At 38.4% G+C, this 116,038-nt stretch overlaps 5 protein-coding genes and 1 non-coding gene across 7 annotated transcripts; all 6 read right to left on the reverse strand.

Annotated features, from left to right (window-relative positions):
* Positions 1 to 36,746: 36,746 nt before the first annotated feature.
* Positions 36,747 to 42,591, reverse strand: asb13a.2 (ankyrin repeat and SOCS box containing 13a, tandem duplicate 2). The gene is made up of 6 exons (XM_077234653.1): positions 42,341 to 42,591; positions 41,757 to 41,944; positions 41,479 to 41,635; positions 40,797 to 40,931; positions 40,420 to 40,611; positions 36,747 to 38,872 (listed from the first exon to the last, which is right to left on the reverse strand). The coding sequence occupies exons 1-6, from the start codon at positions 42,480 to 42,482 to the stop codon at positions 38,745 to 38,747; spliced, it is 942 nt and encodes a 313-aa protein (XP_077090768.1). The 5' UTR covers positions 42,483 to 42,591; the 3' UTR covers positions 36,747 to 38,744.
* asb13a.1 (ankyrin repeat and SOCS box containing 13a, tandem duplicate 1) lies at positions 42,580 to 44,904 on the reverse strand. Its single transcript, XM_077234652.1, has 6 exons — positions 44,719 to 44,904; positions 44,368 to 44,555; positions 43,734 to 43,890; positions 43,515 to 43,649; positions 43,242 to 43,433; positions 42,580 to 43,166 (listed from the first exon to the last, which is right to left on the reverse strand). The coding sequence occupies exons 1-6, from the start codon at positions 44,759 to 44,761 to the stop codon at positions 43,036 to 43,038; spliced, it is 846 nt and encodes a 281-aa protein (XP_077090767.1). The 5' UTR covers positions 44,762 to 44,904; the 3' UTR covers positions 42,580 to 43,035.
* A 416-nt stretch (positions 44,905 to 45,320) lies between these two features.
* Positions 45,321 to 56,411, reverse strand: gdi2 (GDP dissociation inhibitor 2). The gene is made up of 11 exons (XM_077234688.1): positions 56,258 to 56,411; positions 49,805 to 49,912; positions 49,622 to 49,721; positions 49,224 to 49,358; positions 48,458 to 48,656; positions 48,205 to 48,336; positions 47,966 to 48,065; positions 47,717 to 47,888; positions 46,862 to 47,006; positions 46,702 to 46,756; positions 45,321 to 46,618 (listed from the first exon to the last, which is right to left on the reverse strand). The coding sequence occupies exons 1-11, from the start codon at positions 56,300 to 56,302 to the stop codon at positions 46,463 to 46,465; spliced, it is 1,347 nt and encodes a 448-aa protein (XP_077090803.1). The 5' UTR covers positions 56,303 to 56,411; the 3' UTR covers positions 45,321 to 46,462.
* Positions 56,412 to 56,944: 533 nt separating this feature from the next.
* Positions 56,945 to 60,187, reverse strand: ankrd16 (ankyrin repeat domain 16). Its single transcript, XM_077234655.1, has 7 exons — positions 59,417 to 60,187; positions 58,662 to 58,882; positions 58,535 to 58,577; positions 58,337 to 58,445; positions 58,086 to 58,247; positions 57,913 to 57,991; positions 56,945 to 57,801 (listed from the first exon to the last, which is right to left on the reverse strand). The coding sequence occupies exons 1-7, from the start codon at positions 59,749 to 59,751 to the stop codon at positions 57,647 to 57,649; spliced, it is 1,104 nt and encodes a 367-aa protein (XP_077090770.1). The 5' UTR covers positions 59,752 to 60,187; the 3' UTR covers positions 56,945 to 57,646.
* Positions 59,251 to 59,338, reverse strand: trnay-gua (transfer RNA tyrosine (anticodon GUA)). The gene is given in 2 exon segments: positions 59,251 to 59,286; positions 59,302 to 59,338. It is a non-coding gene; the product is annotated as a tRNA-Tyr (tRNA).
* Positions 60,188 to 60,350: 163 nt separating the features above from the next.
* pcloa (piccolo presynaptic cytomatrix protein a) lies at positions 60,351 to 109,010 on the reverse strand. Of its 2 annotated transcripts, none has more exons than XM_077234654.1 (26): positions 108,610 to 109,010; positions 105,532 to 106,621; positions 103,623 to 104,699; positions 89,974 to 92,568; positions 85,572 to 89,814; positions 83,724 to 85,276; positions 81,109 to 83,161; positions 79,660 to 79,728; positions 78,583 to 78,671; positions 78,414 to 78,489; positions 76,822 to 76,947; positions 74,557 to 74,665; positions 73,952 to 74,013; positions 73,661 to 73,854; positions 73,382 to 73,432; positions 72,911 to 73,041; positions 71,317 to 71,343; positions 70,921 to 71,014; positions 70,147 to 70,218; positions 69,672 to 69,921; positions 67,700 to 67,861; positions 65,447 to 65,588; positions 65,211 to 65,266; positions 64,283 to 64,417; positions 63,456 to 63,601; positions 60,351 to 63,371 (listed from the first exon to the last, which is right to left on the reverse strand). In XM_077234654.1, exons 1-26 carry the CDS (start codon positions 108,789 to 108,791, stop codon positions 63,228 to 63,230), a joined length of 14,928 nt encoding a protein of 4,975 aa, XP_077090769.1. In that variant the 5' UTR covers positions 108,792 to 109,010; the 3' UTR covers positions 60,351 to 63,227. The 2 variants fall into 2 exon arrangements, 1 of the variants encoding a protein (XP_077090769.1); XR_013205324.1 differs by having other exon boundaries at positions 62,007 to 63,371; positions 67,700 to 69,172.
* Positions 109,011 to 116,038: the final 7,028 nt, after the last annotated feature.

Genomic DNA, 116,038 nt, shown 5'->3' on the forward strand with positions numbered 1-116,038 from the left:
GGGTGGAGTCGGACAGTGAGATGTCTGTTGACTGAACCAGGTCCAAATCAAACACACAGCACTGGGGGGTCTGTTTTCCCAGTAAGAGAATCATTCTCTCTTCCTGTTGAAATAGATTTAGAGCTTTATACAGCGATGAAGACCTTGCACTATTGTTCTCCTGTGACCTCAACATCTATGACTCCAATCTGTCTGTTCTGAGGGCCCCGAGGGCCTTCAAAATACAGGAAAATATTTTTTACAACATAGACCGACAGCAACCTCAAAAGGAATCTCTCTGTCTCTCTTTCCCTCTCATGGTTCTCAAGGATCTGAAGGTGTGTTACACAAGTGGTCCTAAACTTCTTCCAGGCCAACACACTCAATCTTTCTAATGGAAAACATCAAAGGAGAAAGAAGCAGTCCAGAAGCTCAAATGATGCGTTCCTGACGTGACTGTAATACAAACACAGACAAGACTGAACAGATCTCAGCCATGTCAGCAGGTGCTCATCTCTCTCTGAATAGGTTTGGCTTTAGTGGCTGTATATTAGCATCTATACAGCATCTTTCCATTCAAAAACAATCTCTATAGTCTTTCACCTGATATTCTTTTTATTTAAATCCTAAACCAAACTCCCAACCAACTCAAGCGTGAGTTTAGGTTGGGACTATCTGTTCGTCTCACCAATGGGAGTGAAATCAGTTTCTTTTATTATACTTTAATATGTTCACTTTTATAAAATCTAAGAGAAAATCTCTTCTTGGAAAGTTTCTGGAAATATAAATCATATATATATATATATATATATATATATATATATATATATATATATATATATATATACACACACACACACACACACACACACACACACACACACACACGTGTACACATATACACATACATTCTAAAAATTAATCCAGGATGGTAATCTTGCGCCCTGTACCGACATTTTGACTAGAATGTCTTACATCATGACTTATCCTTCTCAGAATCCTTCACGTAAACCCAGAAGAGACCAAAACAGTCTGAAAGCTTTTTGGCCATTTGTACAGTGTTAATAGAGCAGGGATCTCAAACTCCTGGAGGCCACTAGCAACTAACCAGTCACAACAAACACAACTGTTTTAACAACCACATTTTTAACTTAGATTCACACAAGTTATATTTATTCACACAGGATCGGACCTTTTCCCAATTTTCCAACTCGTCTTTTCATTCCTCATTCCTTGCAAACTGCTCTGCATTAAGTGAATTAATGACACCTGAGATCGTGTTCCTTGAGAATGCTAATTTACTCCTTTGTTGAACAATAAACAGAAGCTGTTTCCAAAACCGGTCCTTGTTCCCTATATAATTAACTTTGTAGCATCCATTAACTAGACTAGGGAATAGTGAATGAGCAATCATTCGGTCATCTCATTTGCCTGCAGTTTTAATGCCAGTAATATTATTTCCAAGAATTAAAGGTCTAATGTGTGATAAGATTATGCCAACTGAATTATCAGGAATGGTCCAGAGTATTGTGAATCCTGTATACTTCCTTTGAGAGCCAGAAGTTACGCTGAGCTGTCATTGCGTTGTGAACTCATTCTCTGGTCGATGGTTGTGTTTGTGTGAAAGTGAGTTGTCTCTGTGAGTCTGCGGTCAGCTGAACTGCAGTCATCTGCTATGCTCTGAAATGTTGTTTCGGCCTACAGCAGTGATTCTCAGAAAACCTCCCATCATGCATTGCTGGGAAGGCAGATAAGACTCATAATTCTCCTGTCCATGAATTAGTGACATCAGCAGAACTGCAAGACCGATCAAAGAACAAAGGCTCTCAAAGCAAAGCAATACAGACAGAGTTATCAAGCAGGACAGACATTGGAGGTCTGAGAGGCAAAAAGAGGACAAATCATTCAATTAAACAGTCGATAAAAATAAATATAATTGATTAAGAAAGAGGTGAGCTAAAAAAAAACCCACCAAGAACAAGCCCAGGTCGTAATTCACAACAAAATAAAAAGATACATTTTGCATACCAATTAAATGCAATAATTTAAAAAATAATTTACACATATCAGTAGTAGCCTATTTCTACTTATTAAAAACCTTTCAGTGAAAAAAATAAATATTCCATTTAAATACTTTAATTTATGATTACATGTATTAAACACATAAGATTTTTTTGTTGTAAAAAATAGCATTACAAATTTTAGTTTTATTTTAAATACAATACCGTTTACAATAGAAAACAACCAAATGCAAAAATGGTTATAAGAATGGCTTTGACAATAGACCTATAATAATTTTGAGTGAAATGTGGGTGTTAAAAAGTAATTAAGTGTCATGAAAAAAATATCATAATAATATTAAAATGTATTCATTTATTACCAACAACCAACTACACTGATTGTCTGTCAGTCTAAATCTTTTTTTTTATTTTGGGATATAATGGGTGTGACAAGTTTTTGATATTCACCTTAATATTAAAAGATCATTAATGTACAGTATATGCATAAAGATGTTGACTTCCCATAACTGAATTGATGGTCTAAAATGAGCAGTATGAGGCATGCGATCAGTGAGTGTGGCGTGTATGACACCGTTTTGCACACTAGTGCTGAAATCCAGGGTTTGCGTGTGAAAGGTTCCCCTCACTGGAGCACTGCCATGGCTCGAAGCACAATTCAGCCTTACTCACCAGTTGAGTCAGCCAGTCACACACAATCTCCAATTTCACCTCACACAGACACCAGACAAAAAGACAAACAAAGAAAGTTAAAGAGAAAAAGACAAAGAGAGAGCGTGCAAATGACAGCTGAGCGCTCCGAGAAAGAGTGATGAGAACGAGAGGACCAAAATATGGATATATTTAGCAGATTAAAATCACAGCAGAACTCCTCAACATGGTTGTGTAACACCTTCAGCGGTTCTCCTGCACGTACATGTGCCCGGCGCACAAACAGTTTGCCTAAACACTTCTGCATCTGTCCGCACAGTAGCACATTGCAAAGCGTAAACTTCAACTGTTATCTAACTGCTCCTCAGAGCTCCTACAAAAACAATGTCCTCCCAGTTCTCCAGCTTTACAATAACACGACAGAGACCTTCACAACAGCCTTCAGATGTAAACGCAGCAGCCAAAACAGCCTGCCAGGCCACCATGTTCCATCTGTACCGTTCTGGAGGAAAAACATGTTTGTGAAGACCTTTGTGTCAGTGAGTTTCAGGTTTTAAAATGTCACCTGAAGATAATTTTATGTTAATGTTGAGCCACATTCTCACAGAATGACACCCACACTAATTTTTAAGGTGAACTGTCTCTTTAACTGAAAATGGAGTGCAAGTCCATATATAACAATGACTTAAGAGGAATTTCGGTTTCTATTTTTAATTTTTAGTTACACTGAAATTTAGCCATTACGTGATTGATTACACTATAAAATTATAACAGTCACATATTTGCTACTGGTTTCCCTCCAACAGGGTAAACACACACAGCTTTGACAACTTATACAAGTTTGAAATAGCTACTACCGGTTTAACTGCTTTTCTGTATCTAGTACACTGTAAAATGTGATCGGTTGACTTAACCTAAAAAAAAGTGAGGAAACTCGTTGCAATTTCACTGCGTAATTGAAAAAAATTTATTATGTGAACTTGACAATTCCACATAACTTTTTTTCAATTAAGCATCAAGTTTATTTACTTTATAAAAAGTGTTGACAATTCAGTTGACAATTTAAAGAAAAGTTAGGGAAACCCGTTGCTTTAAAATTATAGTGTATATAAATATTTATGTTGTGAAAAGCTGACAAAACTGAAGATTCTTTGTTTCAATTGAATAATTAAATCAAATTTTATATTCCATCATATGACTCCTCCAGGAAACGACATGCAGTCAAACTCTCAATACATCCTAAGAGAAATATTCCCACCTGTAAGGTTAGCCAGGTGTAATTTCATCCGAAGGGACTTTTGGCCTGCGTGCAAAGAGGGCTTTGCTCCCCATCGCAGAGAATAGACCCGGGATGCTGTGACCTCATTTCTCTGCTCTCAATTTCAAGTGTGATTGCTCAACTTCTGTTCTGTTTGTACACCAAAGTGACCTCGGTGTCTTCACAATGCAACATCTGCAAGATCTCACAAATACCTCGTAAACAACCTTATTCCGGCAACAAGCCTCCGTGGGGATCTGATAATTTCACTCAAGAAATCCAGATGAAAGAATCCCAACTCTGAAGTCAAAAGACGTTTTCTGAGAAATATACCATGAGACCATGAAGTCAAAATACACAGTAAAGCGTGAGCTAGTTACAAAGAAGTTGGGTTTAAAAAAAGATTATCTCCTCTTGTCGAAGGGAATGAAAACAAATATACAACTATAATAGACCCAACTAAATTAAACATTCCACTTGTAGTGCAAAACAAATCCAAAATAGAATTGTTGCCTTTACTGTACTGATTACATCTGAACAGATTTACTCTTTTCCTGCGTGTCCAAATCAATGTTTAGAATACACCAAAATGAGCTTCTGTACTTTACCCTCCTAAAATTCGACGATAACAGAAAATCGGCTGGAGGCAGGGGAGATAATTTAGTCTATGACAACAAAATTTGTTTATTAAAAGAAGTTAAGCAGTAAAGTTGGACAATGACCCAAAAGGGGACTCTTTGGTATGAAAGGTTGCAGGTTCAATCCTTATCCTTGATTTCTGTGGCTCAATGTGTTGTGTATAGCGCTAGCAATACCAAAGTCATGCGTAAATGCATGCATGTCTGCTAAAAGCATAAACGTAGGTGACCCAAAAACTGTAAAGTCGAACTGGAGCCTTGTGCAAGGCTCTTAACCCCATTTTGACTTGGAGAACTAGCTGTAAACAGCATATGAAAGATCACTTTTTGATGAAAAGGATCTGTTAAATTGCAAATAACTTGAGATAAACTAACAAGGTCCACTTCAGATAACACACTCTTTCGTTCTCTTGCAGTTGCTTTTCCTCTCACACAAGTAAACACAGAACAATGCATTAGTCTTTGTGCATTCTGACTTATCAGAGTTTCAGTATCTCAAGCTTAAACAGAGACACATACAATGAGCCTCCCACTATCCTTGATGGGTGCAACACTTTGCCCTGCACTGGTAAAACAATAACAGTGTTGCCATGGACACCAAACCAACAATACTGTCCTTCATGACTCATTCGAATTTTTCAAATGTCCCTACATTACCGATACATAACACTGATACATAAGCAAGACTTCACTGCAGGTGATAAGATGACTCATCCCTAGATAACAAAATTATGTTTTCTATTTCAACAGATTAAGTTTTAAGTATTAAGCCTATAAAACAATGATTTTTAATCCTGCTAATGATCCTCATATGCTCTGTGACACAATGTAGAGTCCTCTATCATTGGCTTTAATTTGATTCCAGTCTATGTTAGGTTACACTATTTTAAGGAATCCGTTTTACAGTGTAATTATACATTTCAGAATACCAAGTAATATTAACTAACTACATGAACTTATTATAGGGTTGTGGTTTAGTTTAGGGTTAGTTGTATGTAGTTATCCATCATTTATATATTTACTACAGTAACAAGGACAGTGTAAAATAAAGTGTTGCTCTATAAGATCATTTGTACGTAATATTAATTTACCTTCTTATTCATTATATTAAATATTGGTATCAGTGTTATTGTTAGCTAAAACAAACTATTAAGTTATAATCTAAAAAGCTGAAAGAAATATGTAAATTGCATGAGAAAAATTATTTCAGCATTTCTAATTTTGAAGGTGATGTTCTAAAATTACTAAAATTGAAAAAAAAGCTAAATAGAAGGGTACAAAATAAACTATGGTAACACTTTACAATAAGGTTTCATTTGTTAACATTAATGTATTAACATTAAACAACCATGAGCAATACATGTTACAGTATTAATCTTTGTTAATGTTTGTTAATAAAAATACAGCTGTTCATTGTTTGTTCATGTTAGTTCACAGTGCATTAATGTTCACAAATATATTTGATTTGAATAATGTTAGTAAATGTTGAACTTAACATTACCAAAAATAATGCTGTAGAAGTGCAGTAAATGATGTTTCATTAGTTAACATGTAACTAATAATTGTAATACCCAAACTATACGACAAACTAGTAAAAATGACAAAAGCAAAAAAAATGACAAACTTAAATTAAAATGGTAACTGAAAATATAAAAAAGCCAATTCAAAAAATAGTAAAAAAGTACTAATATACTGAAAGTAATCATGAAATAACCCTGACTGGTATATTATTATACCAAACTTCTTTAAAGGGATTTTCAGTATTTTTTAAATGTTCACAAATGAGTCATAATTCTTGAAGAAAGAGTAATCATCATTTTGCCAGTCAGCAACGCATTTAACCCCAAGATTGTTCCCTGTAAGAAATGCACTGGAGGATTTAAGTCATTTAACAGACACTTAACTTAATCCTGTGAACCTGATTTTAAAACTGCAGAATGTCTCATTCATTAGCATTTAAGTCACAGAATATGTAAAAGGAAACCTTGCCACTTTCTGTTTAACTTCATAAAAACTGGTTCAGCAAGATAACAGTTTCTCTGCAAGCATCCTGGGTGTGTAAGAACACAAAACCTTGACAAAACAAACCATTTTTCATCTTTTATCTTACAAGCATACAATCTACTCTATATCTTTAGCTAAAAACAACAAGACCGCAAGGCTTAACTAACGCAAACAATCAGGCAGTCAGCTTCAGATAATTATCATTATTACTACAGCAGAAGGCGGAATAAATGTAGATTTAAAGATCAGTCTCAACAAACAGACAGTCAGGTGCAGATCACTATCATCACGATTACAATGGAATGATGAGTAATCTAGTTTAAGACCGAGGTGATAGAGCACTGTATGCCCCCTCTAGCAGTGGAGTTTTAACAGCTCAAGTCATTCACACACACATGTCTGGTTCCAGCTGTTACAGTAACAGCCGGCGAGTGCATTAGCCTACTGCCGTCACTGACACAACAAGATCGAAGAGCAGCACAGGAAGCCCTCGATTAAAGCACTTCCTGTCTCGCTGCCCGGAGCATTGCGGCATTCGCCAGAGAGCATGTCGCCAGATTAACTTCCTGATGTAGTTTATTAGAGTAATGTGAAACCAGTCCTCCTTAGACCACGTAAGCAATGATGTAGAAACACTGCAAATATGAGCTCTTTAAGCCCAGCGCACAGACCAAGGGTTATTGCTGTATATGAAAACTGGGAGGAAAACTGTTGTTTAAAAGTGAGATGCTAGTAAGGTTATCATACTGATAACGGATGGAGATAATATATGAAAAGTCAGTGGGCATCACATTTGATTGTGTAGGCGTAACGACTCCATACATTTTCTGAAAATTAAACTGCTATTGTGTATTCAAAAGTTGAATGAATGTGATGCAGCTTTGGTTCTGCATGAATACATATATCATTTTAAGTCAGTTTATACTAGAAGAAGAAGAAAAAGATAAAGAGATAAACCGATAAACCAAGAAGATAAACCGACTTGATACGTTGTTTTCTGTGTATTTATCAAAATCAGTCATGGCTTCTTATTTTGGATTTATACTCTGGCCATGTTCTATTGGTTCCTAAAATTATATTATTACTACAAATAAAAACAGAATTTATGAGTTTTGGTCCTTCATGTACACGACAACAGTGTTTTGGTAGCATGAAAAGGCAAAATTTAATTTGTGAAAACTACAAAAACACAAATTTGTATAAAAGGTATCATCATGCGCATGCATATTACATGTTCAGTCTACAGGCTTGTAGTGTTTGTTTACAAAGTAACATCGCCAACTACTGGCCATGAATAATACAGTGTTTTTATTCGTTTTCGCAGATCCGTGAAAACAGGGACTGTTTTGTCAAATGCTGTTGTCTGTTCGTGAAACTTTTCAAAAAAGCAAAGGATTTTTTCACCCCGTTTTTAGTACATCATTGTAACACCCTAAAACTTAAACTAAAATGATAAAATTGTGAGAGATCATTCAATAAACCAATGCATCACAAAACCTACTGAACTAAAACATTTTGACAGCATTAAAATTAAAAGCAAATACAAAAATGCTAACCTTACTGCAAACTGGAAGTGTTTTACAGGTAAAGGACTGAATTTCAATTTCTGTGGAAAGAGCTGTGTCAGTTTAAAAAGGAGAAAACCGTAAATTGGATTCAATTGCAACCTAAAAGGCGCCTGAAACCATATAAATGTCACGTCATAATATGGTGTTCTAGGTGTTGAACTGCAGCCAAAATCGTCTTTGTCTTGACTGTACGAGGAACAGAACGTCTGGGGAGTCTCAGTCTACTTTATAGTGGTGTCTGTTTTACATTTTGAGTCATTGTCAGATGGGCAACAGATGTTATCGCAGCAGTGACTCAAAATCTATATCATAATGTTTGCCAGGCAGGAAACCTCTGTCTCTGTTTTTACACCGAGGAATTGCTGGTGTGATCAACTAAATGACTCTTCCTTGTCACTCTCTCTTTTCCCTTAACAGCCTCACAACATTGTCTTACTCAATCCATCTCTATAGATAACTTCATAATTAGTCGAGCTTCTTCAGTAAGATAAACATGATTACCATATCTGGGCTTTTCACACTTAGGATTAACAATCCTGAGTTATCTTGTCAGTGTTTTATATACTTCAACCCAGATTTGCAGTCTGACATCTTTGACCCCGACTACCTAGGTAATATTAGAGAAATATAGGTAACTTTATTTCGATAGTCCACTTTAGACATTCTACTAAATATAAGTAACTTTGCAAGTACATGTCATCAGCCATTAGAGTATTAGTCAGTAGAATGTCTGTTGGGAGCATCAAAATCAAGTGTTATTTCTAAGTAGATTTGCAATAGGCCTAAATTTCAGCTTATTCTACTAACCCAAACCTAACAGTCGATTGATACTCTAATGAGAGTTAGTCGACATGTAGTTGCAAAGTTAGTGAAATGTCTAAAGCGGACTCAATGTGCAACCCAAAAATATGCAACTGCTTGTTTATGTGAAAATGTCTCCACAAAAAGTTTACTCTGGTTGTATTAAGTCTACTGAAATGCGCAAAAACAAATAAGCCTGCCTTTGGATATTTTCACTCATCTCAGACACTGAAATCAAGTTGCATGTAGAAGTTTATGTGGCTGTACAAATCTCATGAATATTTAATGAGCAAAATTGCTGATGCAGTTTCTGATTGGTTGTCTAACCTCCTTTCAAAGTCTGCAGTTTTAAAAGACCCAAGGTTGAACGTAGTGAGAAAAACCTTGTAGGGACAAAGCCTGTTGATTCACTGCAAGGCTCAGTATTGACAATACTGGGTCATGTTTAATTTACTTGAGGGAAATCTGAAGCCTTGCATTTTGTAACCAGACTGCTCTGTCGTCGCGTGTTATTACTTACCAGAGCTCTCTAGGACCTAAACACGGTTAAAAAACAGATCTAACCCTGCCGGAAAAAAAAAAACACAGCATACACTACCCGCTGTCAATACATCACAGCGACAGAGAACAAGACAAAGATATTGATGTATTGAAATAGTCTCATTTTGGATATGAGGTCACATTGGTTTATTTAGACACGCATCGCATGATCATGTCTGGGTCTATGCTAGGTTGCAGCGCCATAGGACTAATTCTAGCCACCCACAGCTGTTCCAGTAAAGTCATCTTAGGTGAATCAGAAATATACTAGTCCATAACCAATTCCAACTCCCCATGAACCACCTTTGGCACATATATCTGAGCAGAAAGTCTACTAGAAAGCAAATGGATCTTTGTTTAGATTAATTCTCTCCATAACAAGCAGGCGACAGAGATGTGCGCTTTATCTGTTTTGACAGTTTCCCCGTCATGACATCATACTTTGTTCTCGGCCGGTTTGGTCACCCGACAGGATGCGCCAATGGGTTTTCCTTCCAACTGTATACGCCTTTCTCTCTGTTTACTATCACTTAATCTTTCTGCTGTCTGGCAAACAACAATGAGTAGTTTTTTTGTCTGTATTTTAGCACATACCACTGGGGCCGGTGGACCTGTGGACCGCTTTGTTCCAGGTTTAGCCCTCATCACTGAATGTTCAAAAAGATACAGCAAACAATAGGGCTAGTGAGAAAAGACAGTTTAAGTTGTGTCAGTTCTGATCTAAGACAAAACGCTTGTTAACCAATTTGTTATTTGAACATGATTGTCAGATACGGCACTTATATATACAATCGTTTACTGTTTGCTAACCTGCTTCTCCTGTTTGGAGTAAAAACAAGATTTACAAGACTGAAGCAGCAAGCATTAAAAACCATCAAAACACATCAAAGTTTGTGGTTTGTATTTGCTTTTTCTTTAGTTTCATATAGCTAGGAGGAACATAGGCTCATTGGAAAAACGTGCCTCTATGTATTTACCTTACATGTGGTGTGTGTGTTTGCTTGAACAAAGACACTTTTGTGCTGCTGCAAACATTCGCTTACACCGCTCACGTGCCAAAAAGACCTGAATAAAGACGTTTTCAAATCAGAATTGGATTTATGATTGTATAATGAGCTACTTTTAGCTAAACAGCTAAATGTGTGTTTTTTAATGAATTGAAAAATCCCTATAGTATCTAGGATTGTGTTATTTCCTCCAAAGCCTTTTCATGACTGAATCCCTGATTCCTTTTCTGTTATGTTATAATATGGCTTACTTTAAGCCAATTAAAAATATATAATAAAAACAAATAATAATATTGATGACAATAATGATATTTACTATTATTAACATGCTAATCATAAGTTGTAATTAAAAAAATATAGTAATAATAACAATAGAATAAAAATAATATTCACCATCACAATGATTATAATATTATTACAATTAATAATTCCAGCTAAAGTGAGAAAGCTCACCAACGTCCATAAACTCCACATTTAGGTAGAAAAACAACTGTAGAGAGAAGCATTTTGATAAATATATGAACTATATTACATACTCATTATATTTGTACTTGACCAGTTCTTCAATATTTAATGTATATTTGAATAAATGCATCATGAAATCAACTTTTATAACCACAAGTAACCTTGTCAACACACTCTAATTTAGTATTAATAGACTGTTAGGTTAGTGAATAAGCTTACGTAATTGCAAACCTACTGATGGTCAGTAGAATTGTTTAAATGTTACACACGCACACACACACAAATTTGTTAGCCTTAATATCAATTAATAATAAAGACTTATTTTTGCAGAGATCCTTGCACAATATATGTTATGACCTCAAAGCACATTTCTAAACTAATACATTTTTACATTTTTCAATTAACTTCTTTACTGTTAAATTATGAGTATGACATCTTAGTCCCATCTCTACCTGTCAGGCAAAACCTTCATTTAAACTAATGCGGCAAGACCCAACAACTTCATTGAACTTCTTTCTGCCTCTACGTGCATGTGACATCCAGTCCGCATGAAGCAAATGTAAACATTACCAGTATGTAGGAACAAATAAAAAGACCAAGCAAAATTGAATCTCAACTTCATATGTTTTTGTCTGAATTTGTTTTCATACAATACATTACAGCATGCAACTGTAAAAAAAGAAAAAGGAAAAAAAGGTATAAACCAATAAGAGGTTCAGCCTCGTTTACACAGCATCTGACAGACATGAACATGACAATGAATAATTTAATTGCTGTGTGTATTTTTAGATCAGGCGACAGGAAGTGGACGAATAGATAATGACAAAGCAAAGCAGATGATCTGATCTTCTTCCACATTTCATGTTGAACTTCACATGATTATGGAGTGGTGATTAGATATAAAGAACATGAAGGAAAGAGACAGTTGTCAAACAGTTTGTAACATCATGTTCATCACCACATGAAAGATACGACAAGATCAATCCTGGGAAGTAACCAACTACAATTACTGAAGATACATTTTCAGTATTTTGGCAGTATCTGAACGGTTCCTAAAATAATGTAGCTTTTTCAGGTAACAAACATTGTCTCCTAAAACATTTGGGGAAAAAAATAATTCTTTAGTGAATTATCCAGACAGTCCAAAAAGAAACGATTCGTGGCAGAATATGTTGTCGACTTGATTATATCGTTTGGTTTGTTATGATGATTTTAAGGAATTTTATTATCTTTGGAAATCTAATGATTATTTTGGAATCATAAATGTATTTTTACTTTAAAATTATATAATTGAACGGTTTTAAAAATATATTGCTTTAAATCGTTTCAAAGTAGTTAGCTACACTGTATTGGTTGGAGCTGAAAGTAGCTCAGCAAACTGAAGTAACTTCCCCCACTGAACTGTGGTTTACAGTAAATGCAGACTTCATGCACATTTGTCTTCTTTTTTATGCACACACTCTCCACTGGCACATAATCACACTAAAACCCCTCCAGTTCCCAGGCAAGGTCTTGGGAAACAAATGCACGCACACACTCAAAAGCAGTAATTTACTTTTATCGAAATCTCCCATGCAAACTGATGGTATTTGCAGTTGGACAGGACTTCCCTAACTGTGCTCATGATATCACACGTCTCTTTCTGTCACACGTGTCCCCCGCTCAGACACACCACAGTTACATGGATCAAGGCTTATGTTTGGCCCGGTCACCCCTGTCATCAGTAACCCAACACTGCTGCTGGTCTGCAAATGGAAAACACACATGCCAGTCTTCTGAGTGTTTCCCTTTCATCTTTTGTGTGCGTGTTTGACGGGTTGTTGTTCGATCTGTTTTTGTTTCATATTTGACATAGTTTGAATGAAGTGCTTTCAATATCATGAATTTGTGTGTGTGTGTGTGTGTGTGTGTGTGTGTGTGTGTGTGTGTGTGTGTGTGTGTGTGTGTGTGTGTGTGTGTGTGTGTGTGTGTGTGTGTATATAGTCTCATGTCAACTTCACAAGGTATTGAAAGTCCCACTTGAGCATTATTTGTGAAAATGAATCAGCAAAATCTGGTGAAAGGTGTATTTTCACAGAAGAAAAAACTAATACCCATTGAGGGACGGCTTCAGCATTGGGTAACATCCATGCACTCACACCAAAAGATTTATTGCCGATTCGCTGCAGTCACACTCACAAGAGTGATGTCATTCACGTGTGGTGTGTGTGTTTGCTTGAACAAAGACACTTTTGTGCTGCTGCAAACATTCGCTTACACCGCTCACGTGCCAAAAAGACCTGAATTAAGACGTTTTCAAATCAGAATTGGATTTATGATTGTATAATGAGCTACTTTTGTTTAGCTAAACAGCTAAATGTGTGTGTTTTAATGAATTGAACAAATCCCTATAGTATCTAAGATTGTGTTGTCATTTCCTCCAAAGCCTTTTCATGACTGGATCCCTGATTCCTTTTCTGTTATGCTAAAATATGCCTTACTTTAAGCCAATTAAAAAGATATTATAAAAAAAAATTATAATATTGACGACAACAGTAATATTTACTATTATTAACATGCTAATCATAAGTTGTAATTAAAAAAATATAGTATAATAACAACAATAATAGAATAAAAATAATATTCACCATCATAATTATAATATAATTACGATTAATTAACGTTAATATTATTATTATTAATAATAATAGTAACACCAACTACTACTACTACTATGCTAATTAGTTATGATTATCATTTAAAAAATAAAAACAAGAATAACAACTGTCATTTATCATCATGACTATCATGAGCAATTAGCATGTTAATAATACATTTTATTTGTATTCCTATTATTGTTAACATACATATGTGTATATTATATACATACATACATATGTGTATATTATATATATATACATGTGTATATTATATATATACACATATATATATATATACACACACACATATACACACACACACACTTCCTTGTTAGCTGCTGTCCTGAAAACTCACATTCTCAAACAGTAAGTGAGACCTTTGACCCAGTTACTCAGCCAATGTGATATGGTTTAGTGTTATCACCATATCACAGCGTAACACTTGGTTATTATGGTGTACTCAGCGTTACGTGCCATCAAGCCCAGACAAAAACTCGATGTGCCCTTGTATTTATATTAATATTGATGCATTACGCATTGTGTTTGGTTCTGCAAGTCACTTCAGATAAGTGCAGACAGAACATTGTGGAGCAGCCAGTCAATGCACATTTATCAGGACCCTTGTACACAAACCCTGAAAGACAAAGACCCACCAGATGCCTGAGAGCGACTCGATGATTACTAGAGGCTGATTCAATAATGATCGAGGACTTGTGAGTAGAGAAACTTAATTTAAAAGTATTTCACGCTTTAGGAAACAGATTAGGGCAAGATTCGACTCCAAGAGATATTCTGCATTACCTTGTAAGGCCCATGCAAGGAATAAGTCATAGAGTTGTTGTGGCTTCGGCAGGCCAAGACAGAGTTGGCGTCACTGTGTGAGAATGTCTGTATGTTTGTGTATGCGTGTCAAAGTGTGCAAATGAAGAAGAGATTATACAGGCTTCATTACATGCTCATTTAACTTAAATAAAAAGAATAATTATGTTCTACATTACACCTCTTTTCAACTGTCCTGGCGATCATTGGTGTAAGTCACACAATGTAAGATTAAAAAAGGGCAAGTTCAAACAGCATCATCTTAGAAAGAAAAAGAACAACTGACGTCACTTGTCCTCATAGGGCCAAAGTACAGAATAATATCCATAATCTCTTTCCTTACAAGATGTCATCATTGCAGTTCCCAAACAACCTCAAGCATTTTGCTTTATATTGCTAGAGATCATATTCGTTTATTGACTGATTGGTCATTAACCCAAGAAGCTCAAATCATTCACACCTTCATAACCACAGCACAAGATCCTTAACCACTGATCCTTAACCACACAGAACGAGGAACCTAAAACCATAAATTTCATGCACACAATATTATGACCGGTGTGTCAATAACATTTTTCACAAGTTGTGTCAGTATTTGCAAATAAGCTTTTTAAACAAACATACATATAAAAATCTTTTAAGTATTTTATAGCTTTGGGTTGAGCACCTGAGGCTCAGAAAGTTCACATCATGCCTGTACCTGCGTCTGTGACCGGGTGAAGGTTAATTGTTCTGAAAGGGGAGGGTGAGAGAGAAATGCTTCATTTCATAAATCATGGCTAATATGCGGCCAAATAATTTTATAAACATGGTGTATATTTTTACATAACATTATAAACAAATAAAAACTTAATAGCAATAAAAAAGCAATAAAAAGGCAAAACGCATAAAAAATAAATACAAGCATTAAAAAGCATAAATAAGTGCTTAAATAAAAGCATAAATTATAAATAAACAAATAAATAGTGCATAAATAATGTATAAACAAATAAGTGCATAAATAAATAAATGCATAAATAACCATAAATAAATGAAAGCAGGAATAAAAGCATAAAGCATAAAAAAGTATAAAAGCATGAAAAAAAAAGCATAAATAAAGAAATGAATAAATAACTGGACTGAGTTTGCTAGATTAATGGGGCCGGCACAGGTTACCCACAAAGCCCCATTCTGAAGTGTTGGTTTGAGCTCTCTGTATTTTCAGCATGAGCTTTTGTCATGTGATTGGAAAAGACAGATAGAGCGATCTGGCGTTTTTTTTGTTATGTGTGATAGTAATAGCACAGTCTAAATGCAGTAATCACAGTGCTAATGCCACATGACGGTGGGCTGTTTGTTTCTGGCCTAATAGAGCTGCACTGTTAGCTAAACATAGACACATCCTGCGGCATCTCAGAGGACAGTGGTTTGGCTTGAGGGTGAGAACATAGTTACTTAATACCACATTAATCTAGAACCCACTACGCCCAACACAGGATGATAAGAAAAAAATGGGTGACTGAACAAATGTATCGCAGGGATGCAGCAGGGAATTATGGGAGATGCTAAATGCATGATCTGTGTATGTGATAGACTTTGCATGCTTGTTTAAGTGTGGTATCGTGTTGCCGTCACTTGCCCTTTTAGGGTTCCCTGCTGTTCTCTATAAGCTCTCTCATTGTTATGTTCGGTCATGTCAACCCTAAAGGCCTCATTATGCTTCTGCGTCAACTCCACAGTGTAGCTACGCCGTCACTCCTACGGCGTCGTGGCCGTCTTATGGTTCTACGTCAGGTTGACGTCATGGTTGCATCTGACCAATCACAGCCCTTGTGGTCTGCGTTACAAATTTTTGGAGGTGCATGTCGAGCTACGGCGGAGGGGTCCGCGGTGACGCAGAGGGGTCCGCGGAGGTACGCCGTCGATTCGACGCAGAAGCATAAAACAGGCTTAAAGGAACACCTCCTTCCCTTCTTCAAGTGTCTAGAGTTTAAACTGGGATGATAAAAGTAGGTAGAGAGAAAGAGGTAGAGAGCGGAAATGATTTCTGATGTTGAACTCATGAAATCCAAGCTGCCCTGAGCACCAAACTCATGAGCCGCTGGCCTGAACTCAACCGGTCGCCCCGACTGACTTTAAACACAGCCAGAGTGGTTTTGCAGCCCGCATCAAGGACAAAGCCACTCATGAAGGATGGTTTGTTTTCATGGTGCTTTTAAACATGGCCGATAGAAGCTGTTTTTTTACCCTCTCCTGGTCACGAAACAGAGACACTGTCATGACAAGGGTTTCCCTCTTTCTCAAAACCTCTCTCAAAAACACCACCCAAAATGTATTTTACAGAAGCAGATATGGCAGATTAGTAATTGCATACATTTAATATAACAACAATAATAAAGCTATAAATAAATATACAAATATTATAACATGTATGATAACAAAATTAAATTTGTATTCATAAATAACATTTGTATTATGAAATTCTAAAATTAATAAACGTGTACTTATAAAATAATAAAATGTACTAATTAATTTGTATAATAGATGAATTTGTATTATAAATAAAAATAGTATATTAATGTTAAATTAAAATTATGAAGAAAATCATAAAAAGTGGCAGTGCATTTACTAATCAAATGGTATAATAACTGACTTTATTTATAAATAATATTTGTATAATAATAAAAGTATAAAATATAATAAAACCATAAAAAGTGGCAACAAAATAAAATGTGTATTTATTTACAAGTTAAATTGTAGAAGTGAATTTGTATTTAAAAAATACAATTTGTATAACAGCAATGTTATACAATAAAATGTAATACATTTGTACGTTTTTGAATGTACTATATTTTTTAAATAAATGTATAGATACAATTCTAAATTATAATAAAATCATTAAAAAATTATATAAGCCCCCTGCAAAAGGTCAGATGTCCCGAGTCCAGTGGTCCCAAAGATGCAAATTTTCATTTTCTATTTCTGTTAAAACATAACTGATCAAAAATCCTGCTACACATAAACATAAATTAAATATCATACACGTTCTGATTGGCTTTAATGCTCACATTACTGTAAATCTCACACATTGCATCTGGTTAGGACACAGTTTATGTTGTTTTCTAATTACTGAAGCGTACAACACCATATTTATTGATCTGGGTCAGATAGGGGAAAAAAACGAAGAAAAAGATTCTGTACTTTCTGTACAGATGAAAATATAAACTTGCTGAATCCAAATGAGGGGAAAACTCAACTTCAGCACTCTTTCTCCTGTTCTCACACTCGTCTGTTTCGCTGGAGTAACCTGTGGGCTGTGATCGCTCACCACAAGGTTCATTTGTGTGAGGCTGAAAGTGTGTGAGCTGACAAAGTCTTTGATGGGCGTTCATGAGGAAAGGCTGGTCCCTCTGCAACCCATCTGTCATGGCCACTATTAACACTTCATCTCTGTCCGTTGCCCTCATTTTTTCACTCCCTCATTCGATCTTTTCCCTCAACTGAGCCGTTTCCTCAGGAAAGGAGGGGTGAGGAGGGTTTTCCCCCCTGTTTTTTTTTCCTGGCACGTTAATGAGGCTATATGAGGCCCAAGACTGTTCTTATATTACACCGGTCCAGACAGAACCAATACTGGCTAGACCAGTCTCTTTTAAAACGCTAGAGACAGAGAAACACTTCTAAGACTAATATCCATTTCACACTCATTCTTCCACAATTAAACAACAACATTAAGAATATACTGTAGGCTGCACTATAACTCAAAATTATGGAATCAATTAATAAAAAAATCCTGACACTTTTATAAGGATGCATAAATTTGATCAAAAATGACGGTAAAGGCATGGATAATATTACCAAAGGTTTCGATTCATCAAAGAATTCTGGAAAAAAACAAAATGTATCACTGCTTCCACAAAAATATTAAGCTGCACAACTGTTCAAAATACTGATAATAATAAATGTTTCTTGATCAGCAAATCAGCATATTTGAATGATTTCTGAAGTATCATGTGACACTAAGCAGTGGAGTAATGATGCTGAAAATTCAGCTTTGACCTCACAGGAATAAAATTACATTACATTTTAAAATATATTAAAATAGAAAACGGACATTTTAAAATGAAATAATATTATTACATATTACTTGATGTTATATTTAAATAAATGTAGCATTGGTGAACTTGAGAGACTCCTTCCAAAAACATTAAATCAATATTTTTTTAAACTTTTGAATGGCAGTGTATATCTAAAACATTATGTATAAAAGTTCTAGCATTTTGCACTTAACATTAAACGCACACACACAAAAAAACACATTTAAACCGATTGCCATATATCAATCCTGTCTGCAATTGACTGAACAAACAGATAGTCCCAGCCACAAAAATCACACCATTAGTTGACCCAGTGTTGCAATGTTGTCCCTTTGACTGACTAAAACTATTTTATGCGTTCTTTTAAAGGTTGCAACCTTCCACGTGATAGCCTACTTCATTTGAGGAGTCAAGATTGTGAACTTTTGTGTAGAGTTTTTTTTCTGATTGATTCCCGTTTAACGCTCATATTACTTTGAATGGTGTGAATTACAAAATAGAAGAACAAGGTTCCTCGAGCCTACCAGGGCCTTCCAGACCTGTATAACGGGAACAGCGACTGATCATGACGTCATTCTCTGCTCTGCTAGGCTTAAGTGTAATTACCTGTCATCGAACGTCAAGCTCAGCTCAGTCTCACTTAATCTCCCTCTAATACTCAGAAACGCTGCTCTAGTTGTTTGATGGAAAAGCTGAAATTATGCGTTGTGATATTTTTCTTGCGTGCAGTTTCGGAAAGGAAACAGTTTTTGGCCTAAAAAGTTTGTGTATGTGCCAATGCAGTGCTTGCAATATTGAGTTACAACATGAGGCACCAAGTGTCTGTATCAGTCCACTTTTCTTATCAGATCAATATGTGCTACATTACAACCTGGTCTTGCATCATAACTACCAGCTTATCTCTTGCTTATTAGGAGTCTATCGTAGCATTTAGCTGTCAAACTTGGCTGTGTTTCATTTGACTTATAGGCTAGCTCTGTGCAAGTACAAATCATGCATCAGTCCCACTAATGAGAAAGACTTTGTGCCTAGGGACAAAAAGTGTCATCGTAGGGTCACCGTTGGACAGATAGCAAAGCTATTAGCGAAGCTATTTACTACATTTCCAAGTAGCAAAGTGGTATAGATAGTTTTAAATCAAGCTTTTCAGTATAGTGAAGCTAGTTTATAGTTAAGATAGTGTTGACATTGTTACACTGTCCATGAGAAAATTTCAGAAATGAAGTTATGCATTATGTATTTTTAGAACTATCATGCCCGATCACAAATGATTCACTGAGCAAAAACAATGGTTCACAATTCAGAATTATTCACTTATACACTGAATCGTTTGGATTTCTCACCCAGTAAAATATGAATTTTAATGTAACATGAAGTAATACATAGCAGCTGAAATGGTCATAGGCCTTTAGCAAGCATTGTAACTAGCTACTTTTTGAAAGCGAAAAATAAAACAACATTTTTTTAAATGTTTTTATAATTAAGTTTAATTCTAAAACAAATATTGTATAAAAAAGTGCATAAATTTAAATAATATTATGAAGGGTCAGATGACAAAAAATTTTGTTCAAACCCTATCCCTTAACATAACCCTAACCATAACTTATCCCTAATATCAGAGAGATGACAGGTAAATACTGTAGCAGCACCTTACCCTGGTTGTAAGCCAAAACTTGACATAAACAGTAAAATCTGATTGATTGATTGAAATGTTGTTCCATGATCAACAAAGATGATGATCCAGGAACACGTTGCACTTGGTTAAAGCACAATCATCGCTTTGCAAGCAGTCTGCTTCTTCAGGATATGCAAAACTTGTCCAGGTTTTCCCTTTTGCAACTCTCTCCATCAATTATGCTTTAACATTCTTCATTCTGTGTATTCACACATCAGTAAAAAAAAAAAAAAAAAGTACACTGGCCTGATTCCTGCCCCCCTGCAGTACAACGTGTAGGCTACAGGTCATGGAAGAAACAACACTATCTGGCTCCCATCAATCCGGCTCTAGTTTGCTGGACGTGATGCTAACAGTAGGTGAAATGTGTCTAAGCGCTCCCAGCTGAATACTGTTTACTAGGCAGGAAATGGGAGATATGGGGTGAAAAGAATGGAAAAATGGTCCAGCGGCCTCCTGCTGACATGTCCAATTGCTAACGGGCATTATGATCACGCCGGCGTGGAATTCACACTCTGCGCTTTATTGTGCTTGGACGTAGACAACAACAGTTTAACACCTCGACAGAAATAAAAGAAAAAGCCCATCAACTCTCATTTTTGTTTTAAATCATTACGAACTCAACATAACATGCAAATTCACACGTGCACACTATAGTTCATGCACACTGTTAAGGTCAGTTCTGTGGGTACGGGCTGCTTTGGTTGGATTGGCGGTTTGCCTGAGCGCTGGTCCCTGTTTGCTGCTGATGGCTGCAGTTTTTCTTGCGCTCTTTGTTTTCTTTAGCACCGTGTCACACTCTGTACAAACAACACTAAAACAGCCCACTTTAATTACCCTTCATTTCCTCTGCTGCACCCGCAAAACAGATGATTATCCCAATTTATGAGCACTCACACTGAAACTTGTACACGTGATGACCTCCAATAGACTTTCCATATGAAAGAAAAATCACAAAGGAGATTCTAAATGGTTTCTCCTAGACTGCAATGTGCAATAGAGATCAAATTGAGACTTTTGCACCTCTGCTTTTTTTCCTTCTGAAAACCAGTCAAATGTTAGCTTTTCTCATCAAATAGTTCCAAAACAAAATGACTTGGACAATCTAGTTTTATCATGAGTCTTTTATTTCTCCTGAGGAATTTTAGGAGAACTACCTGAGACAAAGATGATCTATAACTACTTTGGCTCCTGAGCAATAAAAGAGCAATTTTTGAGAAACAAAATGCACCATTTGGTTTGGTTTCATCTTAAATTAGGCAAGTTATAACAACACCAGAACCACCCAAACAATAAATCAGAGGTCATTAACAAACTGAGGTCTAGATCTAGACCCAAGATCGGTTTCACCGGGACCACAAATCATTCCTCGTAAATTAATGTAATTATACATAACATTTTTCTCCACACAGACATTTAAATGTTGAACAAAGACGACACAAATGCTAAATCTGAAGCAATATATAAAGATGTAATTACACTTTTTGTACTAAAGTGAGTTATGCATGAATCATACCTTATCTTTTCTATTACACCCCTAAAAATCTATATTATTATTATTATTAGTTGAAAATAACTTTAATAGTAATAATAATAATATAAATTATTGTAATAATTTCAATTAATTTTAATGTATAATATCAATTATTGTAATAATTCAATTAACATTAGTTTTGGTATTTATAATCGTATTCATTTTTATAATTATTGTAATAATTATTTTATTATTAATAATAATAATAATAATAATAATAAATTATTGTAATAGTTTGAATTAATTTAAATTAATAATGTTGTAATTAATTTAACATTATGTATAATAAAAATAATGATCATTTAACATTAAAATTGACACCTAATATTAAACACTAAGTTATTAATTACAATTAAATTCTGTACCAACTAAATTCACAAATGTAAATTTAACACACGTGTATATCTGGCCACTGAACGAGTAAGTCCACACTGAACAAGATGGTGGCAGCACTGGGTGAATCTGGCTACAATGCTTCTAACAGATGTTTTTAAATTGTCAGCGAGGCCAGCCGCAGATGGTTTGGGCTTAAGGGCAGACATTAAAAAGAACAATTTTTTTTCCTAGGGAATGCTCGGTTTACCGTCTGTTGGCTCGCTGCTTCGGTACAGGCACAGACGTGTAATGGGTCTCTGTGCGCTGGCACATCAATGCTGACCGGCTCACTCCTATAACAGTGGCCCTCACGCTCTCTTGCCTTCAGTTTTTTCCGAGAAGCGGTTAACCCCAATCACTTGGCCCTGAAGTCTCTCTTCCTTGGAGCACATTGGATGTAGACCCTTGAGGCCTCATGTGCACTTTTCTGTGCTCGGCTAGTTAACAAGAGTGCTTTATTGCTCTAACATTTCTAAAAGCTCCATGTTATTTTGCTAATGCAAATGCTCCGCTCTCCATGTTCTAAAAAGAAGCATGTATTTTGTCACAATCAAGGTTGTTTTATAGAGAAGCAAAAATACACTGCAACAAATTAGATTGTTAAATGGATTGTAGGCAATCAAATAAACAATATTGCACATAAAAAGTACCTATTTTGTCCTTCTCATCAGGACTATATCGTAACTCTACTAGTATCTAACCACTGGATTTATTTGCATTTACCAGTTTGCTTTCTAAAGTTTTTCCTCACAATCAAAACTCAGAATAGCTGAAGAACAAAGTTTATGGTAGGCTGCAGTCTATGCTGATTTTTGTTATGGGACCAAAGACCGTCTGGCAGTCAGAATTGAAAACTGATGTCACAGTGAAAGGCTTCTTTGTCTGAAAGTTGCCGACGTAGGAGCCTGGACACGGAGTTTGGTCTGAGAGCATGCGTGTGTGACGCAACAGCTGAAATTGAATGTCTAGCCACAGCAGATGTCAGGAGTAAAACGAAGGCGGGCCAGCCATAAATCCAACAAATTACAGTCTATAGTATATTACAGCGAGTCAGCGGTACTGCCTCGGCCTCCAAACCAGCAGCAATGCAGATTTTTTTTATTGGTCTCATAACCCATTTAGCCTTTAATGAATAGACAAAAGGTACAACTATACATGTTATAATGCCAGCTCATTTACACATAAGTATTGTTTCTGTGCCAGAAATGCATTGTAATACAATTGAATATAAACATCCAGAGAAATCTGAACGCATACTAGGTTAATCAAGCTCAGTATGCCAAGCTCAGTATGATCTAGATTTGGTTGGAGTAACAGGCTGTGACTTATTACTGCATTTTCAAGTGAAACATCTTAATGGCTATACTGAATGTGTATCATGAGGTCCCTCCCTCATCATGTGTCTTTTAAAAGACATGAAAAGATCAATATCCAGATCTTCTGGTATTGCAAGAATAACAAGTATCATTAAGTGCAGGCCAATGCATGCTGGTAACAGACAACTGCAAATGAATCAAAGGCACTGATGGAAGAGAGAAGAGGGTCAAGGGTTCTTGGAGTACCCTCAAAAACATTTAAATGTTCAGCCTTAATGAGAAGAACATGATGTGCGAAGAACATGGTGGCTTCCTGAAATTAACCAATTATAAATTACTAAACAACACTAGTTAATCCAATCAGACAGCTCTAAGAACATCACTACAAATGCTCTCCCAAAACACCTAATTTATCTATCTTCAGGACATCTCTGTGCCAATTTACAATTTTCACACAGCAGTTTTTTTTTCTGTAAATGTGTTATAAGATAGAAGCATAATGCTGAAATTTTAGAGATAAAGTGCTGGGGAAAATGTATATATACACTGTATATAGCCACATAGACACACACACACCACACAAAATGGCTGGTAGTTTATTTTTTACAATTTACGAGTCTGGAAAAGTTTACAAAAAGTGTGAGGGAACTTTCAGGTGTTTGACTAGTGTATTATGGGAGGTCTACATTTGATAAAACTAACTTTCATGTATTTATATACGAGTTCTTTGGCTAATTGTTTAACTAGCATAGCCATGTAATTCAAACAAAAGAGCTAGTGTAGTTCAACCAGCATGGTGATAACGGTTTACAAAAGTGGTTTATTTCACAGGTTATGATAGTTAAGCTGCCCTGAAGAGAAAAAAAACCCCTGTTTGTCGGTTTTGTATACGTTAAAATATACTACACTAAAAAACTATGAAGGCCTACCTGAAAACTGCATGTTCAACTCTCTTTATCTGGATGACGTTCACAAAACAAAAAAGAAAGAGGTAAATGGAAGGAGCTGATAACAGCTGAATTAAACTGTAAAAAAAAAAAAAATAGAATACCTTAATAGTATAATAGTAATAGTTACACATGTAGTTGAAAATATTTAGCCAGTTTGAATTTAATAATTGACTACTCACTAAAAAGCAGTGACAACAGCAACAACAACAAAGTCCGGAAACAGCACAACAGTAATCATATAACAGTAACCGCATAATTAATCGGTATTGCATGAGAACATTCAAACCCTTAACAAATTGTTCAAACAACTCTGTCAGGACAACATTTGAGGGCATATTGTAATACACCTGTCTTAGTGATTTAAAAAGGCCTTTTGATGCAATTATATTTTTAGAGTGTGGCCAGCTGTCAACAATGAGAAGCCTGCATGACAGGTACCAATCTAATTACTCACTATGAATTGAATTATTTCAACCAAAACAACATCTGCTCAGTTCATATAAAGTATTAGGTGAAACATCCACCCAACAGTAGACGACTACAGCTGCGACTGACTGACACCTAGTATGTTAATCAGCCTGGATACACTTAGACATGGGGGGGGGGGGGGGGGGGGGGTTACATAAGAAAACAACCAAAAGAGATGAAGCCAAGGGGATAACAACATGGCATTCTCATCAGCTGTGAAATCTGAGATCAGAGCATCAAAAAGTATCATTACCTTAAAGAACGGTGATGAATGGGGAGCGAGATTCATCGGCTTCGCTTTTACAGCCTTACATACAAAACACAGTGCTTCACTGATGGTAAAGGCATTAAGGTTATGTTAAAATATTGTTTCCTGGAGATTAGACCTAGTCTAGACTGGCGCTGTTTTTTTTAGTGTACCAGCACGAGCGATGTATTTTTAAGAACGTTTAATTGTCAAAAGCACAGAGACCCCTGCGTTCTGTCTCACTCTATCTAAAATGTATTCAGATAGTTATATATTAATGCATTTATCTACTTTTCACTGGTAGCTTATAGTGTAGCTAACTGCAGATTCAAAGTGAAGCTTGACTATAGTTTAACTGATTTAAATGAAACTTAAGTTATAGCTTACAAAGCTACATTTCCAAACAGTGATCTGATCAAAGATGAACCAGTTAAGATGAGAGAACTTAAATTTTGGGCCTGCAGGTTAACCCATCATCTGGTCATAATGGTCAGAGGTCAATGCAGAAAGTGCCATGTTTGCACCTTTAAATCTGCTGCTGAAATGACCACACACCTGCCCGCTTTATTCACAACTCAGCCTCTGACCTCTGGTTACCGTTTCTGAAAGCATAAAAGAGTCACACCTGCCCCAGTTTCAAGGCCATTCGCCCACCCGCATGAGCTCATACACACACACAATCTCTGTCATCAGTATCGTTGTGTGAGTAAGCGTGTAAAACATTAAGGTGAAACCAGAAAAATCTCTGAATGCACATTTGGACACAAACATTTAATAGCAAGCTGTCAAGAATATTTTAACAGTCTCTGTTAAATATTTACTTGAAACTTCCCACCTAAAAACTAAGATTTAGCCGGGAGCCCTCATGCTAAGACAGGAAGCTTGCCCATGCTAACATGGCAGAAATCTTAAAATGGCATATTTAAGTCCACACACACACACACACACACACACACACACACACACACACACACACACACACACACACACACACACACACACACACACACACACACACACACACACACACACACACACACACACACACAGACACACACTTATGAGGACATTCATTGACACAATGCAATCTCTAGCCGCTTACCCTAACCTTACTCATCACAACTAAGTACTTAACCCGAACCCTTACCCTAAACCTAATCATAACCTTATCCCTAAAACCAAGTCTTGACCCTCAAACAGGCCTTTAAAGGGGTCTCAGAAAGTGAGGACCGGCCAAAATGTCCTCACTTTACTCTCTTTGTCCTCACGCCAATGGTCTAAAACTCAAACTGGTCCTCACAAAGATAGTTGTACAAGTACACACACACACACACACACACACACACACACATACACACATACACACACGTCTGGTTTGCTGACATGTTCAATTGATGCAGGCAGAGTGCCTGCTATGGAAAAATAATCTTTTTTTTATATTTTCACACTTTGGATCCAGAGAATATGATTCCTCTCACTAATATGACATTTATTTTCACGGAGGCAGCATATGTACATTTTCTCCCCAACCACAACGCAAGCGACCAAGACATTACGCAAGTGTGTGCCTTGAAACCAAAAGAAACCATGTTGTAAATCAAAGACGTCAGTCAGACATTTGGAAAAGTTTATAAAATGTGAGAGAATGTTCTGATAGAATACAAAGTATAAGAGGTTTACATTTCCTAACATTTTATATTTACAGATAAGTACTGGTCTTGCTGATCGGCTAAGTAGCATAGCCATGAAATTCACCAACAAAAGATCTAGTGAAGCTCGACAGCATGATCTTTCTGGAGATAACAGTTTACAAAAGTGATTTATGCCACATGTTATGATGGTTAAGATGCCTGAAGAGAAAACCATTACATTAACATCTCATGCTAAGCGCTAATGACCAGTATTGTTGCATTAAGGTATTTACGACCAATGTAGGGCTGAAACGATTCCTCGAGTTACTCGATTACAAAAATTCCTCGAGGCAAAAACTCTGCCTCGAAGCCTCGTTAAATTCCTATGACGCACACTATACGCGCGGCGCAGGGATTTGATTGTTTCACACGGACCGTTTATTCACACGGACCTGTACCGGCTTCTTTGCGAGACCTTATATTTCACGTCTGCCAAATAGTTACAGACAACAACAAAAAATTAAAGTCCCCAGCCTGTTGGTTTTTAATAAAGATTCGGAGTACTCATTTTTCAGTTAAAACGCACGGAACCAAAAGTGCGTCAGCTTTTACTGCGTGTTCAACAAGTCACGTTACAGCTCTTCTTCAGTGTTAAACTACCAAAATACACAAATATGCTTAGATGCTTAGAGTGGTTATATTATAACATCTTAAAGGAAAATTCACATTCGAGATAGCTTTATAACTTGCATACTATATAGCCTAACTTATAGTATATAACTTATAACAGCTTTAACTAAAATAGACACAAGTTTAATATAACTCTTCTGTTAATAAAACACACACACACAAAAATATCCCATTACTCGATTAATCGATCGATTGAGTGCTAGATTAATCGATTACAAAAAGAATCGATAGCTGCAGCCCTAGACCAGTGACAGGGGTCAAAGGTGTTTAAGTAAAGTCTTGCGGCTTTTATTCTTGAACAATAATAAAAACTGAGCTTAATCTTTCAAATTTGCGATCTCTATCATAAACGGCTTGATTTTATTAGGATCTTGTAAGGAGTGACAACAGTTTAACGTTAGCTCTTTGAAGATTATATTACAGAGAGGAATATATGTTCAAAGCGAGAAGAAAAGCCACGGTTTGATCGTACCATATGTCTGCTTTTACAAGGTTTTGAATTGATCTCAGGGTGCATGCATGCTAATGCTAAAGGGCTAACACATGGGGAAAGCAGGTTTACAAGGGTCATGTCCCCACGGTATGTTCTAGGTGACCTCTGGGCCATTGTGAGACTTTAGAAATGAAAAGAATGTGGTGTGGTGTCCCAAAGCGTGACGGGATGGCTAGTGATGTGCCCAGCAGCTGTGTCAAACAACCGCTCGTTCTTTTACTACACAGGCTGTTTGTCGATGCATATCGGTGGTGCATACCAATTCGCATACTTGTGCACTATTCTATGTAGCAAGTGTGTTCACACTGAAAATGTAAAAAAGAAAGTGCACTTTAAATGCCCAAATGATAAAATTAAGGAACAATTTTGGACAATTCATGCTCACGACTGTCAGAGTAGAAGGGGAGGGGCTTGGATGGGTAAAATAACCTTATATAATTTATACACTACACAGTTGAGTACATATTGCATAGTATGAGTGCATAGTGCTTCACAACTAATGATTCACAGCCAAACAATAACACACACACTTTCAGTAGTACAAAAGTGCAGACACGAGTCCAGGATTTCGTTTAAACTGATACAGGATTTGTGATATTGGTGAGGACAGATGAAGTATGGGAGGTGCAAGGTCCTCTATGGGTCAGTTTTGAGACAGAACAGATCCACAAAGTCTTAAAAGAGCACTGAATATTGCACTAAAAGCCGTTCCAAGACCCACGATGCAAACAAAAGAGAGACAAATGACTTATGTGAATGCAGCACTTAAAAGGCATACGCTGCAAACACGTGCCTTCTGACTCTAACAAACCGGGACAGCACAGACATACACTCATAAAGCAGCCAAATGACACAAATGCTTTATTCACCTTAGTTGATTGTTTGATTTAGCTAACTTAAACTGAGCCAGAGAAAGAAGGTGAGCTGTAAGGATGCAATGAAATCTGGAATTACCATCTCTGAATACATCAAGTGCAGTATTGGCCTTATATGCACATAAACACTAAAATACATGCACATGTACACTCTGCTACAATATCATGCTGGCCTATTTACTCATATAAAAAGCGTGCTGCGGTCCAGACTGTGGACGGCATGGCCCTTCTCAGGTGGACTTATTTCTTGCCAGCTTGGCATCAGACAGCGTTTTATAGAAATCTCTTATCTCAGTGCTAATCCAATCTTTAAACAACCCTGTGCCATGCACACATCACGACATTGATTCATGCCGATTTGGTTTATGTTAAATCAACTTGTTGGTGTGCATGTTTTGGCAGGCATGCATGAAGTCCAGTATAATACAAACATTGAGAGATAGCTCTCTCTATCCTTATCTCTGTCTGTATTTTTAAATCATAAACAGTTTCTTGTGAATGCCAAAGGGTCTATTTATTTTATAATTATTTGTTTAAATCTCCACAACAACATAAAACTTTATAGGGCGGTGTCTGGGGGTCTGGTAATATTTACCTTGAGCTGAATTGGTACCGTGTTCATGCCAAACTTCATCAGTATATGCTGAAGCAGCAGCCAACATCTTGCAACAAATCTACAAAGTGTCATTTCCACATAGACAGCACAACACCTGATTCAAATTAGCATGACTCTGCTAATCAGTAGACCAAATGATCATAAAAAAATCAGAATGAAATGTGATCTTACTACTTACTGCCCATTAAAAATAGTATGTTAAACAGAAATGTGGAAAAACACATTATTGCTGTTTTACTTGTTTTGAATTATGTAGGCCTACTTAATTATTTTTTTTACAGCACTCTGGTCAGCATCAGCTTTTATATGTGCTTTAGAAATGAGTTTACAGCCGTATGTACTTAAAAAAAATGCTGCTATTTTGATCTCTTTAAATGACTGCATAATATCACCTCTCAGAGTTTAAAGGTAGATTTATAACACATTCGTTTTTGATCACATGATACTAACTATCGCCAAATGTCAAACAAATAAACTTAATTGTGTTACTTATTTTTTAACAGGTATCAAAAACATATTGTTTAACACTTTGTCTCACCTCTGCCTCATCTTATTGATAAAAAGGAATGGGTGAACTTGAAAAGCCAGATCTGGAGGACATGGCTTGGGGCAAGAACGCAATCTCAAACTTTAACCTGATGACACACCTTGTCATTACTGCAGAGGCTAAACGACTAATAGTTGGTTTGGCGGAGTCAGAAGAAGCTACCTGGAGCACATAGTGTTCTTGTTTTGTCTTTCGGCATGTGATCCACAATAATAAAAATTCTACAGTGGAGCCTGTCGCAAATATGACCTCGAAACTGCTTATACAACCAAATAGCTGTACTCCGCAGTGGCATCAGAGCACTAATATACTCCGCTATCATTCCTCTGCCATCACACAAAAATTTGCCTTCAAGCATCCATACTTAAGCAGTTCAAATGACTGCATATGTTTTTAGAAAGCCTGAATCCTTGTTTACATTTTAATGTGTGCTAATTTACCGGCTCGCGTGCATGGAGAACAAAATGTAAAACATGTAAGGGGTTAGGCATGCCTTTGTAGATTGTTCTTGCGTTGCCTTTTCATGCCTCAAGAAAATAAATCCCCCAAAATATGCTGACTACAAAGCAAGCTTGTAATTGAGGGTTGATGCAAAAATTATAGACTGAGATTTAGGCCACAAAGTAAACAAGAACACAGACAAAAGCCATCGAGTTATACACAGTGAAAAACAACTGGTGTGCAACACACAAAGAATGATATTAAAATGAAGTACATTTAATTTAGATCAAATAAGAATGTGCATTTAAGTGATTGCTGCCCTCAAATTATTTTAACCAGTTTAATTCATTTTCAGTGAAAGATCAAAAGAGAAATCATGCATGTGTCTATGTGAGGCCTTTGTTCTCAGTATGTGCTGTGACCCCTGAAGCCATGAGGAAACGCTAAATCAGATTTGCGTTATGGAGTCACAGTATTTTTCTTCAAAAGGCACTGGCCACATCATAACCAACGTGTGATATCAAATCACCATATCAGAAAAAATGATTATATGTAGGCTATTATATAGGCCTATCAGTTGATTCAGGATATGAAAAATTAATTATTGGCTTATAAGTCAATATAGTGTTCAATTTAAAATGTGAATCACTGGTACACAATCCATAAAATTAGCAAGTGAAATAAATGGTAAAATAAATGTATTAAAATAAAATGGAGATTAATTATTGCTTTAGAAGTCAATATAGGCTATTGCTCAATTTAATATGTGAATAACTAATATTCACATTGAAATGTGAGGGTAAAAAACATTAAAATAAAATAATAAAATAAAATAATTATATTTACAAGTCAATATATTGTTTACTTTAAAATGTGAATGAGTGGTATTCAATCCATAAAACCAGCCATTGAAATTAATAGTAAAATAAAGTAAAACAAATAATAATTATAAAATAAAATAATTACTGGCTTTAGAAATCAATATATCGTTAAAATCAGTGAAATGAATGGGAATGCTAATGAATAAAATTAAATAGTAAAACATTTTATATATATATAATTTTTTTTTTTAAATAACTTTTTGGAAAAATTGTAGCGCATTTAAACAATATCATATAGGGACAGAAAGGAGCTATAGAAAGTTGCTGAGGCCACTAGGTTGTGTGTTGCCTAAATGTCCAATAGAGGGAGTCCCTTTAAAAAAAAAAGAAAAAAAAGAAAATCACATGCACAGATGGTATGATCATGTAGAGGGAGAAAGGGAAACAAAGGCAGATGACGTGTATATGTGTAGTCTATCCTACGCTGCTTCTACTCTCAGCTGGACAGAAACACATTTTTCTGACTAGACATACACAATGACTTTGAGTGAGTCGTGTCTACTGTCTCAACAGTCCTGTAGACAGTACATGAAAACAGACGAGTGGCCTATGGTTAAAGTTTGATTTAAGATAGGGGCAAGACAAACTCCAAGGTAAAGCTCTTTAACCCCAAGTTGCTTCAATGTCTGCAATTACTGACTTGTAAGTCACTTTATGCTACACGACAAGCAACCAAGATAAAAAAGATTCAGGCAACAACCTTTTCTGTCCTATTGCCTTTCTACAAATTTGTCATGCAATTTACTCCAATATGAAGATTATGAATAGTTTTTCATAATAAAATAAAGTGATAGAGTTGTAAGTAACAACATGTAAGTGTTTCATGGGCACAAAACGATGCATCACAAATATAACTTTTTCTTAAGCAAGACTGCAGCGTGCAGTTTTCCAGCTGAGCTTGTCTTTCATGGCTGCGCTTCATACACACACACATCTGTTTCTCATTGAGACGGAATTCCTGAGTGGATCTGAGGTGATTTGTGCCTGGGAGCCACTAAAGACAAGAAGCGGACCGTCTCAGAACCAGAATCTGCTTCCTCCTTTCTTCCAACTTTGGGTTACAATCTTTTTCCTTCAAGTAGGCTACATTTTGTTTTTACAACCTTCTGAAAAGCCAGTCTCTGGCAGAACAGCAGACCTTTGTTCCAGCACAAAAGCTGCTCACTTGTGTAATCAGGTGTGCTATTTTTCTTGAATGACAAGATTCAGTGTCAACATGCAGTAGCACAACAGCACCCAGCAGAAGACATAATAATAACCAGTCTGTTAAATGAACAGGCTTAGTTAAACTGAAGCCTCCTTTCAATTATGTGATGCTCAGTCAATAGTCAGTGAGACATTCAGCAGAATGTGATCAGGTGCTTTTAATCAGAAAGAAGCCTATTTTCGGGTCACAAAGAAGCAAGACTGTCTAGAAACAAAGAGAAAACAGACACACACAAAAAAGGCTCATATATAAAAGCTGCAGAGCCCCCTTGTTGCAACAAAGAGAAATGCAACTGAGAAATAGGTGAAAACATGGTTAGATGTTCACGAGGGCCAACATTACAGATATTGAAATAGGATTAAAACAATATCCTTGTCAGTTCTGTTGTTTTCTTAATCAGGAAGAATGATAATGGTTGTTTTCTGAAAGAAATTCATAGAAAGTAGAATAGAATGTTCAAAAGAACAGCATTTATTTGAAATAGAAATCTTTTGTAGCATTACAAATGTTTTTTACAGTCACTTTTGATCAATTTAATACATTATTGCTCAATTAAAAGTACTTGTTTCTTTCAAAAACAAAACATGATCCCTAAACCCAAACAGTATAGTGTACATGCAACAAATCTATCTGTATATGCAATTCATAAATAGACATGTGAAGTAATTATAGATATATTAATGAGGCCAAAAATCATTGGAAGAATCACATTAAAAATTTAAATAGGATTAAAACAATATCCTTGTTTGCTGTTTTCTCAATGAGGAAGAATGATAATTGTTTTATGGCATATTACTGAATATCCTGATGGAAGATAACAGGGGGAAAAAAACTTCCTGTAAATATTTACGTCACAACTGAAATAATCATAATCAGCAACAGTATTAAGAGCTTGTAGCACCAAATATTTTAAGCTTGTGTATTCATGCCATGGAATAATCCAAAAATCAACAGCAACAGTGGCATATCCAAATTTAAGTTATCTAGTACAGAACATCCATGAATACCACAATCTGCTTCAAACAATTAAGACTGGTGAAGATAAAACAACAATCCTTTAAAGGCTGTTTAAAGATGAGAGTCGGTTAAGAAAAAAAAGAGCAGCATTCTTTCAATAGCAGCTGTCCTGTTTCTGTAAGCTTAATACCGGAAAAGGGTAAGCACTCTAATAACAACATTCCTGCCGTCCCTCCATCCCGCTCTGCTTCAGGTCAGATCGGGAAGAGCAACTCAGTGCTTGGACCTTGATCTATTTCTGGTCTGGGCTGGCTGCTATTTATAGAACCTTCTGTAGGCCGGAGGAGGAACTTGGGATGTGAACGGATCAGATGGATAAAGATAACTTGGAGAACTGTGGGTCAAACTCACAAAACTAATCCTGACACCCTTTAAACGAATTAAGGGAAGGTGCAGCTGAGTGAGAAATTAATGGAACAAATCAACGAATTACTTTGGCTGGAAATAAAACCGTTTGGTAATGACAAATTGAAACTGTATAACAGTTTTCTTGCTCTCATAGTGACAACATGAAATCAGGCTTACTTTCGTGTATATATGCACCATGTTCAAAAGTTTGGGTCAGTAAGATTTTTATTTAATGTTTTTGAAAGAAGTCTCTTATGCTCACCAAGGATGCATTTATTTGATAAAGTATACACTAAAACAGTAATATTGTGAAATACTATTACAATTAAAAATTATTGTTTCTATGTTAATATATACAGTCATGGTCAGAATTAATGGCACCCTGGTAAATATGATCAAAACTGGCTGTAAAAAATAAATCTGCATCGTTTATCCTTTTGATCTTTCATGCAAAAAATTGCAAAAAATCTAACCTTTCATTGAAGTAAAAGAATTGAAAGTGGAGGGGAAATCACATTATGAAATAAATGTTTTTCTCCAAAACACGTTGGCCACAATTATGGGTACCCCTAGAATTTTTTATGAGTAAAATATCTCTGAAGTATATTCCCATTAATGTTTACCTTTTTTTAGCACACCAGGGTGCCTAGGAACATGAAACTGTCTAGCTATGACTTCTTGTTTCACGGGAGTTTAAATATGAGGAAACACAAAGGCCAAATTCCCTTATTCATCCATCACAATGAGTGAAAAGAATATAGTTCTGATGTGCATCAAAAGATTGTTGAGCATCACAAAATAGAAACTGGCTGTAATAAAACAGCTAAAGAATTGAAAATCCCCATTTTGACCATCAGGGCAATAACTAAGAAGTTACAATCAACTAAAGATGTTATGAATCTGCCAGGAAGAGGACGTGTGTCTATATTGCCTTGATGCACGATGAGGAGGAGAGTTTGAGTGGCCAAAGACTCTTCAAGAATCACAGATGGAGAATTGCAGAGATTACTTGAGTCTTGGGGTCAGAAAGCCTATTTAAAAAAAAAAAATCAAACAACCCCTACATCACCACATGTTGTTTGGGAGAGTTTCAAGAAAAATCCTCCTCGCTCGTCCAAAAACAAACTCCAGCATATTCAGTTGTCAGAATGACTGGAACTTTAAACGGCACACGGTTCTGTGGTCGGATGAAACTAAAAACAGAGCTTTTCGGAAGCAAACATGCTAGATGGGTTTGGTGCACACAAGGATAAAAAGTACCCCATGTGTACAATTTAATGTACCGTCGGATCTTTAATATTGTGGGCATATTTTTCTGCTGGAGGTCCATGACTTCTTGTTCAGATACATGGCATCGTGGATTCTATCAAATATCAACAGATAAAAAATCAAAACCCGACGGCTTCTGCTAGAATTATTATAATGGTCCATGTTTGGATCTTCCATCAGGACAACGATCCAAAACAAACTTCAAAATCAACACAAAAATGTGTTACAGAGCACAAAATGAAGCTTCTGCCATGACCGTCCCAGTTCCATGACCTGATGAGTTGAGTGAACTGAAGAGGAGAAGCACCAACATGGATCTGGGAATCTGCAGGATCTGGAGAGATTCTGTATGGAGGAATGGTCTCTGATCTCCTGTCAGGTGTTCTCCAAACTCATCAGACATTATAGGAGAAAACTCAGAGCTGTTATCTTAAAAAAAGGAGATTGCAAAAAGTATTTAATAAAAGGGTTCCAATAATTGTGGCCAACGTGTTTTGGAGAAAAACATTTATTTCATAATGTGATTTCCCCTCCACTTTCAATTATTTTACTTCAATGAAAGGTCAGATTTTTGGCAATTTTTTGAATGAAAGATCAAAAGGATAAACAACACAGATTTATTTTTTACAGCCAGTTTTGATCATATTTACCAGGGGTGCCATTAATTCTGACTATGACTGTAATTTTTGGGGGGCAAAGCTGAATTTTCAGCATCATTGTTCTTCAGTGTCACATGATCCTTCAGAAATCATTCTAATATGCTGATTTGCTGCTCAAGAAACATTTCTGATTATTATCGATGTTCAAAAACAGTTGCGCTGCCTAATATTTTTGTATTCGGGATATTCTCAAATGAATATGAAGTTCAAAAGAACACCATTTATTTGATATAGAAATCTTTTGTAACATTATGTATTTACTGTCACTTTTGATTCATTTGAATGCATCCTTGCTGAATTTAAGTATTAATTTCTTTCAAAAACAACATTACAGACCCCAAACTTTTGAACGATAATGTACATGCAGCAATTTCAGTGCATTTGAAGTAAATTCAAGTTTGTCGTAATAATCTTCCATGAATATATTACTTTATTTATCTCTGAAATATATTTAATTTCTTTGTGATGTATCCAAATTCAGGAAATATACTATTAAAAACAAAAAAAATTACATTTCATGATCCATTCAAATCCTAATGGATCATATCAAGTCCCACCTAATGCATTTTCCTGCATATTCTGATTAGTTTTTTACAATCGCTATGACAATTTTTTCAATACTTTTAACACATTTCCTAAACTCTTAACACAGTTAGCACTACATCGGTCTGTGTAAGCTGTATTATTAAAACATTTCTTGTTGCTTTAACACAAAATGCATACAATTAACACAAATTTAAAATGCTTGAACTTCTTTTACACACAAGACCAAAACAATGTATTTTTACTGGCAACTTTACCAATGCTTTAACACTGTATGTCAGAACAGAAAACACCATGTTCTAAACCTAACCCAGGCTAAAGTCAAGTAAACAGCTGTTTATATTGTGAATTGAAACACAAATATATCCCCTGTATTTTATTCTAGTGTTACTGAGAAACAGCTGATTGAATTATGCAAATATATACATTTATTTTTATTTATTGCAGCAGTTCTGTCTCTGTCTTCGTTTTTTCATTACAGTAACCGTACATTATAAAGCACTCTGAGATGGGTCTTTTTTTTTATTGAGTTTCTGCAGCAAAAGACCTAAACCCAACAACAAAAAAATGTAGAGAGGCTTCGAAAGAAACTGCAGAGCAAAACACAATCTATGATCAACACAATATAAAATATACAATACATATAAAATAATGCAGTTTCTGTAATTCCATCTGATGTTCGTGTTTTTATGACATTGTGCTATGATTGACTAAATCTTCCTATTAATTCTTCCAGAGAATATTGTTAGTGTTTTGAAAAATTACTTGATTTTGAGACATGTTTGCAGTGTTTTGGTAAACATAGTGTATTGTTGATAGTTTATTATTGTATTTTGAAAATTAGTGTTGGAGTTTAGTTTACAATGTGTGATTTTGAGCATGAAATTAACTGTTTTGCCAATTGTGTGTTGTAGGTGTGTTGGTGCGTTAAGAGTTTAGGAAATTTGTTAAAAGTATTGAAAAAATTGTCATAGCGATTGTAAAAAATATGTTACATTATGGCACTTCAATAAAAGTTGTATCACATTTAATATCTTTTCCTCACTTCAGACAAAATCTGACCTGTAAGAACAGCAATTAAGAATAAGAAACATATATACAGATTATAGCAAATCCTTTTTATATTATGAACGGTGTACTAATACAAAACCGTAAACTGGTTTCTGTCAGTGTCACCGTGGCGTCACTGTAGCGGAACACAGACAACGAATGTGCCAGAGCGGAGAGCGCTGGTATAACTCAAGCTGCTCATGTCATAATATGAATGCCCATGCTTCCCTCAGGCCTGTGCAATAACACTTTGTTCAAGCCGTTGTGTTCCCCTATAATGAATCTCTAATAAGAGCATGAGGATGTTCACACGCTACTATCCAGCAATCCAGCAAAGCGTAGTGACTAATGTGCTGCTGTTTCCCTGGATTTAGGATTTAGTGGTCAGAGCAGTTCCTGAATGTAGACAGCTGCCAGATTAAGTGTTTCCTCTTTTTCTGTGTCCCCATCTCCCGCTCTTTCTCTCTGGCAATATCTTGCATGCATTTAATGGTTTACATCAGTCCTAAATTGACCTCACACACAATAAGACAACGTATTTTACGGCCAAGGCCAGAGTGTTGTGATGAGAAGTGCTGTCATGAAGTGCTCCCTATTTACTGTTATCCGCTGTGCTTCTTTTAATTAAAAAGGACAGTCCACCTAAAAAAATTCTGTCATCATTTACTCCCTGTGGTTTAAAAGTTCTTATTGTTTTTATCTCTGCATACAATTAAAGTCAATGGGGACCAAAGGTTATTTTGTACCCCACTCACTCTCATTGTACGGACAAAAACATTAAGAAAAAAAGGAAAAGAAAAACACGAAGAAATAAAGTCATACAGTTTTGGAATGACATGAAAGTAAGTTAATAATGACAGAATTTTTATTTTTGAATGAACTAGTCTTTTAAAGGTGAAGTGTGTAATTTCTGTACCAATAGTTACACCGTACAAAATTGTAAGAATAATGAGTAGGATACATTTTTAAAGACGTTGCAATAGTCTTTTCTTCCCTATTGTGACGTGAAATGGCTTCACAAACAAGAAAAAATGTAGAGCAGGACTTGAATTTGTCCATCGGGAATTGAATGGATCATTGAATGGTTGTGGTTTGCTATTGGTTGATCTCATGTGAGTGACAGGTTGTCCCACCTTCACGCTGAAAACAATGTCATCCGAGAAGAGAAGAGATGTCGCTTTCAGAGGGAGAGGAAGTTATTTTGATTAAAGATTTCAAAACAAATGTTGTGCACGGAAAAATCCATATATATATATATTGAACATGAATTGTTACTTTTGATTTCATGGTGTCTTTAACATTGAAAAAAGTTACACACTTCACCTTTAATGCTCGACAGTACTGATATAACTCATATTTGTTGTTGGAGAGATCTCAATATTTGAAGTTTTTGTACATTTGAGGTAAAAAGTCCATCTTTCCACTGCATCTGTGGACCTCTACGGAGGGAGTTCATTGGTATAAGAGATAACGGATAATACGGTTGGGAATATCCAGTTTGGTCACCACGTCCACAGCTTTAGTCCCCAGGACGGTCCTCAGGGTGATACGGCTCAGCTGCTGCAGAGAAAGAGGGTTACCTGCAAAAACACACAATGCAATGCAACATTAAATACTTAAATCAATAACATTTCGGTTTTGAAGAACATTAGTTTGAGTAAATGATAGACCCTTTTTGGGTGAATATAATTTTGGGTGGCCACCCTTTCACTACCTCATAACGTCCGTCCCCTGTATGTTGACATTGCCTTCCATAGAAACCAAACAAAAAGGGACAGATAAAAGAGAGCATTCCAGAAGATAAAACCTTGCTTGATAACATTTAAAATATGATGAGCATTCAAGATCATGACCTCCTGTCATATAATTTCTGATTGTTTGCATTCTCAAAAAAAAAAAAAATGTCAGTCTCTAAGTGGCCAGGAAAATATTTATATGCTCCTAGGCCACGGATTCTCATAAATGTGGTTTACATTCTGAAGAGGGGCACTGGCATGTGGTGTATGGAAATGGTTGCGAATGAACTTTGCAGATGAGACTAATGATGTATTCCAGGCCAATACCAGAATCCGACTTTTAATCTCATCATCATAAACTTCATGAATTTGTTTACATCACACACCAAAAACATCCTGAGCAGCACCTAGGCAGCAGACCTGGCGGTGAATCACGGCTGAGCTGTAAAATACAACCAGCACCAGCATATCACTGTATCCACAACACTGAACATTAACGTAACAGAATTTATTTTTAGGAACATTGTAAAGATCATCGAAAGCATAGAGAACATACCAAACTAATAAACTTTGAATTGATTTCTCATGCAACACAAATGCAGTTTTTGCTTTTATATTAAGCCATGAGCACCATCTGCTGGTCACTTTCACTACTAGTTTTATTTTGCCTTTGAAAAAAATCCCATAAAAAATAACACACACACACACACACACACACACACACACACACACACACACACACACACACACACACACACACACACACACACACACACACACACACACACACACACACAGAGCAGAATATTAAATTGTGTCAAAACTTTTTATTTATAAATGTATGATTTTTTCCCCCCCAGAATTATTCAATTTTCAATCCTGTATATTCAGTCAGCCTGTCTTATAAAATAATGAATCATATCACATATCCTACAACGAATGTAATCTATTTCAAAATGCAATTTGAAGTCACCCTATTAATGCTTTTTCAGATATTACCTTTCATGTAGTGTGCAATATAGCCGTTTGTGAAAGTAAAAGGTCTGCAGAAGTTTCAAATGGAGAATATTTCAATGGTACATGGAGTTATTGTCTCCCAAAAGAAAGAACCTATTCTGAACTGCCTGAAACGAGTTGTCAGTAATTCCAGTCTTATTTACTGCTTGAATCCAAGTATGTTTGCAATAAATTTGCATAATGCCAGGGTATGGTCTTTATTGGATGAACAAGGATGCCATTGTTACTGTTTGTATCACAGCTTTAGGAGCTGAAAATCAGATATGGTAATGGGCGTTTCGTTTCCGACACATGCTGTGGTCAACCAATCACAGCAGAGCTGAACCTTCAAAATAGCCTTAAAAATAGCAACAAATATTTTGATTTGAACTCACTCTCATAAAGCTGAAGACAGTGCGCTGAGGGCGTATCTGGGCTTGTGTAGTCGACTGGCTTCCTATCATATTTGTCTCTGGCATAAATGTTTGCTCCGAACTCCACCAGCAGCTCAATCATGTCCACATTGTTGGACTTGGCGGCGTGATGCAGAGGCGTCTTGTGTAGCCTAGCGGCGTTCACTCGCACACCTGCACACAGGTATACCACACAGGACTGCTCTTCTGACTTTTTCAACACACCGCACCACTGTTCATGAAAAGCTTCACTTTGATGATTTCAGATTTAAACTACCTTCTATAGTAGCGTATTCTTAAATGTTTACACAAATGACAGAGCACTTCACAGTCTCACAACTTGTGGGATCTGGTTTTACCTGCATTCAGTAGCACCTTGACACACTCCAGGTGTTTCTTGGCACACGCCACATGTAGAGGAGTACCATAGTACAGGTCATAAGCCTCCAGACTGGCACCTTTTGCAATCACTAACCTCACACAATCAGCATTACCTGCAAAACACAGAATATTCTTACATTATATGATGGATGGACAATTATTTCACTCGTAAAGTTTAGCTTATCAAAACAATTCTTACTCTGTGAATGTATACAATTATCTTAATGATTATTTGTTACTAAATAAATAGTAAAAGGTCAATATAATATATAATTATATAATATATATGAGGGCATTATTTTGTTTATATATAAATCATCAAAATAATGCTTACTCTATGAATTTACACTAATTTTGGAATAATTCATGTTTTAAAGTCTCTTATGCTCACCAAGGCTGTATTTATTTGATCAGAAATATAGTAACAACAGTACTATTAAATTGTTAGAATTTAAAACAACTGTTGTTTATATTGTATTTATATTTTAATATATTTTTAAATGTCATGTATTCCCGTGATGGCAAAGCTAACCTTCATAATTCATTCAAACATGACAATCAGACTTTCAAATACATTAAAAGTACAAATTATTCCAAACGTTTGACAGGTAGAGTTTAAAATGACTTTACACACTAAATACACTACAATTCACACCACACCTCCGATGCAGGCCTCATGTAGAGGGGAGGTGGTACGTGAGGTAAGGGTGGGGTTGATTTTTGCTCCATACTCCAAAAGAAGCCTCACACACTCGAAGTTTCCGATAGAGCAAGCTTCACATAGAGGAGTGCTACCGTCCACATTCCTTGCATCAACCTGCAACACAACCCCAGACAGAGGGAACCTTTCAGATGGCATGTACTTACAATACACTTGTTTGACTCCCAGGCTTTCTTTAAGAACTGTATGTGTGTGCCTGGTGTATGCCTGGTGGTACCTGAGCCCCTGCGTCCAGCAGCAATCTCACACACTGTGTCTGTCCGCGTGCAGCTGCCTCGTGGAGGGGAGTGATGGAGTCCACAGCCACAATATTCACTGAAGCTCCACTCTGAATCAAACTCTGCAGCACTGACACCTGACCCTGATACGCAGCCTTATGAACCTCTGTCCTCTCTGCCCAGAAACCTATAGATTCACACACATCAGTAAGTCACTCAACAGATCACTTCAACACTCATTTTCTATTGATGGATGATATATTGTTATGGTACTGATTTTAGTTTATGTGCTAAAACTTAAATGTTATTTAAGCATTAATATATTGGTCATATATGGAGAAAACACCTTCATGTAAAAATAAAAAAACATGATCGACAGTTAAAGTGATGTGACATGGCTCGATAATCAAGATATTCATTCCTTAATTTCTTACTGTATATATAATATATACAGTGTAAATATATATAAAGTTGCCGACATTAAGAATAACAATACGGTGTGAAATAAATATTATAACTGTCAACAGGACGGCACGTTGTATGACTGCGGCATAACGTTACACGCTTTTCCTCGTGGACTTACCGATGTCACCGAAAAAATAAGGTCGTGCTGTTTCCACTTCCATCTCTGCTTTAGTACACTGGTGGACAGTATAATTTAAACTTAACAGTTCGCTAGCCAACAAATTAAAGCAGGAATCATGCTTTTTAGAAATGCGGCACATTCATCACGTGGTCTGTTCTGTTTTGGCACTTGCTGTGACGTGTGACTGTGAATGCTGGGAGATGTAGTTCATTGTAAATGTAGAGAGGCCCACAAAAGTATTTGAACACAAATGTATCAATGTCAGTTCATTAGAACATTTTTACAGACCAAGGGGCACGGTATACCAGATAACACTTTACAATAATAAAGAACATTAAACAATGCAGACATTTTTAGAAATGAATAGCTAAAAGTTTTCATGGGATCCACTTACAGGTGCCCTGGGTGCTAACCAAAGGCAATATGACTATATTAACAATACATTTACATTGCAAAATATTTCAAGGCAATGTAGCACATTCATCATTATTAACACAATTAGAGACACAGACAGACAGACAGACAGACAGACAGACAGACAGACAGACAGACAGACAGACAGACAGACAGACAGACACACACACACACACACACACACACACACACACACACACACACAAACTTAAGACTTTACAAACAACAGTCCATTATAGGCTTTTTAAAAAGATAAAATGAGTCTCCGGGGAACAGATTTATGATTTATAAGTGAGATAATCAATGATGCGCTGTGAAATGTCCAGTTTGGTGACCAGCTCTAGAGCTCTGGCACCCAACACAGTCCTCAAGACGATACGGCACAGCTGCTGCAGAGACAGAGGGTTACCTGGAGAAACACAGAGAACAGCAGATTAACAATACGATATAACAACATATAGCGCCTATGCAGACTGTAACATACTCTCATAGTGCAGCAGACAGACATTAGCAGGAGATTCATGTTTTGTGTAGTCTCTAGGTTTGTGACCCATGTTATCGCTTATGTTGACATCTCCACCGAACTCCACCAGCAGCTCCACCAGGTCCTCTCTCTCGGCTCTTGCCGCATGATGCAGTGCCGTCTCATGGAACTTGGTGGCATTCACCTTTGCACCTTTAAGAGTTTGAAAAAATAACCATGCAGAATGATCTAAAATAGTGCAAAATTAAATAAAACAATAAAAATGTGCCTCACCTGCATTGAGCAGCAGTAGGGCACAGTCAAAGTGAGCTTTAGCACAGGCAGCATGTAATGGCGTCCCAAAATAAATGTCAAAGGCCTCCAGCAGCGCTCCCTTAGCTATCATAAGCTTCACACAGTCTGGGTTACCTGCACAGAGATACACTCTCCATAACCATCATGACAAAACACACAAGTCTAAACACAAAGCAATCCTCCTCCTGGCTGTCTCACCTCGAATACAGGCCTCATGGAGGGGGGAAGCCGTGAGGGCGGTCAGGGAAGGGTTGACTGACGCTCCGTGATCTACCAGTAGCTTGACACTTTCTATGCTGCCAGCAGCGCAGGCGTGACAGAGAGGAGTACTTCCATGGATGGTGCGCACATCCACCTACACACACATGCTTTTATGTGGCTAAATCCTAGACTTTTTTTTATTATTATTTTGAAAATTAATTTTAATTCCTATAAAATGTAGCCTTATCACTCTTTTTTTATAGCATTTATAGAATTCAAATAAATGAATAAATAATTTTTTTATTATTATTATTTATGATTCGTTTTTCCAAATAAGGGGGTGGCCGGATATATGCGCTTATTTAAAATACACCTGGTGTTAATCTATAAAAAGTTAGTGAATATAAATTAATTTGAGAGATATTATGTGTTTTCTAGTATGACTATTTGGTGCAAAAAAATAAAAACAAAACACAAGTTAACATTTTAACTTCGCAGTACCGAAATCATTGAGCCCCATCCGTCGAGCATTTGTTTTTTAAAACATTTGGTGCCATTTTAATCATTAAATACAATTTAAACAAACAAACAAACAGCTGTATCGTTTTCAGGAAATTGGAGCTCAACCCACCTGAGCTCCTGCCTCCAGCAGTATTTGAACACAGTTTGGATGGGCTTGGATGCAGGCATCGTGCAAAGGTGTGAAGTTATCCACATTTACGATATTAACTGATGCTCCTGCTTCTATCAGCTGCTTTAACTGCAAAGCTCGACCCAGAGACGCAGCCTCATGTACCGGCGTACGGTCAGCCCAGTGACCTGGAAATGCACTTCGTTTTCATTTATTTTCCCTTAGGTGTGTCAATAGATCTTATAGTAAATATAATTTCTCACTCTATTACAAAAACATGTTAAGCAATTACAAGGACAGGGAGTCTGTTAAATGTCAAATGCACTGCAATATTATAGGCCAAAAACTCACCGATGTCACCATAAAACGTTGATCTGGCAGCGGTAATTTCCATTATTGGATACACTTACCTGAAATTCAACAAATATTATTTATAAAGTACGCGAACAACATGCCGACAAGGTAAAACTTGTTCTATATTTAGAGAAGCCGCCTCTGTGGTTTGTTATGATTTGCGACACTACGAAATCGAAAACGGCACATAGGCAAAGAATGCTGGGAGATGTAGTTCCGCCACCTTTTCCCCTAAAAATAGGGGAATATAGTTACTAACTATATTAGTAAATATAGTTACTCCCATAAAATAGCATTAACTCGCAATTAATACTTTTTGTCTATCAAAAAATAACGTTTATATCAAAGTACTAGTGTGTAATAACACATTTAATACATTTCCAATACAAGATAAACCTGCTGCAATGTCTTTAATGTTGATACAACAAAAAGAAAAAAAGGCTAATAAAAACCCTTACATTTCATATTATTATTATGAAATATGGATTCCCATTAATCTGTAACTTTTTAGAAAAATATTAAGAATATAATGGATTTTGGAGTGATATTAGGTATTTTGTTTCATGATGTATTTGGTAACAAAATAAACACAGAGTCCGTTTTCCACAAGTTAACATTTTTACTTCGCAGTACAGAAATCATTTGAGCCCCATCCTTTGAGCAATTTTTTTCTTTTTAAAACATTGGTGACATTTTGCACAGGGCCCCGGTCATGTCAATACTGCCATAGACATTTTGGTCCTTGCTAACATGTCAGAGCCGTTGAGAAGAACTCAGCCGACACTGGCACTGCTCCTCTCTCTGCTCTGAAGTGAGGGAGAAGGAGAGCTCCCTAACACACACTAGACAAGCAGATTCCAGACTTACAGTTAAGCAGCTTTTCCCGCTGATGTGTGATAACCTCCGTGTAGTGGCCTTAGAATCACGGATAACCCATCAGAAAAGAGATGCAAGGCAAAGCTGAAAGAAAACCCGGGCCTTCCAACAAGTAGCACAATTTACAGCTAATAGGGGGATCAATTATGTCAAATCACATGAGCACATTGCAAAACGAATACTGCGTGGTTGGACACGGATTACATAAAAGATTATCTAAACTTTGTGTGCTTGATACTTCCCTTCGATCTGTAAACACAGGAAACGGGAGAAATATAACCAACTCAGGATACTAGTATAAGCACCAGTTGTAATTTGTAGGAAAATAGAATAATGAATAATCCCTGGAAGTTATCTCAGAAGTAAATAGTTTCTTTTAAAAATAAAAACGTGCTGTTTATCCGGACCAAACTCGAACCAGATCAATTTTGCAAACCCGATCCCCCTCTGCTTTAAGGTTATCTTCTTTACAGCCAACACCAATACATTTAAAAAATATGCATTTCTTCATCACTTGAATACATCTGATAATTTGGCATCTTTGGACTTTTCATTTCCCATGTCTAAGCAGGTTGAAATAAAGATCACATGATGGAATCTAAATACAGGGCATTGATAAACAATCAGTGCAAAATGGATCTTGTTTCCTGATTATAAAAAGCAGACTGGCAGAACCTTCTCCCCTTCTCCCCACGAAAATGCTAAATTTGTATAACGGTTTACATGAAATTCCATTATGGGCAAAACATACACTTGTATAGCCAGCTCGCCCAATTTGGTTGCCATTTTTTTCTTTTCTTTTTTTTTTTAACATTAAGATTATGATCATCTGAATATCTGATATTCAAGAGCAGCTGGAGCTAGTTTACTGGTCAGCAGCGTCTCCGAAGATGTCATTCTTCTTGCGCTCCATTTCAGCAAAGTCAAACTCTGTGCCCGTCATTCGCTTGTAGATGTCTTTGATATCATCGCAGGTCGTCTCAAAGTGAGTCGTAGCATCGTAGGAGCGAGAGATGAAGACCTGGGTAAAGATAAATACAAATGTATCTTCAAAGCACTGTAATCACTATTTGTATATCAAGTGAGCACAATGTAAACACTTACCTGGCTGTCAGATCCCAAGTCAGTTGGTGCATACTGATCACTAATGCTCACAAACCTGCAGAAAGATCACATTAACAAAATTAATTATTTTACCTGATTGCTTTTACATCAAAGTAAGCTTTAGAGGTCAGCAAGCGCATGCAGACTCATGCAAACGTACTTCTGCTCAACTGGTTCCAAAAGGTCCAGGGCTGGTTTGATCTCTTTCTCAGGGTCGCTGGTCTCCACAGTGGTGCTGACGATGGCTACGTATTTACCCTGGGCTGCCACATTGTGTGCGTAAGAGATCATGCACACATAGATATCTAAAAGAAGAATCGAATGTACAATAATGTATTGTTTAATGTTCGAAGTCATTTTTATTGTCACCAAGATGGCATTTGATCAAATACTATTACAATTTAACTTGTCAATTTCAAATATATTTTAAAATGTAATTGATTCGTATGCTGACAAAGCAGAATTTTCAGCATCATTACTCCAGTCTTCAGTCACATGATCCTGCAGAAATCATTCTAATGTGCTGATCTGCTGCTTAAGAAACATTTCTTATAATAGAAAAATTATAGCATTTATTTGAAAAATAAATATTTTTGTAAGAGTATAAATGTCCTTACTATGCATTTTAATACATACAATTTACTTTCAATTAATTTCTTTTAAGAAAAAGTGCATTAGTCCTTTTATAAATGCAGTTACTTCATTATTTTTTTAATTCATTTCCTTAAGAAATTTGAACGCTACATTAAATTCAGCAATTTCTTAATAAATGTAACTTTTCAACTAAATTACCGTTCACGACGGCATATTTTTTTTTATTGTGGAAATAAAATTGCTTTGAAAAATACAAAAAATTCAAATGTTTTTATTATTGCCTACTGAAATTTTGGACCCCCTAAAGGACCTCCGAACTTTCCAACTCTAAAGAACAAAATATAAAATAATGTGACATTAAAATCTGTTTGTGGATAAGAGCCCACACAACTAGAGCACTGTGGCTCCCTGTCAGACTAACCGTGCTTCCTGTTGACCTGGTTCTGAGGGATGATGATCTGGCAGGAGTTGGCGTCGCTGGTGTTCTTGATGGGGTGGTTCATGATGCAGATGACCCGCATCACCTGACCCACCTTGTTGACTCTGTCCATGACATAGCTGGGGTCGCAAATCAGCTGCTTGCAGCGAGCGATCTGACCAAGAACAAACAACATTAAGTCAAAGCACATTTTAAAGTTAAATCAGATTTCACACAACTTGCAACACTCACCTCTCCCTCGGATTTGACGCCCACCACTTTGCCGTTCTCTACAACGATTTCCTCAATGGGTTTGTTCAACATGTAGGTTCCTCCATAAATGGCACTTAATCTGTGAGTGACAAAAATAAACTACTAGTGCACTTACAGAGGACTAACCTAAGCACACTAAACACATTCACAATGCTGTAATACTATTAATGAAATTAGTGAAAATATCAGTGGCAGAATAAGTAGTTGGGGAAACTCACCTGGCGAAGCCTTGGGGCAGCTCTCCCAGGCCATAGAGAGGGTACAGATATGGACTCTTTCCGTATCTCGCCAAAGACTCACTATACAACTTAATCCTGTTTATCGTCTCCATGCAGGGCTGATCCAGGTAGCTGGACAGATAGGAAGCACAATCACCACAGCTTTAACTTCAAGGGACAAAAAAGCCTGCAAGGTTCTCTCAGTGTTGTAAGTGAACTTTCGGCAAAAAGTAAGATGAGTTTTTTGACTCACTCGTCTGTGCGGTAGAGTGCGAGAGCATGGCCGGTGAAGTCGACAACATCCTGTCCGAGGTCGAACTTTTTGTACACATCTCGCATGGTGGTCTTTTTAGGGTCAACTCCCTCCAAGGTCTTTGGGTCGTTTTCATCGAAGTTGGCAACGAACACAAGGAACTTCCTGAATCGCCTTTTCTCGAAAAGCCCCATGAGGCCTAAGAGAATTAATACGTGTTAAACTGTTTTATAAAAAAAATATTCAAATTTTCTCCATCAGCTCCATGACAGCACACACTACGTTTGGTTGGATGAAAAACATGCTAGCATCTCTCACTTAGTTTGCAAAAACTTAAGAACTACAGAATTTTTATACGCGCTACAATTGCATCATGGTATAAAAATAATGAAAAGGGAGGTAGGACGAGACACCCAAAATATACACTTCACTGTAATTCCCCTTGCACTTAAATTAACACCATGTCATCCATTCAGGCCACGGTGGTTTGGTTCAGATAATAAAACACTCCAGCCTAGTTGGCTATAGTCTCTGCCTCAGATGGCAGGACCATGGGCCGCCCACAGCCTGTTCACTGACCATCGGATGAACATTGAATACAAAAATGGCAAGAGCTGGCTTAAAATCACCAGTTTCAATGGAATCCTTTTGGCAGTCCAACAGAAAAAAAAAGAAATCCCAGAAGAAAAATCTCAGCATTTGCAAAATATGGGGCCTTAAATCTTATTTGTTCTTAAATTATCAGAACCGTACAAATGTCACTTACTCGATGCCAGAGCTTCAGTCTCAGTGGAGGGCACTTTGTAGATGCTGCCCTTTTTGTAGACAAAGCTGCCCTCAATCACTTTGAAGTCTAGGTAACGTGTCACCTGTGTGATCAGCAGCATACGCACCAGCTGACCTATGAATGCGAAAAAGACACAAATGGCAAACAAACTGATCAAAACGGTAGTGCTGACTTCTTTCTATCCATTGATGTTTTGTATTCTTGAGGGATTTCAAGAGTGACAGAAACTGCTAAGCAACAGGATAAGTGTGGCCGAGGGATCCAGCAGCGCCTGGTGCAGAGCGATCCAGAACGTGCTGTGTATTTGGCTGAGATTACAGATTCCAAGAAGTGAAGACTGAAGCGTAAATGTAGAGTGGAATGTTGTTGCTTCTTACCGTTGGCCATTAGAAACTTGGGAATTAGGTCCACGTTCCAGTCGCGGCCCTTTCCCATGGACTCAGGGGGGCTGCCAGGAAGGCTGAAACGCTTGTACAACTGTGAGCAAACCAAGAGACAATGTTAGCATCTGTGGAGATATAGAGAAGAACTGTGGGGTCAGAGGTCAAACGGCGACTTACATCCTCCAGAGGGGTGATGGAGGCACTATCCCCTCCATAATAGGAGTTCCTGTCCATGTGCAGCACCTTCTTCCCCTTCACGGACATGATACCGGACAGGATGCATTCCTAGAGGAAACATATGAATGCAGCTTCAGTGCAACATATCTCAGACATGTGACCACAATGATCCCAGGCATTTCAAAATGTAGTAATGGTTTTCATAATATAATGAATAGCAGTATTCTAGTGGTTTTGAAGCAGGCTGCATCTCCATATTAAATACAAAAATTACGATCCGTCTTAGACAAAGCTTGCATTATTTGTTTTACAGAACCAATCCAAGTAGGTTAACATCCAGTAGACATGCCTTTAATACAAACCCTAGCACTTTTTTGACTTCTTTTCAGTGGCAGTGTGGAGTAGGTCAAAGGGACAACAGAGGAACGTCCTGTAAGCTTTACAAGAATTCCAGGACTGGAACAGACAGCTTTACTAAACATACACTGTATATCACGGTTGCAAAAACAACTTAACCTAGTAGTTACAGAAGTATAAATTACGCAAAAACAACTTAAAGGGTCACTCCACCCATTTGCATTAAGATTTCCATTGTTAGAAATCCAGTCATACTATTGAATGGTCGTGCAAAACTCTTTCATTTTCCCCTGAGACGAGAGAAATCCTCTATTTACCTTTTTCACTTCCTCCTACAATGACGCAAAAAAAATCGTCATTTTACGTCATTTCTGTGAAGACTACAAGCACTAGTTCCCACCCTTTCAAACCCGCCCATAGGGGGTTGGACCTAATGCACTAACAGACCTATCAGATCAGTGTCAGTGCGTTTGATTTCACCGGGAGAAACTTTTTGAAAATATGGACGAAGGTACTGAATACACAGGCGGATGCATTATGGAGGATCTGGATTTTGACAAAGTTATGGTAGAAACGGATGTTCGTGGCTACCTTTATGAGCCACAGTATAGCGACGAGCAGCTGAGGGCTATGGAGGAAACAGAGGCGGCTGAAGCTGCTGCCACCACAGCCGATGCAGACGATCTGCCTGCCGCGGACGAGGAGCCCGCAATGGCTCGAGCTGGGGCAGATTGGTGGTGCCTGTCCTCTCACTGTGCGCCAATGGACACAGAACAAGAGTCTGTCTGCTGCCGAGAATTCCAGCGGTGCTACGGAATCGGAGGATGACACGGACGTGTGTGTTGTTGCTCAACCGAGTTTCGCACCCCATATGGATAGCGGCGTCCTGGAGACCTACTTTAGAATACCTAAGTTCACCTGGCAACGTCAGCCAAAGCCTACAGGGTCAAATGGTCGTCTTTCTGTAAAGTACGTTTATTTTCATTTTGTTAACACGCTAACGTGGCAGGTTCATTGCACAAATATCTTGCAGTTAAACTAACTACTGTAGTGGGAGTGGTCTGCGGAGCTGAGCATTGAAATGCACTATGGGGATTGTTGTCTACAATCCACAAGCACTAAAAAGTCATTTTCTGCCTTTTATCGGCCAAGAAGGTCCCAAATTAGAAATTTATGATACTATTCTACTACATATATGACCCACTTTCAATACATATTCATGTCTAAGGGTGTCACGATTTCGATTTTAAATCGAAATCGATCGAAATTAATTCACAAACTCAAAAATTGAAATAAAAAATAGAATCGTCGATACTGCCACGCCCCCATGTCGCGCCCGTGATGGAAAGTTCGGATCGTTTTACTGACTCTATTGTTCAATCTCGTTCATCAAAATTAACTAACCTTTTTTCTAGTCATTTCAGGGGCTTTGAATGTTATACTTTTAACAGGCAAATTCCCCGAACACATCCACCAACGCAATCTTGATCATATTCTGAATTAAGAAATCATTATAATGCAGTCAAAAGTAATTTACAGGGAACATTAATAATTACTTGACCTTCCGAGTCTTTTGTTAATTTGTCGCGTGACAGAGGCAATGAACGGATCGTTCATGAACGACTCAAGGCGCGGGAAAAAAACACACGTGTTGAAAGGCTGTGAGTCCTCTTACTTGGATTCTATGCCCGAGCCCGAACTTGGCCGATATTTCCCGTCACTATCCTCGGGCCGGGCTCTTGATCTATAGACGTGCACTCCCAACGCAATAGAGTGCGGCGCGGGACTAGATTTGATGGCCGAGTGCGAGCGCGGGCGGTAATGCACTCACTCTGTGTGTGCGGGAGAATAAAACGATTCGCGGGACTCCCGCAAACTAGAAATATCTATGAATAAAACATATAAAAACTAATACATTTTTTTCATCTGTTGCAGAAAAGCAACAAGAACAACTAAAACAAAATAGAAACGATTTACAGGCCAGAGTTTCTATTTATAACATGTTTGCAGCGTTGAGCGATTTAGCCAATCACAGACATATGTGTTGATTTCTTGAACGCAATGACCAATCAGAAGCATTTAAGATAGACTCTCCTCACCGCTCAAAACGGACTTTTTGTTCAGTGCTGAATTCTGTAAGCTGGCAAATCCTCTAATTATAACAAACAAAGTGTAGGCTATATATTATGAAAGATTCATTGTGCAGTCAGCTTCACTGATAATAACAGATGTGTGAGATTGCGATGAACTGATGTCAGCTTTTTAGGAGCACCTTTAACCTGTGCTTAAAAAAAAAATTGAGAATGGAATCTAACCGTGACCTTAGAATCGAAAATGTAATCGAATCGAGGATTTGGAGAATCGTAAAACCCCTATTCATGTCTCCACCGGTGGAATGACCCTTTAACCTAGTAGTTACAGAAGTATAAATTACACAGAAGAGTAGAAATGAACTGAGCAGGTAATAAAAGTATGTTAAAACCTTTTCAAGCCAACTGTGAACACTTCTGACGAATAAGATTAAGCTATTTACAACAGGATAAACAAACCATTTAAGGGATGTTATTTTAGTATTATGTTTATATTACAATATTTATAATTATCTTTTATTTTTCATTTCATTTGATTAATTTAGCCATTTTGATAATTTTTTTATATTTCTATTTAGTTTTTTCAGTTTTAGTTAAAGTAATTTAAGTATGTCAACTTTAAATTGTTTTAGTTAGTTGTCAAGACTAAATTTAAAATTTTTCATTTAGGTCCTTCATCTAATATTTTTTATTTTAAGTAACGTAAAAAGTTAACAATAACAACCCTGTTCTTACAACGCACATCACATAGAGCTTTGTTTAGAGAAATGCTATTGAAGGATGACAAACAGGAATGTTTAAAGATATGCTAAAACATTTTCCTCTCAAAGGCCATAAAAATTTAGAAGCAGCGAACCAACGGATCATGTGACCGTGTGGACTTTACACGCAATGCAGGCCATTGAATGACCATTGAATTCACAATGACATGTACTCTCAAAACGTTTAACAACAGTAACTCATTTTCTGGCAAACAAACATAATTTGATTTCTTCATTACAAGCTACAAATAAGTTGACTTCAAATGTTCTGATATTAAATGAAAGACCTATCCGAGCCAAGGTCTTAGCATTACAAATATGTAAGTAAATACCTAAACAAGACAACGGCTGCTTTGCATCATGCTGCTAAGACAGGTTAGGATGGGCTACACACAATAAGACCTACATTTCAGCTAATCAAAGTAGTTGAATACATGATGGCACTATACTACTACAAGCAGAAAACATTTACATCATTTTTAATTCACAAACTCCTTGCTCTATGAAGGAAAATGCAAGCCCAGCGCAAACCCTAACTAGCAAAAGAGTTGTTAAAAAGGCTTGCTTTTCAGCTTTTTTTTTTTGACTTGGAGGGTAACAAAAATGCTGTTTAACACAAAAGGCAGTTTCTCATGCCCACAAAATCAATGTCCATGACTCAACTGCTCTCAGCTCAAGGGATGAGTCATTTAAAAAGGAAAATCTCAAGACAAAATGACTTTTTTTAAGCAGCAGGGTTAAAGGTTAACATCCACTGTAAAGTGTCCTTACTAAATAATCAGGCTGCAGTCACATGAAAGGCCCTAAGAAACACTCATAACATTTTTATTGTATCCCTCTTTCATGGCGTTAAACACCTGCTGGGATCCTGCATTCTGGCTTTAGATAACTCTGTCAGTTTGTTATCATTTTAAAAATCATCACGCTCCAGTTAAACACTTCTCCCACTATTCCTGCAAAAGCAAACTCAATCATCCAGTAATTGATGACCCTTTTGTTTGTTGCCTTTGCCTGTAAATCCACTGTAGATGCTTCATCACAATAGATTTTGCAGAGAAAGAGGCATCTACACAATATGAGACAGTAAGGCTGCCAATAACAAGAGAAGAAAACAGTGCAAATACAGTGACAAAGAAACAAGAGTTTTACCATAAATTTACTACTACAATATGCCGGTATAAGAATTCCTGTTATTGCATGTGATAAAATGGACAAAAACCTAGTGAAATTTGTTCTATTAAAACTCGGAGCGGTTTAAGCATCAACTCTCCTAACTTCCAGCCACTACACCGGCTTGCTCAAGCTAAATGGATTATGCAATAAGCCATGTAATACCAGAGCTGTACTGTGCTCAGAGGGACTGTGAGAAAATCCTTATAAAACATACGAGACGGGAGCATCGTTGCTTTTTTATTGCTCATATGCCACCCTCAGCTTACCATTCATGTCTGATTTGCAGAACTTAAACATACGGTGTCAGTCTCGGTTCCTCTACAAAGCAAACCAACGCCTATCTTTTGCTCTACTGATAGCCTAAAGCACCTCTGCAAAAAAACGTCCTCTGTTCACTTCCCATATTTCCTGTTTTAGGGGAACCACTTCAAAATCATTACACGAATCCAAACCAATAAAATGTGCATATTCGATAACCACAATCAATAAATTGTTTTTTGTGCACACTTGAGTCTGGATTAGTATGGATCACAGTTCAAAATCAATACAAACTTAATGAGCCTACAAAATTAACTGAAGGCATGAAACAAAAGATGCCCCTTTTTTGCCCATTGTGACATATATATTAAAGTGAAACGGCTTATCGAACAAGAAAACAAACGTAGGGTGGGACTTGATTTCGTTTATAGGGAATTAATTGGATAGTTGTGCTTTACTATTGCAGTGATCCCATGTGAGTGACAGGTTGTTGCACTAAAAACATCATTAGAAAAGAGATGATTTTGATTAATGATTACAAGGGCACATGAATAAATAAAAATGATGTGCACTGTATGTTTAAATCATTTAGAAAAATATTCAATTGTCAATTTTTATTTCATGGTGACTTTAAGAAGCGAATTAAACAAAACGGTTTACTTAATCTTGCTTAAACAAAAAAGAAAGCAAAGTATTCAGGGGCAATCCCACCAAACAAATGACTGACCAAAAAGCAGTTACAGTAGCAGCCGGGAATCGTTTTCATCATGAATTTTTCCCCTGATGCATAATATCTAGGCAATTATTTACAACAATGTATAATAGGAATAGTGTAAATTTGCAGCTAAGAGCCCAGCAGATCTGTATTATCGTAAGCATGCATCGTGTCGTCTGTATTATAAGCATAAAATAACTTCCTGGCGAATAAACAGGCCTTTAAAGCATTGTAATTGAATATGCAATGAGGGTTTTCTGTTTGACTTACGGGTGTGGTTGTTTACTGACCTATATCGACGCAATAAGTAATCTCAAACTCCGTTTATTCTGTCATTTCATTTTGTAGGAAAAAATGAAATAACCCTCAACCCTTAAAATAACCATGAAGTCAAACCTCCTGTAAAAAAACACCTCAACATTGAGGAAGCCATTGGTAACAGCATACGCTACGTTTTGAAAAGTAGAGGAAAATACTGCATGCAAACTATTTTCTATTAACTTGAAAGAATAATAAAACACTCTACATAAGTAATTAGTGATCATTTATATGCTAGACACAGCGCAAGATGTCTTGTTGGCACTGTCAAAACATGAAAGCCTCAATACGAGCACGCTATCTGGTCTCAAATATCACACTAAAACAACAAAACACAAGAAGAATCTTGGTGCGTTATTAGCATGATATAAAATAACATGAAAAACGATATAAAATACTCTTGTGTAGTCACAAGCCACCGTCAAATTTGTAACCGAGGCCTGTCAGATAGCATTAGCCGCGGCTCTGAGCGCCAATGGACAACTATAACTGATGCTAAAGTTAGCATAGAGGCAGATTAGCATTTCACGCACAGTTCTAATAAATGTCTATTAGCCCGAGGCTAACATTAGCAGTGTAGGTAATTAGCATATCCGATAGAACCAGACTGGCTGCTGATTAGCATGATGCTAATTTTAGCATGTTAGTAATTAGCCTCCTAAAGAGAGCGGTACATTCAGAGCAACGCCTAGCAAGATCGAAACAGCCTCTGATTGTTGCTTTTCTACATATTTTTACATCAAGTAAGCGTGCGTATTTGGATTAGATGATATTCTGATACCGTTAGCCCGGTTCCCAACACGATAACGTCGTATTCTTCATTCATTTTTCCTCGTCTTTAATCCCCTTTTCCTATGCGTCGGCGCGAAGAAAATGGAGATCTTGCAAAGCTGGAAATGAAAGAAGTGCGCTGTCACGTCACTCACAGAGGGTGTGGCTGAAGTGGGCAGGGCGTGCGAGTTGACGGGTTCTGAGATGTGATTGGTGAACTGTATTGTCAATCACCGAGGGTGAATGCGCGCTCCTGATCGATTCATCCCAGTGACTCGAAACTATTGAAAACGTTCACAAAAATATATTCGCAAAGTAAAATATATTTCAGTTGAACCAGGTATTTGATTGTTTCCTACTTTCTTATGTTTCTTTATTTCTATAAAAAACAATAAAGCTAAGACAATAAATACACGATATTTGTTTGTTGTAAAATATAAGAGGCATTTCTAGATTATGTGAATATGGATGTATATGTTTTGTGACTGATTTCCCTTGTTGAAATATCGTTACTTAGGCCAGTAGGTGACGACTACGTGCAGCTTATGAGTGAGTCATGAAATCGTTCGTATGAAACAGAAGTTACCATAGGACTACTGTGTACAGTTACCAAATAGATATAAAGGCAAGTTCATAGGTTTCATGTCATATGAAAAGGCACAAATAAATAATTTACCACATGACTTGATAGGTCAAATTTAACTGGGTTAATTTTAGGTTTATTAGAAATTCTTTACAAAATGAGGCTGCTAACATTCTTTCCTCTATGATTATTTCTCACTTCACATATTGCGTGACAAGCTGATCTAATACACATTTCATAGTTCTAAGACAATTGGAATTATTATACAAACAAGCACTTAAACATTTTAAATAATAATATCTCGCTTAGCTGGGAAAAACTCTAAATTTAAAAGTGTTTATTTAGTTCATAAGATTATGTATGGTTTAGCTCCTCCTCCTCTGGCTAGATAGAAAACAGAGTAACTAGAGGTGCAACTAGAGCGGATTGCATAATTCCACTTAGGGAAACTTCCTTTGGTCAAGCTGTTTCTTCATTCAGAGCATCACATCAGTGGAATTCTATACCACAATCAATTAGAGAATGCACATCGTTTAACTCATTAAAGTATAATTTTAAGAAATAGCTTATTTAAAATCAACAATATGAACATCAATGTTGCTCCCTCTCTTATTACTACTAATAATTTCATTATTATTACTTAACCCATAACAATACCTTGTTTTTTTTTCTTTTAATATAGATTAATTGTACACTGTCCCTTTTTAAAATAAATAAATAAAAGACTTTCATAAAAAGCATTTATTTTGTAACTTTGTATCTTCACTTTTGCTTAATATTCATGTAATGCAAATATTTATTCATTTGACACAGCGATTACATTTCAAGACTTTCAAACACTTCTTTAATATTCGTTTTTATGGCATACTGTCTTGCTGTATTGCCGGTGTTGTCTTCAGTATCTCTGAGTCCCAGCTGCAGTAGTGTCTTAACGGCGTCCGCATGCTGGCCAATGCAGGCCATATGTAGAGCTGCAAACCATTAGAAGATATTTTCACTTTGCTTTCTAATTAAAAAGATCCCAATTATGGCATATCCTTAAGGTGGCATGCAGTGAAATACACTGTAAAGTGTACTCCTACCTGATCTTCCTTTTGTGTCTCTTGCATGAAGATCAGCGCCCAGGGAAAGCAGTGTTTTTATGGTGCTTGTGTGACCTTCCTGAAAAATGAGTACCGAGATTGAAGCCAGGTTAGAAGAGGAAGCTGAAAAGGTTATCTTAACTGTGCTTCATGTTTAATGCAACCGATAAAACCTTAGCAGCATAGTGCAATGCAGTCAGATCCAGTTTTGTGGCTCTTGAGTTTATATCGATACCAAGATGACGCACGAGGAAAGAAAGCGCTTCTTCTTGAGCAGTAACAGAGGCCTGGTGCAGGGGCTGCGCTCCCAGAATATCTACTGCTGAGGGACAAGCCTAAACCAGATAAACGTGTACATAAACATGCTCACATCTAATAAAAGAAAAACGACATGAGTTAATGATATGTGCAAATATGTGCCTACCTGGTGATTCTCAAGGAGCAATTTAGCAATAGCTATGTGTCCATTCCTTATGGCATCCATAAATGGTGTGACTCCACAACTGTCCTTCCCATCAGGCTCATAGCAACAACTGAATTAACACGTAAACAATGTGAGCTACAGCATATAATAAGGATCTGTGCTGTGCCATTCACAAAACACATTCATACTCAATGTTACCTTTTAAGCAGAATCTTCACTGCATCCTCACAGCCATGCATAGCTAGGGTGAGAAAATGGCATGGAAAAAGTTACATTAATGCATTATATGGCAATTGAAAACACATTCATTCCTGTGCTTCCATACCAGCCGTGTGGAGGGGCGTCCTGCCAGTCTTGCTCTTTGTCTTCCAGACCTCAGGTTTGGCCAGTAGGAGGTGGTGTATGATGGCTGGATCTCCTTCTCTGCATGCAATGTGGAATGAGTTCCATCCATCCTTGTTCTGCAGCATTGGGTCAGCACTGTGATCCAGCAGCTCCAGGACGACCTCAAGGTTTAGTCGGGTACAGGCCATCATAAGAGGTGTCCTAGAGAGGTTAAAAGTCAGTTTTGTTCAAACTCAGGAAAGCTGAACAAGAACATAGAGTAGTGTTGTTATTGTTAACTAAAATTAAAACTAAAACTATTTAAAAAAAGTACTTTTCACTTTTTCGTTAGTTGAAATTAAGCTGAAATACAATAAAATACATATTAGATAAAAACTTCAAACTTCAAAAATAAAACTAAAAGCTAATTCAAAAATGCAAATAAATACTACGATAACACTGATTTACATATATATATATATATATATATTTTTTTATTTTTACTTAACAATAACGGTATTACTACATGACAAACAAATGTATATAAACTGCGGCAGGCGTGTGTTTTTTGAATTAGGATCAAAAACATTTCCTTCGAGCCGGATTCGAACCAGCGACCTAAGGATGGCAGCATTATACCTCTACAGTCCTCCGCTCTACCAACTGAGCTATCGAAGGCGTTGAAGACAGTATCGCTGCCTGATTCGATATTACATTAACTCATACTTGCAAAACCGGGCACTTTTTTTGACGTACCAGTCTGCTTTCTTCAAACTGTCTATTTTCGCTCCCCTGGCTATGAGATACCGCACACACTCACAATGACCCATGGAAGAAGCCTCATGCAGAGCTCTCTTGTAGTCGCTGTTGTACACATCAACGTCCATGTTGAGCTCCTCGACTAAATAACGCAAAATGTCCATGTGTCCATGTCTGGCAGCATAGTGCAGTAAAGTATCTCCAGATTTTCCAAAATGAGTACAGATGACAGACTGCTTGTTTACGTGCTCATTGAGTTGCTGTTTAACTGTGCACAGCTCTCCATGTTGAATTGCTTTGATTAAGTGTTTTAATGTGCTTTCTTCCTCCATTTGGCTCAATCAAATACTGTTAAATAGACAAATGTATATTTTAAAATACACACGACAGTGATTAATTACTGGTGAAATGATAACAACAGAGACATCCAGTATGATTACTCCGTGGTCGCCGTCGGTCGGTTAAAATGTGACAGACAGTCTAGTATGGACGAGACGAACATTTTCTTCAAAATAAAAGTCCCTTTATTAGCATTTTTTAAAATGTTGTTTTTATCTTTGTAAAATACAATATTCGCACAGATCTCATAAAACATGAAAAATATAAAGTACAATAGCTGAGCATTGTGACAGCGATAGATAGATAGACAGACATATTGATAAAGACAGATAGATAGATAGATAGATAGATAGATAGATAGATAGATAGATAGATAGATAGATAGATAGATAGATAGATAGATAAAGACAGATCGATAAAGACAGACAGGCAGATAGATAGATAGTTAGATAGATATATAGACAGATAGATAGACAGACAGACAGACAGACAGACAGGTAGCCTACAGACAGGCAGACGGACAGATAGATGTGAATGTGATAGAAAGATAAAAAGGTGTGAAAGTAGCTTACAAATGAATTCACCTCCAGGAGAATTGTACATATATTATTTAATATTTTGACTTGGGGCATTAGCCTTTTATTACAGCACAATTTGCATAATTTATCAATACCGTTTGTGTACAACCACAAAAACCATGACAGTTTGATTTTTTTTTCATCAGTTTACATTAAGTGGAAAACCAGATGGATTATACAAGCATATCTTTGTACAGTCAGCATACATATTTAGATTTGATTAATTTTTCATAATCTTTTTCTCTTTTTGTAAATAGAATCTGGACACAAAAATAGTATGAACAAACCACCAACAAAACATGCAACATCCAAAGTGAAAACACCATACGTTTCCTGATTCTACTTTTGAGTCAGTAAGGTCAACATCTGTTCTATATTATACAGGGTTAAACTGGTGTCTGTTGTCCAGGTCAAGTCCAGTCCATCAGAGGCAAGCATAGGGAAAGCTTTTACCCTAGTGCATGTACAACATGTAACACACAGATCAAAACACAATCGCTCTGCTCCTTTCCCTCACACATGCTCTTCGTTGAACCAGAAAACTAATACAAGATCATATTTGTACAAAAAGAAAATTATTATTTTTATTTACATGGCTTCTTTTTGTTTATTTTTCTTTGTTTTGCAGTGGTGAAAGAGTTAGTGTGGCGAAGTAAAATTGGAGCATGCACGAATTATTCAAAGGAGGCTGCGTATGAATTCATGTGACAATTTGTTATATGATGCTTTTTTTCTCTCATCTAAATTGTAAACATATATAAATAAATAAAATAAAAAACACATTCTGGGAGATCAGAATATGTAATGAAAGCTGAGCATTGTATATAAAGCTGAGTGCAGTGAGTAAGTTGTGTTTCCAGATACTGTGTTTGAAGGGACGAGAATGACCCAGTCTGCTATGATCTTGTAAACACACATTTCGTTATGTACATAACTAGCAGTTAAATAGTTGAGTAGGATAACTACCCTACGTTTTGCAAACTCATTGTTACATGATCTCAAAATAGCATAAAAAAATTAATAAAACAAGCATCAAGCAAAAGACACAACCAATATATTATTATTATTATATATAAACAAACATATTTACCATGTGAAAAAAAAACATACAAAAATTAAAAAAAGTCCTCATTCGTAATGCTTTATCTTTCCTCCGACTACTAAACAATAAGTACACCAGATGCATTTTCGGTTGCATAGAATAACATACACAGAACCTGCGGATTTTGGTAGTTTGGCACAGGTTAAAGGTCGACTTAACCCTTAACGCTGGACGTTTGAGTGAAATATCTGTAAGTGCTCGACCTGTAAAATGGCTGGGTTATGTGTTGTAAAGGTTGTATCCACATATCCTAAGTTTCAAGGCATAAACACATAAAAACAACATATAAATAACACTAATGGCATTTGATTTAAGTGTCTGCATTGCGAGGTGGCCACACTTTTCTGCAAGTATAGGCCTAGCGAGATGGTGCGCTCAGCGTCTCAATGTCTCCTTTTAGACATGTAAACCGAGAAGATAATTGCAGTTAGCCAAAATGATCAGTAAAATTAAAAATGAACACTTTGTCATGTCATCACCCTGATCCTCATTGTTATCGCCTTAAGCTGAACCTACTTGATCAAAGATCAGTCAATAACATTTAAGCAAGGCTTTTTCATCGAAAACCTGAGTGTTTAGGAGTTTTTATTTTTTTTAAAAATAAAACATAATATCAGTATCGTATCAGCAATATGATGACTTCAACATCTGGACAGACACTACATTGACCCATTCAAACTTTAATCCTCACGTAATCAAGAGAGACCGATGCGTACGTGTTTGTGTGGGGGGTTGACAGTGTTTGACTGTTGTAAATGGCAGGATGTTCCGCTTTTTTGACGAAAACTCTCAAAAACTCTCAACCTACATTCGTAAAATGCTAGACACAAAGTGCAAATCATATAACAGTGCTGGATTTGACATTTTCAACTGATGATGCTGCATATTGGTGATATTTCGTCTTGAAACATTCATCAAATGAGCAAATCATAAAAATCAGCAAACACTTTATATTAATTTCTGTGTGAGTCATAAGAGTCCGGCAGTTTTCTTAAACATTTAAATTCTTTGTTATTATCCACTTTTTGATTCATAGAGTCTTAGGGCTCTGAAACTGTATTTCTGAATTCAGTATCGCACAGCGAAAGACAAAAGTGTTACTTCTGTGAGTGGAAATAACCGTACTGACACAACGAGTAATCACAACACCCAATAAATCCTATTTCATTCATTTCATTCTGTCTATAATATACCATAAAATACTCTTCTAATCCATCAATAATATGCTTTAAATATCAGTTCTTTCAACACATAATAACATCTGGGAGGGAATGTAAAATAACGATAAATATCTAAACTGAATTTGTCTCTATCATACAAAAATAATGTATATGATATCTATCTGTAAATAATCATAATGTTCTCATATGAATAATGCACAAACGGGAAAGTTACTGGAAATGTTCACTCTATCATCTAACTGTCTGTTGTGGACCAATGTACACATATTATTATACATACACCAGTATAAATATAATATGTGTGAGTGATTGTGAAAGTGCATGTACACATACACGTATGAACATTGTGTCAATCTCCTGCTCAATTTTTTGAGCTCTTCCCAACGTAGAGATCTGCATCTTGTCATTAAAGGTCAGATCTTTCCTGTAAACACCCTTATACACCTATTTCTCCTTGGCTTGGGTTAACACAATCACACGTGCCAGTGCAATCGGGAAGCTCCCTGTGTAGGCCCTCCAAATTCAGCTCAGTTTAGTCCCAAAGAGTGCGGCACAGATGTGTGACTCCACTGCCTGTTCTGTCCTCGCGCCTCATCTGACCGCCGTCTTTAGGAGTGTATCTGAGCTGTGCTGGCCAGCAGCTTGTGCCAGCTCACCACCCGTTTCCGCAGGTCCACCTTATCCAGCCACACGTAGGCTTCGCCAATTAGGGTCTTCTTTACAAACTTGCCTCCATTTGAAACAAGAAAAAGCTGCAAGGATGGGAATAAATATGAATCACTACTTTAAGTTGGATCAAATTTTATGCATGTGCAGAGGGTGCATCGATGCCGTACCTGAATGGAATGACCTGTGGGGTTCATACAGAAGCGGAAAGTTTCGTTGAAAGACGGTTCGCGATCGTGACGACACACTCTGGTCTTCTTCTTGATGATTCTTTTCTGAGTGGCCACATTCACCACATAGAGTTTCACATACAGGTCTGTAAAAGAACATCAACAGTAAGTACTGAGCTTTCATTTCATCTATGAATGCTTATTTCTTATTATCATAACATTTATAATCATAATGCATTGGGACATCTCTGGAAGTGCAAGGGGAAGCTGCCTTTAGAACTTTACGCTCTAAATATATAAGTCCAAACATTTTCAACCCAAAATATAAGAAACAGTTAATTGTACTGTATAATCAAGCAAATGATACTTCGAGATTAAACAAATGCCTGCAGGACTGCATTAAAATCTGCATCCAAAATTCACTTAAAATTTCAGGAATTGTGTTAATTCTGACAGAAATTAAATCCCTGCCTGTTAGCGTTGAGGCTAATGCTATTATGTAGCATCATGCTAGTGTATTCCCCAACAAAATAAATATTATGTAAATATGCATAGGGAAAATGGGCCAAACATACTGATGGCTCATGTTGCACCCACAGGTGTTGATCATTTTTTGTCCAATTAAATGCTCACTAGTTAGTCAGTCCCACCCACTAATGCCATCAGCCATCGGTAAGCAATAGCAAGTAGCAAATCTAGTTTTTGCCGGGCTATGGTGTAAACTAAAGCCTAGTTTAGTTTTTTTCGATTTATATCAACTGTATTTCAAATCGACTCATGTTATAATAAGCGTGAGCGAACGTGTTTGCTGTCATGTGTCTTGTTACCCGGGAGGTGGTCGGGAGACTTAAATTTGTAGGTGATGTTTCTGCACTGAAGGATCTCAAGCACGAGGTGTTCTCCCTCTGTCTTCATCTCCTTCTTCAGGGCGATCTTAATTTCCCCCATCACCTGAGTCTTACCTAAGCGCACACATATACAGACACGTCAATATCTCAGTTCTTCTTCCCATTTCTTATCTCTGTATCTTTTCTTTACTTATTCTGTGAATCTCTGACCAGCATGAGGAGCATAAATAACACGGCACAGTAAATAGTTTAAGCCACGAAGAACTATATTATTCTACACTTAGATAAGGCATAGATAAAATAATAATCTAATATAATCTAATCTAATCTAATCTAATCTAATCTAATATAATATAATATAATATAATATAATATAATATAATATAATATAATACTATTCAAAAGTTTGGGACCAGTAAGATTTTTTGTTACATTTAAATTAATAAATTAATACTTTTGTTCAGCAATGAACCAATAAATTGATCAAAGGTGCCAGTAAAGCATTTATAATATTAAAAAATATTTTATTTAAAAAGTTCTGTTCTCATCACAGTAATAAACTACATTTTCAAATATATTAGAATAGAAAACAGATAATTTTTGAGAGATAATTTAAGATTTTGATTAAATAAATAATAAAATAGAGCCTTTGTGCGCATAAGAGGCAAAAACATTAAAAAAAATGTACAGACCCACCCCAAACTCTTGAACCGTAGTTATATATATATATATATATATATATATATATATATATAATACTATTATTATTATATTATATATAATATAGAAGTAATTAAATTTCTTTGCTGCAGTATTATAGGCTTAAATACACTGCTATTGAGTATTGACACAAACATGCACAAATAATCCCAAAACCACACAACATCCCATGCAAACATTAGCCTACCCTCGGTATCTCCATGAGCAGATTTCCCAGATTCTGTGCCATTTGGAATCTTTCCACTAAATAATAAACAACATCAGGCCAGAGTACACATGGAGTGTCAATATATATGTTTTTAATAAATCATAAATAAAAGTGTTCTAGATATACTGTGAAATAAAACCAAGAAACTAGATTTTTTTAAAACAAAACTTGATCAATTAGCAATTATTATGAGAGTCATACAGACAATCACTCACAATCTGGGAACCTGGAAGATAGCGCTATCCACAGCATTGGTCCCGCCCTCTTCATCCAATAGGCTAAAGGCACTGCCACTCAGACCGCTGTCCAATGACGCTGCAGTAACAGGAGCATCACCAGATCTATGGCTGCGGGACGCTGTTTTTGAAGTGGACTAAGTGAGTTGCACGAGTCACATACACTACTTACGACTGGCAACTATCAGTTATGGGGTATATGTCCACGTATCCACTCCCAACACATACACACACATACACACAAATATACACTGGCACTGCTGGCAACATAAAAAAAAAGCATGACAGGCACTCCATAAATGAAAGGAAATATCACAGACAGAGATATGCTAAGCAGACATCAGATGACAGAAGCAAAAGCACAGACAGAACAAATTAAACTGTTCATTAGTAAACTGTGTGTTTGAGGTTTGCGCATTAAGTATTTTGCCTGAGTAATTACATTATGCTAATTATGTTAGCATTATGCTATGTTTATTTTAATAGTTAGCTGCTTCCATTTAATCAAATTTGATTATTTTACTGTTGTTGCATTTCGGAGTGTTTGACAGAGTGATGGCGATGGTGTGACGTGGGATGCATGATTCTGGCACGTAATTCATGCACACAGTCTTTTTCAAACAGATTCAGCAACGGTAACGCTAACACCAGGCATCTTACGAGACTCTTTCGGGATGGTGAGGGGGAGAGCGCTCCTTTCTAGAGTTTCCTATCACAGTTCAACGCTACTGTTTTGTCCCCTGGTTTTAGAAACCTGGTTTTAGTAAGCACGTTGCTGAACTGTTGAATGAGACTGAGACTCGCTGCATGAATTTCCTGTGAAGTGGCAAAGGGCAAATTCCAGTCGGAAGTGAGCATCACTAGGCCTTACTCACTAAAAACTAAGCACTTTGACGGTTGCATGGATTTTGAGCAATATGTGTCACTGCTACTCCACTCAGCAAAGTTAAGGCCTGTTCACACCAACAGAAATGTTCGGTAAAAAAATTTGGTCAGATTTTCACATGCGATTTTTCTGTTCAGTGCCAAGTCCGTGGTTTTCCCACGAAATTGGACTACTTTTAAGTCATTGCCGTGGGTTAATTTTTTCTGTGGGTTGATTTCCACTCCCGTACGTACGATTTGTGCGCTCCAACACAAGAAAATTGCATTGGGAAATGTTTGGGATACTTTTGACAGGTCATTGGGCTACATTTGTTGCACAGACCTGGCAACCCTGGTTCAAAAAACGGCAGTCAGGCTGAATGAAAATGAAATTTCACTCTCTTTCACTCTCTGGCAGTAGATGGCGCTTATGGAAAAGCTTTTTTATTAATATTCTTATGTTTGTCTCAGTATTTGATTTGCTATTTGAAAATTTTCATTTCTGACACCCACTTGCCACAGAGAAGAAACAAGTCAAACAGCAGTTACATGTTTTCAAACAGCCGTTCATATTTTTTATGCACTACGATGTTTTTAAACAACAGCAAAAACTTCTTCCACTCCTATTTACTGTCGCATTATAGTCTGTTTGTAAATGCCACCAAGTCATAGTTTTATGTAACAGCAGCATCTCCAAGCACAATCATGACAAAATTGTTACTCTTATTGGTTGGCCGATTTTCTTTAAAGTGCAATGGAAAAGGGATCAGAACACCTCTCCATAAAAATGTTCCACGTAAATGTTCATGATGATCTGAACAGATGAATTAACTGCTGTTTATTGAATTAAATTTTCGCAGCATTCATCTTGGTGTGAATAGGCTTTTAACTTGATAAATCATGCTTATAATGTTAAGATTGCTGATAAAGCCTCAAATATTGTCATTTTGTGTCTTTAATTCAAATGTATTTTTCAAGTGGTGCTATAAAACTTCTACTTAAATATGTGATGGAATATGTAGTCCTGGGGTGTCTGAGAGCAACTGAGGGTTTTAAAATAAGTACATTTATTCAGGTTTCAAAACAAACCGTGAAGATGCAAGGTTTACATAAACTGCAAATTTAGATTTTTGATCATCTTCTGTAACGGTGTTGTGTAATGGGATCCAGTTGCTCACTTTCGTTCGGAACGACCCTGCGGATAGCGTTTTCTTCCCAAAGTGCCTTTTGTTGGCGCAAATAGGCTACACCCTTTTCAATTTTCAGTGTCCTCAGCTAGTTCCTCTAGTAAGATGTGTGTTAGTAACTCAACATCCTCTCGCTCTCTCTCTCTTGCTGTTATTGGCAATCATACGAGACAACTCTCACCTCCGTCCGGCTGTGGCCTCTCTTCAGACATGGCTTTCCTGAGGGTCAGGTGTCGGCCTTCAGGGATCTCATTGGCCGGCGACTCGGACGGGGCTCTCTGAATGGTGAGCACACCAACTACGCTGTGCCGGTGGTGCCTCGGGTCGAGGCGGCCATTTTGGGCTGGGGCCATATATCAGCCATGGGGTGGGGGGGCAAGAAGGAGGGGAGGTTTGAAGAGGGGAGAAGGGGGGCGAGATGGAGACTCAGAGTATGAACTCGTCACAACATGGACACCACCAGCTTTTACTGTAGGTCATAGTCACATGCAGCCACAGTGCGCACAGCCCGGCTCGGGCTTACAGCGTCGACTGAGGTGCAGTGTAGGCCAGCGAGAGACGCAGAGAGAGTGGAGGCAGGGTGGGATGGTGCTTTAAGGAGCGGGCGGCCACATGCACGGCCATCTTGGTGGACTGGGATAGCTGCTGAAAAGCCGGCCGTCTGGGACAGAAAACAACTCAATGGGATAAATAAAAGAGGAGTTAAAAGAAAGGTTGTTGGGCTGCCGTGAAGGGCTGAAATGGGCAAAAATGGTGCTATGTGTTGATCAGGGATGATTATTTGCTCTCTAACTTTAATCAAGTGGTAAGTTAAGTCAGTCTTACCTAAAATAACCTCAGAAGCAAGGTTCTAGCATGTCCCTGTGGGGTAAATGGACAAGCCTGCATGACTAGGTGCCTGACGTGTGCAGTCTGATCTCCTCACAGTGATTGACAGGTCTTAGTAATCTTAGTTAGCATCCCGTGGAAGGCTGGTTTTGTTCCTTCACTTTTTAAGATGGACTCTACATTATTTTATGCATATGCATATTGTGTGTTTCCTGGCAACCAAACATGACCTTGGCTAGTGACATGCTACCTGCACTGCAGGAAAACTTCCAAGAATTAAAGCATTCATTAACCAATAGATGGTTTATTGTTTGGCTCTGTTACTTCAAATTATTATATACTGATATACCTTTATTTATTATTTAAAAAAAGTTGTTAAAAGTGTTAAAAAAATTGGAAAAGGAATAATATTGTTCCTTACGACGTGATGTGTTCCCAACACACTGGTGAGAACACACAGGCGAGGAAGTGAAGTGACAGACTGTGACCACAAGGGGACTAGAAAAATAAAAACGGGAGAAACCAGAAAACAACAACGGGAAGAAAAAAACATAAGAGGGCAGTGAAAAAGAACAGGAAGAGGAACAGATGAGAGCGAAGGCAGCCATGCTGTGGAGGTTTTATTTGCGTCGTTTACTTGGTTGGAGACGGGGCTGCTGGCCGGCAGCTTCGGCCGTTGATGAGGCATCGTCAAGGTGTGCCCGGGCCGTGCCACTTTTGCCATGAGCCCGAGGGCCTCCATGGGGGCGGGATTGGCCCTCGGAGAGGGACGGCTTCGACGTGCTGGGGCTACTGTGAGATTTCTCAATAGTGGGGACCTGCGTGTCTAAAACAACCAAAACCAAATTACCATTTCATTCCCTACTTTTGCCTATTTACTCATTTTAATTCTCCAAAAAGGCATTCTTATTTAAATTCTACATAAACTACAATTATTATTTTGTTAGGTTACTTAAAATAATTGAGTCTCCTTCTGACACAACTTATGTGATACTTAAGGTCCAACTATTGTGCCCTAGTTAGCATCTAAGCAGGCTGCTTCCTGTCTGAGCGGCCCTGTCACACCCTGCGTGAGGTGGTTGGAGTGAAGCGCTGGTGAGCTCAGCGCCGTTGTGAACTGAACACACATATATGGAGAGCAAGAAGCCAAAGCTAGGAAGCTCAAGATATACAGTACGGAAAGATCAAGTGAAAGCAAGAACAATACAGAGAGAGGAAGAGAAGACAGAATGTATAGAAGTGACAGCAATAGAATGGATAAGAGGAAGACATCACGACTGGAAATGAAAGAAGTGGCAGAAGTGGCATGCGACTTGCGGTCCTACCCTTGGCAGGGTCAGGGAAGATTCCGTGACTACGGCTCTTGATGACCGAGGATTTGGGTGAGTCCTCCTTGCTGTGGCCGGAGGTTTTTGGGGAATGCTGGGTCCCATGTCCTCCGTGGGGTTTGGGCGAGTGCTGGCGCCCCTGTCCCGTGTGAGAACGCCTGTGATGCTCGCCCTCGCTCTGCTCCTTTAGAGGCAGCCAGCGTGGGACGTTGTCCAGTTGGGCCGTATTGGACAGGTCGATTAGTACCTAGCCACATACATGCATAATTTCATTTTTTTTTTTTTTTTCACCAGATATTCACACCTGAATCATTTTTTAAAGTTCAGATACCTGAATATACATTATATAGTATTTCTAACAGAATGTATATATATATATAATTATTATTTGCTTTTTTTCTGTATCGTTTAGACATACTGAACCTGGTGTTTAATTTTTCAAAGTGCGTTTAAAGCACTTGTAGCTCCTCACCTCTCCCAAGAAGTCATTGGCAGAGCTCTTGTCGTAATCCCACACACTGACCTCCAGTGTCTTCTTTCTTAGCTAAACCACACACCACATAAACACAGAGTAGAAGATTAGATTGAGCGGATTCAGTGCCAAGAGGATTTATTTTGTGACTCCATCACTATACATTATTTTAAGGTTGTCATTCTATGGAACTCTGCAACTTAATTTTATTTTTTATTAGGGGAAGGAAACACGTCATAAACACAATATTTTCTACATTAGTCTTTTACCTTTTATCTTTAACATCCTTAAACAAAACCTTTTGACTGTATTTTTACTGGAAAGCAAGACAAAAATACTGATTAATATAATATTTATTTTCTGTTAAACCAGCAAACACGATATGCAGCACTACAGCATTTAATCCAGATGGTTTTCAATACAAGCCTCATCTCCCTACATTCTTCCTTTCTCTTTCTATTAAGAGCTGTTTGCCTCGCTTCAATAGTCCAGTAAAAACATATCAATCACATCTGTCAGCAGCTGCCTCAGAGAGCTCAACAAACTCAAGAAGCTCTTTGGTCTTAATTAGACTAAAGTACTTCTGGGAGACATCAGACTTTTCGCTGTTAGCACATAAAGCCTGAGATTCTCTCTGAAGAGCTTTCATATAATTGAAATCTCAAAACTGACATGGCATATTCCATTCAAGTAAAATCAGATTTTTCTTTGGGTTTTTCAGACATCTGTAACACAACCTACATGTATGCAAATGCCTGTGATTTTGTAGTTCACCTGCTCTAGGTGGATATTTTTGTAGATGACAGTCTGGTTCCACTCTGGGTTCAGGGTCTTCTGAACGTGTTTGGACCTTCTTTTGTTTTCAGCACTACAATTAGATAACATACCACAAGGGGTCACCATGAGGTACAGTTAGATCAGTGTGGCACAAACCATCAGTTACCGAAAAACATGAAACAATCCACACCGGTGGCAAATGGTTTGCACAATGGAGGACATCTAGTATAGGTCAACTTGTGTTGCTGCTGTGACCACATACTACATTGAGAAAATGATCAAATGAGCAACAATGATAAAAATGTAAAAAGATCAAAACCCTACATTATTAAGCCATTCATGTCCAAGCATGGCCAAGTCTTGTATAATGTGCTGTAGGAAAGAATCACATACCTGGCATTCTGCACAACCATGACCTGACTGTGAAGATCCAGCATGCAGCAAAAACAGACAACAATCAGTGATGAGTGGGAGATTGCAAAAGTGTGTGTGTTTGTTTGTGTTTTTGTAGTAGCTCATGCATTCATGCCCATATGGAGCAGAGAAATGGAGAGCTCCTGTTTCTGTAGGTTCAATCCAAGTACTGCATGATCAGATGAGAGGCAGAAATGATCCGATGCACACACACACACCAACCTACAAACATCAATCAGCGCTATCATTTTACACCCAAATTGAGCTGCCATTGATTTTCCTCTTTTGCTGAGTCATTTACTGCACTCATAAATGCGTTGACAAACACACACACATACACACAAAATATATATATTTTTAAAACAGCTAAAAACTAGGGCTTACAGAGTATGCATAATCCTTTCCAGTTCTTTCCTATGGACCTGGTGCTAATTACAGCTGGATAAGTGATTTTCTGTTTCGTTAACTCTTTGAAAATAGCAGCTAGGATTGAATAACAGCTCTAGGAGTCTTAATTTCCAGTGCCAAGGGTGAAACAGTTGAATTTATCTATTTTAAGTCAAGAATCCAGATTTTAAATTAACACTTCCTGTAGTTTCACATACTGTAGCTATTAAGGCAGGCCGACTAAATGACATGTAAAGTGACCAACTACAGTTGTGTGTTAGTTTTTTAAGAGTATCCTTTTCTCCATTAAAAGGTGCACTTAATGAATTTGTTACACAAAAGTCATTCATGTCTCGCGGAGAGAAACAAATGAACTGCAAATACATTACCAACCAAACAAAAACACTTATTATTTCAATGAGTGTTGTTGCGAGTTGCTCTCTTGCTGATATATCTGATGATCAGTAGCAGTCCACTAAATAAAATAATTGAATAAATGTCATTTTAGAATAAGCACTTAACGCAAATAACTATTAAATAATAAAATAAATAACTAGAGGACTGAATTAGTACATGGAATTATTTAACATACAGAGATGGATCCTTAATTTATTTACAATTTAAAAGTGTTATTTCATGAGTCAGTCTTGGAAGTCTGATCGTTGATAGCTTCTGGCAACATTAAATCCAGGAGTGAAGAGAATTCTAGAGAAAGAGCACCTAGAGATTCACGAGTGCGCATGACAAAGTTTGAACATGTACGCTCATCAGCAATCACTGCTGGTGATTAAAGTAATCATCAGTAAATTACTTCAAAAGCAATTTATCATTGTGCAAAAAACAAACAAACAGAAAGCACAAGCTTCTGTGTCAAGTTATGTTGCCTGCCTAAATATAACGATGGAATTGTGTGTATTACGACCCGCTGGAACCCGATGTGAGAACAGCCAATCAGAGAGGTTCTCAAATCTCAATCACAGAGGTTCCCAAATATCAATCGATTTTTTAATTGGTTGAAATTTATATTATTTATATTTATTTATATGAAATCTCTTGTTTTTTCGTAGGTGCACGACCATTTCGAGCCCCCGAGCACCCACGGGATCAGCACCTAATGGTTCACACTGAGGCTGAATCCATGAGAGACAACTCAGTTCCAGTTAGTTGAGTTTTACAAGCTACTTACCCTCTACCCGGCAGCAAGTAAACTTTAACGAATGGATCAGAGTAGCCGTTATTGTCCCGGGGTGCCAGATTTCGAGCTTGAAGAACATGGACGATGAGATTTCCCAGCTGTTTGTCGTAATTTATTTGAAGCTGCAAAATTGAAGCAAGAAAGAAATGGTTGTTGTACTTTCTACTACTGAAAAGGTGAATGAATATGGCATAAATACATTTTGTTAGTTAATAAGCAGGGTTTGGACACGATTTACACGATTTTGCCAGTTTGCTATCGTTTTATAGAGAACGCACTTATGAAGAGCAATTTCCAGCTGATGAAATATTTTAGAGCATAAGTAGAAAAGTTCATACTGATTATGGGAATTTCCACATTTGCAGGTCTGTAAATCACAATTTTAAAATTCCCTGGTTTCCAGGTTTTCTGTGGCCTGGATAAGCTACTCATATGGCTGAGTTAATGAGAGCTGAAATCTACCTGGATCTCTCCTGACACTGGGTGGGACTGAGTTTTTGCAGCCTCAGAGGTCTAAGAAAGAAAACATCAGCAGTAAGAAAAGACATAGTTTTGCATTTGACTCTTTGTACACAAAATAATAAGTGTGTGTGTGTGTGTGTGTGTGTGTGTGTGTGTGTGTGTGTGTGTGTGTGTGTGTGTGTGCGCGTGTGTGTGTGCGCGTGTGTGTGTGTGTGCGTGTGTGTGTGCGTGTGTGTGTGTGTGTGTGTGTGTGTGTGTGTGTAAATGGCATACACATACCTTGCTGTGGCGTTTCTTGCTGACAGAGGGTGAACCAGGCTGGCCAGGGCTGGGAACTGCACTGGAGCCAGCAGACGCTGAGGCTTTATCCAGAGTTGACGCGGAAGAGGACGGCATCTGCTGCTGGGACACTTTCTGCAGCTCCGCAGCCAGTTGCTTAGGGTCTACACCTGGTGACCGCGGAGGTCTGTCTCCTGAATATTTATAAGTGCAAGTTAGTGGTCATGTGTCTTTGAGGTTAATTAGGACATTATCATTTGATTGTCTTCTCCACAGACTGATGATTCCCACCTTTGTTCTGGTCTTGAAGGTCTAGGTGGGAGCTTTCAGAATCAGACAGCATATTTAGGTCTCTGAAAATGACAAAGAGATAAATCATGGTCAAAGGACAAAAAGTTCAGTTAAGCCAGTATGGAATCAAAATGTACCCCATTTGCTCACTTAATGTACGTTCCTGGCCTTAATGTTCCTTTGAAAAATAATGTATTTTTTAGGCTCTCCTGTTTGGTTGAAGTCACAAACCCTTCCTAGTTTTTCAACCCCGTTCTCTCAAACCATCAGGCTCCATTCTGATATATAACCACATTTTTTATAGAATTAATGTCTTCCTCTAATCTTCTTCTTAAATATCATGTTTCACTCTGAAATATATCAGAATACAGAAATAAAATGGGCTAAGAAATGTTTCATGCTAACTTATAACAATGACAATAACATTGGCACAAATTTTTTAAACAAGTACTAATCATTTTTCTAATTATTGTACTAATACAAAATATTAGTACAGTTATTAGTGTAATACTAATAATTGTACATCTTTCTTAGATAGATAGTAAAATTAAAAATTACCTAAATAAAATTTAAATAATTAGTAACTATGCAAATCTGGCACTCACAGTCTGATACATAACTCCGCCTCTCCAACCTGGTGACCAACCAGACCCTGCACTTCCTCGTACGTCTTACCAGTCAAGCAAACGCTGTTCCACTCCAGAACTTGCATTCCTATGAAAACACACCCGCACAGACACACAAAATCAGCCACTGGATACATTTTATTCACTATCTGAGAGATCAAATACGCTGTAAACAGCACTGCAATGTCACACGTGATCTCTTTCAATTAAACGAACTGTGCTGTAGAAACCCTGTGAGAAAGGAGAGGAACACATGCAGCAGAGTTCACTCCAAGTCACAGCAAACTGAAACCACTCTGTTGTTGCACTTACACAGATGAAAGCGTGTCTTCAGGTAGGCCAGATATGCCCTCTTTGGGCGTTTCGAAGTTCCCACTTTACGGTGGATGCTTGGGGTCCCTGGAGGTGAATGTGTGCTCAATCATGTCATGTACTGTATATGTACACACTCACAGATTTTAAACTTTAATGTGAGAGGCTGGACAGCAGGCTCACATCACTCCACTGCTTAACACCAGCATGTTCTGTTGGTGTTACTATGTCTCTGCTTTCACATTGCTTTTGTAACCATGCCGACCGCATTTATAATCACACTTACGCCAAGTAGAAACATTTGACATTTCTCCCTTAGGAAGCTTCATCTAGTAGTGGGTCATTATGTGGAAAAGAGACAATACAATATGAGAAGAGAAGAAGAGACAAGATGAGAAGAGACAAAACAAGATGAGACTATGACACCCGAAGAGATGAGAAGAGACAAGATGAGATAAGAAGAGAAAATGTGAGATGAGAAAAAAGAAAAGAGTACAGACATGATAAGATGGAATGAAAGAGTAGATACAGGAATAAAGTAGATCAGAAGAGATTAGATGAGACTAAATGAAATGAGACAAGAGTTGAAATGAGAAGAGATAAGATGGAAAGAGAAGAGAAATAGTGAGCTGAGATGAGACAAAAAGCATAGAGAAGAGAAGAAAAGGAAAAATGAGAGTAGAGACAAGAAGAAATAAGATCAGAAGAGGAGAGATGAGACAAGATGAGAAGAGAGAAGATGATACTAGAAGAGACTAAATTTGATGAGATAAGAGTATATATGAGAAGACAAGAACAAAAGAGAAGAGAAAGGACAAAATTAAAGAGAAAAGGTGAGATGAGACATTACAAGAAGAAAGTTGAGACACGTTAAGATAAAAAGAGAGAGTAGATACAAGAAGAAACAAAAAAAGAAGAGAAGAGAAGAGGACACAGCAAAGGAATCAGATGTCTAAATACAAAGTGATATTTGATCGAGTGTGAGAGGAGGAGGAGGAAGAAGACAGATGTGAAGTGTCAGTCCCAGTTAAAGCTCAGAATGTTCTTTCACAAGGCCCAGCTGTTGTATATAGCCTCATAAATAAGCCTGTGCACAGACAGATCCACTCCCTCCGGCTTCCCTTTCCCCCTCGCCACCTATTCTGGCCCCTCGTAAATTATGACCGCGAGAAAGCAGCACAAAAGCCGGAGCCCAAGCAGACCTAATTTACAATGTTCCGTGTTCACCCTCATCCCTGGAGAAAGAGAAAGTATTAAAGTCTCAGTCACAACCGAGATCAATACAGCTTGTAAAATTCAGCTCCATCAAATTGGTTTAAATAGTCCATCAAGACAGTCCAAAGCTGTCATAATATTCTGATTTCACTCCGGGTTTTATTCCAAAAGTCTGTGAGGATTCTTCCAAGTCAATGAGAAACTCTAGCCGTCAGCAATCATTGGGCAAATCTGTCACAATGAGGTAAATTCTGACTGTGTAAAGTGCACATTTACATAACTGCATTGTAAAAAACTGTGTTAAAGCAGTAAAACCTCAAACTTTTTTCAGCTGAACTCTCCAGAGACATCTCAGTCAAAGTTTCGATATAAATTTAACATTCAACTCTCATTTGATCTGCACAACACCTACGGCGGCAGTGTACACCACAGAGGAAACACAGTCATGAACCTGAAACTTCAACTTCATTTTCTTCTTTTCTATCTTTATCTCTCACATCAAGAATGAGTCATTCCCGGAGCTTGGAGGCGAAGAACCGTGCAGATTAGCATCATTTGTTTTTCCTGTCTCCTATCACGTCACTTTGTGCCCTTTAACATCAACAGATATGCTTCTATCCCTGCTCTAAGAGACAGTGAACATTGATACATCTCTTCAGCTTAACCAAACCAGTGAATCCACTCAGAGAAAGGTTTTAAAGCAGTAATCGTGCCTACCTTCCACAATCTTCCCCGTCTGTTCTGCAGTTCCTCCTGGTAACACTTTGGCAACATATGCACCAATGTCCCCATTGCTTCCCGGGACCTCTTTTCCTCCAACCACACGGATGCCCAGTCCGTTCCCTGTGAGGAAAAAGTTTTGTATTAACATAAGGTGGCACAAACACCAACACTAGAGGCAAGCCTCGAAGACTGGCTTGTTTTATTAAAATATATTTCAAATCAATACATTTCCATTTGTTTCTGACGTACCAATCTTTGGAATGGGGCTAGCTGTCACACGGGCTATATCCCAGTGACTCAAAAATGTGTGCATATTACACATTGTTTAAAAAAAAATTCTATTGCATATTGTTTTCCAGACCCTCTCCTCAGTTGAAAACCATTTTATATTACAATCCTAAAAATAAAGGTTTGTTTAGAGAAAATAGAGGACATTTTTCCTCTAAAAACCTTTTGTGCAATGGAAAGGTTCAATGGATGTTAAAGGATCTTCTAGAACCATAGATGCCAACAAAGAACCTTTGATTTTAAGAGTGTAAAATAATTATTGTGAACCTAATCAAACTAAAATACCAATATCATCACATCTGTTCGGTAAAAAAGTCAGTAAAATAAAACCCACACTTCAAATCATGGTTATGATGTGAGTTATGTCTATACAGAAGCTGGCATTCAAAAATAAAATTACCCTAAGAAATATTCACTGGAGCAAACCGTGACAACTAGACCATCTTTAATAACCACAGAAACTTCAATGGCTTTTAAAAGGATAGTTTATCCAAAAATAAAAAATAAATATCTTTTTTGAACTATCCCTATAAGATTGTATTAATCTGCGTTGCAACTCCCAATTTTACATTTCCATAAATTTCCATTCTTTCCAGGACAGCATTTGTTGTGTGACGTACATCCCGTATTCAGAATCACAGGCCCTTCCATCAGACTTACTACCAATGTACACGCAAATCCACCAGTCACACCACAGTACACTCTCTATAGCCTTATTCATTGTCTTTTTTATTTCGCTTGTTTGAGTTAAATCAGTTTCTAGTTAAGAAGATAATCCAATTTGTGCATTACACGCCATTTTGAGCTTTGATGACTGACACAACTGGAGGGATGCCAATCTGCCACATTGCTGCGTAATGTCTGCCCTTTTCTAATACTTAAAGGAACAGTGACAAAGGATATCGAGGAGAATCAACCAAACCTATGTGACTTGTCAAAGCACGAGGAGGGCCTAGACCGCTGATCTGCTTTTGCTCAGCGGTTTTGACTGTTGACATTTTGTGTGCAATGATGTGGCAAAATAAAGCACCACAAGAGGATGCTAAAGGGAAATTAGAGGAGAGATAATGTGTTGTTTAGTAGTAGGCATACAATAAAACTGTGCCAATGCAATCTCAGCATGGAGAAACTAATATTTGCATAGACATAAGCCTCGGGCATCTCTCCATGATGGCCTGGTAAGCGAACATATCCTCTTTTACCAGGGGCAGCTGTCCTAAACGTCTGTCTACATTGCTGGAGTATGTCAGGAAGCCAAGCAGCAAAGCATTAAGTATTTGAGAGGTTGCACGTCTTACCTGATACACTACGATCTTTGGGATCCCTCTGTAGCTTTATTCTGGTATGAGGAAACGGGTAATGTGCTGACTTTCCCTAAAGGGACATAAAATAGGCACAATCAGAATTAATTTTCATAACACTCTAACATGCAATGACATGTTTCTAAAATACTATGACAGAAGATACCTGTCTTCTGTCCAACCCTTGTCCATTTTCTGTGCGTCCATCTCGTGGTTTATCAAACCAGTCAGTTTCCTCCCGTCGCAGGTGGTACGCTTCACAAGATAAACAGATGGAAATTATAACGTTAAAGTCTTGCTTGCCAGTCTGTTACAACAAACCCCTAAAGACACGGTAATATCAGGTATTAGAGACAGCTAAGGTACGTATGCGGTCTCAAATTTTAACAATATAGAGCCATCTGGGGCAGATTATACAAAGTAGAGCAGTTATTTTTGCATGCAAACCTAAAACTAAAACTAACCCGGAGGACTCAATTCTTCAGTTTTTTTTCCAATACATAATTCACCATAAGAATTCTGTAAAAAGATTTAGAGCAAGTCTGCTTGGTGCTGTACCTACCCCTAAACATTTTAAGTTTTCATGGGTTAAAGACAGGGGTGGGTGGGTAATAGGGAGCATTCATTTTTTGGGAACATTCAAAGGCAATTATTAGATGTATTTTGTCATGGACAAGTAAATAACTGACCTCAGCTTTTCAAAAGGAATCAACATTTAACAGAAGACAATTCTGGTGTTTACAGACCTGACATTCAGATGTAAATGACATGACAGATGTAGATCCATGATAAAAGTAGTTACATGATAAAACACTCACTAACGCGGAGTTCTATTATTGTGTACAGTTCAGTATCTGTGGTCATTGTGTTTTATGAGCGCGACCAGTTTTATCAGGAAGTTAATACTTTTATATGCAAACTATTACTAGTATTACATTATTGATTTTTTTTCCACCAAATTGGTGAAATTGCAGCAGCTTAAACTGGGAAAATTTGTTCTTTTTGGAGAGAAAGGAGTGTGAAATTCCAATTTAATCACAGATGCAAGAGCTGTATTCACTAACACAGCATTATGTTATTGTGCAAATTCTTCATACTTCCTTCAACATGTTGTTGTGGAGATGAATTTGTGGTCAATTTGGTTGCCTAACAGCTCATGGGTGATTGGCAGGTGGGTGGTCATGGTAGCAGGGGTGTGGGGGAGACGGGAGACGTGCAGGAGTCTAAGGTGGTTATACTCTACCGTTTGTGACATTCTCATGTGAGTTTCCTGGATCGTCTCTGCATAAACCCACCAGGGATTCACTTAGTGCTGCAACCAAGGCAAATGCATTTACTTCCAGATGACACATATGATGAACACATCATATGCTGTACATGGTTGGGGTTAGTTACTACATAGATAAATGAAGAAAAAAAAAACACTATAAAAATGGTGAGTATTTTCGGTATGCGCTTCAGTTTTGTGGTTATGTGATTGTTAAACCATATATTGTGTATATATTACAATATTTATGTTTTTTGCAACGTACAGTGCAGTTGTATTTAGACAATTTAGCAGTTAATGAGGGGAAGGGGCATGCAATGCATATCAACTACTATGTTTTGATCTCTTCAGTCTTAAAAATACTTAAAATTTCATTATAGGCAGAAATCAAAAGACAAATATTGATATAGATATAGAAAAAATATAGAAAAAGCATGGCCCTTTCTATTTGAAGGCATTTATTAGTTCCCGGAGAGCAAAAGAAAGAAGATCAACATGCAGAAAAGTGAACAAGTTTATTTAAAACCAGACAGGAAGAGACATGCAAATCACTCGCTATTAATTAAATGAAAATCAAACATGCAAACACAAACTGGCATGATAATTACTCCAGGAAATGCTAGCAACATGCATGAAGAGTATCATCTATCATGGAGAAATAGATGTATGAGCTATGACATTTTGTATATAGGCTTAGGCTATAACATTTTCACTATGGAAGAAAAATAAAACTTTTTTACAATAAATTTGAATGCCTGACATTATACAGAGCAAAATAAAAATATCTCATCAATATTATCAATAGTTTATTGTGGTGGAAATATTAAATAAAATTTGACATATCTATAAAGCAAACAAGAGGAAGAGAGATTCTGTGTAGTTAAATTATGAATAATGCTAAGAAGATTTTGCTAGAAGGCACATTAAGATAACTAAAAAGATGACTAAATCATAAACATATGCCGCTCAATTGTTAACAAGCAGCTTAACTAGAAATGTTGAGTCATAAGGCTATTCCTCTGCTACTGATAAGAGAGATTTATAATAGGTCATTTCTTTCTAATTTATCCCACTCAGACAGCACATATACATATAAACTGAACTTGCAGAGACTGAAAGCATGCACTCTAGTATTCACACAGAAACAAAAAGTCAGTCTGCGAAGAAATCACATGCAAAATGTTTACTTCAACTGTTACTAAACCATAGAAATGTTACTATAGAAAGCCAACTGGGACATTGTGATTCTTTCATTAGTTAAGCATAGGGCAAATAAGCTTGAACAAAAAAACCAAACATAAATATTAAGAGAATTGATGCCTTCATATAGACAGGAACGGGCACTTACAAGATGAAAAAAATAAAAAGCTGGAACAGTGTATGAAGAGTCACTATAAGTGGACAATCTGTGGACAAACAAATTACCTTCACTATCAGACATGGTGCCCTGCAGATCATCCATTAGCACATAGCCCCGTCCTCTTGAAGTATCTTCTCTGAGGTGTTGCTGTTGAGAGTCTTGGAGGGACATACATGACCCAAACTGATCACGGGAGTCGGCAGATATGGGTGGGAGCGGACCTGCAGATGCCCGTGCCATACCCATTGGCTGACCCACCGGACTCAATGGGCTCTCTTCCTCTGAGTTCTGTGCCACAATAGGGATGCGTCCACGCCCACCTTGTACAATGGGCAGGCTTGTAGGTTTTGTCCTCCCTGATGGAGTCTGGAAAGCTGAGGTCTCTGAGGAGGGGTCACCTTCTGCTTTGAGCCTCAGAGAAGAACTTGAGATGTCCCTTTTAATGGACAGGTCAAGGCCATAAACAGAGGAGGGTCTGGAAGAAGGCCGTGACCTGCTTCCACTGGGGTAAGCAGAGTCTTCACCCAAAGAGGACCTCATGCCTGGGCTCAGATTCAGGCTTTGGCCCAGATTGAGTGAACCTGCCAAAGTAGCTCCAAGTGTGGAACCCAGGTATTTCTGTTGTTCAGCAATATTCTTGCGAAGCCCAAAGGTGATCTCATCCTGTAGAAGTCTGCTTGACCTGGGAGAAGCACTACTGGACCCCAAGTAGCTACTATAGTCTGCTTCTAGACCCCTGCTATCCTGGATTGAGGAATACTTGCCAATGTTGCTGGTATTTTTGTGTTTCTGGTAGAGCATAGATGTTGGGAGTTGCTTGGCAGCCTGTTTTTCTAAAGTCAGTCTACTGATGCTGTACTTCTCAGTTTTAGGGTAGGCCCTGTAGCCTCCACTAGACACTCCAGTGCTGGGGGTATAGTGATGTGAGAGTCCAGCAAGCTGCTCTAAGCTTTCAGTGCCTCCTGTGCTTCTCCTGAATTCCTGTTTCAGTTGCTGTTTTAAAAGCTTCAGTTCAAATGGCTCTTCCATTGGGTCCTCTTCATCCTGGGCCTTACCATAGGAATGAAGCCTGGAGGAGCTGCCCAAGTAGTCTGTACCAACATCTGCAGCAGCATGTCTCAGAAGACGCTCTGCTTTAGCCAGCTCCCTTTCAGCTATGCCATAGCTGGTGGATGAAAGGCTACCGGTGCTCTTTGCAAGTTCTGCTGCATCTTCTAAAAGCATGTAGCTCCTTGGTGTTTGATGTGGATCTAAGTCTGCATAGAAGGAGTCAGCAGATACATTGGACATTGGACTGACTGCCATGCTGTCAGCACGCTCTTCTAAGCTATGCATGTCAAGGTGGTTGCCATATTTTCCTCCCAAGTAAGATGAGGTGTCATAGTTGGAGGCAATCTTGGTAGAATCTAATTCAGAGAGGAGAGCAGCTTGTTGTCTGGCTTTCTGCTGGAGCAAGAGCATTTGGTGGTAGCTCTGTTGTTGTGAGGCAGTCAGAGAAGGAACAGAAGAGTAGATGGACTGGGATTGGTATGGCGACTGAGGTTGGTACAGGGACTGCTGGTACTGTGGGTACTGGTACTGGGAATACTTTCCGTACTGGTCGTGCTTGGTCTGTGGAGGAACAAACTCATCAAGTTCTGACTGTGGTGCAGTACGTGGTCTCTCAAGCCCATGTCCACTGGCCTCCTCTCCACTTCTCGTCTCACGAATGTTACTCACCTCACTGTCAGACATGTAGTCACGGTCCTCTGCAACACTCTGCAGATAGGCCCTTTCCCTCTTCTCCCTTTCTTTGAGCAATGCATCCTTTCGTCGGTTAATGCCCATCTCCAGGTATCGCAGCTTGGCATCAATCTCCTTTTCTTCCTCATCCAGTTCAGCTTGCTTTTTACGCAGTTTGGAGGACTCTCTCTCAACCAGGTCAAGCTCACGGTCAATATCCTGCAGAATTTTTGCCCGTGCCATGTTTGTGCTCCGGCAGAGACGCCGACGAGCTGAGCCAGTGGTGTAGGCTGTTTGTCCAGCATTGACAGCTTCTTCCTCTGAAGGTGGGTTAGGAAGGGTTCTTTTAACTTTCTTTTGGGTGCCAGATGGAGTTCCACTTGGAGATCCCTTTGCCTTTGGAGGTCAAATAAAAATAGTGTTAAATGACAAAACAGTTTTTTATTCAGACTAATTTATTTTTAAGCTGAATTGTTCATAGGAACAAATTTTATGCATTAAATGCCTTAAAGATGGTTTCATAGAAGCACTATAAAACAAGTAACCACACAACACAGTTTGACTGAGAATAAAGGAGAATAGTAAAAAAAAGTATCTGGGGAATTTTGTTCACTCATGACAGATAGGCCTTAAGGATGGAAAAACACACTCTATATCTGCAGTGCTGCTGCAATGCCTTTAAAAGGGCAATCAATAAACACTGAAAATATTAAACAAGACAGCTAGCATGCCAATGACAGTCAGGCCTGACAATAGGGCAATAAAACAATAAATCAAAATCAATTGAGAACCGAATAATATAAAGATATTATACAATTTATCAAACTGCTTCATGACATTCAACATTTGAAACCATACATTGAGAAAGAATTACTTAAAAAAGCAAGCAAATATTCAATGAAATTGAATTGAGTTGAGATGAAGCAGAGATGAATAAGAAAAAATCATGTATACTCACAGAATAACCCTCAGAAAACTGGAAATTTGCTGCTGCCCTCTCTTCTGCAGTTGGGCTCAAGGGTTTGGGGTCAGACATTGACCTTTGTATGGCCTTGGGTGCCCTAGGACTTGTTGGTGGACCTTTGGATAGATCTGTGGCAGAGTGTATTCTCTGTGGGCTTGTGTCTCCAAGGGATTTCTCATAGGACAAATACTCAAGGGATTTACTAGGGGATACACAAGGGGAAATCGGAGAGTACAGAACTTTTGGGGATTTTGGAGGACCTGGCACAACCTGGAGAGTGGAGGCATCTGCTTTGAGGTGAGGGGACTGGCTTATATCAAGTGGAGTGGGGCGTCTCTTTGGAGAGGAAGTTCTATCAGAGTCAGGATAATCTACTCTAGCATCTACCTGCACAGAATGTCCCCTTAGTGTTCCAGAGGATTCTGTTTGCACAGAGATTTCAGTAAGGGCCTGAACTGAAACGGCTCCTCTTTCACCTATGCCATTTTTACCACCACGTGGTCTACTGCGCCTGCCTCGAGTAGGAACTTCCCAATCATCCTGGTCTTCATCATCTGTCTGTACACAGCTGTCAACACTTTTCTTTGTACTTTTCTTCTTCCTTCCTGCAGTGTAGGCCTTTTCAGCGTTATCCTCTTCATCAGTCTGACAGCCACTATCCATCTTTCTTTCTCCCACCACAACAAGAGCCTCTGGCAGGACTTCACTTGGATACATTTGCCTGAACTTCTGTTCCTCCAACTGCTGTCTGAGCTGTTCTTGGAGTCTTTGGATCTGCTCTAACTGCTCCTGTTGCTGAGCATAAGTCTCCTTTTGCATCATCAGGTGGGCCTGTCTCTCCTCTTCTTGCTGACATAGTATTTGCTGTTTCATGGCCTGGAGTTCTTCCAGCTCCTTCTGCACAAGAAGCTGTTCCTGCTCACGGAACCGCTGAATCTCATTCCTCTCCCACTCAAGTTCTTCAGCCAAGCGCTGCTGCTTCATTTTTTCTAACTCAAGAAGCTCACGTTCCATCTGGTACTGTCCATCTCCTGGAACAACAGGTGAAGACAGAGCTTCTAAAGAGGCCGCAATTGCCTCAAGTGAAGCATTTGTGTAGGTGTCCAGTGCTGCCACAGTGGTGACTGTAGAAACTACATCTGAGAGAGTTGTGTGAAGGCCAGCCTTTGAAACACCAGTCTCCAGATTTAAGGGTAAGTTGCTTTGTTCTTCTGCTGTGGTTACAGCAATGGTTGAAAGAAAGCTGTGTGATCTAGTAAGAGGTTGATTCTGTAGAGTTGACAATGATGGCATAGTATCACTTGTGTGCATGCCTGATAGAGAATTGTAGGATGTGCTGAAGATAGAACCAGGCTGGGTGGTTATGGCATATGTAGAAGGAACTGGTGCTGCTACAGAAGAATAAACAATGCCATTAGAAGATCTTAGGACACTAGAAATCCCATAGTGGGTTCCAACTGCTGAAGTAATCCTGGCTTGTGTGTACTGTGGAACTGTCATTCCAGTGCACACTCCTGTAGATTTGTTTGAATAGTCCACAGCTTCACCTGTTAAAAGTTCATTTTGTTAGATTAAAGCTCAGCACATTAAAATAGTGCAATGGTAACAGCATCAAGGCATCCATGCACCATCCAAGGGATGAAAAATTAAAACAGCAAAATGTATATTGAAAAGCATGCAGCAACATGCAGACACACACCCCAAAAAAAGAGAGAGCATGCAAAATTTCTTCCCAAAACAAGAGAGAGAGAAAAAAAACAGTCATACAAATACATCAGCTGGGAATAAGTAGAGGTAACTCAAAATGAAATTGAGAAGAAAGGTCTTCAATCTCGTACTGACCTGTCACTAACATTTTTCCAGATGTCAGGTCTACGGCACCTTCAATGGCCTCCTTGTAATCAAAGCTATGCTTACTTTTATATAGGAAGAGACCAGCCTCTGCCAAGTTTGTGTCAGACATAGAGGGTTTAATGCCACCAAGACCTCTCATACCATAAGGAGTACGATCATATTGATAATGGTCATCTCTGTAGCCAAAACGATCCTCTGGTAAAGGAGCTGAAGGCTGCTGAGTTGTACAGCTACTTGCAAAAGGAAGCTTATAGACTACATCACAGCAGACTGCTCTTCTTCCAGCAGTAAGATCAACTGGTTTTCCATCTTCCTCTGTAATTACAGCAGTGACCACCTCTGCAGTGGATCCATTCATTGCAACCATGGTCTGTGCAGGTTTTACTGTGGTGAGATCAACTGCACCTGATAAGCCTGCTTCTAGACGAGGAGGTAAAGTCGCACCAATGCTATTATTTGCAATCGTAGGAGCTATCGTTACAGGAACAGAGTGAGTTTTACCCATTGTTGTAGAGAGATTTATGGGTTTTTCTGGTTGAGAATCCACAGGCCTGTAAATAATTTGAGTCACAGGCTCAAAGGATTTAGCTGTTGTAAGTTGGAGAGGCATTGATGTAGACAGAGATGCATCACTACCATAAGCTACAGTGGCTGTACATGTGAGGATGGTGATGTTGTCAGTAACCACTGAGACTGAGGAAGCATCAGTGCTTAGGTTTACTACAGATGATTGCACAGCACTTTGCTGACGTCCACCACCATCAATAACAAGAGACTGTTGTCTTGACTCAGAGGAAGACAAATCCACACCTTTCATGGATGTCTCTATCTCTATCTTTGGGGTTCGGAGATCCACAACCTCACCAGGATGGGAGGCATTGCCATTCTGCACTTGAACTGGTTTGTGTTTTGTGTTTTCTTGAACAAGAGAGATGCCAGTGGCTCTTGGAATGGGATGTGGAGAGGGTGTTCTTTCATGCACAACAGACACTGTGGTTCTTTGGACTTCAGTGGTAACTACCTGAACACCTGAATTTGGAGTAATTGATTGAGGCTGCGTTGAGGCTGAAATAGCCTCGTATATGTGACTCATGCTAGAAACTACCTTCTCTGGACCACATATTTCTTGACTTTCAATAGATTCAGTAATTCGTGTGAATGCCAAAGGTACTCTTGTTGTTTGTGACTGTGGATATGGTTGAGGTGGTGTAGGAGGCAGTTTCTGAGAGGATTCTTGGCTAGGACTTATTAAGGCTTGAGTTGTGATACTTTCTGTAGGTGAACTGGGCTGAGATGGCAAAGTAATAACAACATAAGTGTCACGTAAAACCTTTCCAAACCTGGGTGATGTAGGGGACTTGAGGGGAGATGTGGTTCCCATCCTACTCTCTGCAGAAGGACTCAGATTAAGGACACTGTCTGCATTGCTTGTACTCAGTATGGTAGGTCTTGAAGGGGTGTGGACTGTAAAGGGTGGCTGAACACCAGATATGGGTTTAGGAGCTATGGGAGGTTTAATAGTCTCTCCTGGTTTGTGACTAAAAGTTAGGCCTGCAGGGATGGAGGATGGCTTAGGTGGTACAGGAGGAGGAACATGGGGCTTGTAGGCTGGAGCAAGCGGCTGTCTAACTGGTACACTGTCCCCTGTGCTTGGCATGCCAACTGGAGTAGTTCTTGGGGGGACCTGAGGTGGAGTCTTTTTGGGATACACAGAGGGTTTGGGCAGTGTTGGAGGAGGGAGGGGTGGAGGAACTGGGATGTCTGCTTTTTCCAGAGACGCAGCCCTGCGCAGTATTATGGGTTTGGGAGGAACTGGTGGAGCAGTTGATACGACACCAGGTAAAGTAGATTCTATATATTGCGGGACAGTGGACAAGGGTGATACACTTACAGCTACTGGGGCTGACTGTCTTGAAATTACACTAGGAACTGGTGCTGTAACAGAGTCAATTTGAGTAGGGACTGATGACTTGGACAAGTCAACAGCTGTTTGCTCAATTTCTACATCTTTCTCTGTGGCACCCTGTGAGTCACTTGATATTGCAGGTAATGCTACTTCTCTTTGTAGTGACAAATCATCTACAACTGTCTCTGAGACTGATGTTTTCTGGAAAGCCTCATCCACAAGTGGTTCTGGTTCAGTCTTTGTAGCTGAAACTGTAACTTTGTCAGAGTCCTGTGTTTGATCAGAAATGCTCTCTTCGCCAGATTCCTCTTCACCTGATGAACACTGTGTCACTCTCAGATCAGGTATAGGCAGTATTCTTCGTAGGGGTGCTGTCTCAGTTTTCTCAACTTGGGCTACTGTTGGGCCTTGTGCCATGCCAGTCAGATCAGGACCTGCTTGAGTTGGACTGGTTCCTGGAGTTAGCACTGCTCTTTGCTTCTTCAGAAGTTCTTCATAGGCTTCCTCTGCATCTAATAATGGTCTTCCATCCTTCCTAGACTGGCCTGTGTTGCTTGATGACATAGTGTCTTTTCTTGAGTCAGTATCGGGTAACACAATTTCTGGTTTAGAAACATCATATTCTGGCTTATTGTGTGTTTGCTCCTGTTCTTTAAGCATTATCTCTTTCTTTCTTTGCATCATGTCCTCATAAATCTCATCAGGTGATCTCAGAGTTTTTTTGGGTTTCTCTGACACAAAAAGCTTGTCTGGTTCTTGCTCACAGGACGCATCATCAACAAGAGACTCATACGCATAATCTTCTATCAGCATGCCTCCATAAAGAGATTCTTTACCAGGTGGGGGTTTGTTTCCCTCGTTAGTTGGAGATTTAGTTTTGAGGATTATCTCTTCATATACCTCATCTGCACTTTTTAATGAATGCTTTCCCCTTTCTTTGAACTGATTATCAACATGTTGCTCATCTGTTGGAGAATACAGCGAAACTGAAGTTGGTAACCGATACACTTTTTGGACAGCAACAATCTTCTCTGGGAGTATCTCAAAGCTCTCTGGTTCTGACTCCATGCTTGGGGAGAAGTCTGAGCAGGAAGACCTGCGGATTTCCTCCATCTCTGCTTCCTGTCGTAGCTCTTCTGTGGGAGAAGCATCCTCAATAGGGGAGAGGTTGCTTGGTGGAGTTTTGGGCCTTTCTCTTCTTCTCTGTGCCCGAATCTCTTCTTTGTCTTTCTTTGACTTTTTTCCTGTGCACTTTTGCTTCTCCTGTTCTCTAAGAAGCTCCTCCTCTTCTCGCAGCTCCTCTTCCTCAGATGAATCCTCAATGGTAGGAAGCGTCTGACCTGGCTGCCGGTGCTTTGCTTTTCTCTGCTGTTTGCCCTCACCACTAGACCGAACATGACTTGGGCTGCTGCTGTCACTGTCTTCATCAAGAGAAGACAAAGATGTCGGAGATGTTCCTGGGGTAAAACTGGATGCATGTAAACTGGAAGAGCCTTCACCTCTTGACCTGTCATCAGGAGAGTCCGTTAGGCTCTCTAGCTCTCCGTCATCTGATGTCTGACGTACAGTTGCTGTACTGTTAAGCTCAATTGTTTTGAAATGCCGTATGCCAGCTCCACTGTCTACTGAAGGTTGTTCTCCTTTAGCTAGTTCCTCAATTTTAGTTACAGAGATAATACTCTTTTGTTCAGGCTCATCTTCTGGACTGATACTGCTCTTTTTGAGAAGACGTCTGGCCTTGCCTGATTCACTTTTGTTCTTTACATCTTTTTGTGTATTCGGTTCCATTTGCTTCCTCTCTTGATCTTTGATTTTACGTCTGGCAAGGTTTTCTTCATCAGACGGTGATGCATCTTCATCTGCGCTCATCTCTATGATCTGCTTCCTGATTAAATCCTCTTCATCCATTGGACTCTCCATTTCTACTTCCTTATCTCCAAAAGTATTTTTGCTTTGTAGTTTAGGTGAAGGTTCTCCCTCACTACTTTCCTCAAAAGAATCACCTTGAAATTCAGTTGGAACCAGAAGCTTTTTCCGCTCTTTTTTTGTAGCATCGTTCCTTTGCTCTTTAGTTTCTTCATGTTGGTCATCCTCCGAGCTAGGTGACACTGGAGACATTGGCAACACCTCCAGTCGACGCTTGACCTTTGGAGTTTCAGTCTGTGATTCCTCTTTAGATGATGTCTGAGCCTCTAGGATTGGAAGGACGGTGCTTTCCAACTTGGCCAGGTCTGAAGGACTCGTGGGGCTGCTTTCTCTATCTTTCTCGCTAGGCTCCTTCAATAGCTCATTGTCTTTTATTGAGACAGCAGCCTCCTCTTTTTTCTAAAAAAACAGAACATTAATTAGAATTTGAGGAGTTTTCAAGGCATAATAAAAACATACATTTTATTAAAAAGGAGGAATGAAAAATAACTACATTAAAATAGACTTTGGGATACTACCTAGACACTAATATACCTCTACAGCTACATGTGCAGTTACCTCTCCAGATTCATAAATTTTAATAGGCTTTATCAATGGCTGTAGCACATTATCCGGTTTCTCTTGTGCTTCAGAAGTCAACTTCCCCTCCTCTGATTTGTTTATTTCCTGTTGGCTAAATGTAGAGGATGGGGAGGCTAGTTCTACATCATGGTCTAGACTATGGGGCACACATTCAGCTGTAAATTCAAGTTTGTTTTTTTGGGTAATATCCTGGTCAGTTACAACCAGTGCTTCTTCCATCAGCTCCTCACTGGGTAATTTATCTTTCTCTCTAGATATGGTAAATGTTACAGCAGGGGTTTGGGCTTGTTGTGTAGACTGCATCTCTTCAGACTTAATTTCAATTACTGATTTAATGCCTTCCTTCATACTAAGCACAGGGGATGAGACTATTTTCTGGTCAGTGAGACCCTTTGGTATGACAGACTGTTCTAGAGCCTTTTCAGTCATAGAGTCTAGAATTTGCCCAATATCCTTCTGTTCTGGCAATACTCTATCTACCACCTCAGTTACAGAAGGAGTTTGGGTTTGTTGTGTAGACTGCAACTCTTCAGGCTTAATCTCTATTACTGCTTGTGCATCTTCACTCTTACTAACCACAGGGGATGAGGGGACTTCTTTTTTTAGGTCAGTAAGACCACTTGATTTGGAAGACTGTTCTAGAGCCTTTTTTATCACAGTGTATGGAATCTGCTGAATTTCCTTCTCTTCTGGAAATAATTGTTCTACTATCTCTGAAACATTTTTATTATTAACAGAGGACAGTTCATCTCTAATGACTATACATTCTTTCTTATTCTCTGTAATAGCATCGGACTCTGACTCTTTTTCATCATAGACTTTATCTCTTTCTGATGTTTTTTTGTCTGGTTTGGGATCAGCCTCTTGAAAGGCTGGAGAGAATATATCCCCCATCTTTTTCTCGTCTCTGTTTGTATCTGGACTAATACCTTGTTGAGAGGAAGTGCTTTCAGGACCAAATTCAAAAATGTTGTTGTCAGAAACAGTCTTGATAGTGACTTTCTGTTCTGCTTTCTCGGGCATCTCTAAATCTCCACCTGCTTGATCTGGCATAAGTTTTTCCAGCTTTGTTTTATCTGTGCTCATCTGTTCCTTTTCCCGTGGTTTATCCTCTTTTTCTGCAAATAGCTCTTTAGTGCACTGCTCCTTTGGATTACATTTTCTAACATTTACAAATCCATTTGCCAATATTTTTTCTGTGAAGTTGAGCTCAGTAACTGGAGACGATGAGGGCATATCTAACTGTATCTGTGATGTGTCCTCTACCTCTATCTTATCTTCTATTAAACTTTTTTCAGAGATATCATTTGTTTCTACAGAAATATAATTTTCCATAAGACTTGAATCCTTGTTAGTGACTTCTGAATTCTTGAATGGGTCTTTCGTCTCTTGCATTTGTACAATAAGCTCTTCTGTGTCACATGCATTTAAATTGTTTTGGGGGGTTAACTCTGTATGGTCTTTAAACTGCTCTGCTGTTAATTTGTTTTCTAAATTGGCCTCCTCAATGACCACATTTTCCATATTTTTAAGTTGATCTGCTTTATTTTTCGGCTCTGCAGATTCTTCTTGATTGGTAAAATGATGGGATAGGTGATCATCACTGCACTCAATCCTTGGTGCCTCAATTTGTACAGAGACCTCAGGTTTCCTCTCTGGCAGATTCCCTTTACTACTCTGATCAGGATCAGTAGTTACTGTTTCGATAGAGCTTTCCTTTGCAGACATGTTATCTACTGCATCTACATTTGTGGGTAGTGTGAGCTCTTCAGATTGTTTCTCTCGAGTCTGACTGTGTGGTTCCTTGCTTATAAGAGAGCATGCATTGGGCTCTGTCATTTCAATCTGCTGGGCTGTCTCTGATGTCTCAGTGGATTGTGTCTCTATGTCTTTCTCTGGAATAGCTTCCATGTCACTAACCAGAATGGTCTGAGTAACATTATTAAATACAGGGACTTCATGACTGTTTTCAGTCTCCGTTTCAACTCTGTTAGCGTATTCTGGCTCATGGACCTGGCACTGTTGTGGCTCACTTTTCTCTGCTTTCTGTACCTCTGCAGGGGCCTCAATTTGTTTTACAGTTTCAGCCTGTTCTACATTTGCCCCTTTAACATCTGCTGTCTCTTCTGAAACATAATGTAAGGGAGGGGCATCTTCCCTAACTATTTGCTCAGGTGGAGTCGTTATACCCTCTGCATTTTCAGTCAGGGTGCCAGGTGCTTGTTTTTTGCTCTCTTCTGGTACTACCTGTGTCCTCTTCAGTATTGGCTCTGCTGTAACCCGTTGCTCTGTATCTGTATTTTTGACATCTTTAGCATCAACTTTGGCTGAGACTGGCTCAGACTTGTCATCTAGGGCCTGAGTAATGCTGGGCATCTTTGTTAGCCCTTTGGCAGGGGTGGCAGTGGGTGCAGGAGAGGAAGGCAAGGAGGATACGGCACGGGCTGGGGAGGAGGGAGGGGTGGGTTCATGTTTGGCTGGTAGCTTGGATGGAGAAGGTGGAGGTGGCATATCCCCAAGTTGCCCAGAGAGAGCCCTTTGTGTCTGGCAGTTTAGGCAGAGCCATTCTTTCTGTAAAAAAAGAAGGAATAATAGCATATTTGAGATGAAGTATTGAAGATGAACTGCTATTTCTATTCTCTGATTCATTGATTTTTCCATGTTGAACAACACAGTTAACTAATAAACCTCTAATGCTACAGCAAAAGGATAACTCATTCTATTTCTGGAGTGCTTTTTAAATTTATGTAACTTAAGAGATTGTTCATTTATTATTAATATTAATGGGATGAAGCTTTATCAGCTCAATGTCAGAAAAAACTTGTTCAGCAAAAAACTGCACCTCAAATACAGTTTAAAGATGCCAATATATGCGTGGGGTGAACACATATACATTTGTATGTGTGGAGGTGGGTGTATTTGTCTTTCTGTTTAGGCAAACGCCCATTGATATTGTGGAGTAAAACAAGCTAAAAGATTAAGCAGGTTTAGTGCTGTGGGGATATATGGTAATTCTCCAATTTAGGATTGACAAAGTTAATGTTTCTGATGGAAAAGATTTACAGTAAATGTGTCTATTTCGAGCTAATTAAATCTTCTAGAAAACACATTTGAAAATGCAATAAAGGAAATGTGGTCTGTAGTTGTGTGTGGAAACTAGCATCCTTTCAGCTTAATTTACTTTGAGAGACCACATGGGGAAAAATTCCATCCCTCACTTAAGCCATGACTGTGATTTGAACACAGCTCAATTAAAACTAAACAACTGTTTATAATGACTGTTTCTCCAAGATTATTGCAGCCCACAGGAATTTATTTAGAACGATTTCAAAGATATATTTTCTAAAGAAAAACACTGGACCTTGTGACGTCAAGAAGAGCACTCCTTTACACTAGATGCACCACAAATGGTAACGTCAGAGATGAATATTACATGTTCGTGGGGGATGTAGATGCCACATGCAGGCAGTCCTCTCATGAGGAATCATGCCCCACTGGCTGACGTAAATCCAGAGCGATCTATGTTAGGCTTCAGTGCTGAGGCATGCTTAGCTACGTTGTGGTGCTTCAATGTCTTAGCTGCAGGGTTTAGTCTAATTCTAGAGGAGGTCTGGGATCCCTGTGCCATGCAAGGGCAAAGACACTGAGCAAAGGATCATTCCACCCACAATGGGTTGTATGGCAAGGCTTAATACTGTATGTTGTGAACATAGACAGTTCAAGGACAAAACACAATCCTAATGAAACCATATACTGTAAGATGAAAGATAGATGTGATTGTAACTTGTATTTCAGAATTATGTGGCTTATTATTCTTATCCTATCTAAGGAAACATGTCCAACAATCAAAGAGCAAGGAGATGAAATGTTAAGTTACAATTTTATTTTACTTCTGATGTTGAAGGGTTTAAAATGGTGAATAAAGCAAACAATTTTTCAAACAGTCAGGTCAACACTGCATTAATATTCCCTGAATCACATCATTGCTAGTCATAAAAATTGTGAGCAAAAACAGATGTCTGCTCTTGCTTCTAATGGAGCTTGAAAATTGACTTGAAAATAAAAAAAAAGTTGCACTCAATTCATTTTCATTTAATTCATCAGCAACAAAGCAATCTGCCCATGTTCCAAATAATTTACAAATTACAGATCAAATGGAGGCAATGTACTAGACTGAACGGAAACACATCTTTTTGATTTGCAGGTCACACTTTAATTATGAAACATCAATTTTGAGTCATTTTGTTTAATCTCTGGCCACTAAACACCTCTTCTTGCATGATCTGGCTAGCATACTCATCATGTGTTTTACTAGCCTCACAAACTGAGGCATTAAATCCAGCAGCCTTAGAGGTGAAGAGAATGTTACTGATGCAAAATAATGAGAGTTCAGGCAATCACATGATTTGTGGTTTGGGCTGAAAACACTGCTTGTCTCCTCACCACTCATCCTTTTATATTTGCTGAGTTTGCAGACAAGGATATCAGACACAACTAAATTAATTTTTTATGAAGATCTATATAATATATTTCAGACTTCTTTAGAACACCTCAGGCTGCTGATAAGGGATTGTGTCTCAGATGTATTAGATTATTTGGAAGGGATAGCCTATTTACCACATAGGATGTACAGCAAAGAAAAATGGGTATGGAAGAAAAATGCATTTAAATGCAATGGCACATCATATTTTTATAATTTTTTAAAAAGTGCAATTATATCCCATGAAGTTTGAAAAAAAAATGCAATCATAGCACAGACCAATTTGATAAAATAACTACTAAGCAGAGCAGTATACATGAACATTTCAAAAACTACACTAAGAAAAAAATAACTATCCTATCCTTTCGAAGAAATCCATCTCTCTTTTGTAATGTGATGCCACTTCAAGAGGGATTTAAACTGCTTAATTACAAAAGCTGCAAAAAAGGTTTCCCCACATAAAATGGCTATTCCTTCTATGTCACAAGAAACCTGACTAATTCAAGAAAACTGTGCTTGAAAATCCTTATCCAATGAGCACAGGAGAGGTGGGTGTGCTCACTCTCAAAGCCAGAATTTGTGTTTGTGTGAGATCCGTCAATAAAGGTGTGAAACAGAGCTAAATTTACTAAAAGCCCAAAGAGTACGACAAGCTTATTTTGCTAATGTAATACACTCCCTTACAAAATGTAGCATGTCAATTATAGTTTCTGTCAAAAATATTTTTACAGTTATTTTTTACAACTGTAAAAGAATATTAAAGTAATACCCTCAGTATAAGCATACAGTATAATCAGTAAAAAAATGCTTTCCAAATCTTTGTCAATTTAAAAAAATTTGGATGCCAGTCGCCCATACAAATTTACCACAGTTTTATTGCCGTAACAATAATAGCGTTTTGGGGGAATCGGTGGTTACCACGTATAATTATCTAAATGATCAATTATCAGTACACAGTAACAAAACATAGATACTCCAGTTGTACTGTAAATATATCTAGACTTGGATAAATGGAATTATCCTTTCTTAATTTATGTATTTTTGTGACCAAATTAAGTATTCAAGTCAATTTGTTTGAACTTCTGTTGTACACAGAAAAATCAAACAGATATGAAGTCATATTTTCTCAATAACCTTTCCACACACTTCCTCCTCGAAAGTCTAATATCATTCGCCGCCTCCTCTCTCACTCTCAACTCTCTTTCTTTCTCTCCTCCTCTCACATCCGCTACCCCTCTTCCTCTCCGTATTAGCTACAGTAGGTCTGTGTGTGAGGTTCATACTTCTTGTTAGACTCTGTGTTGGCATCATACCGATTTCTTGGTGCTGTCTGCATGGGTAAAATGTGCCAGTTATCAAGCGTAGCGTCAGTTCTACCAAAAAGACTCGGGAGATAAAATTATGTAACAAAAGCATATATGTATTAACAGCCCAGCAAGCAAATATTTATAAAGTTCTTTGGCGTAGCGCGCAATCCGAGGGTAGCAGAATCTGCATTTCCTGCCTGAAGACGAAGGAAGGAGCGCAGCCAATCCCCCGGGAGGTATGGGAAGGGACCATCCTGGTGCTGGTGGGGAGGATGGAGGGGAAGGGACCATCCTGGTGCTGGTGGGGAGGATGGAGGGGAAGGGACCATCCTGGTGCTGGTGGGGAGGATGGAGGGGAAGGGACCATTCTGGTGGTGGTGGGGAGGATGGAGGGGAAGGGACCATCCTGGTGCTGGTGGAGAGGATGGAGGGGAAGGGACCATCCTGGTGCTGGTGGGGAGGATGGAGGGGAAGGGACCATTCTGGTGCTGGTGGGGAGTATGGAGGGGAAGGGACCATTCTGGTGGTGGTGGGGAGGATGGAGGGGAAGGGACCATCCTGGTGCTGGTGGGGAGGATGGAGGGGAAGGGACCATCCTGGTGCTGGTGGGGAGGATGGAGGGGAAGGGACCATTCTGGTGGTGGTGGGGAGGATGGAGGGGAAGGGACCATCCTGGTGCTGGTGGGGAGGATGGAGGGGAAGGGACCATCCTGGTGCTGGTGGGGAGGATGGAGGGGAAGGGACCATTCTGGTGGTGGTGGGGAGGATGGAGGGGAAGGGACCATTCTGGTGGTGGTGGGGAGGATGGAGGGGAAGGGACCATCCTGGTGCTGGTGGGGAGGATGGAGGGGAAGGGACCATCCTGGTGCTGGTGGGGAGGATGGAGGGGAAGGGACCATTCTGGTGGTGGTGGGGAGGATGGAGGGGAAGGGACCATCCTGGTGCTGGTGGGAAGGATGGAGGTAATTGTTTACGTCAGCATCTGCGAACTAAGACGTGCAAGTACCGACCTTTTATACTGCAAGTATTATAACATGATTGGTTAGATGTGAAGGTAATGAGTGACGTAACGATTGAGTTTTCCTGGCAGAATTTACGCTAAAGCTCACGTTAGTCAAGCTCACATCAGCTGACTCTCAGCTGATCCACGTCTACCTATAGGAACACGACGCCTATCACTGTAAACATATATAAGCTCCTTCAGTATTATCAGCAGCTATCGCGTTTCTCAGGAGCGAATTACCCTCCTCCGTCCAGCTCCTCCTTTTGTCAGTCAGTATGGCATTATGATTTCCCCTGAATCAGAATAATTTCTCGAATAAGGTTGTACTTTAAAATTTTGAATTAAGGATATCTGCATACATTCATGTTGGTTCTGTTCTGTTTAGGGTTATTGCTGCTCTGCTCTTATCCATGCTAGGCTGCATGGATGCGCAGGGAGTTCTCGCCCAGAACAGAACCAGACCGCAAATCCAAACTGTACGCTAATTGTCAATCGTATTTGACGATAGTGGTCCCGTCTTCTAAGTCGAACCACGAACGCCGTGCTACGTGCAGGTCGATAGTCACAGTTCAGCTCACGTAGTACGGCGTTTGTGGTTCGACTGGTCGAGAGTGTTTTCCAAAGATGGCTCCTGCCTACATACGCGAAGTGTACTGTCTTTATAAAGTATCTTCTTAATAAACTGTCTGTACACTTACAAAGTTTCAATGCTTCGGTTTGCAGGTAGAGACCCTAGATTTTTATTTTTACTTATTCTATGCCCTATATACTAGCGTTATAAGTTAATCTGTGGTAAAACTAAAACCAACGATAAAACTGAGTACATTTGATTATCATAAAAACGCATCCCAGAGAACGGTCGACTCAGTACCCATGTGTTATTTACCCCATGGTTCATTTTTGGCCAGAATTGTCCTTTAATGCTAATGTAGTCCTAAAAAAGTAAAATAAAGAAATAAAATAACATTATGTTTAAGGAGATACACACATTCAAATTTGTGCCTCTCTTTCTGGATAGAATAAAATAAAATGCACACAGTCACTGCTATGCACAAACCTGTTAAAAAGGGCCAGCATGACCGATGAAACAAATGTATTTCTCAATGGCGAGATTGCTGTCTTTGTACACCAAGAGCTTGGTTTAATGGACAGAGTGCCTACTGGCTGTCTCTCCGCCATGCAAGAACACACAAAACACCTTTACATCTAAAAATACGACTGCTTTCAAATCATCAGGGAGAGGATGGCACGTGGTGGACACTGCAGGAATGCATCTGGCCTAAAAAGAGCCTTTCAAGCTCAAAGGAAAACACAGTCACATACACGGCAATAAAAACTTGCTGCCACAAAGAGGACCATCTCCCATAATGCTCTGCAGTCATTCTTGGTTCTGCCTCTACCACTCTGGCTATTTTAACGTATTGAGAGGCACAGCTTTGTCTGTGAGACAGACAGACAAGTGGAATAACGGACAGATAGATAGGACTGAGAAAACATGCAATTTAAGTCGCACAGAATAAATAATTAATATCTGAAACTTCAGATAAAAATGAAGATAACAAATATTTGGTCCCTCAGTGACAGGCCATTACTCGGACATTCATGTGGACAAATCATCCTGTAGATTAAAAGACCCAGAGTTCTGCTAGAAATGCATGCTAGAAATCAGAAGATGGCTAAAGATAAACAAAGCAAACATCATAATCAAACAGACAAGCGGACAGATCTCCATGGTAATGGAAGGCACACAGACACACACGTCTGTACACATTATATAAAGTGATCAAATAGACAGATAGGGAGAAGGCGCTGTAGCTATGGGAACAGAACAAGCAGACAGGAAGGCTGGATATCAAGTCTTTCAAGGCAAGATGTTTAACTTCTCATTTCTAGACAAAAATATAATGTAAACATTTATGTAAATGTAAACAGAAAATTGTACTGTATGTCTTCAAGATGACATTCTAAATTAAAGTTTGGGAGGAGGTTGTTCATCCATCTGATCCTCTCAATGGCCCCGTTTACAAATGGCCCAGAGAATACGTTTTGTGCGCAAAAACAAACAAACATAATGACTTTCATATTCAACTATTCATTTTCTTCTGTGTGGGCCTCTGACGTGAGTTCACGAGAGCGCCACGATGAAAGAGAAGATGACGCAGATGGGTCTCGTGTAGTGTTTAAAATGGTTCTAAAGTGTGCAATTCCTGGATGTCCGAATGTTTGGGTGAACTAACCCTTTAAGATGCATTTTGGTCTATCGGATCACAAGTAAACGAGGCAGGCGCATACCTGTTTACACCTGGTGTTTTAATCCATCTATTTTGTCCACTTTCAATCACTTCTGTCCTGATTTCTTCAAGGGTAGGGTCTATGGGTGGGTAAATGTATGTTTTATTTTTAGATCTTTTGATCTAATGGACAAAATAAGGTTGTGCAATTTACTTATGAAGGCGCCAGAAAACAGAAAAACACACGGAGAGCATCAGCTTTCGTTTCTGCTCTGATGGACGCAAGACCACACCGAACACTGTGAGTGTGTGTTAGAAGTCAGGTATGGTGACAGAACATTGTGCTGCTTGGTATGTTTTTCGTCTTCAACCCAAATTTTCGTTTTCAGCCAACAAAGTTAAAATTCCATCTGTCTAGCGCGCTTCCCATAATGTTTGCACATTAGTTCAGCAGGCGGAGAGTAGGTGAGCGTTTACACTATGAAAGCAATCCGGTCAAATGTGAACTAAAAAAAATTATATTTTAAGATGTGTAGTGGCAATATTATTCTCTGCTGAAACTTAAATGCATCCTTTTTATCAAGCCTGATTCAAATCAGTTCAAATGCAGAATGCGATCATGCCTGCTCTACAGCTATAGAGAGACAGCACAATAGCATGAAGCAGTTCTGGCTGTTGGATGCTCAGATTCAGGGAGGTGGTGGATTATGTAAAACTGGAGTTCTGCTCTGAGGTAGGCCAGGCAGTGCTGTATCTGACCCCAGGGTGGAAATACCGAGGAAGGGGAGTCAGCTAAATCTTTAAGGCTGGTGGAGTGGGAGGTGGATGGGTCACAGTAACCGTGAGCACGTGGGAGCCCTGGAGGATATGAGGCATGGCAAAACCAGAGACAATATCTTACACGATCTCAGACAAACCACATGCACTTGATTTTAATGTTACACAGGGCTGTTTGTGACTGTATCCATGGAATGAATGGGTTATCTTTGAGGCGGGGGCGCACTGTGAGAAGGGACGATACATCAGGTGGCTGGCAACGGACTCAAAGCCTAAGACAGATGGCCAACCAAAAAAAAAACACCCAAGAGTGTGAAATCTAATCCCTGGTCCAGTTCACTGTTGGACCGTTGTAAAACTGTCAACACTGTGGCACATGGAAAAAGCATAACACCCGATTTGTCCAATACTACCTAGCGTCATTAGCCATAAACGGACAATTTTATATAGCTCATTAGCTAACAGGACATGTGCAACCAAGTACAGATCTTACGATTTTGGGTGACTAAACACATTGAAATATAGCCTAATATTTAGTCTAGACTCCAGACAACATAATCTATTTACAGTAAGTGGTTACACCCAGGTTACATACCATTAAGTTACCATTAGTATTTCAGATTCAAAACAAGTTGAGCTAAATTGAAAGCATTTATAGTATAATGTTGGTTTCCACAAAAATGAATTGAGATGTCCCTCATTTTCTTTTGTTTGTTTTTTTAAAAGGGGGGGGGGGGATCAAAGCACTTACATGAATTATTCTGTATTATTTAATTTACAAATTGTTCTTATCATTTTATCACTGTTTTATGGTTTAAGGTGTTTCTTCTTTTTGTAAAACTGGACACAGAAAAGCTTTTTTTTCACTTTTTTTACATCTTATGTTAAGATGCATATTGTTTCCATTGGTTATGGTATTGCAACAGTTAGCATTTTAATGTCAATGGATTGACCACATTTACTTCCACTGTGCCTCACTATGACCCAGATATTCACTTTTTTTTAAAGAAAAGGACAGACAAATCAAACATTACTTCATAGGTAATCAACATTATGCCACAAGTGTTATCAGTGGATTTCAACTTACATTGAACCTGTAATATTACTGCAAGACATGAGCAAAATGTTAGTTTAGTTAAATAAAGCATGTTAGATTCTGAGTAGATTCTTAAATGCTTTTTGTGTTTTATATTATACATAGATTGTGGTGCCAAGGAAACATTTCCAACCTTCTTCAAAACAATCAGCAATAAATGGCAAGAATGAGAATGAAGAAAGAAGAGAGATGAAATGGGAGTTATGGGAGATTCTAATGCAAGTCATATAAATCTATAGATGAGGGTGGAATGAGACAGAGGAGCAGCACCACAAGGAATTCCAGTCACATGAATAAGTGAAAAGCCCGATGGAGAAGGTGTGTTGCCATTGGAGAGACAGAAGCAAGAGAAATAATGAACAAAAACAGAGATAATCTTTGAAGGCCAAAGTCTGTCATTTTAAAATCTTGTACATATTGAGAGGTTTTTAAAATATGGCCCTTAAGTGGCCTTCAGAAAAAACTCAACTGTTGCCCTTTAAATCCTGTTAGCAAAAACAGATTACTACACACACATGCACACATATATCTCTCATATGCAAACGAACAACGTTGTCACAGTAGCAAAAGTAGTGTTGAAACCTCGCAGGAAGAGAGAGACTAAATCTAATCTCAAGCGAGGATGTTACTCAAATGGAAGCACTTCAGCACTGATCCTGATAAAGCAATTTTCTACAGCCTTGAGCCGTTTTGATCAGGACAATCTGGTGAATAAACAACACACAGCACAGGCATGTAGTTACACGCATTAATGTCTACAATAATAAGGCCAGTTTACAGATAAAAATGACAGGACTGTCTTTGCTTTTTAGTTCTTGTCTCAGCTAAACTGGGATCAGTGTTGTCAGCCATCTTGGTAGGGTACTCTTGATGGAATTATGATGAGTGAAGTCATTAGCTGTACCATGTGAGGTGGAACCGGACGCACATGCTCTGGCTAATCTGTTTGGAAAACCTGAAATAGTCTCACGGGATTACAGAGAGCTTGAGCAACCTGGTGTGCAGATCCACGATCAAACACACAGGGTGGTCTACACGTGAGAGGCATCAAATGCCGTGGTGCACAGGTCAGAGCATGTCAGTTTAGCATAACCTGTTCATACGGACAGAGGAAAACGTGAATTTCCTTGGAGGAATGCTATGATTTGTTAAAATATGCCCTCTCACTTGGAATACCAATTATAGGCGTTTTATTTTAGTAATATTTAGTAGCTAATTATTTACCACAGTATGGAGCAAATTTTATTTCGCACAAGAGAAACCATGCACTGAGTATAATAAAATGAATAATGAATAGAATAACAACAACAAAATGTACCAGAATATACCTGATAAGCCTTATTATGCAATAATTGATTTTTTGGTTATCAATTTAGTGGCTTCTTTCCATTTGGAAAAGTTGGTATGTCAGATAGTTTGTGTTCATTTAAAGAAATAATTTAAGTGTAGAAATGCCTCCAATAAGACAAAAAAAAAAAAAAAACATTGTGAGATTTGATACATGTATGCAGCTTGAGGAAGACAACTTTGTGTCCCTTAGGAGACAATTATTAGCTCCGAGTCACACAAGCAGTTACCCTCAACGGACAGACTGATATTGACACACTGAGTTGTGTGCAAGTGTTATTCTACACAATCAAATCACAAAGAGACTAAGCATTGTTTTTTACTTTACCAGGTCTGGGATTTTTTTCTTCAAAACTCTCATATATTTCCAGGCATTCAATGAACATGGGAACCCTATAATTAGCTACTGTAATTAGCTACTGTATAACATAATTCAGTAGTTAATTTTAGAATATATAGTAGCACCATTAATCAACAAAAGTCCAAGAGGTCTAGATCCTTCATCTAGGCAACTGATGTTAACATGATGGAACATAAAGTGGTGAACTATCCCTCTAAATATATCCCCTTGCTCATTTAAAAAAAAAAATCCAGTGTAGTAAAAATACAGAAAGTAATTCACAAATAAGTTGCAGATTTGTATCTCCCAACTATGTTCATTAAAAAGCAAAGGCTAATTTCCAAACAGGAAGCAGTTGGTGAGTCATCTGAGTTGGGATCAGAATATGACTCTCCCTGTCCTTAGTGCACTCACATTCCTAAAAAAATTCACTCAAAGAGGCTCAGAAAGCATTTGATTACACAGTCAAGCTTTTTAAATAAACCCGGACAAGAATGATGAGACTTTGTGTATAATGCAGAACAATCAATGTTCAAATAGCGAGCGCAAATGGCCATTCTCCAGAAAAATACATGAACTGTAGCTCACCCAAACCCATTATAAAGCACACATCTGATTACCAGAGGTGATCTAAAAATGAGTTAGCTGTTAGCTTTGATGCTGTCTACATGCCATTTTACTTCAAGAAGTTGACAAAAATCCAACTTTAGTACATTTAAACACTTTCTCTCTCAGATTTTCTCTTCCTTGAAAAATGACCAAAAAACTGATGACCCATCTTGTTCTAAGGCACATACGGCAAATTCTTGTCCAATAAAATGCCCTCTAGAATCAGAATGTCCCTTCCTCCTAAATTATAAATACCACCTGCCCACCTCAAGCAAAATAATGTAGCAAAAGTACTCTTTCGGACGAAAAACTAAAAGCTCCTGCCAGCTAAAAACAAAACACTCCCATTTGAGGTGTTCCGCCCCAACTTCCTGTTTCAATAGGAAATAACTTTAACTCAAACACTTTAACAAGGAGTTGCAGCAGAACTCTTACCTCTGAGAGATGTGGAGTAGGGTTAAATCCACACAGGTTGCACACAGTCTTCTGGCACTCTGTACAAAAGCTGTAGTTGGGCGATTCTCCTGATCCTACATTCAGCTTCACTTTGCAAAGTGGACAGCAGGACTGGGTCTCAGAGCCTGAATCTTGAATTGGAGACTCCTCTACTTCTTTAGATTTTGGAGGTGATGTGTCCACTGATGCTTTTCCTTCAGCAGTTGGTTTTGGAGATACTGGGTCTTTGGAATAAGCAGGTGGCGTATCGGGAGGTGAATCTGAGCCTGAGTCGGGGAGGGATCCAGGAGGGGAGTCTATGTCGGACCCAATGGGGGAATCAGGGGGCGATCCCAGAGGAGATTCGGGGGGAGACTTTGATTCCTCCCCAGAGATGAGATTGGTTGCAGAGCTTAGGATGGATGAACCAAAACCAAACATCTTTCCAGAAACACTCTCGGCAGCCTGAGGAGTTGCTGCCGGAGGCTTTGCTGAGTCCGTGAACCCACTGAACCCGCTAAAAAGTTTTCCGGCGACCGACTCATTAGCCTGAGCTGCGGAGCCAGTCTGAGGTTTGGACGACCCACCAAAACCACTAAAGAGTTTCCCTGTGACTGACTCTGTTGCCTGGGGACCTGCAGAAGGTTTTGTCACCTCTGTCAAACCTCCAAGACCAAATCCCCCAAAAAAGCCCCCTCCATCCTGTTTCGGGGTAGTTTTTGCTGGAGAAGGCTGGGGACTACCCTTTGGGCTCTGTGAAGGTTTTTGAAGAGGAGGAGGCTGCCCACGCTTGGCCCCTAGTTGATCAGGGTGAGGTCCCTGATGTGGTCCTGGTTTTGGTGTTGCTGGAGGTGTACTTCCTTTCCCTGTATCAGCAATACTCTGTTGTTTAGTCAACATTGGGGGCTTCTTCCCTGGCTCATCCTTTGAGGGAGACCCAGAAGGTGGCTCTATCCTTTGTGGGGAAGGAGTTGCTGAGCCCTGCTTGGGTGGCTGTTTCATCATTGGAGGTCCAGGAGGCTCCATTCCCCCCACCGCCCGTTGCATCTGACAGTTCAGACACAGCCATTCCTTGCCCTGTGGAAACAAGCAGAGAAATTCAAGGCACATGAGCACAATATTATTTCTGTTAGAATCTTGATTTGCAATTGTTTTCCTCAAGCTCATTGTACATAAAAATATACCTAAAAATATTTTCATTTATATAGCCAGCCACTGAACAGACACACCCAGTATACAACATCTTCATTTGCAGCAAACTTGCTGTTATTAAAATCTCTTCATACTTATTGGATTTATTAGTAAGCCTTGAAAGCCACTTATGATTTAATTACACTAATTTGATTTCATTTACTTTTATTGTTAGTTTGGTTGAGTCATTTATTGTAATGCACATTTTAAAATCCTTCATACAAAACAAAATAAAATTAAAAACAAGAAAAACTGTACACTGTACACTTAACATTGTGTGACTAATAGTGTTATTCCCTCTTGCCAAATGAATGTTTAATCACTGCCCTTATAACTCATGAATTTAGTTTCTAAACACAGAGAAAAACAACTTCCTCCACTTCCTGTCTGGGTGACGCAAGTAACCTTGATAATCTTCCACCTACTGTGCAAATACTTTTCTCCTAAACTCAGGATGAGAGGAATTAGTGCAGGGTGACTCTCAAGCAGAACCAAATAAGAGTTATTAAAACAAATCCTGCACAGCTTTAAATACCAGGTATGAAATGAATTAAGTCTTCAAAAAAAAAAAAAACTGAAAAAAACAAAGCCTTGTATCTTCTGTATAAAAAAAATGTCTCATCACTTGACATTCCTCTTATCTATATCTGGATAATGATTTAGACCAGTGTAAAATCTATGTCACTGATGTACCGAGGGGAGCATATTTGTCTCTTACCGCTGAATCTGGTGGACTGAAGCCGCACAGGCTGCACACCTGCTGTTTGCACTGAGTGCAGGTGTTGTAGTTGGGTGGCTGGTCTTTGGCCTTCACATTCAGCTCTGTAGACTTACAAAGAGGACACATTGCTTTCCCCTGAGCAGGCCCAGTTTTAACAGGCCCTTCTGATTGAGCTCCCGGACCAGGTTTGCCCTGCTGTTGAGGTCCACTGGGTTTTCCTGCAACTCCTGAGCCGGCTTTCACAGGCTCTTGTTGCTGCGGGCCTGGTCCTCCAGGTTTGGGTCCTTGCTGTTGAGGTCCCGGTACTCCAGGTTTAGGCCCTTGCTGTGGAGGTCCTGGTCCACCAGGTTTAGGTCCCTGCTGTTGGGCTCCTGGTCCTCCAGGTTTGGGTCCTTGCTGTTGAGGTCCTTGTCCACCTGGTTTAGGCCCTTGCTGCTGAGGTCCTGGTCCTCCATGTTTGGGTCCTTGCTGTTGAGGTCCAGGTCCTCCAGGTTTAGGCCCTTGCTGTTGAGGTCCAGCTCCTCCAGGTTTAGGCCCTTGCTGTTGAGGTCCAGCTCCTCCAGGTTTAGGCCCTTGCTGTTGAGGTCCTGTTCCCCCAGGCCTGGGTCCCTGTTGGGGTCCTTGTGGTTGGGGACCAGGACCTCCAGGCTTGCTTTCAGGCCCCTGTCTTTGCTGAGAAGGTCCCTGTCCTTTAGGGGGACCTTGCTGAGGTGGCTTACCCCCTTGCTGCGGAGGACCCTTCCCCGCTCCACTCTGTGGTCCAGGAGGCTTTCCTCCCTGCTTTGCAGGCTGCTCCTCCTCATCATCACCAAACAAACTAAACTTTGGGATGCTGGCAGAGGAGACAGCAGAAGAGACTGCACTCAGGGGGTTGGCCCCACTAAGGAAGCCAGACGAGAACATGCCGGTTCGTGGTTGTTCTGGGTCTTTCGGCTCCTGCCGGAAACGTGACTCAAGGAGGCTGAGGGAAGAGGGACTCCGTCCAGGCTTTGGCTTAGGAGGTGGCCCCTCTCCAAATGCATCTACAGTCCGACTCTTACTGAGACCAGCTGGAACTCTGGTGCCACCAGCTTGAGTCTCTGGTGGCCTGTGGAGTGAACATACATAAGGTCAACTTCTCATTCATTACTCTCAAGTAAACATATATTTTTCAAAATCTGTGTTTAAAAAAAAAACCAGATAGGTGCTTTATATACTTTATAGTTATTCTGGATAAATTTCAAAACAACATTTTAAGATGGCATTGCAAATTATTCAGACAATCAATCAATAAAAGCAAAATTTATACAGCAGAAAAATGTACATATAAGGGCACCACGGTTCACACTAAACTGTTGTTCCATGAAAAAGAATGACACTGCTGATAACATATTTTATTATTGATGTCAGTAAATAATATAAATTATTCCTTCTAATCAGAAAACTGCAGCAACAAACTACACAAAACTAGTAAAAAATAGTAATTGTTTTGCTAAAATTTTTAATGTGAAAGAAGAGAATTTAAACTGCTAACTAAGGATGCATCAGACTTTCAGGCCACAAAAAAGAAAAAAAAGAAAAGAAAAAAGAAGCCGCCAAAAACCCAAATTATATTGTGGAATAAAAATACAAAAAGGTATAAAAAAACTAAATATTCCCAAAGTTTCCCAGTGCATTATTTATCAGAATTTTCCCACAATTACCTTTACATCTTTAATGGTGCAAGACGTTTTCCTCTCAAATTTTTTAAAATATTATACAAATTGCTCTAGCCTATATGCTAAGTTTAATCGTTTAAGAAAAATATGATAATATTAATATTAAACTATTTATTACAAACAAAAACTAATTTAAAAGACTTAATTTTTCGGTTTTGGCACATTGTCACAATCATTTCATTTCAGTGCATCTCCACTATTAACACAGTGGCTGTTCAGCACAGCACCCTGAACTGCTGGTTGTTTTCGTGGGCGTTCTTTTACATATATTTGGGTGTTCTGTCATTCATTAACACAAAGAAGATCATCACGCCATGTCCAAGATGCGTTTTGTTTTTGATCGAGTGGCGCTATTTGCTGTGCGCGTTTCAGCACCATGGACAGCGAACCAAATATAATAATGCTTAAACTGTAACGCGGTCCTTGAATCTCAGGTGTAATACTACCCGCACTCTCCCCAAAATAAGCAAGGCGATCAATGAGCATAATAGCATTTATGCTTGCGGTGCTATATTTAGTCATATTAATATTTATGCCCCCTCCCCCCCATTTGCGCTTGGGTAAAAATAACACATTTAAGCCTAAGCAACTTTAAAGATACAATTCAATCAGTTTACGAATGAGATCATGTCAAAGAGGATGTCGATCGCGTGCTTTCAAGTGATCGAATTTTCATGGACTTGTGTTATTCTCAGGCAGTGTTTTCCAAACCAGCTCATGACATCACCTACACAGCCCATAGGAAGAAGATGGAGCATGGAGCATGGAGAACGCAACGTCGATCTGGATACACAGAGGACGGATATTTATTAGAGAGGATCATTCATATTTTTCAAGGAATTTTAATAAAAAATAAAAAGAAGTGTACTAGTTACCCTGGTATATCTCATGGACTGAATAAAACGGTTTAATGAAAACTACATTCATTAAAACACTATGCACATCCACTGTGCACACACACATAGTGTTATAAATTAACGACGATATTATTATCGACCATAACGACCATATTAACGACGATGATACCAATTATGAATAAAAACAACGTTTTCTGCAAAGCGGAGGTAATTTTCTCTATATACGTATAGCTGTAAAACAGAAGTGCACCAAGTAGGTATTGAATCAATCACATACACGTCTGAAAAATTGGGCTGGAATAAATATCTCGCTATAAAACGACCGTAATGTCCGTAACATGAAGCAAGAGCGTGAATGGGTGTGATCATATGTTGCATCAGTGATGCTGTCGTGATGTGCCAACCTGCAGTGCCCTGATCAAAACACAAGTCCATCATACCCATCAACACAAGCGCTCGGTCAATGGAGGGATGGACATCATCATCATTACGGGCATACATTTATAGACACTTCAACTTGCCTGGACTGCGCTTTGGCCATAGCGGCCACAAGCTGTTTTCTTTCCTCCTCAGACAGATTGCTGAGGTCTGCCTCCACCCCTGCGGGCATCTGGATGAAGCCACCCTTTCCGTCAGGTGCGAGTCCCGCTGGTAATCCAGTGAGCGCCCCTTCACCGCCTTCCAGGCTCGCTTCGTTCCCCATGGTCGACCCCTTTTCCTTTTAATCCCACTCCCTACAGCTAATTACGCGGCGATACGGATCTTAATGTACGGAATAAGGCGGCAGCGTCGGTATCCACGGTTGTTTTGGATACATGGCGTTTTATTTCTCCATTTTATTCGAGGGTCTCTGTGGCGTTAACACACATCCCGAGAGCAGAGCCTCTCCGTGCGGGTGTAGGTCTAGAGTTGTGCGCCTCCCTCCTCCATCCATCCAACGCGCATGTCCCGCCCCTCACAGGTGATCATAAGACGTCGCCGTATGAAAAAAAAATGAATTAAAGGGACAATGCGCCTTAGAATTAACACATCTTCTCATAATTATACTGTTTATTTTGTTCTCAAGTCGAGCCTAATTAGCGAACTGATTTGGTGGAGAGCAACTGTAGTAACAAGACTTGGTAACACTTTACATTACATGAAGCATGTTACACACAGACCTGTTATTTCTAAATATTTTTACTTGAGTGGTTGAAAGATTACATGTCCATAAACTTTTTTTATTAATATTAAGATTTTTTTTCTATAGAAAAGGAAAACTGGGGCTAATTGTCACAAATTGTTAACCTTTAAGATTTGGAGTCAAATTAACACCAAATTTTCTAATTGTTTTGTTTCATTATTGTCTACTGTCACTTTCTAATTATCAGAACTATTTGATATTGTAGCATTATTTTAAGTGTCCCTTTGACTCTTAGTACACTTTAAAGTTTTAAAATAAAGTTGAAACAGTGCTTTACCTTTCATTAATATTGTGCAAAAGAGTAAATTACTTGCCATAAGATTTAGCCATCCAACCACTGCATAGATCACACACACTCACAAACACATTCATTCACAGTCATCCTGCTCACAGATCTCCTGCTGAATAGGAATCATGAGTCACTGCATCAATATGCCCATAAGTCATCAATATGTCCTTGGCTCATAGCTTTGCCAAGGGCCTGAAAACAGAAGGAGATACTGAAGGAGCTTGTCAGCAATGACTTTGACAGAGTCAGAGGGAGAACCTACAGGAACACACTGCACGCTTTATTTTTTTTACACTAGCACACTGCTTTGTTTTACTATTTTTGGCCTTATTTTACCATTACAATTGTGTTTGCTATCGTTATTGGGGTTATACTGACAAGAGACAGCAAATAAAATTGTAATGATCTAATTAATTAAATTATTTTAAAAAATGTGTTACCATTGTTGTGGTTTGCATGCTGAAAGTCTGTGTGTGACTCAAGCAAAATTGCAATATATTGTCACAAATATAGAGGGGTTAAATCAACCCAATTAAAAGTTTATGCCATAAGTGTTAGCAATACAATGTTAAAAGATCATTATTATACATGAAATATAGTTATCATATATATCATTAATAAATTAATTCAAAACATGAAAATAATTTAAGTATAAATATATATAATATGTAGTACTTCACTTCCTTTGAAATCATATAACTGATTTCATGTTGCATCACTGCATCAATTGGAAGAAAATTACAATAATACAAATTAAGTTCCCAGTGCCCAACCAAAGGGAACACTTATCACAATAATGGTGAGAAATTTTGGGAAATCAACATGAATTTATTAAGTCAACTTATGTGACGTTCTCCCAAAATTGTTAGTTTTTTTGACAATAACATTCAAGAAAATGAGCAAATGCAACTAAGAAGAATGATGACTGAAGTCGAAGAAATTAGTGAAAAGTCTTACCCCGCCTCAAAAACCATTTGCCCCGCCTGCTATTTTTCTCCCTTTTTTTTTCCTTTTGCAAAATGGTACTCAAACCAGTCAAGTAATGTGTACTTGGGTTTTCTGAATAAAGAAGGCATAGCATGCAAACAGTATAGATTACTAAATTGTTTTAAGTAGGTTCAACTAATTATTCGACATTAAGTAAAGTTAACTAAAAAGTGTTAGTTAGAACAACTGTTCGGTTTTACAGTGTAGGGGGCTGTATGTCTTGTCAGTGCCATTTGTTCTCAAAATCAAACGACAGATTTAGGATTTTAATTTTGCACTGCATTTTCTATGAATTGAAACCCAGAAAGCCCCAGCCGTGCAACTTAATATTAGTATAAGTCTAAGCAGCCTTGAGGAGTGACGGAAGAAAATCCTGTCTCCAATAGCAACCTTTATTGATTCTCACTTGTGTGGAGAGATGAAGCTGACTGCAGGATAACTCTCACCAGTGTAACCAGATCAACACAGCACTGAACCAATCATGAACAAAACACTGAGATAAAACGTTAGGGTGTTATCCAGTGCTGAATACATGCATTTTCTAAAGTTACAGTTCTCAAACTGTTCATATCAAATACTGCAATTAAGCTCGAAGCAGCAGCAGCCAAATTAAATGCAGAAACACATATAGTGAGTCATTCTGAACTTGTCAAGAGTCCAAAACCAGATTATATTTTACAGGAAGCATTTGCTCAATCTGATACAGAGATTTGATAACCCTAGAATAACTGCTGAAATTGAAACCAGATGTGTTTCAAACACTGTCTGAACCATGGTCTAGCAGTTAGCAGACATGCAACTGACATTTGGGCCATGGTGATTTCCCCGATGAAGAGGTTGCCCTCTCTTCTCCTAATCATTTTAAGTGCTTTCTATAGCATTTTGACACAAAGACCACAGCTTGAACCAGCTAATTAAGGTCTTCCGGATCTCTTGAAAATCATAGACAGGTGTGTAACAGCAGGGTTGGAACCAAACCCAGCAGGAATGACGATCTCCAGGAGCAGGACTGAGCATCGATTTATCTTCAGATATGGTTTTAACAATACATCATCTCCATGGCTGTACCTGATTAGGCAAAGAAAACGAACACTTCCTGTAAAATTCACACCTGTACTTCACACCACTTTTTTAATACATCTATTTAGCTTTCATTTATATTTATTTTAGTTTTAGTATTTTAGTACTTCAACTTACTTTATTTCTAATGTTGCTACGGCAACATTTTTAACTACATATACATATATATATATATATTCATATTTATATTTGACTAATTTCAGCTTCATTTTAAGAAAAAAACAAACAAATGAATACTATATCCCCTGGTTTCACAGACAAGACTCAAGCCTAGTCCTGACTAAAAAAGCTTTGCATAGAAAATAATCAAAATAAAAGAAAGGGAAATTAAAACAGTTGTAAAAGGAATTAAAAGAGAATTAGAGTCAAATTAATTAAAGTAGTAAAAAGATGATTAATAGAATAAACTTCTCGTCTGGCAAAAAAACGGTGTATCTTATTTTGCATATACAGTAGCTTTACTCTGACACTGTGTCTGTGGTGTTTATTCGGCGCACCTAAGAATTCCATTTGACGTCTCAGATGGACCCGATTTTTCCCTAAAATCGGACAGGACGAGCTCTAGGACTGACTCACGGGGTAACCTCGGGTTCACTGCCCCATCAGTCCCCACTCCAAAAGATCCATTTGTTCGGAAGCTCTAGGAATGGAGTCGATCCAGTCCGCACACACACAACCTCGAGTTTAACTGACACATCAAACTCACTACTCCACCACAGACCCAGGTCATCAGCATTGTTTCATCTTTCAATTTCCCCAATTTAGTGCTCTCTTACCCAATTCTCAGTGCCATTTGAGTTCAGTTTAGAATCAAAAGGAAGAATACAGTGCAATCTTGTTATACTGTGAGATTATCCCATGTGGATTGTACGGTGTCTGTGGTGATCTTTTGACGCACCTAAACAATCTATTTGACGTCTCCAATAGACCCGATTTTTCCTGAAAGCAACTTGCACTGACATAACTTAAAATATGTCAGTGATATTGTTTTCTCTCAAGATGCACACCAGTAATGTTTTTTTTCTAAGGCACATTTATAAAAGCAACTTAAATATCCTAATTAAACTAAGGCCTAATCCTGACTTATTCTACGACCTGTCTGTGAAACCAGTTAAGTTTTACTTTATATTAGTTGTTGTAAACAAAACACACACACTGTGGTACCCAACTTCCACATGCATCACTAATAATGAAAATAAAGCAACAGTTTTGCACTCACTCCTACAAAATTTGGCCTTATCATTCAATGCTCAAACACAGAATCAGTCATTCCTATAAGGATATCAGATACCTTCAATGCTGTTTCCAGCTTCCTTATAACCGTTTACGTGTTATCCTCTCCACCCTGTTTAACATCAGAGTGAAGACTGCATGATGTGACAGGGGGGCTTATTCAGCCCAGTCCAGAGCTCCGGGGGGAATTCGTCCTCTGTGCGACCAGCTGTTGTCCCTGGGCTATATCGAGGAGATGGACTCTTATCAAGATCCACAGATGCTCTAAAGATCTCCACACATCAATTAATGAGATCAAAGAGAATTAGCGGTAAGTTAAGCACTCTATCACGACTATCTGCTGTTGGCACCACAATCAGGATAACTACAATGACAGGAGAGTCACAGATTATGATTATTGTTGTTATGGGGTTGCCTGCCCTTATTCCCTCTTTTTCTGTTCCTCTTGTCTACAGTGATGAACGGCGGCCCAGAACAGATAGCCTTTCCCACACAGGGCTGATCACTGGAGTGTACACTAATGACCTCAACGCTCTGAAGCGGAAGTACACACACACACACACACCACACAGTCCTGTAAATATAGCTATGACTGGCCAAACTATAAATATATACAGTGCTATTTAAAAGTTTTTTTTTTATGTTTTATGTTTAAATGTAACAAGGCTACATTTATTTGATCAAAAATACAATAAAACAGTAATATTATGAAATATTATTAAAAATTAAAATAACCATTTTCAATTTTAATATATTTTCAAAGGTAATTTATTTCTATGATGGCAAAGCTGAATTATCAGCATCATTAGGCCTACTCCAGTCTTCAGTGTCACTTGATCCTACAGAAATCATTCTAATTTGCTGATTTGGTGCTCAGGAAACATTTTTATTATTATCGATGTTAATAATGAAACTGTGATATTTTTTTTTATAGAATAGAAAAGTTCAAAACAACAGCATTTATTTGAAATAGAAATCCTTTGTAACTTTATAAATGTCTTTACTGTTACTTTTGATCAATTTAATGCTTCCTTGTTGAATAAATACATTTCATTTAGTCAAACTTTTGAACAGTAATACATATCCTATATTCTATAGCCACATATGCTCACCCACCTGTTTCTGACTTCCTGTAGCCCTGTCTCTCTAATGAAAACACATACACACTCATATACAAACACCAAAGGCATTGATCATGCTTTACAATGTGTAACTGTGTGTTGCTGTGCGACATGTATTTTATGTATGCCGGTGTGTATGGGTGACTTACAGCGCACAGAGAAGCAGAAAAGTGTAACTGAAGCCTGAAACCTAATCACACACAGTGCGTGGCTCATTAAAATTGAATATGGGCTTACAGAAAATATGCCTGGCATGACCCTTCAGATGAATATAAGATAGATAAAACATCGCCAATAAAAGATTCACACAGGTTATGAGCTTCATATGAACCATGACTAATCTACACAAGGCATTGTAGTTTTAAATGCATACATGAACAATAATTTCTACCTGAATGAACTCAATTCTATTCCTGTCTAGACAATATCCAGTGCTTATATATATATATACACACTCACTGAAAAACGCAAAAACAACTTGGGCAGGTGGCAAGAGTTTATAAGTGCTGCTGAGTTGCAAGAGGAAGTGAGAAGAGAGTGACAAAGATATTTAAAAATTGGATTCAGAAGAGAGCAAAGGGTCACATACCTGCACTACAAGCTGACTGTCTGTTGTTGGCTGCAGTACTCTTGAGTTGGACAGGTCCTTGTGCACTTTGTTCCCTGGGGACGACGTTTCATTTGTGGTATTTTAGCCGTCCTGATCTCCACATCCTTCTTAGACGGTGTGCATGTCCCTAATTCAACCCTTAACACCCTGTTTTCCCTCCCAATGAGAACTAATAAATGCCTGGCTAAAAATACACTCTTAAAGGGACGGTGTCTTTCCCCTCTCTGGCTGCACCCTGCATCTGCCTCGGCAATAAGCACACCCCCTTTAATTTACACACACCTCTAATCAGCTTTCAAGCGAGCCATTGGCCAATCACAGGGTCTGGGATAAGACACACTCACAGAATAAGTCACGGGAACATGCACTTACAACAAGCACACGTGTATCAACTGGGGTCAAAGCCACATTGAAACTCTGCGAACCTAAATATAATTTAAAGATGGACATAAGACACATTATTAAGTAAAATGAATAAGGACAAATTGAAGATTTCAATATTTATAGGTCTCAAATTGTGATAAAAGATGATAATATAATACAAAGAAACAATAGACAAACTGAAATTTTATTTTCTTGTAAAATATTCTCTAATAATCTTGTGTAATAATTGTTGAATTGAAAAAGTTGTATATTAAAATATCTGAAAAAAGTTTTCACTGTTTGTCTCAGACTTTTGGACCCCACTGCATAAACACACACACACACTCACACATAAACAAACACACACACACACACAGGAAAAAAACAGTAATTATATTTTGCGTTAAGAAAATTAAGCATATCTGATATGATTCATTTCTTAATGCGAAATATAATATCTGTTTTTTCCCTTTTGTTTGTGTGCGCGTGTGTCCTTCTTTCCTTTTGATTTTCATAGAACCGTTCAGATTGTGCCATTACTTTCATTAACATTTTGCCCAATTCTCTGTACTACAATACAATAAATAAATAAATAAATAAACATGATTTTAATAATATGATAAAATTATATATCATGTCAGTATTTGTTGTACACTCATTGATGTATGCTAATTTCAATTTTTAGAAATGTGTTAGAGTAATACAAATCAAATAAGAATGACTGTTTTATGCAGGGAATATTGCTATAAAAGTCTTACATTGAAACAAGTCATGCGTTGCTGTACAGCTGGCAAGGAAAATCTGAACTCCTGTAAAACCAATATCGTCATGCTATTACATTTGTCAGTATACATTGTTAAAATTGTTGCATAAATTGCATGTTAAAAGACATTATCAATGACAGTTTAACTTCTCTAGGCTTAAGGTCAAGTTTAACAACACAGCTTTGCCAAATCATTACATAATAAGGCTCAGACTAGCTCTTATTCTTTGTGTGTGAGTGGGGAGGGAGTTTTCTTCAGTCCAGAGTCAGATTAAGGTTAAAGACTATAGTTTGTGAAGGACATATTGTCGCTTTCTCTTT

Source organism: Siphateles boraxobius, unplaced genomic scaffold, assembly GCF_051911475.1.
Source record: "Siphateles boraxobius isolate OS27281-9 unplaced genomic scaffold, OSU_SipBor_1 19, whole genome shotgun sequence".
NCBI lineage: Eukaryota > Metazoa > Chordata > Actinopteri > Cypriniformes > Leuciscidae > Siphateles > Siphateles boraxobius.

What these genes read in the sequence shown, in the direction of transcription:
- gdi2 (XM_077234688.1), bottom strand. Translation starts at nt 56,302, where the DNA reads ATGAATGAAGAATACGACGTTATCGTGTTGGGAACCGGGCTAACG. An exon ending in GCACTCTACCGCACAGACGA is followed by an intron (nt 48,337 to 48,457) that starts GTGAGTCAAAAA and finishes CTATCTGTCCAG; the next exon opens with CTACCTGGATCAGCCCTGCA. An exon ending in CCAGGTCAACAGGAAGCACG is followed by an intron (nt 47,007 to 47,716) that starts GTTAGTCTGACA and finishes TTCTTCTTTTAG; the next exon opens with ATATCTATGTGTGCATGATC.
- ankrd16 (XM_077234655.1), bottom strand. Translation starts at nt 59,751, where the DNA reads ATGGAGGAAGAAAGCACATTAAAACACTTAATCAAAGCAATTCAACAT. An exon ending in AGTTTGAAGAAAGCAGACTG is followed by an intron (nt 58,883 to 59,416) that starts GTACGTCAAAAA and finishes TAACCTCTCTAG; the next exon opens with GACACCTCTTATGATGGCCT. An exon ending in CATTGCACTATGCTGCTAAG is followed by an intron (nt 57,992 to 58,085) that starts GTTTTATCGGTT and finishes CTCATTTTTCAG; the next exon opens with GAAGGTCACACAAGCACCAT.
- asb13a.2 (XM_077234653.1), bottom strand. Translation starts at nt 42,482, where the DNA reads ATGTGCCGCATTTCTAAAAAGCATGATTCCTGCTTTAATTTGTTGGCT. An exon ending in TTATTTTTTCGGTGACATCG is followed by an intron (nt 41,945 to 42,340) that starts GTAAGTCCACGA and finishes GTGAATCTATAG; the next exon opens with GTTTCTGGGCAGAGAGGACA. An exon ending in CAAGGTGCTACTGAATGCAG is followed by an intron (nt 40,612 to 40,796) that starts GTAAAACCAGAT and finishes ACCTGTGTGCAG; the next exon opens with GTGTGCGAGTGAACGCCGCT.
- pcloa (XM_077234654.1), bottom strand. Translation starts at nt 108,791, where the DNA reads ATGGGGAACGAAGCGAGCCTGGAAGGCGGTGAAGGGGCGCTCACTGGA. An exon ending in AGTTTTCTGAGGGTTATTCT is followed by an intron (nt 83,162 to 83,723) that starts GTGAGTATACAT and finishes TGACCTCCAAAG; the next exon opens with GCAAAGGGATCTCCAAGTGG. An exon ending in ACATGAGAATGTCACAAACG is followed by an intron (nt 78,672 to 79,659) that starts GTAGAGTATAAC and finishes TATCTTGTGAAG; the next exon opens with CGTACCACCTGCGACGGGAG.
- asb13a.1 (XM_077234652.1), bottom strand. Translation starts at nt 44,761, where the DNA reads ATGGAAATTACCGCTGCCAGATCAACGTTTTATGGTGACATCG. An exon ending in CCATGAGGCCTGTATTCGAG is followed by an intron (nt 43,650 to 43,733) that starts GTGAGACAGCCA and finishes ATCTCTGTGCAG; the next exon opens with GTAACCCAGACTGTGTGAAG. An exon ending in CTGTCTGCTGCACTATGAGA is followed by an intron (nt 43,167 to 43,241) that starts GTATGTTACAGT and finishes GTGTTTCTCCAG; the next exon opens with GTAACCCTCTGTCTCTGCAG.